The 124,560-nt window shown below is 31.6% G+C and overlaps 4 protein-coding genes and 1 long non-coding RNA gene across 7 annotated transcripts; 4 read left to right on the top strand and 1 right to left on the bottom strand.

The window, feature by feature from the left end:
- The first annotated feature begins 19,790 nt into the window (after positions 1–19,790).
- Positions 19,791–22,129, top strand: LOC111718321 (uncharacterized). The gene is made up of 2 exons (XM_023493884.1): positions 19,791–19,879; positions 20,870–22,129. Exon 2 carries the CDS (start codon positions 21,224–21,226, stop codon positions 21,683–21,685), a length of 462 nt encoding a protein of 153 aa, XP_023349652.1. The 5' UTR covers positions 19,791–19,879; positions 20,870–21,223; the 3' UTR covers positions 21,686–22,129.
- An 18,950-nt stretch (positions 22,130–41,079) lies between these two features.
- On the top strand, positions 41,080–42,724 carry LOC111718314 (uncharacterized). Its single transcript, XR_002769025.1, has 3 exons — positions 41,080–41,155; positions 41,866–41,934; positions 42,616–42,724. It is a non-coding gene; the product is annotated as an uncharacterized LOC111718314 (long non-coding RNA).
- An 11,568-nt stretch (positions 42,725–54,292) lies between these two features.
- Positions 54,293–113,045, bottom strand: LOC111718315 (ras-related protein Rab-23). Of its 3 annotated transcripts, none has more exons than XM_023493876.1 (9): positions 112,961–113,045; positions 69,226–69,347; positions 67,576–67,659; positions 65,715–65,772; positions 64,927–65,027; positions 63,180–63,261; positions 57,369–57,490; positions 56,318–56,401; positions 54,293–56,155 (listed from the first exon to the last, which is right to left on the bottom strand). In XM_023493876.1, exons 2-9 carry the CDS (start codon positions 69,306–69,308, stop codon positions 56,074–56,076), a joined length of 696 nt encoding a protein of 231 aa, XP_023349644.1. In that variant the 5' UTR covers positions 69,309–69,347; positions 112,961–113,045; the 3' UTR covers positions 54,293–56,073. The 3 variants fall into 3 exon arrangements, with proteins under 3 accessions (XP_023349644.1, XP_023349645.1, XP_023349643.1); XM_023493877.1 differs by lacking the exon at positions 112,961–113,045 and adding an exon at positions 80,816–80,876; XM_023493875.1 differs by lacking the exon at positions 112,961–113,045 and adding an exon at positions 74,854–75,094.
- LOC111718316 (uncharacterized) lies at positions 82,965–93,811 on the top strand. The gene is made up of 8 exons (XM_023493878.1): positions 82,965–83,078; positions 84,813–84,947; positions 86,504–86,611; positions 88,537–88,609; positions 89,201–89,282; positions 90,499–90,549; positions 91,946–92,092; positions 92,491–93,811. Exons 1-8 carry the CDS (start codon positions 82,982–82,984, stop codon positions 92,548–92,550), a joined length of 753 nt encoding a protein of 250 aa, XP_023349646.1. The 5' UTR covers positions 82,965–82,981; the 3' UTR covers positions 92,551–93,811.
- LOC111718318 (neuromedin-U receptor 2) lies at positions 112,941–120,497 on the top strand. The gene is made up of 4 exons (XM_023493879.1): positions 112,941–113,012; positions 113,564–113,652; positions 119,982–120,115; positions 120,285–120,497. The coding sequence occupies exons 1-4, from the start codon at positions 112,944–112,946 to the stop codon at positions 120,425–120,427; spliced, it is 435 nt and encodes a 144-aa protein (XP_023349647.1). The 5' UTR covers positions 112,941–112,943; the 3' UTR covers positions 120,428–120,497.
- The last annotated feature ends 4,063 nt before the right edge of the window (positions 120,498–124,560 follow it).

Raw genomic sequence — 124,560 nt, 5'->3', positions numbered from 1 at the left:
CCCCCCCCCCCCCTCCAATAGAAAAGCGTTGGTTTTCTTTTTAATATTTATATGATACAAAATTAGTAAAATTGAGACAAATAAAGGTTTTGCACTTTCACAATTTATTTAATGCTCAACTAAAAAATTATATGGTATTTGAGGTGAACACACTTACTGATATTAAAGGGAGAGTATGCAAGATAATATTAAAGGGAGAATATACAAGATAATATTAAAGGGAGAGTATGCAGGATAATATCAAAGGGAGAGTATACAAGATAATATTAAAGGGAGAGTATACAAGATAATATTAAAGGGAGAGTATACAAGATAATATTAAAGGGAGAGTACGCAAGATGATATTAAAGGGAGAATATACAAGATAATATTAAAGGGAGAGTATGCAGGATAATATCAAAGGGACAGTATACAAGATAATATTAAAGGGAGAGTATACAAGATGATATTGAAGGGAGAGTATACAAGATAATATTAAAGGGAGAGTATGCAGGATAATATTAAAGGGAGGGTATACAAGATAATACTAAAAGGAGAGTATGCAAGATAATATTAAAGGAAGAGTATACAAGATGATATTAAAGGGAGAGTATACAAGACAATATTAAAGGGAGAGTACGCAAGATGATATTAAAGGGGGAGTGTAGAAAACACTCACTGATACAAAGGGAGATTATGCAGAATAATAATAAAGGGAGAGTATGCAGGATAATATTAAAGGGAGAGCATACAAGATAATATTAAAGGGAGAGTATACAAGATAATATTAAAGAAAGAGTATACAAGATAATATTAAAGGGATAGTATACAATATAATATTTAAGGGAGCGTATGCAGGATAATATTAAAAGGAGAGTATGCAGGATAATATTAAAGGGAGAGTATGAAAGATAATATTAAAGAAAGAATATACAAGATGATATAAAAGGGAGAGTATACAAGATAATATTTAAGGGAGAGTATGCAGGATAATATCAAAGGGAGAGTATGCAAGATAATATTAAAGGGTGAGTATAGAAGATAATATTAAAGGGAGAGTATACAAGATAATATTAAAGGGAGAGTATACATGATAATATCAAAGGGAGAGTGTACAAGATAATATCAAAGGGAGCGTATACAAGATGATATTAAAGGGAGAGTATACAAGATAATATTGAAGGGAGAGCATGCAAGATAATATGAAAGGGAGAGCATGCAAGATAATATTAAAGGGAGAGTATGCAAGATAATATTAAAGGGAGAGTATGCAAGATAATATTAAAGGGAGAGTATGCAAGATAATATTAAAGGAAGAGTATGCAAGATAATATTAAAGGGAGAGTATGCAAGATAATATTAAAGGAAGAGTATGCAAGATAATATTAAAGGAAGAGTATCCAGAATAATATTAAAGGGAGAGTATGCAGAATAATAATAAAGGGAGAGTATGCAAGATAATAATAAAGGAAGAGTATGCAGAATAATATTAAAGTGAGAGTATGCAAGATAATATTAAAGGGAGAGTATGCAGGATAATATTAAAGGGAGAGTATGCAAGATAATATTAAAAGGGAGAGTATACAAGATAATATTAAAGGGAGAATATGCAGGATAATATTAAAGGGAGAGTACGCAAGATAATTATCATAATTAAGACTTTTTATTTTGCATATTTGAAAAGATTTTGTTCAAAACCAAAAGAATTGGTGGTACACAGTCCATACATATATAACTAGAATTTACCCTGGACAATGTCGAATTTTGGAAACTTTATCAGATTCAGCTTCATTCATCACATTCTTGGGAACATATTTCTAGACGGCCAACAGAGACAAGATGAAAAGGCTTTTTAGAATTTAGAAATTGTTTTCAAAATATTTAATTTAAAAATAGAAATTTGTGCTTACTCTTCAATATTTTTGTAATTTTAAACTTACGGAAGGGAATGCGATTCGAAATTACGGTTATTTGGTTCAAAATAATGAATCTTTGGTTCAAAATTACTAATATTTTGTTCAAAATCATGAATATTTGTTCAAAATTACAAATAATTTGTTTAAAATTACGAGTATTTGGTTCAAAATTATGAATATTTTGTTAGAAATTGCGAATATTTTGTTATAAATTGCGAATATTTTGTTTTAAATTACGAATATTTTGTTCAAAATTACGAATATTTTGTTTTAAATTACGAATATTTTGTTCTAAATTACGAACATGTTGTTCGAAATTACGAATATTTTGTTAGAAATTACGAACAGAACGGTGAGGATAGAAAAATGTTACCCTTAACATAAAATCTGCATTTAACAATTTAGAACTAATTATTCGTAATTACAAAATGCTTTCGGTAAATTGATATTTATAGAATCAAAATATTTCGGTTTATCATTTTATGTATAGTATATAAACGGAGCTTTTCATTTTCCATTTTTCAATTTCCATTTACCATTGTCCGTTGTCCATTTACCATTTACCATTGTCCATTTTTCATTTTCCATTTTAACTTCGATGTTCGATGGTTTTTGAAATGGGAAGATAGATCATAAATTTATTGATCCCGCCGCCGCAGATCGGACACATTTAAATATAGATAAATTTGCTGTTAGGTACTTTCCCAAAGGGTATTTTCCAAAATGGCAACTTCCCGAATTTGCAATTTCCCAAGCGGTAACTTCCCAAGTCTGTCTTAGCCGCAGCGCTCGATCCCAAGCCTGGTATAGCCGCGGCGTTCGGCTTTTAGCCCATCCTAGCCGCAGTGCTCAGCCCCCCATTGTAGCCAGTGGCGCCACAGAGGGCTTATCATAACCTTTGGGAAATTGCAGCTTGATAAATTTCCCATTTGGGAAGTTGTCAGATGGTAAAATGCCTTTGGGAAAATACCTAAAACCATAAATTCATTATATTTAACATGTATGTACTGAGGTAGGCGATTATATCAATATGATGAAAACGACTTTCGATTTCAATTTTTATTTTTATCAAGCTGTTTAACAATATGGATACACAAACAGATGAAAACAATGAGAAGCTAATAATTAAAAAACTTATCTTTAATCACTTGTCAACTTGTAATTCGAAAACGCTTGTTAACAGGTAAAACCTAAATAAAATGTCGTCTTTATTATATTGGTATAATCGCGTACAACCGAATCTTTTTAGATATTGATTTGATTATTTTAATCTAAACCTTTATCTATTGTCATTTCACTCATTTTGCAGGTTTATGGATGATATTTCATATGAAATACGATAAAGGCAAAATAGAAAATGAATAACTTTAAAGATGATAATTTATCATTTATTCATGCTTATACCATGGATATAAAAATAATTACAGGTAAAAACCTATTATGAATCAACTATTTTAAAACCAATTTATGAACAATGTATAGTTTAAGATTCTACCTGAAATGCTAGAATTAAATCTATCTGACAACATTCGATTTTTATTTATTTTGAAATCTTTTTCTTATTCATAACATAACATTAATGCCAAAAGCAGGGTAGACCATTATATGCAGAATCGCAGGGTAAATCATCATATGCAGAATAGCAATTCATGTAACAATAGTCGAAAAAATCATATTCTTCATAACAGTCTATCAAACTACAAGCATCTACAGAACCTAAATAATGAGCAGATTTCCCCATTTCTGTTTGTGAGTTAGATTCCTGGTTAATTATTCTTCGCTCTTTCAACAGTTTTCCTTCCAATCTAGCCAAAGCTGCACTAGGAGGAGGAACTCGTCTTCGTCCTACCAAAGTTCTAATAGGCTTGGAATCCCGATCATGTGAGTCTTCAGTATCAACATGAGCCTGTCCAGTTTCAGTTTTAACATCCACGTTAGTATCAGTTTTGTCCTCATCTCTCTTGATATTAACTCTCCTTCGGAGAACTGATCCAAGTCTCCGGGTTCCTTCAACAGGTTCAGATCCTCTCACAGGTCGGAGTGAATCCAGGAGAGACCATGCTCCAGGGAAAACCCTTCCCTCTCTTTGTTCTTTTTCTTCTTCTTCTGCAGCAAAGGCTACCAGAGCCTGGAGGAATAATATTGCAAAAACAATCTTCATTCTTCTTCAATCTGTAGTGTATCCTGGGGTATACTGATAGGGTTAACAGTTAAACGGGTATTTATATAACTCTTCAGAGACGGGAGGGGGGGATGGCACAGTTAGGAAAAGAAGGGGGATTAGGGTTATGGTTTGTTACTCAGTTTTATTTTTAGCATCGTTAAATTAAATCTTACTTAGATTACATTAAATCTTTTTGAAATTTCTATTATCAACTGTATTTATTTAATGAAATTGATAAATTATTTTTGAACCCCCCAACTGATAACCCCCCCCNCTGAGGGAAGGGGGGGGGGTGAAGGATTGATTAAACAAATATTTTACATTATCTTTAATCTAGTTTTATCTCGATATCTCTTCTAGCAATGTATAAAAAGATAATGGGAAAATGAAATAGTTTTTTAAACCCCTGGCAAATTGTGTAACGGTTATTGTTATTTAGATGTCAGGAAGGGAGGGGATAGGGAGGGGGGTAAGGGATAGGTAAAGAGTTGAACTTTTATTATTCCCAGATCTTTTTAGCCGTTTTCCCCTCCACTGACCCACAAATATGGTAAATACCGAAATAAAAGCTCTTATAATTTTTCTCTAATTTTTATTTTCAAGTTCCGAGTGTATTCTCCCTTAAAGTGATTATCAACGCAATTTCAAGTGATCCTCTATTTAATCATATACGATATTCTATAATCTATCTGCCCGATGTACAAGTTCTTCAAAAATTATGGAATTAATGATGTGTTTATGTCCGACTGCTGCAATAAGAATGACTAAAAAGTCGCGGATCTTTGCAACAGAAAGCAAATAATGAAAGGTAAAAAGGTGTTGTCAGTAAAACGACGTAATGTATGCAACACTTGAAATTTCGTCAACAGTTCCTTTAAACCCCTTGATATTCATCCATTTCAGGGAAATCTGCAAGATAAAATTTTAGTTTTCTCATGACGTGTGAGAATTCAACGCAACGTTAAACTTGAATATAGTTCAAGGCTCCCCTCCAGTAAACACTGTAATGCAAAAAAAAATCCAGAAAAGAAAAATTGACATTTAAATTCTGGAACCTAGAACGAAACGTTGTTGAATTCAATGGAAGTTTATATATACAGGGTGTCCCAATAAAAATTGGAATTAAGTGACGACTGATATATCCTTTTCGATTTTCAAAATGAGGTCTACCATTTTTTGTATCTGCCAAAATTGACAGAGATATTGCAAAATTTGTAAAATTTTAATTTATTTAACGGAATTGTTCGCAAAAAAATAAAGGAGGCTTACGTCGAAAATATTCGATGGTGATTGCTTCTAATCTTACTTCTATCTGTTGTGTCTATTAGGAGAAAATTGTGAAAAACGGCTCATACCGAAGAACGCAGCGTCCACACAAATTCATTAAGTTGCAGTATCGTGAAATCAATTTAATTCCAACCAAATCATTCAGGTATTACAACCTATTTTCATCGATATGTTGATATTTCATAATATTTTATGAATAGCTTGTAAGACCTAAATCTGCATTTTTATGCGTTCTTTGTCATGCATTAAATATCAGAAATTAAACACGACTTTTAAGTGTCCAAATAAATATATATATACAGGGTGTCCCACGAAACATGACAATAGCAAGACGACTTGAAAGTCGTCTTTGGTATTTGAATTTATTTGTGACATTTAGTCTTCTATCTACTTTAACATGTATGATTCTTGAAACAATTATCACATAATTCTCCTAGCCCTGGCATTTCCAAAAAGTGGTCTGCGTTTTTTGTGCTTTCAATATTACCGGAGATATAAAGAGTTTGGTTCAGATTTCAATTTTGTTAAATAAAAGTAAAATTGTCGAAATCTGAACGAAATTCTTCATATCAGCAAATTATATAACAAATCAAGACGACATTCAAGTCGTCCTGCATACTGTCATGTTTCGTGGGACACCCTGTATATAATATAATATATATATATAAAATATATATAAATTCGACGATTTAACAATTCTGGTATTCAATTGTAAATAATACAAACACTATCAGGACAATAAAATTCTTTTCCGATTTGAAATTTTTTTTGTTACGGAAAAAGTGAAATAAAAAATTTACAGTACAATTTTTATGTTCATTGGTTAAGAATTAAGTTTTGCTTTAAGATTTTAAAAATATGTTTAACTGTTAGATATTTTATTATTGTGTCAAGAATGTTGATTGTAAAAATTCTTAAAACCAAAAAGTTTTTAAAAAAGTGATTTAGAGGATGTACTTTGCTGTAACACATTAACAAACACAGTATAATAAGAAGAAATTTCTGTCAATTAAATATTTTAATTGTCATTCATTATTGTTTTTTAAAATCTTTCTGAAAATATTCTAAAATTATGCTGCTGTTTTGACACTTTTACATAGTCATTTCTGCATTGCATTTTATTTTATTTTGGACCGGGTTTTCCGTCCAAATCTAATTTGTAAATAGTTTCAGTTTCTAAATAATAAATTGTATCCAAACTGGGCCTTACATACGACTTTTTCAATTGTTTTAATATTAAATGTGTGGTGCCCAGCTGCTGCCTCCTGCCCTGCAGCTGTAAACGAAGTAAAGTTTTTTTAAAAGTCATTAGATACGCCAAAAAAAACTTTCCTGAGCCCAAGACCATTTTCAACCTTTACTAAGAATTATATTTATAGTTTTAGGTCGTCATTTATACATCATACATTGTGGGTAACCCTGACATATGTTAATCTGCTTTATCATAGATAATTTAAAACACTTTCCCTTTGTTTACGTTCAATGTATAGCACACGAACACATGGATTTAATTAATTATTGTACACAATGTTATATATTTCAATATATATTGAGACACTGTGTGTACTGTTTCATTATCCTTATCAATTAATCAATAAAACAAAATGGAGAAACTATCTTGGATTAGACACAGGTCTAGTACTAATCAATTGTTCTATTGTGGTGTAGTGGCATACTGGATATCATATAGCTAGAGAGAAAGTAACCCCCCTCCTCCCCCAGCAGAAAAAAGGTGCAAAAAATTTAGTTCTAATTTAGAAAATTTGTCATTTAAAGCGAGTTAGTATTAGGGGCTTAGTTATTCACACAGATATTTATCTAACTATATGAATCAAATTAGGACCATTCATGATAAACACCTGAACCCCCCCACCCCCCACCCCCTTTCTGGAACCTAAATATTTAAATTTGATGCCGGGACAAAATAAAATGATTTCCGTGGGCAACAACCTTCAGGGAGAATGAACATATTTCCTACTCGATCTAAGCCTCAAAAAATATTCGCGAGAAATTATGAAACCATTCGATCATATAAAGGACAATTTTAGAAATCGTCCCTTACAGGCTTCATAGGGCAAATGTATTATGAATTTAATAATTTCTTGTGTTGAATTAGAGCTTTTAAAGAATCACTTCCAAAGTTTTACAATACTCTATAAATAGATTGGGAATGAAGAAAACTACGTCATAGAAAACACTCCTGCATTATCAAGATGAATTTTGAGAGAAAACTTCCTATGTTTTCCCATATACTCTCTTGGAACACAGATCACTCGACCCGAGCTGAAATATTATCATGAATAGAGTTGAAAACATTACGTCCATTTAAAGCTCTGAAGAATGAAACCTGAATCCAGAGATGGAATTTAAAGAATTTGAACCGCGGTTTAAATCCGCCAAAATCCGCCAACACCCGGTTTAAATTTAGCGCCGGTTTAAATCTTGAAACATTTGATATGGAACCAGCCATATTTAAGCCGCGGATTAAATTTAAACCGCCGCTCAAATTCTTTAAATTCGGCCACTGATTTTCTTTTAAGACAAAAACTTTCCTTTTAAACCATTTAGTCCCCTTTAGAAAACTGGAAATCTTTTATTAAACCTGTTAATACAGGACATATTTTCTATTATGTGTTTTATCAAACTTTCATGTCTGGGTTCAAAGGGGTTTAATTATTCCCCCCGGCCGAAGTTTTGAGGGAATCATGTGTATGACAAATGGTCCCGTGGACCTGTAAGACCTACAGGTCCTAACAACTGTTCAAAGTGCAGAGTCATCCCTATAGACTCTCTCTCTTCTTGTACAGGGTTACCCAGAAATTATGAGACGATAAAGAAGACCGGAAAATATTAAAATATAATGATTCCTAGGTCAAAAAAGTATTTTGTCATGAATAAAGTCTTAAAATGGCTTATTAGGTGATTTTTTAAAAGTATGCAGTTGCAGGGAGTCATGTATATGAGGAAACAGACAGTATAAACTCCGTACAGTCGTCTCTGATGTCTTATGCTTTGTGGGTTAACCCTGTACATTCACAAATTCACCAAGATTTTTTATTTTGTAGAAACAAAAGTTAGGACCAAACATTTTGACACTTTATGCACATGTTTTTAGCCGAAGTCTTTCAGAACTAATTGGCAAAATTCTCATTGATTTTTGCATTTGAGCATGTAACCTTTAAATCGCAGTAATGTGTATAAAGATAATAAGGTAAAATCAAATTAGAAAACTGCATGTGGAGAGGACCAATTTAAATATGAGATAATAGTCTTACAGCTTTTAAGCCTAAGTTTAAATAACTTGAAGGCAGTGTCGTAATATCAGCTGACTTCTATTTTATGAGCTTCATGCCATATTCACAACAGTACCATTTTCACCTTCATCTGAAGTGTTGAATTTTGTCGACACAGTCCCTTTAATCTTTTCAAGATGTCGTCTTTTTCCCCTTTCTAAGAATTAATATCGATTTAACCATTTCGAAACCTAAAAATTTAAACTGACATTGTTAAATAGATTTTAAATTTTTGTGATCTGTTTTCATTTTTCTTCTTCTTCTGAATAATCAATGATATATTTTTTTTATGGAAGATTTATTAAATGGGATGATTTTCTTTTAATTAGAAATAGTTTCATTTTAGTTTTTAATCATGAATATGTTAAACACAACTCACTTTTAATAAAAAACCATAAAGCTAAATTTTCCTTAACTGAAAAATAAAACCTTAAGTCGAGTGACGAGTTTTAATTTTTAATGTTCATAATGAAATAAAAATATTGAAATATTTTTTATCTGTCGTATCAAATGGGGTTAATTGATTGCATTGTTTCCCTTTTCATACAATGGTATAATAAGCATCAATGTGATGTTTATAAGTACACATTGTTCCAGAAAATAAATATATATATTATATGTATAAGTTTTAGCAACACTTAAAACAGTATAATGTATTTAACGTGTATAAATAAACAAATTGTGCAATGGATTTAGATGACCAATCTTCAGAATGTTTCCCTGATTTGTTAAAAGAGGTTCCCGGATTAGAAATTTAATTTATTTCTGAATTGTTTAGTGGTAGTATGGTGTATAGTATAGTAAAGTATAGACTATAGTATAGAGCACTAAGGATGCCGGTAATTTATTATAAAAATTTATTCTAAGGGGGAGGGGGGATAATTATACTACTCCCCCCTCCTGACTCTCCTGTTCTGCCCCAACCAACTTTTAGACAAGATAGTTTGAAAAATGATGAATTCTAGGTGACAGAGTGCACACACTACAGGATGGATGAAGTGTTGATTTCATATTTCCGGTCTGGTGTATCTGGTGTATCAGTTTACAATGGATGATACTGGTTAAAACCTATTGTTGAGAACCTAACAATGATTGATCGTATTCTAGCTGACATCAACCCCTAGTCACAATTCACAGTTAGTTCAAGTAAACACGAAACATCATCATTAAAACTTAAATATTAAACTGTAAACGCTTAATCTATATACTTATATTTATATTTATACATTTGGTTTGGGTCTGTTTATGTTGTATCTAATAAACGATTGAGTCCAAAATTTTTGTGACAACTCACTCATCACCAGTTTTTCGAATTTTGATTTCAATAAAAGCTATTTTACTAGCACTAAAATAACGTGTAAAGAAATTGAGTCTTTGCCACAAACTCTGATTTTTAAATTATTATATCTTTACAACCCAATGTCGTAAGACCTTAGATATTTCTAACTATAATTTTTGTTATATCAAATAATCTGAATTTAAAATATCAAAGGTTTACATCATTAGGTTGTAGAGATATAGAAAATTGGGATTTGGGGCAAAAGACTCAATTCCTTTCAAGTGATCTTCTATTTTGAACATCTATGTGCATGACACTGAAACTAACCTGGAAACAAAGTTCAAAATCAATTGAAAATACTGTGACTCCGTTGCTCACCTATTTCTGATTGTAAGTGTAAGAAAAGCAAATTCTGTTGGTTACTGATATTGAATTCAAAATAAAAGGAAGGAATCAATTTTGTCTTTTTCCTCTTTTTTCTTTTTATGTAAATGCGTACGTAGGTTTTTTTTTAAAAGAAATAACAATTGGAAATGATTTATATTTCGATTGAAAACAAATAACTTAACAGTACATCGACATTCCTTTTGACGGTTAACCTCATTAAATTAATTAAAAGCATTTTATATGGTTTCATGGTACTGGGTGTCCCACGAAACATGACAGTTGATGAAAAGGTTAAAATGTCCTTTTCCATAATGTGTTAAGTTGTTTAAGATACCAAAGAGCTAATAAAGAAAATTATAAGGTAAACATATTATAGTAAAATTGTAAGGTAAACATATTATAGTAAAATTGATTTGAAAGTAAAGTTTTTTTGAGAGAAATATTTCTTTAAAGAAATTAACTTCAAAAAGTCTTTAATATCTTGGAAGAAAAAGAAGTATTTGGAAGAAGACATTCAAAACTGTTCACCAACTGTCATGTTTCGTGGGACACCCTGTAAGTGATTTATATAAGATTCATTATATAAGAATAGTTTTAAGTAACGTATCACGCATTTGTAAGAAATGCTTTAAAGTAATTTAGTATTCTTAAAGTAAACAATTGTTTTAAAGAAGTTTTTCAAAAAAAGGGACTGCCTTTTAATTTCAAGTGATGCTCCATTTAAAGAGAGAGATTAAATCTATTTCTGATCAATATTGTGGAAAATATCGTCGGTTTTTCCGTCTAAAAACTGTTTAGTTCTAAATAAATATTATGATAATTCTAAAACAGAAATTCGTAAGCCAGTTTTTCAAGTAAAAATTGTGCAAAGCTAAAGACATGAATTTTTATTTATTATTGATCATGAAATGCTCTCAAGGACACTATTGTGAATTGAACATGTCAGGGATCAAATTTACTGAACTTGAACTGCCTGCCGCTGGTTCAAATTTAAATCAACGATTCAAATTCTTCATTAAACTTTAACTTTGAAAAAACAACAAATTCAAATTGAATCGGTGGTTCAAATTGAACCGGCAGTTATAGATAGTTCAGGGACGTAGCTCAAATTCATTAAATTCGGTCCCAGACTAAACAGTTATAATCTTGTTTGTGGTTAAGTTAATAAGAAAAGAAAAGGTTTTGGAGGATGTGAACATGTAGTAGAAGAAGCAATAACTTATTGGAAAACCATACATGTGTAAATAGAAACACTTTATTTAACTTAATACCTGTATAGCTGATTTATAATACTATAAACTTAAGAGCTTGCAGAACTTAAACCATTCAACATAGTTTTTGCTTTTTTTACTTTTAAATAAAGATAAAATTTAAGTTTCAGTTAAAGAAATTGTGTTTTTGCCACAAACTCTGATTTTCAAATTTCATTAATATCATTGGAAACCAATGTTAGACCTTTGATATTTCAAACTATGAATGCTGTAACATCAAATAATGTAAGTTTGAAATATTAAAGATTTACATCATCAGGTTGCAAAGATAGGGATTAAAAAAATTTCATTTGTGGCAAAGACTCAATTCTTTTTCCCCTAAAATTCTATGAAAAACTTTCTTTTTAAACCACATCTTCCACATCACACATATGTCAATATTTATAGCCAATCTACCTAATTTCGACCCGGCCCCAACCCATACAGTTTTAATATTAATTCCTCATAATCCTCAGCCCCCCCCCCCCCATCTTATGCATTAAACCCAAATAAGCTCCCTACCCGGAATCTCGTCCTTAATTAACTTGACAGTAAACAAGATTAAAACTTTCAATTCTTATATTTACCGTTCTTCTTCAAATATTCAAATTAGTTTAACAATCTTTCCCGCTTCAAACCTTTATACTCAAAGTTTTCCTATCCTGCAAATGGAAAAGCTCAAAATGAAAATGAATTTTTGCGTTTTCTTATATGTTTGCCACTGCATCAATGCAGCTGCAGTGCATTAGTGAATATGATGCATATATATTCAGTCGTGTTGATGTTTCATCACGCGAGTCAGATTTTGAAAAATCCCCGGATTAAGGTTGTGGATAAAGGATTAAGGTTGAAGAAAAATGGTAAAAAGTTTAGATTGAGTCCTGACGCACATTATATTGGTTATACAACGTGCAGAAGTTTAATAGGGATGTGTATTGCGCATCGTGTAGGAATTCTGTAATACAAAACCTACATAGGATATGGGGATTGAGTATTCTTTTGTGGATTGAAAATTTTTAGAAAACTAGAATACGTACACCAAGATATAATTTTAGCTAGCTACAGTGTTTACGAAAATTGAGATTATGCAAAGACGAATAAATAATGCACATAAAGTACTGATATTAACCTGTGTGTAAATAACCCCCCGGACTAACCAGAGAAGCATTCGGTTTCTTTTATTTATAATCAAACGTGTTTTGGTCTATAATTCAACAATCTTTAAACTTACGGATTTGTTTATTCTATACTTTTGCATTTAAAAAGTATATTCTGACAAAAAATGTATTTTAAAAAGGCTAAAAAATTAGTTTTAACGGGTCAAATTGTGATCAAAAGTCAAAGCTTTCAAAAATATTTACAGAACAGTTAAATCCACGTGAAAGGTCCTTTAATTGTTTTTTAGAATTTGTTTTACCTCTTATAACATTGTGAGCTAGGAAGTAAACTGTTACCTCATTTGCAACCCGTTATCAAGAATAAGCTGTACAACTCACAGATAATTGAGACGGTGCAAGGTAAGCGTTGTTCAGTAATTTGTAATTGTTTTTAATAATGCTAAGCCACAGTGGTGTCTTGGTTTTATAATCATACACTCTAAAAAATGCAATTTTGGTCTTTAGCATCAGGCATCAAAGTTCTTCTTTCATATTTCAAAAGTGAACTTCTATAGAAGTTCACTTTTGAACACATATGGTTTTACATATTAAATGTAAAAATTTTGGTATTTAATGCTTTGAAATTTGTTTTAAACTCATTTAATCTATCAAGTGTTATGCTTTGTTTGATGGATTTTTTATAATAGATATCAAGAGTTTACTCCTAAACAGTCTTGTTTGGCGTGTAGCTAGGGATGGGAAATAAAGCCAGAGCTGAAAACTTAAGAATGGTGGATATCGGGATTAATGCTTAATCCACTCTTTTTCTTAATCTCGAGATTAAATATTGCTTGTTCTCCTCTCATTTTTAATCTCAAGATTAATTATCCGATCAGGATTAAGGATATCCCATTCAAAAGTTTTCAGCTCTGGTTCGTTTTGGAAGTTTTTGAACCTTTAAAAGGTACATACATACTGTGAACTTCCAATATTTTCTAAACTGTATTCTATAAAAGTTTGCTTTTGATAAACTTTGCTAAATTTGCATCCAAAGAGAAAATATACAGGAAAAACAATTGTTTTAGAATGCTGTCACCAATCATTCAATTACGAAATATACGCCCCGGCCCGTAGGAAATCTAGAAAACCAGCACCTAAAACTTTAGACTAAGTCGTCATGAAACCCAGTATCGGACACCGGTTTTAACGAATGGGGTAAGAAAATCGTGTAACTATTAATATATTGTTAAGAAATATTATTTTATAGTGTTTAAGTTTATATTCTCATTTTATTGTCTATTTCTGGATGTGAGTATACACAAACACGTATATATATCCCGAAAAGGAAGTTTTGTTCAACCTTAATTTTTTAAAATTTTCGGCTCTGTGAAAGATTAAATAGTACAAATATTTGCGTTTCAATGTTAGAATATCTTACAGAGATAACTTGTCCTATCTGTGTAATATGTGATGTAACTAAACTAGTTCACATTGAGTTCAAATCTCAACAATGCCTAATTATAAATTTGGATTAAACATCATATTTAGGATTTAATGACACATTGAAGCACTCAACTTCCACCATTATAGTTTACAGTTTAAAAGTTAAAACCTTTAATGTGTACTAAGGTAGTATAATAAGGTTGGCTACTCTCGATGAGCTCCAATGTACATACTTTGTCGTCTTCTAAGATAAATATGACGTCACTCTCTCCCCTATAATCAGTGACGTCATATGAGGTTTTTATCTATCTATGACGACATGTTCCGTACATTGGAGCGCATCGGATTCGAGAGTAACTAACCGTAATTATACAACCTTATAGGTACGTGTACACTTTAAAATAAAAATCATCCTTGTTTGGAATAAAGAACTAAACAAATGAATAGAGTTTATTTTGATAAAAACCCAAGGTTGTTAATTCATGTAAATTCATATTCAATGAATAAGATATATTTTAGTTTTTAAACTTCACATTTTATTAACCCTATTCCCGCTGGGGGGGGGGTCAATTTGACCCCCCCTGTAGTTTTTTTTACATAACTCAAAAAGTATTGGTCTGAGGCTGTTGAAATTTTCTGACTTTTCTTACATACCCAAAGCCCTCCCTTTAGGCCTAAAACCGGGCTTTAATACTAACTGCCTGAGTCCTCAGGCACACTGCCTGAATGACTGCTTTTGCCTGTAACAAACTAAATCTTTGTTTTGACCCACTTTCACTTATCAGATTTTGATAAAATTTAGCTTTTTGGAAAGCCTATGACATAAGGAAACGGATTGCATAAGTTTTGCGAAAAAAAAATTGCAAATTTTTTGCAAACAACCTGTCAAAGGAAATTTGCACATTTTTAGTTTTTCTTGATTAAAAATCAGGTTATTTAAAATTTTGCAAAAATTTTTGCATATTTGAAATGGCATGGTCAAGGGCTTTTCAAAAATGTATAATTTGTCATTTTTTGGACAAATTTTTTCTTGCAAACATTTTTACTATAAAACTGGATTTTGCGATAAAAAATTCAATTTTCGCAAATTTGCAAATTTTTTTGCAGATTCTAAAAGTAGAGCACAAGAGCTTTCTAATGATGTATCATTTGTCATATTTGGACATAAAACATGGGATTTAGAGGGGGGGGTCAAATTGACCCCCCCCCCCCCAGCGTATCCTGGTTTTCAAGTACCCCAGCAGGGATAGGGTTAAAAAAGAATTACACTAAACAAATATGTGAAACGATCCATCAGCAATCAAAATTCTGTGAACAAGAATTAGAATAAGAAGATTTTAAATTTGTCATAATAGTAAAGCCACATTTTTAAGTTATTATTCAGTAGTTTTTAGATATATTTTGTAGACTTACATGATCCTCTTAACCTTTCCGTTTTGGCTTAAACAACTTGGTTCTTAATTCTCTAAAGCTGGGATTATGAGGGGGAATATTTCTTGGAAACAGGGATCTGTGGTTTGTGTTTAGCAGACATATTTTTTCCAAAAGATAGACAAACTTCTAGTTCATGTACCTGGACATTTCAAGTGCATATCCTCTGTACTCTCGACCAAGTATGATACAACTTCAGGAAACATTTTTTAATTACTAACATTTTGTTAGAAACTTCAGATCATAGATTAATCAAAATAACATATAAGACACTAGATGTCATCTTTTCAAGATTTGGATGAAACTCGTTCACAAGACAGCGTTGAATTACAAGACAGAGAGAGCATGTTCTATGCAGACTGCGCGAAACTCCTCTGGGCTTCTGCCTTAGGGTTAGTGTGAACGAGTTTCATCCAAATCTTGAAAAGACGATATCTAGTGTCCTATCTGTTATTTTAATTTTAATTAATTAATGCTGCAAATAGTTAGAATTCAAAACAAAATTTTAGAACTTTTTCTTTAAGCTAATTCCCGCTCCACGTTCAACCCCAGTTCTTTACATTAATATCACTAGAAGGGTATAATGTACACTTTACACTGTACACTGTACTGTGCAAAATTCTGTTTTGCAGTCTGAAGGCTGCGTCTATATTGAACAAATTGCTTAAGATTGGCTCATAAGTCGGCTCGGTACTTTTTGTGATCCGGTGTTTACAGTTAGAGATGGGCATCGTTTTATGAATGGTTGAGCTTTTTGAGAAAGAACGAATGTTTTCGTAAACAATGGTGTCGTTCATAAAAAAGATGGACCAATGTTTGGATCGTTTAGAGTCATGAAAAACAGAAACAAGCAAATTAAAATCGCTCAAACGAACTTGAAAAAACCATAGTTTTTTCACTAAATAAACAATTTTTAATTTTATTAAATGAAAACTTTTACTAAAAAAACGAATTTACTAAATTAACGATTTTTCTGAACGATCGTTTAATGAGAAAACGAACTAGATAGATGGAAAATGAATGATAACGAACAAAATATTTTTTTAATACTTGGAAAAAACCTGAACGAAATGGGTCGTTCACGATACACAAATGATAAACAAACAACAAAATGAAAAAAATTCTAACGTGCCCATCTCTTTTTATAACAGTCCCCCCCCTCCCCCCCCTCTCTCTTCTCATTTTGATATCCTGTAAGCCTGAGATACTCTATGAATATTTGATACATATCTCTAATTCTTTATTCAATATGTACTAATCAAACCATGTTCTATACTGAATTCAAAATTAGGATGAATTCAGTGTAAATAGCACCAGTAGGATTGCCAACATAAGTATTGATTTTTTGTCAAAACCCTGGCTAGTTCAGGTTTAGGTTATCCATGTACTCCAGTTTACAGCGTCTAGTTCAGGTTTAGGTTATCCATGTGCTCCAGTTTACAGCGTCTAGTTCAGGTTTAGGTTATCCATGTGCTCCAGTTTACAGCGTCTAGTTCAGGTTTAGGTTATCCATGTACTCCAGTTTACAGCGTCTAGTTCAGGTTTAGGTTATCCCTAAGTTCAGTTTCTTACTCCGAGGAGGTCAACACTGCAGTCAGGTTCAATGTTTCAGTCAGGGCTAAACTCATCCATTTATCCTAGTATATTAATCATAACTGGAGATGTATTCTAGGGGAGTTTATTTCTACAGGGGGAGGACAATTTTCATGATCTAGTTAGAGATGTATTCTATAGGGGAGTATTTTTCTACAGGGGGGACACAATTTTCATGATCTAGTTAGAGATGTATTCTTTAGGGGAGTATTTTTCTACAGGGGGTACACAATTTTCATAATCTAGTTAGAGATGTATTCTATAGGGGAGAATTTTTATACCTTCTTTAGAGAGGGGGTAAAATTTTCATGATCTCGTTGCAGGTGTATTTTAGGTGAGTATTTTTCTACAGGGGGAACACAATTTTCATGATCTCGTTGCAGGTGTATTTTAGGTGAGTATTTTTCTACAGGGGGAACACAATTTTCATGATCTCGTTGCAGGTGTATTTTAGGTGAGTATTTTTCTACAGGGGGAACACAATTTTCATGATCTCGTTGCAGGTGTATTTTAGGGGGCATTTTTCTACAGGTGCATACAATTTTCAGGATGTATTCCAAGGGATTATGTTTCTACAAGGAAAATACAATTTTCATGTTCTCGTAAACTAATTCATTTGCCGGCTTTAAGATTCCTCATTTTCTTTTACGACATTATGAATCATTTGAGTGTCCTTCTTTTAACATTGGCAACATTCAAAGAACATAAAGGTCTCTTTACAAATTTGGAGTTTTGACCAAAAACTAAAGGATTTACGACGAAGTGATATTTTAAAACAATTTAATAAATATTTTCTGCAAATCCAGCCGTCATTGCCCCACCTTTTCGATCCTAAATAATAGCCTGTTCCTCACTTTTTGTCAGTTTGTTCAGAATTATTTTTTTTGAATAATTCTTCAATCAGTTTTTTCGCTTTTTTGTCATCTAAATATTTTTCTGTATCTTTTATAAATTTTTTAAATATTACTTTCTCCCTTTTTCTTTATTTTTCGTTTTGTAAAATTGTATTTTATTTTAATTTAAATATATCTAATTCGTCTTTTGTTCAAAACTAGTCCTATTTTATTTCAATCTATATTTCAACCATAAAATCTGCAATTCGTCTTTTGTTTAAAAACTCGTCCTTTTTTATTTCACTCTATATTTCAACCATAAAATCTGCAATTCGTCTTTTGTTCAAAAACTCGTCCTATTCTATTTCACTCTGTATTTCAACCTCTATATCTTCAATTCGTCTTTTGTTCAAAAACTCGTCCTATTTTATTTCACTCTGTATTTCAACCTCAATATCTTCAATTCGTCTTTTGTTCTAAAACTCGTCCTATTTTATTTCACTCTGTATTTCAACCTTAAAACTTCAATTCGTCCTTCTTCCGAGTCTTTTCTTTAATCTTCCTGCACATTCTAGTTTTTAATTCTTTCTATTTTCTCAACCTGAAAGTTTGTCCCACAGTATCTTCTTTTAATGGTCTCTTCAAATAGTTATACTGCACATTCTACATTTCTATAGTTTACTAGCTGAAGGACCCGGCGTTACCCGTAGAAAAAAAAAAACAATTTTTAAAAAATTGAAAAAAAGAAAATTTATTTCAGCCTATGTCACCCCTCGCTACCCAGGAGCTGGAGTGTCCACAAAAAAATCAGCCCATTCGGTCCAGCCGTTTGGCCGGCCAAGGGGAACATATATATATGAATGTCTTGTTTTTAAAGAATTGTCTTGTTTTTGTATATCTATGGAAGCATGGCTTGGTTATTTACTGTTAGAATTCTGATTTTCATCTTGCGAAACCATTTGTAGATTGGAATCTTGAAGTTTCGTATTTTTAAATGCAAAATAAAGTATTTTCACCATTGGTTTTTCTCCCACAGATTTCTCGTTTGTACAATATGAGAGATCTAGGGTATATCCCCCCCCCCTTGTAGTGCCTATGTTATGAAAAATCATAGAGTAATAAAACGAAGAGGTAAAGCTTAGCTCAGATGTACACAACCGACCTGTCTATTAATTAATTAATAGACAGGTCGGTTGTGTACATCACGATATGTTTACGTAGCTAACGCTGTACACTTGTATATAGTGTGTTTGTATTTCTAAAGGAGGATTTTATGGAATTGACCAATTTTTAGATTTACTTTCTTTATTTAAAGATAATTCGAAGATGTTGACCTCAAACATTTGACAATTTTCAAATTTGTAGGTTTTCAATTTATTAGCTAAAAGTTCTGTCAAAAATATTAAGCTTCTAGGGCATGAATTTAACTGAAAACATTCATATTTCAAACATTTTTTATTGTTTCTTCTCTTCACCTCTTTATCATTAACATCACAGTGTATGCAGGGTTACCCGCAAAGATGAAACAGCGATGACGGGGGGGGGGGCATTTGGCTCCCCACTCTAATTTTTTAACTTTTCATAAATAGAAATTTAAAGGATTTTTTGGTATTTTTTTATGCCTAAGGTAGGGTGCAGGGCGATGAAAACCAGAGTATGTAAAACAATCTTAAATAGCCCATAACATTTTTATGACCAAAGCTACAGATCTGAAAACTATAGTTTTGAAAAGCCCTTGAAAAATGGACGTAGAAACGTGTGTCACACTTTGATATTTGTTTTAAACAAAATTTTTTTTACATTTTTTCGACCTAATCTATCTAAGTATCTAGGGTTAACAGCCTTGCTATTTAAACCTACTATTGGAGTTCAATGGCTGCCAGATGATGTAAAGTTCAGTAGAACTTTTTCTCCGCTACTAATTGAGGTAAATATTCATAGTTTTGGGTGAAATATTGATTTTATATTCTATTTTTATGACATTATTTTAAGTTCAATATCATTAAACACTGATATTTTAGAATAATTCAACTTCTTCTATTGGAAGACAACTGATCCTTCAATCTAGTGGTTGTAGATCAGTTGAGCAATCCGAGATGGAGAGGTATTTTGTGTTCTATATTTGTTTTTCATTTTAAAACATATTTTAGAGCACAAATTTAATCTTTAATATCTGAAATATGCCTGAATGTTTTTCTAAATATGATTATTTTCAGCTTGTCTGCATTATTTTGCTCTTCACTTCTTCAAAGTCTAGCAGCTTGTCCCCCATATCGTCGATGTCGTAGCTTTCTTTTTCAACTTGATGGACTAAACCAGCATCTGGGTTTATTCCCAGCACTGTTCTCTAGCTCCCGGTCAACCTAGTCAAGATTTACTGTTTGTATTTTTTATAATTTTTAATTAAGTATTATATAGATATGTATAAAATGTGACGAGGTACATTATATATACATATGTATATTTCTAAAACTTAATTATTCTTCAAATTCAACTCAGTTTTTCCCTCAATGTTTATTTTTTAAATTCAGAATAATATACATGAGTATAAAATGTGACGGGGTACATTATATACAGATTGTATATTAACATTATTTAAATTTTAATTATTACTCGCTTAGTTCTTAGCTGATAACAATTTGCCAGCAACACTGAATACAAATGAGCGAGTATGATACCCAGCTTATTTATCATTTATTGTTAATGCATATATGATAAATAAGTTTTGATACAAGTTTAGCATAATTTAAAATAAAAATAAAAATTAATGAAGCAATATGCCTCCTTGTGTCAATGTTAAATATAATTTTAAAAGCATGAAAACAGTGCTTATAAAATTATATTTGATAGGGGACTGGTAGCTCCAGTTATCAGCTTAAAATCAGTAATAACGGATATAACAAATATTTTTATTTAGGACATCCCTTCTACTACATCCTCAACAGCCAACATAAAGAACTCCAGATCTTCAGAGTTCTACTCCAACCTCGACATTAAGAACTCCAGATGTTCAGAGTTCTACTACAACCTCAACAGTCAACATAGAGTACTCTAGATCTCTAGAGTTTTACTCCAACCTCAACATAAGGAACTCCAGTCCTCCAAAGTTCTACTCCAATTCAACATAAAGAACTCCAGACCTCCAGAGTTCTGCTCCAACCTTAACAAAAAGAACTCTAGATCTCCAGAGTTTCACTCCAACCACAACATAAAGAACTTCAGATCTCTAGAGTTTCAATCCAACCACAACATAAAGAACTCCAGATCTCCCATGTTCTACTCCAACCTCAACATACAGAACTCCAGATCTCTTGAGTTCTACTCCAACCTCAACATACGGAACTTCAGACCTCCAGAGTTCTACTCCAACCTCAACATACAGAACTCCAGATCTCTTGAGTTCTACTCCAACCTCAACATACAGAACTCCAGACCTCCTGAGTTCTACTTCAACCTCAACATACAGAACTCCAGATCTCCACAGTTCTACTCCAACGTCAACATACAGAACCCCAGACCTCCTGAGTTCTACTCCAACCTCAACACACAGAATTCCAGATCTCCAGAGTTCTACTCCAACGTCAAAATACAGAACTTCAGATCTCTTGAGTTCTACTCCAACCTCAACATACAGAACTCCAGACCTCCAGAGTTCTACTCCAATGTCAAAATACAGAACTCCAGAGCTCCAGAGTTCTGCTCCAACCTCTACATAAAGAACTCCAGACCTTAAGAGTTTGACTCCAACCTCTACATAAAGAACTCCAGATCTTCAGAGTTCTGCTACAACCTCAACATTTAGAAATCCAGATCTTCAGAGTTCAACTCCAACGTCAAACTCCTTATCTCTTGAGTTCTACTCCATCCTCAACATACAGAACTCCATACCTCCAGAGTTCTACTCCAACCTCAACACACAGAACTCCAGATCTTCATGAGTTCTTCTCCAACCTCTACAAAAAGAACTCTAGACCTTTAGAGTTCTACTCCAACATAAAGAAGACATTTTAGACTAGACTGGGATTAGCTCTTCAGATAAAGGAGTAGTGTTTGAAACCATGCAAGAGTTCAAATTAAAAGAATATTAGCTTGACTTTGCTGTGGTTCAGAATTTGATTTTATTTTGATAGATTCGCTTTACTTTACATTCCATACAATTTAATGTTTTATTTTATTGTTTTTTTCTATTTGAAAATATATCAATATCATAATTCATTCTATGTACANGAATGAAGCATTGTTAACAGCCTTGCTATTTAAACCTACTCTTGGAGTTCAATGGCTGCCAGATGATGTAAAGTTCAGTAGAACTTCCTCTCCGCTACTAATTGAGGTAAATATTCATACTTTTGGGTGAAATATTGATTTTATATTCTATTTTTATGACATTATTTTAAGTTCAATATCATTAAACAATGATATTTTAGAATAATGCAACTTCTTCTATTGGAAGACAACTGATCCTTCAATCTAGTGGTTGTAGATCAGTTGAACAATCCAAGAGTTTTTGCAGAGAGCTAAAATTTTCTAATCTCTATTTTTTTTAAACATAATGGTGTAAACCTTTGATATTTCAAACCATAGAGTAATAAACCGAAGAGGTGAAGCTCAGATCTACACAACCGACCTGTCTATTAATTAATTAATAATTGTGTACATCACGATATGTTTACGTATCTAACGCTGTATAGAGCGATCGTATTTCTAAGGAGTGGTTTAATGTAGATATTTGAATATTAGTATTGATACTTAGATAGATTAGGTCGAAAAAATGTAAAACAATTTTTTGTTTAAAACAAATATCAAAGATTGACACACGTTTCTACGCCCATTTTTCAACTATAGTTTTCAGATCCGTAGCTTTGGTCATAAAAATGTTATGGGCTATTTAAGATTTTTTTACATACTCTGGTTTTTTATCGCCCTGCACCCTACCTTAGGCATAAAAAATTTACCAAAAAATCCTTTAAATTTCTATTTATGAAAAGTCAAAGAACTAGAGGGGGGGAGCCAAATGCCCCCCCGCCCCCCCCCCCCCCCCCCCCCCCGCCTGTTTAGGGTTAGGAGGTCCAGGTCGTCATCGTTGTTTCATCTTTGTGGGTAACCCTGCATACACTGTCATGTTTATGATAAAGAGAAGAGAAGAAACAATAAAAAATGTTTGAAATAAGAAAGTTTTCAGTTAAATTCATGCCCTAGAATCTTAATATTTTTGACAGAACTTTTAGCTAATAAATTGAAAACCTACAAATTTGAAAATTGTCAAATGTTTGCGGTCAACATCGTCGAATTCTCTTTAAATAAAGAAAGAAAATCTAAAAATTGGTTAATTCCATAAAATCCCTTTTTAGAAATACGATCACACAATATACAAGTGTACAGCGTTACATGTACATATCGTGATGTACACAAACGACCTGTCTATTAATTAATTAATAGACGGTTGTGTACATCTAAGCTAAGCTTCACCTCTTCGTTTTATTACTCTACGTGAAAATAGAAAGAGAAAATTGTTTGTACTTTATTACTGTAGACGAACACAAAAACAGGTTTACGGAATTAAGTCGTAACAATGAAATAACCCTTCTCTAACTGGTCGGGTTGAACAGTGCAAAATTTTTGTAAGAATTCGAAATGAAGAAAAATGTTGACAGTTCGTGCAAAAGTTAAGCTTACTATATTCAACCAAATACGCCCATTGCATTTCCCTCCTGAGGGGTGGTTAGGGTAGTTTGGCAGCTTTCATCATGTGTCTAGATATTTCAAAACTTGCGGATCGCCAAGAGCTTGTTAAGGAATAATATGCTGTAATAATATAATATATCATAATGATAATAATATTATATATAATATATAATAATAAATAGGTTTCCTACCCAAATATCTGAAAAATTGAAAAAGTCATTTTATTTTTTATTTTTCGCTTTCCTCCTCTTGAAACTTTCTCATTTTTAATCACATTTTACTTCAAACCCCTTGAAGCTGGAACCCTTTCAAAATACCAAGTGCCGCCATCTCTTCCTCGTTGAATAGAATTCTTGAAAGATATAAAATGGAATAAGTAGGAATGAACCTGTCAAATTTTCAGAAAAGATTTGCATCAAGATGTTTTAGAGTGAAAACACAACTGGTTTACAGATCGGTGACCGACGGATATCGACAAATATCGACAAATATCGACAAATATCGACAAATATCGACAAATATCGACAAGAATCGACAAATATCGACACATATCAACAAATATCGACACATATCGACAAGAATCGACAAATATCGACACATATCGACAAATATCGACAAATATCGACAAATATCGACAAATATCGACAAAGATCGACAAATATCAGCGGATAGACTCAAATATCATGAATTATTTGCAAGGTCTTAAACAAAAAGGTTAAAATTTCGCATTTTAAAGAAAAAATGCACAAGACTTACGTAAAACCTTCAAATAATTAACTTTATTTCAATCTTTGGCAAAAAATAGAGTAAAAGAGAATGATAGAAAATAAAACCCAAAATTGATTTATGACACAACATCTCCACGGCCCCCCCCCCCCTCACCATCGCTTCAACATTGTTTTCGGTATTTTTTATGAAATGTGGTTTTTCTTTATACAAATATGTTTCACTTAAGTGGGATTACTTTATGAAAAAACAAAAATAAAAGTACAATCTAGAGTCTGGAGATGGTTTTTTTCATGCACCAGATCTTGTAACATTAAAAAATTATAAATTTCGGCAAATTTTACTTTTATACTTCACACGTATCTTCTTCTTACTTGATCTGATTAAATGCAGCCAGTCAGTTAAGAAAGAATACATCAGTTTTTAACTTTTTATGCTTAAACAATTTACACCTTTTACAATTCTTTGATGTGTGCACATATTAAAAACAAATTGTACATTTCAGACAACACAAATCTGCCAAACATTTTTATGAAAATACACAAAATCCCAAATTCATGAAATCCAGAAATATTCTTCAGTTCGAAACTAACTTACCGTAGATTGGAGCTACTAACTCATGATGTAAAAAATAATATTTAGTCTCTGAAAAAAGCACTAAATTCCTGTTTTATTGAGAATAACATCAATTATTAATCTATATTTTAAATTTATTATTTTTTAGCTTAACAAAATCTTCAGAATGTCTGAATACGGCTTTCCCTATAGCATTTGCTGAGTATTTTCATTACGTATATTCATTGAAAAACAAAATAAGCACTTTGGTTGTTTTTTCTCTATTTTCTTAAAATAGTTGCTCTTTTACAGTACAAACTTTATAAACAGATCAACGACCCTATTTGCATAAATCCTAAAAATATAAGTGAATAGGGCATTTTAAAGTTCCGGGGTGAGGTTGTGGAAGAATACATAGTTTGAACTGTTTTTAATTAATTGGGAAAATTTATTCAGATAGTTAAATTTAAAGATATTATATAATAATAGATATTTTTACAGAGGTCGGATTCTTGTTTTGATTATTGTTCATCTTGAAAGCTTGATCTTGATAAATAATGCTTGTAAGTTTAAATTCGGAGACACTCAACTCATATACATTTGAATCTGAGCTGAACCGATCCTAGTTTGAACTGCCCAGCCCTGTACACCAACTGCAATATATGCAGGACTATCTGGTGGAACTAGGTTGACGCGGTCTGACTTAGGGCTAGGGCTGGGCACGTTCCAACTTGTTCTAGCAGTTTCGTTAATATTTAGTTCCAAGCTTTAAAAAATACGAATTTCAGTTAGCCGTAAATTTTAAAGGTAAGCACGGAACGCTCCTTCTGTTAACGGTATATTCAGGTTTTTTAAATTACTGTTAGTTAGCATATCTCCATTTTATTAACGGCGTTAACGGAAAATGTTCAACTATCGTTAATTGCTCTAGCCATTAGTGGTACCGTTTACGGTTTATAAACACAGAAAACGACATTTAATAACATCAAAACGCGTAAAATAAAAAAAAATAATATCATGCAATATTAATCAGAAGAAAACGAAATTTACCGTTTTTAGAGATTTAGTTAACATTTTTAACCGTAATTTGTTTTCAAAAACGACTCATCCGTTTCGTTAACAATTTAAAAATTAACGTTTTTTGCCATTCGTTAATGGGCTCTTCGGTTAATTTTCGAAATCTTCGTTTGGTTAACGGAACTTTGCCAAGCCCTACTTAATTCTGTATCTAGTTAAATTTTACAAACACTAAAGCGGCAATTTTGTGTGGAGGATATGGCTATATCAATCAATTAAAGATATCCCTGCAAGATATCACCAACACGAGTTATGATTATCAAAGAGGAATTAAACTAATTTAAAGGTTTGCTTTGAATATCAATGATTTACAATAAAAAAGTTTTGAGTTCAGTTCCACCTGTTGATTATAAATTCGGCCAGAGCTCCCAAGTTTTCCAAACGATGAGATGGTACAGTGGTGAGAACCAATAAACTCTGGAATAGGAAGACGATTTTTAGACAAAGTTATGACTTTAAATAATCCTGTAAACATTAGATACAGCAGTTGTGCAGTGTAAACAGACCACTTTCTTTCAATAAGTGCAAAGTTACTTATAAAACTATAATTTGCTTTCTAACATCACTTCATAAAGCATTGTATTAATGTCGTCTTCCTTTTCCACAGTTTTCTTGTTATCACTGTATTAAAAGGCGCCTTTATCTTAATTTAAAGCATTTTGAGCTGCAGTTATATACGGCCTTTCCAACATGTCTCTTTCTTATTTTTAGCTTGTTACATATTGATCAAGATTTGTGTTATTGTATTTCTTAACATTATCCTCATTATACAGTTATCAGATAATGCAAGAAAACACATTCTGATAAATACAGAGGAATTGGTTTCGTTAATATTCAGAGAACATCTTTATCATCAGGAGTAATTTTAGATAAGACACTGCACAGCTGGGTAATCACACTCCTTGGGTATACGAATACAGGAAATACTGGGTGAGTGAACATCTAAATGTCTCCCCCCCCCCCACCGCCAAAAAAATTATTTAAGCGCAAACTATTGAAATACCTATTTATAACACTTTTATTTTGGTTCGCAGTGTTATACAGTTTTTGGACAAAATTGTCTTTTTAACGAGAAGGTTCAAGCCTTTTTAGACTCAATTTTGTCCCGAGCTCTATAGCGAGGGACAAAATCAAATCTTAAAAAGGCGAGAACCTTAGAGATATAGAGAAAATTTAAGTCCAAAAAATGTATAGCACTGCGAACCAAAACAATAGTGTTATAGATAATTTTATGAAACGTTTGTGTATTGTCTTATTGCAATGGGTGTTTCTATATCAAATAAGATTTGAAACAAAGCAGAAGTCAAAATATAAAGTTGATTTCATTTTTATTTTCATTTCAAATGAAATTTTTTTTGGAAATACCCTATTTTTTTGGAGAAAATCCTCGAACCAATCAAAACTTTATAGCACACATGCTATAAAGTACAGATAATTTAACATTATAGCAAGATGATTACTTTATAGCACGTTCATTATAAAATTCATGATGAAGTGAGTAATAATGATAAAGTACACAATAGTTTCATAAAATGAAAGATAAACAGTCAAACTCTGTCCTTTTCATGGCATGACAAGAGAAGTTATTTTTTTGTAAAAGTGGAGTATTAACTATATTACATGACGTCAAAATTGTTATAAAAGTGGAGTATACACTATATCTACATGATGTCAAAATTGTTGTAAAGTGGGATGTAAAGTGGGGACATGATGTCATACGATAGACATATTAAAACAAGGAATTATAATTAAACAAAAATTTAAAATAAACTTATCTTGAAAGCCTACCGTCATGGCTTTAATCACTATCAGTCCCTGTTTGCTCGGTCAAGGCCGATCTTTCATGTTCTCTTGCTTATTTGTATTTCGAGAAATAATTCATTTTTTCTTTTTATAAATTTAATCATCTTCTACTGCTCTAGCTTAGTGACCATAATTAGTCTCGTTTAGTCCTTATATTGCCCATATTAAACGGTCTCTTCTTGTGTATTTGTATTGCATGAGCTAATTTAGGTTTTACTTCTTTTAAACTCCTCTCCACGTTTAAAGGGAATATACACAAAATTTTCAGTAAACCCTTAATTTGTAAAATGGCATGATTGATTAACAATGACGATACCTTTAAATCTTTTAGTGATGAAGGATATATTTTCATTTTTTAATTGGATTTTAAATGCCTTTGGAAAACTGTTTTTAATATGAGGGTCAACTACGTTACGTCTATAGTCCCCTTTAAAGGAGAGCATGAAATATGTGCAGTTTGTTGAATGATGCCAACTGCCTTGAGCTAAGTATTGAATTTGTATTCAAATAATTCAGATCTTTTGCTGACAAGTGATGTATGTTAAACTTGTATGTTGGTGAATACAAGATTTAACAGGATAGCTGCAAGTTGGCAGACTGCACCGATAAAGGATTATATTTTAATATACTTCAAGGGATTCAACAGGATAAAGGATTATATTTTAATATACTTCAAGAGATTCAACAGGTTTCAATCATCTGCAAATCTGTAAAAAATCAAGTGCCGAGCGGGGATTATTTTTTGTTGAAAACTTGGCACAACTTGACGTAAAACACTGGTAACTTGAATTTTTGTTATGTTTGTTGAATTTAGCAATTTATCAGTAAATGGTGAAAATAATGATTTGTTTATAAATCGATTTGCAATTCCAAGATTACATTTCTTATAAAGGAATTGAGTCTTTGCAACAAACTCAAATTTTCCAATCCCTATATCTATCGAATCTGATGGTGTAAATCTTAAATATTTCAAACTTAGATTATAAGCTCTAGCAGCATTAATAGTTGAAATATCAAAGGTCTACGACATTGAATGGAGAAAATATAGAAGTTAGAAAATTAGACTTTGTGACAAAGACTCCATTCCTTTATTGTATAATTTTATCCCCTCCTCCCCCTCTTAAAGGGAGTGACCGGCAAGCCATGGCAGTTAGTGCAGTGTTTTTCAGGATTCGTTTTTACGGTGTATTCTGAAGAATTAATTTTGAAAAAAGAAATTTAAATTATTAAAAAATGTCGACAAAAAATGCGACAAAAATTCAATGGGGGAGGGTGGAATCCTTGTGTTCTCACAATTATTAAGGAAATATTGTTCACGTATGGTTTCTCCGAACTATCTGAGAAAATCAACCTTTCATAAATTGAACTCGTGTTCTTAAAACCTAGAGTAACAGTCTTATTCTTTTCGTTGAACATACATCCTGAACTTCTTAGAATAGAGCTTAGACATTAGGCTTATATTCAAAGAAAAGAAATGCAAGCACCCCCATATCTTTGTTTACAAGAAAACGTACTGCAATATCTAGAAGAAATGTAAACAAAGTTTGTATTATATTACTTTCAGAAACTACAGTACAACGTCTTCAAGGTTTATGTTCAGCTTTTTGTGGACTGTCTTTTGTCTCTAATTTGTATTAGTTATAGTATATTAAAGTGGACAACTGACATACATAGTACGTACAGAGTACGTACAACTACACAGTCTCGTTATGACCTATATTCAAGATGTTTATTGTACGATGCATATGCTTTTATCTCTAATTTGTATTAGTTATAGTATATTAAAGTGGACAACTGACATACATAGTACGTACAGAGTACGTACAACTACACAGTCTCGTTATGACCTATATTCAAGATGTTTATTGTACAATGCATATGCTTTTATCTCTAATTTGTATTAGTTATAGTATATTAAAGTGGACAACTCACAACCTATACATACATAGTACGTACAACTACACAGTCTCGTGATGGCCTATATTCAAGATGTTCATTGTACGATGCATATGCTTTTTTTACATCAACAATGTTCATTTATCCAACTATTTTTAAATTTGGCTTGTCTGTCAAATAAACCATAAACCTGGTGAACTACTTGGCCCAAATGTTCCAAAAGAAGGGGCGCGGAGCACCTTGTGAACCTAGTGTACATTCTGTTTTGTTTTAACTGCTACAGGGTTATTCACAACGGATTAGGCTTTGGGGACGACTGTATACAAAATGTATACTGCCTGATTTCAAACATTAAAGATTCTGTAAACTTGGTTTTTTCTTTGCCTAATCATCAAATATGCCATAAAAGACTAAATTTCAGACAGAAGAATTAAGTTAACATTGTAATCGCCATATTTGAAGAGTTTTAGATCATCTTTACAGTCTCAACCTTTGTGGGTAACCCTGTAGGGGTGTATTTAACCCTGGGATTTAACCCTATATTCAGACAGAGTCATTTGTATCTAATTATCTAGCTACAAATAAATATCAGGAAGTATTTTTCTTTGTTGACTGATTATTGTAATCGTATACACTCTCATTATATACTAGGCAGAACACGAAACATTAAACCTTTGTTATTTGTACTTTCATAAAGTCGAAACAAATGTAAAGCTAAAAGTAAAATTAAAAAGAATTGCAATAATTTTTTCAAAATATATCGTGACAAGCCTACTTTACATATAAAGGGGACCTAACACGCATGTCTTAGAAAAGTGACTTATAATAGGTCCAATAACTTCTGGATTGAAGCTAATATTTGTAATATATGTAAGCCATTTTTAAGGAATGTAATTAGTATAAGTATCCATAAAAAATTACTATTAAGTTTGCAAGAGTTATTATATTTTATATATTTATATACATTTTAAATCTATATATTTTATATATTTATATTTAAATATCTCTTGATATAATTATTAGGAAAATTGTAAAGGAATTGAGTCTTTGCCACACACTCGGATTTTTAAAACACAATTTCTTTAAAACCAAATGTGTCGTAGACCGTAGATATTTCAAACTATGAACTCTGGTGGATCAAACAATGTAAGTTTGAAATATGAAAGGTATGCATGATCTGGTTGTTGAGATATAGGTATTATAAAATTGGGATTTGTGGCAAAAACTCAATTCCTTTTAAGCTGTATTTTCTCATTATCCTTGAAATTCTCCACCCCTCTCTTATTCTTCCTTTTCAAAGGTTTTTCTTGAATGCATCAAAATGATTTTTGGCCTAAAAAAACTATTTCTTTCATATTTTTTTAAAATTCTGATTAGGAAATATTTGAGTTTGTTAAACATTCCTGAAAGTACAGAGGATAGCAATGCTTTATAATTCTTATTTGACTGGCGTTAGTCATATCTTAAGAAAGTGTGAGTATACTGTATAAGACATCAAATATAATTGCTTGTTGCTTTTGATGCTTTCAAATGTTATTTAGATGCTTGCAATTATATGTTCTTAATTTTTATTTTTCATTTGTGATATTAGTAAATTTTTAGAATTACATTGTACCATTTTGATTTATGATTTAAAATTTCAATTTTATCCATTGAAAAGATTGAATGATAAATAATTTGTTTTGATTAATTAATTAATTCAAATTAATAGATTAGATTTTCACACAAAATATAGGATTTCAGAAAACACGTTGCTAGAAATAAAAAATACACGTAATAGTTTCTTTTTTACACAAATATATATATAACTTTATAACTATATAACATATGTATGTATATATATATATATATATATATGCATTTAAAAACTGATTAAATCTTTTTTATTCATTTAATTTTTCGTCTATAACTAGTCTTAAAATTGCCACGATATATAACTCCAATAGTCCCTTTAATGGGTTAAATGTTTAATAAATGGAACCGCCCCGCAGTACACTATTTATTTCAATTTTAATAATTTGTGGGTCAAATAATTCAAAAGAATTTTGTAAATTAATTAATTTTTAATTAAGATTAATGAAGATAATGGGTTCAATAGGGGAATGTTAATTACGAGGATTTGGTTCGCGTATGTTTAAGGAGGGAGGAACGGCAAGCCATATCGTTTCTGCATCTGAACCACATTAGCCTCATTTCTCATCCGAGCCCCGTCCTTATTTTTCTATGCCGAAACTGTGGAATTCTTTGCTCTTGTTAGGATAGAAATAAAGAAGTACAAAAAAAAATCAGATAAAAGTTGTATTCAAATAAATGATTTACAACATTGACATTGACGTAGACAGAGTTGACACTAATAAAATTTAAAGTTGAAGGGTAAAAACTTGATGTAACTTACATAACTACATAATTACATAATTACATAATTACATAATTACATAATTACATAATTACATAATTACATAATTACATAATTACATTATTACATAATTAACAATGAATCTAAGATAGTAAAGAAAACTGTTGTAGAGTAAGTATATTTCAAAGGAACTCGGACGAAGTAAGAATAAGAATAATTTCGCTGGAAACCACAACAATTCCTAGTCCGAGCCACATTCTCCTTATTTTCTCGTCCAAGCCACATCAAAATCCTCATCCTTTCAGAAATACTTTTTTTAAATGTCCAATCCATGAAGATAAGAATATTTTTTGAAAATCTGTCCATGTTAGGGATACGCACCTCTGCGCCTTTAGTAAAAGTAAATTCAACCCATATAAAGCATAAAGTCTGACCGCGTCAAACTTGTTGCACCAGCTAGTCCTGTCCATAGCGGAACAGTACAAACTGGGACTGGAAAGGTTGACCCGGCTTGGAAATTCAAATGTACCACAGCTGCCCGTGGGGAATAAATGCAATATTGAATTTTATCTTGCAAATTTTGAATTAGTGAAAAAATGTTTATGCTCCCAAAACAATGTTCTACAAATAAGCATCTGTCTGCAGTAGCCCTTTTTCGCATAGAATGCCGCAAATTATTATAAAAATTCAATCAAAACAACTGTTTCTATTCTTACAGTTTATTTTCGCCCACATTTCCTTAATGATTTAGATACTGATTGAATTCATAGGGTTGTGACTGATAAATTTTAGCAAATGATTTAAATAATTTAAATTAAACATCATTTTCTCCATGGATATAATTGTGTGAAAAAATTTGCCTTACTTGTAAATATATCAGAAATCAATGATTTTTTTTATATGGTTTCAAACGGAAAGATTATAGACCGTGTTCAAGTTAATACTTTGATATCATTTTTGAATTATGAAAGTTAGCCATTTTGGAGGGAGAAGAGATTCAAGTTTTAACCTAAATAAAGTTTGACATTATTCTCATGGTTATTAAGATTCCAACATTATAAAATCATTGCAAAACTTTAGTCTAACCATGTTTTATGCGGCCTAATGTGGCCAGATTTTCAAAAAATATTCTCATCTTGGATTGAACACATAAAAAAATATTTCTGAAAGGACGAGGATTTTGAGGTGGCTCGAACGAGAAAATTAGGAGAATGTAACTCGGATTAGGAACTGTTGTGGTTGGCTTTCCTACCCTCTCTTCACTCTTTTAAGATATGTGAGGTTGCGGTTTTGTTGGGAATTATAATTGGGTTTGGTGGGCGGTAAAGATGGAGTGGGGGGGGGGCGTCGGGAGGGTTTTAGTAATTTTTCATTTTTGTTTTATTTTCATTTTTTAATTAACATCTCCTTTTAGTTTAATGACTAAAGTCAATTTTTTAAACTTTGTTTATTTTAATTGCTATATTGTCTGAAGTTTCTTTGACCTCCAAATTATATTTCCATTAAACAGCAATCAGCTGTGGGACGGTAGACGGGGGGGGGGGGGGTGTTTACGTCCCCCTTCTACTCTTATCCTACTGCTTTCATATTTCAGATCTTACCTTGAAACAGCTTGGCTTAAAAGGAACCGTAGATTAGAGTGTTTTTTTTTAAGTTGAAGTAGTTTAGAATGAATTTTATAAGTAAAAGTAATTCAAAGTGTTTTTTAGGTAAAAGTAGTTTAGATTCAATAAAATATATTTTACATAGATTTCCCCTAACCCCCCCCCCCCTTTAAAGTAAAAGTAGTTACGGTGTTTTTTAATTAAATTTAGTTTAGAATGTATAAAATTTATCCCCCCCCCCCCCGCCACCCCTGTAAATGCAAGTTTTTTTTTCAGGCTAATAAACTTTATCCACAATGAAATATATAGTTTAGTTTCATGGTGTATATTCATTTTATTCAAGTGTGTCTTATTATTTATTATTTTTTGTAATGAGACATAAAAGAAAAACAGTTTTTTTGTGAAAGAAATGTTTTTAGATATTTTAGCAAAACATTTAGCTGTTTTTGTTCTTTCAATTATCTATAATCAGATTATTTTCCAAATGTGTGCAAACAAGCGAAAAAATACTTTTGCACACAGAACTGAAGCTGATTTAGTTTTTAATAAAAGGTTTATACGGCTAGCGTGATATTTACGTTGTATTTCTATCGTCATATTTATCTATTATTAGCCACAGTTGAAATAACAAAATTAGGTTAGATATAAAAATGTGACCCTAATTCTAATTATTATTTACATTCGCGTAAGTTTACCTTTTAGCAATTGTTAAGTTTGATGATTTTAGGTAGGCAATTGCTCATATTAACAATTGCATACTTAAGCAATTTCTCTATTTATCAATTTTAAACGTTGGCAATTGTTCAATTAAACACCGAATGAAACAAGGAAAAATCTGTTTTAATACTTTCACTTTCAAATAAACTAAATAAAACTTATAGTTTATATTGTTTTTGTTTTTTTAAATAGACGAACACACACCAATTGATAAATTGAACTTTTAATGATCTGAGCCACCGCATACAAGCGTAAACCTGTATCCTAGATGTAAATAGGTTCTAATCATCTACAAGGCCTTTACGTATAATGATTTTATCTTATCTGTTTAATCAATTAATCAATCAATTCTTGCCTCGAGGGGAATGGAACAGGACGCCAAATGTCCGAATAAAAACTTTAAATTAATATATTTTCAGTTTATTTGTAAACAACGTTTCTAGATATAATACTGACACAATTAACATACAGAAGTACCCATAAAACTGTGGAATATATTTAAAGACAAAATCTTATATGGACAATGTTTTTTAGGTTTTCCATCGAAATTCGTTCATTTTCGTTTAAAATTTTCGTGAATTTTGATGCTTTTTCGACAAAACTTTCGACCTCATTTCAGCGAAAATTTTTCATTGTCGCGAAATTCGCGAAAGAGAATTTGGAAACCCTAGTGGTTGTACACTGCACGATTATTGTGGTTTGATGTGCATACTGCATAGAGATATTTAATTAGTAAATTGATTTTACCAGTCGTATTTATATTCCACAGTTTTATGGGTCGAACATAACAAAATGCCACGTGTAAATAGAGGAAAAAGCAATAAAGTTAAATAAAAGAACGAATACTTAAAAAACAGAAATTTCTATATCCAATTATTTTAAAGAAAATAATGAAATTAGGAATCCTTTGAGTTTTCTTTCGTTGGATTGGATATGGTTATAATCCACGCTAGATCGGATCTAATAGCAAAGATACTCGGAACCAACCCGTCCTAACATCCTACTCCGATCTAAAGATTAAATTGAATCAGTTTCCAAGGTTTAACCTCGTTAAAACTTCTCCAAGTTACAGATAAAGCAGAGACTGTCAGAAACATTTAGATTTTCAAGGAGCAGTTAAAATTTTATAAGAATATCAAAGCTTTTTTATCAAAAAATATTTTTTTATTGTGGCAACAAGAACCAAAATTCCATTTAAAATTTGTATTCAGACATCAAAGAAATTATTACTCACTTCATACATCCTGATAATGTGTATAAACCTTATTCAAAAATTAAATTTTCTAATCATAAAACCAAATTTTCTAATCCCTTCTCCTTTTTAACATGTTGGTATAAACCTTTGATACTTTAAACTTAGACTATCTAATCTAAAAAGAGAGTTCATGGCAAAAACTCGGTTCCATTCAATCTTTGACTGTAAAGGAATTGAGTCTTTGTAACAAACTCTGATTTTCTAATACCTTTATTTTTTCCACCTAATGGTGTAAACTTTTGATATTTTAAACTTAGATTTTTTCATCTAACAGAATTCATAGTTTGAAATATCAAATGTCTACGGCATTGGGTTACAAAGATATAAAGATTAGAAAATCATAGTTTGTGACAAAGACTCAATTCCTTTGATCTACCAGAATTACCAGTCTAAATATGAACGCTAGGTAAAACTAAGTACATTGAAGTACATCTGCATCGACATATTTTCAGTTATATTTCAAAACCATTCGAAAATAGCGTAAAAGACTTTATATACATAATTTAATATTCGAAATGTTAAGTTCAACATAAATAAATATAGGCGAGTAATTAGTTTTGCGAATAAGACAATTTGGGTTTAAAATATAAAGATTAATATCATTACCACTCATGTTTTTAAAAAAGTTCTTGATATAAATCATGATTTTTTGTTTATTTGAAAAATAATATTGTTTATTGATTCTGTGGATTAAATACAAAATTATACACAAAACAAAAAATGTAAAAGTAAAAAAGGAGTTGAGTTTTTGCCACAAGCTCTGATTTTCTAATCTCTATATCTTTGTAACCCAATGTCGTAGACCTTAGATATTTCAAACTATTAATACTTATAGATAAAGTAGTCTAAGTTTGCACCTTAAGATCGATTGCGAAGATATTGGAATCAGAAGATTTTAGTTTGTGGCAAAAACTCAATTCTTTTGAAAATGTTTTATATTTCTTGAAAGCTGCATCTCATGGAAAACTGTTCATAAAACAATAATTTGTCGGAGAATTAGGTTTTAATCAATGGGCTCAAATAGGTTGCCAAGTACTTTGGTACACTTCTGCAAACCCAAATATTTTCAAACTTATATTTAGCTATTTGAAAACACAAGTTTGGACTCTTTCTATCAAAAAGAATATATTTTTCATAAGAATTGTATTCATTGTAATTGTAAGTATGATTAATACAAATAAAGTTTAACTATAGGGTAATGTCCACATAGCCATACAAAGGGGAGGAGGCTTTCTCACTCACGGGAAGCCGTAGTACATTTGAATTTCCAAGCCGGGTCAACCATTCCGGTCCCAGTTTGTACCGTACCTAGCTCTATGGACAGGACTAGCCGGTGCAACAAGGTTGACGCAGTTAGACTTAATGCTTCATATTGGTTGAATTTCCTTTTACTAAAGGGGCAGAGGTGCGTGGACATTGTTTTAAAAGATTTCTCTCTGATTTTTTTTCTCGCAGGCCTGATTTTTCAAAATCTTTGTATTAGGTCCATGTGGGGTATCTAAAGTCACTAACTTTGGGTTTGGAAACTCAATTCTGGACGTTAGAATGCATTTTTCCCTAATACCTCAACCCTCTCTAAAAGGCTGATGAACCCCTCTGACTTAGCTGCTCTCTGACTTTTTGCATGCATGCAACAAATAGAGAGANTGGACATTCCCCCTTGAATTTAATAAGCAATGCTTGATTTACAACGGTAACCCTGAGCAACAGAAAAAATCGTCGCCTTAAAAAGTGTCGAATTCTGGTGATTTCCGTCCTTATCCCTATAGCATAAACTCACAGATTTTTCCTTTCAGCTTAAACATTAACCTTGTAGTCTGTCTTCCTTGTTTTAACCACAACAGCTGCTGAGAGCTCTTGTGCTGGGTGTCTTTGCCACAAACTCAGGTTTTTTAATTCCTGTATTTCAGCTACCCAAAATTGCAAAGATAAAGGGATTAAAAAAATTGAGTTTGTGATATTCTAAAAGTAAGTAAAAATATTTCTTTATTTCTCGACTGCTATCATGGTTAATGGTATATGCGCCCCGGAAGAAGATGATACAACTTCCAGCAAACAAATATCTAAAGAAAATTGACAAGATCTGGCAAATGTCTTCTACGAAATCTTTTCGGACCCAGAAATGCTTGCGAGCAAACCCAAGCTTGTAATATGTAATTAGATCAACAAAATAGTTTTATCGATTTTTATGGTCCATGCATGAAGTAAATAAAATCATATTAAATTGTAGTGTTAAGTTTTTAACTTGAACCTTAATATATGTGGCACTAAAAGATAAAAATAATTTGTTCATCGACCAATTCTAAACATCCAACTTAAAGGGGGGGGGGGCAGTTTATTTGCTCTAGAACATTAGTTTACCACCTTGAAATATCTTGACTTTCAAGAGATTGTATTATTTTTTAAAATTTTAAAAAATTAATGCTGTATGGTTGCATGACGGTCAAAAGGACAGTTTGAAATAGCCCGTCACATTGTTTTGTGATTTAAGCTGATATCTAAAACATTTTTGAAAAAAAAAACATGTTGCTATATATAGTCAAAAACAAAATATTTTTCATTTTAGCGACCTTTTTCGTCATTTTTTAAAACCTTCCTAGCACCCTAACCATTACAATTGATAGTCTGATACGATCATAAACTTGAGATTCCAATACAGTCTTTGTACATTATTATATTCTGATATCAGATAGAAAATGTTTGATATTCTAATAAACCTTATCTTTAATTCCAGTATTTAGGAGTGGACCCGTAGATAAGTGTATAGAAAGCGTGCAAAATCTGGGAGCAACTGATAAGAATGGGACAGGGAGTAAGGAATAGAAGGGAGATATAACTGACGAGGTTCGCCCTACCATATGAGTACATGCTTTGCAGACGGGTACTTCATTTGAATAAGAAATATTTGTCCTATGTACATTTACTGCAATAACCTATTCTGAATATTTCTTATACAAATGGAGTACCCGTCTTCAAAGCATGTATAATCATATGGTTGGGCGAACCGCGTCAGTTATATCTTCCTTCTATTCCTTACTCCCTGGAATGGGATTACATATTACGAGGCTCTTACTTCCCTCCAGGGTAAATACAAGAATCACCAAAATATAGAAGGAAAATACAAGTTTGAAGGGACTGTATTGTGTAATGTCAAAATACTCTACTTTTTTTAAGTGACACGTAAATTCACAACGATATTCTTAATTGCATTATCTGATGAATGAGTTATTTTTTTTTATCAAATGTAATTTCTTACAGAGACTGTAAAGGAAAAATGAAAGGGGGTATAGCATGAAACCTGAGAATCTCAGGCGTTGAATGATACATTTAAGACATCTATCTGATGTTCCTGTCTCGAGAAATTGATATAAAACGGCGTAAAAGGAATTGAGTCTTTGCAACAAATTCCAATTTTCTAATACCTATATATCTACAACCAAATTATTTAAACCTTAGATATTTCAAACTTTGATTGTTTGATATAAAAGAAGTCATAGTTTAAAATATCTGAGGTCTACAACATTGGGTTGTTAAGACATTGGGATTTAAAAACCAGAGTTTGTGGCAAAGACTCAATACCTTAATAAGAAAATTCATATACTATTTAATAGAAAGTTACTTTAGAGCTTACAGGAAACTTTTCATATTGTCAAATTAAACCAAGCCTAACTATGATTTTTCAGATGTCTATCGTTACTCTGAGAGTAGTAAACCCAATGATAATTGTAAAGAAGTTGTTACAAGGTTGACTCTAGTGGGTTTGAGTTTAATCAATCAAATCTTGAATTCCTTTCCTGCTGGCTCCATTCATCCACTCAGAGAACATCCTTACGGGCATTTTCGTAGACAAGATTATAGGAGATCCTTGCTAAGATGTTTGCTGAAATACTATTTGGATATAATTTGATGAATTTTCTATTTGCTTTGTTTTAAAATTATTGGTAATATGAAAGTCCTAACCCAGTTCTAATTAAATCTATTTTATGTTTTTAATTGTTTAATTATTATACAGAGATAACCAGAGAACTCAGGAAAATTATGATAAATTCAGTTTTCGTATCATTTTGGCCTTCAAGAACAATGTAGGTCATGCATTCTACAAGAAGGATCACTGTGGACCAGCCTGCCTAAGTTTGTGGCAAAAAAACACGATGAGTAAACTACAAGAAGATTAAACACTAGAGCTGTATCCTCGTACCGGTTTGAGTCAAGCAACGATAGGTCTTATCTGGGATTCATTAGGCTGTTTTTCTAATTGCAAAATGTGTGTAGAGCGGTGAACATTGAACAACCTTATCAAAAATGTGAATGCTATAATGGGCACAAGGTTTCCTGGGATAAACATTGATTGGATTGTTTAAAAATAACACCCGTAAAGTGTCATACGCTTTAATTTTGCTTTACGATTTTCTTTATAAATTCTCATGATCATGTTCGTATTTAAATTATGCTTTTTTCGTAATTATAGTTCTCTATATGACGATATGTTGTTTTCATTTTTTGGTTTCCAAGCCGTAAACCGTAAAAAATTCCAAAACGTTAATCGGAAAAATTCCGGTATCCATTTTATCCGGAATTCCACTTTACGGAATAATCTTCCGGACCATTGCATTTCCAAAGTGGATTTTTCCAGGAGTAATGGAAACCTTTACTTGCATCCGTTCATTGTTCGTATTAATTTCTTTCACGTTTGATAATCTTTAAACTGGACTGCAAAACAATTTGTTGCCTTTATGAACTAAAAACTTACACGGTCTGCATCTAATCTGCTCGTGCTAAGAGTTTATATCTCACTGATAAAACCAGAGCCATAAAAGAGATAGATTAGATATAGACAGATTTGGTGGATTGAACACATAGCTATTATAAGAGGCTGTAGAAAAAATGCACAATACATAATATTTGACTTTTGACTTTTATTTTCACTAAACATCTTCTACGGGGTGTCCCAAAAAACATGGGAATTCAGTGACGAATTCGATATCGTCTTTTCAAATAATTCTTTGATTTAGTATAGTGATACCTACTGAGAAAGCTGTAATCTGTAAGAGTTTCGTCTGCTATGTTTACATTTTGTTTGTTTATGTTTTGACTGCATACGGTTGTACTTAGTAAAACAAGAAAATTACAGTATACAAACAGAGTAAACTTGTCCGTATTCACTGTTCATTTTGCGGAGACAATTTAGACACATCTTTACAGTCTTTTACCCTTTTCATTAAATAAACTCTAGCAGACATAATAATATTATGGCTTTTGAAATTAGGTATTACAATACTAATTCATAACAAAGACGATATCGAATTCGTCACTGAATTCCCATGTTTTTTGGGACACCCTGTATCTTCTACGGCTTATACTTCCTTAGACGTCGTTCCTCTACTTTAAAAGACCCTATAGATGTTTCCAGAATTGGTATTTAGTGTATGCGAATACTTATAGAATAACACATTTGCAAACAAATCATTATAAACCCCAGCTTATAAAAATGTACCATTCATTGCAACATATAGACAGACAGAAAGAGAGGTAACATTTATGCTACATCATTGGTACGTCTTTGTGACCTCACAGTAGCTCCTTTAGTGTTCATCAAAACAATTTTGTTCTTTTTAATCGCTATTCAATCAGAGCCCGCGGTTTAAAAATTCGGGTAAATACGGCTCGGGTCTAAGCTGTCGTTGGGCCTTGAGCTTGGGCTTAAGCTTTCTGATGATATTTTCCACAGAGTTGAGTTCAAAAAACCGGTTTAGTATTCTATTTGGCAGATTTTCATGGTAGGAATTGGCGCATTCCGGGGTTTTATGAGAACAGAGATGGAATTTAAAGAATTTGAGCCGCGGTTTAAATCCGCCAAAACCCGGTTTAAATTCAGCGCCGGCTTAAATCTTGAAATATTTGATACAATTTTAAGTGGAACCAACCATATTTAAACCACGGCTTAAATTTAAACCGCCGCTCAAATTCTTTAAATTCGGCCACAAGACTCATCATTGAAAGCCTTAATCTCCACTAAAACCAACCTAGGTCGATTTTATTTTCATTGAGCAAAACTCTTTAAGTTGAACGTAAGATCTTGCAGCTATCAACCATGTGACACAAACTGTCATCAGAGTTGGGTCGAAGATTGGGTCTTAAAGTGGGGTTTATGACTCGAGCCGAAGTTTTTAAATCGCGGCCTCAGAGGAGTTATGTTTGAAAACATCTCACATTTCAATCTTACTTACAATTTACTTTAGTTTGACCTGCTTACAATTTGTACTGGCCCTGCCTGATGGACGACAAGTTGTACATCGTGTCAAATACAAGTACGTACCATGTGTACATTGTAAATTGTACAATTCATTAATAGATTAAAAAAGACATTGCTCGAGTCTCATTCATCTCATATTACTGAAAACTCCGATTCATTGAACGGACCGATCCAAGGTAATAATGCAAGGAAAGTTAATTGCAGTAGCGTATTCTCTGTGTACATATTGAAACCAGTTCTCTCTGGGCGGAATTTGTAAACAAGAATAGATGCATCAGTGTTCGTTAGTATTCGAGGAGGTTAAAAGCATTTAATTTTGATAATTTTGAAAATTCACATAATGGTTTCCTATGACCAGAATATTTCATAGATTATTTATGTGAAAATGGATTCCATGTTAGGCTGCGACATCCGTCTTGTGTTTACTTCTCCGCCCAAAGACAGTACACTGCAGTACAAAAAATGCGTACACCTCTGAAATAACTTTCCTTGCATTAGTGCCTATGGACCGATGTAACTTTTAGGCAAATAGATCAAATTGTACTGTACAGATACAGACTATAGACGGCAAAACAGTACAGTACACCAAATTATTTATCTCCTTCTGGTAAAAGTAATGTAAAATATGTATACATTTAAATAAGAGTGAGCTTAGAAAGAACACACAAATACGCAACAAATAGTAATGAAATGAATTATCATTTATTTAACATAGAGAATAAAGATTTAAACGTAGATTTAAATGGCTGCAACAAGAATTATCCGAAACTAGAAGCAGAAAAAATCTAAAAGAAAGAAGTGGGAAGAGTAATTGAAAATCAGATGAAAACTGAGGGTTGCGTGGGAGACAGGTAAAGTTAATCAAAAGCCAGGTTTTATTAAAAGATGAAGAGACAAAATTGGAATATAGCGCACTAGAACAGTCACGTCACGTGTACATGTAGTTTGAAGGATTAAGATTTGTTTAAAAATCTATCAAAAATGTAGAGTCCAAGGTACGTTTACTTTCATTTAATGTAATAACTCTTTTATTTTCAATCAAGGAAATACAAATAGTTCTACAGTTCTCTCACGTAATATTTTTCACGAGAAAATAATTGGTTTTCAATATAGGAATCAAGGACAGAAATGTATTGATATCGATAAAATGCTCAGTATTTTGCTATAAAAAGTATAAATATATTCACTATGCAGTATACACTGGTACCATTTACGAAGTTTTTTTTAATGTTTATGAATTGTATTGTTTATAAATGCTCTGTTTATGAAATGCTCTATTTATGAAATGTCCTGTCTATAAAATTTCCAGTTTATGAAATGCCCTGTTTATGAAATTCTCTGTTTATGAAATGCCCTGTTTATGAAATGCTCTGTTTATGAAATGCTCTGTTTATGAAATGCCCTGTTTATGAAATCTGTTTATGAAATGCTCTGTTTATGAAATGCTCTGTTTATGAAATGCTCTGTTTATGAAATGCTCTGTTTATAAAATGCCCTGTTTATGAAATGCCCTGTTTATGAAATGCTCTGTTTATGAAATGCTCTGTTTATGAAATGCCCTGTTTATGGAATGCCCTGTTTATGAAATGCCCTGTTTATGAAATGTCCTGTTTATACAATTTCCTGTTTATGAAATGCCCTGTTTATGAAATATCCTGCTTAAAAAATGCCCTGTTTATGAAATGCCCTGTTTATGAAATGTCCTGTTTATGAAATGTCCTGTTTATGAAATTTCCTGTTTATGAAATGTCCTGTTTATAAAATTTCCTGTTTATGAAATGCCCTGTTTATGAAATATCCTGCTTATAAAATGCCCTGTTTATGAAATGCCCTGTTTATGAAATGCCCTGTTTATGAAATGTCCTGTTTATAAAATGTCCTGTTTATGGAATGTCCTGTTTATAAAATGCCCTGTTTATGAAATGCCCTGTTTATGAAATGCCCTGTTTATGAAATGCCCTGTTTATGAAATGCTCTGTCTGTTTATGAAATGCCCTGTTTATGAAATGCCCTGTTTATGAAATGCCCTGTTTATGAAATGTCTTGTTTATGAAATGTCCTGTTTATAAAATTTCCTGTTTATGAAATGCCCTGTTTATGAAATGCCCTGTTTATGAAATGTCTTGTTTATGAAATGTCCTGTTTATAAAATTTCCTGTTTATGAAATGTCCTGCTTATAAAATGCCCTGTTCATGAAATGCCCTGTTTATGAAATGTCCTGTTTATGAAATGTCCTGCTTATAAAATGCCCTGTTCATGAAATGCCCTGTTTATGAAATGTCCTTCCTGTTTATAAAATGCCCTGTTTATAAAATGCCCTGTTCATGAAATGCCCTGTTTATGAAATGTCCTGTTTATGAAATGTCCTGCTTATAAAATGCCCTGTTCATGAAATGCCCTGTTCATGAAATGTCCTGTTTATGAAATGTCCTGTTTATGGAATTCAAAAGTGTTGAGCTCCAATCTATTAAATCAAATAGTATATCACCCTCTTTCTCCCCTTAGACCTGAGATATATCAGTGCAATCCTGGCATATATCTAGAATACATGAATATTCAATATATAATTTAGAAATTAAATATATATCTATATATCACACTTCTACTGACTGTACTAGTGTATAGATCCAAGCATATTTATAGGAAAATATTACATGGGGAAAAAATATTATTAGCCCATCATATGGTATAAATATATATATAGCCATAATATCACCTATGATAAATTACTTGGAGGTAAATTAAATATATATTAGTGCAATATATATTACTGAAAATTTCGGTTTATTTCAAGTACCAAGCCGACTTTTAAGTAGCTAGAAAAATTTGTTTATAATATAGACGGCAACACCAAATAAATCTTCGTCTTCTTGTCAGGTTATTCTTATAATTTACCAGGTAAACTGTTAAACGGATAAAAGTCACGAAGGTAAAGGAAATCATTTGTTTAGTTTGATTACAAAATTAGTTTAGTTTGATTACAAAATTAGTTTAGCTTGATTACAAAATTAGTTTAGCTTGATTGCAAAATTAGTTTAGCTTGATTACAAAATTAGTTTAGTTTGATTACAAAATTTGTTTAGCTTGATTACAAAATGAATTTAGCTTGATTACGAAGTTTGTTTAGCTTGATTACAAAATTAGTTAATTTTTATTACAAAATTAATTTAGCTCGATTACAAAATTAGTTTAGCTTTATTACAAAATCAGTTTTAGCTGACTACAAAATTTGTTTAATTCGATTTCTAAATTTGTTCAGATTGGGTAAAAAATAAAATGCACCTTTTGCCATCTTAAATACCACTCTTAGTCTCTGTGCAACAACTTAAGTAGTATATTTTTATTTAAATTGAGCGTGTCATGTAAATCTGCTGAAAATTGCAATTTTGATAAATTGCAATTATAATAAATTACACGCATTTCTACCTTTGCATAATTTACTTCAAGAAGCCGAATAACTGACAAATATCCAGATCTAGAATTGCAATGCAAGTAGTTGCAGGGTGTCTTGATATCATTGAAATGGGACAAAAAACAATTCGAAAAGATTGAATTTGCCATTTTTCATCGACAAACTGAAACCAAAGCTACGTTTAGATTTGTCACGTCAATGTCAATTTATGTCGTAGTTTAATTACGTCAATTATCATAATTAAAAACTGCAAAAATTATAATTTTTAAGAGGAATATTATTTTTGGACACTCTGTATATTAAACGCCCAAGTATGGTAGTGAGACCCAGCAATAAACTTGGCATAATAACATTGAATGCGTACACAGGGTGTCAAAAATAATGTTCAGCTCTCTCCACAACATTTACAAAAGAACCATAAAAACTAGCACGTATTTCAACAAAATAAAATGTCTGTAAAATTTTTTTTAATATTTTTTTTGTGACACCTCGTATTTTTAAGGTAGAGCTACGTACCTAAACTATGTAGATATGTATTTCAATATTTAATCTCTACTCCATACTTATATATAATGTTCTATAGACAACGCCCTAACTAATCATTTAACAAGCCTAAGTAGAATCTGACTAAATTACTTAACCCTCTTTTAACTTCAAAGCTAATCCTCCCTTTTTTCAATGTTGGGAACATGCGAATTTCTTATGATATACAGGTATATTTCTATCTTTATCAAATCATAACATGATATATCAACAAAAAATTATTTGGCAGTAAGTGATAAAAATTAACACATATGGAAGGCTTAGATTCGATATTTAAGTTATATCAAGTCAGAGAGAAAATATCATTAATATAAAATAAGATTAATTCCAGATACTAGGATACACCTAGGATACACTAGGATTTAATTACACAAAAATATAAACGTGTACTAGATCTATAAACTATAAAATATCCATGTACTAGGATACACTAGTATCCGGTTACTAGGATATCATACAATAGAATCCGTGTACCATCATACACTATAGTATCTTGGTACTAGAGCTGGAAACTTTAGAATGAGATATCTTTAATCCCGATTACTTAATCTGAGTATCCAATGGACAAACTTTTGATTTTCTTCCTAAACCATTCTTTCTTGGATATAGAAGAGAAAAATCAAAACCCTATTTTTCTAAATTAGAGAGTTCCTCCCATTTCTGTATAAATCTTAAATGGCGCGTAAAATTTCAAATTCAGCGGCTGTATATACATGACTCTGATTGGTTGAATTGTATACACTTTTCAGGATACAAGTACAAGATTAGGTTAGTCTCGATATTAAGAAAAAGAGAGGATCACGCATTAATCTCGATATCCACCATTCTAAAGTTTTTAGCTTTTTAGCTAGGATTCACTAGTATCCGGGTACTAGGATACACTAGTATCCGGGTACTAGGATACGCTAGTATCCGGGTACTAGGATACACTAGTATCCGGGCACTAGGATACGCAAGTATCCGGGTACTAGGATACACTAGTTTCCGGGTACTAGGATACACTAGTATCCGGGTACTAGGATACGCTAGTATCCGGGTACTAGGATACACTAATATCAGGATACTAGGATACACTAGTATCCGGGTACTAGGCTACACTAGTATCCGGGTACTAGGATACACTAGTATCCGGGTACTAAGATACACTAGTATCCGGGTACTAGGATACACTAGCATCCGGGTTCTAGGATACATTAGTATCCGGGTACTAGATACACTAGTATCCGGGTACTAGGATACATTAGTATCCGGGTACTAGGATACACTAGTATCCGGGTACTAGGATACATTAGTATCCGGGTACTAGGATACACTAGCACCCGGATACTAGGATACACTTGTATCTGGGTACAAGGATACACTAGTACCCGACTACTAGAATACATTAGTATCCCGGTACTAGGATACATTAGTATCCGGGTACTAGGATACACTGGTATCCGGGTACTAGGATACATTAGTATCCGGGTACTAGGATACTTTAGTATCCGGGTACTAGGATACATTAGTATCCGGGTACTAGGATACACTAGTATCCGGGTACTAGGATACATTAGTATCCGGGTACTAGGATACATTAGTATCCGGGTACTAGGAACCACTAGTATCCGGGTACTAGGATACATTAGTATCCGGGTACTAGGATACACCAGTATCCGGGTACTAGGATACACTAGTATCCGGGTACTAAGATACACTAGTATCCGAGTACTAGTATCTCAGAACTACAGTACTGCTATGTACCAGCAGGTGGCAAAAGGAACAGCAACAGAATGATTAAGTGCAGGTTGTCCTAGAAGAGCAATGAAAAAAACTGATTTTAAAAAAAAGTAAATCAAGGAATTTGAAGTTTATTTTCTTCTGAAAGATATCACAAGGTAAGAATTGAATTGAAATGTGTATAATATATTTTGGAATATACTATGGTTCGAACCAATCTGAAATTAATCAACAAATCTTAATCTACAATCAAACACAGTAGAGCTCAATAGGCTGAAGGCAAACTACCTGTATGTATATATATATTTATATATATATATATATATATATATATTACACTAATGATTGCCTTATAAGCATTAAACACTGTATTTATGAATGAAATGAAATAAGAAGATTGTTGCGTTTTCACTGATATAAATATTATAGATATATGCAAGGTGTCTCATAAAAAACGTGGTATATGGGTCTGCAGACTCGGTTGTAATCGGATTATAAAGACTGAGACCATTTTAAAACCTACGTACGATTCAATGAGCGCATCTAAAAATTGTAGATCTAAAAATGACCATTTTAAAGGCTCCTAAAGTTTCCAACTGGGTTTGCATACAAGGGTCTTTGCGGACTTGTTTGTAATCGGATTTTCAAGATTGAGACCATTTTAAAATCTACGTATAATTTACGATTCAATGAAATCACAGATTGCGAATTTAAAAAAAAAACTACTTACACATTTAAATATACTAAACTTCGAGGGCGCTCCTTCCTCCCTTCCTGTAAGAGTTTTTCTTTTAAAAGTTGATGTTTCTGCGAGTATTTTTTAACATTTTAAAACTAACATTTTAGAGTTTTTGTTATTAATGTTAACTTTTAAACCCAAACAGCCATCCTATGGTTCCGACTGGTTATTATCTTATCCTGGGTCATTTATTGTTATCATGAACTTTTTGGACCCTTTCGATATCAAACATATGGGCCGGAGAAAGGTTATAAGGACCCGTCGATGCCCGTGCCAATCAGGCTTCTTATTGTGCGGTTTCCCGGGTTAAACGTTTTCAATTTGTGTGGTTCCTGCTTTTCCAATTTCTTTAGTCGATCTCCATATTGTTTTCAGTAGAAAACTACCTTCTGGTCTATTTATGGCAAATAACCCTTTTCAATCAAGGTTTTAATTCTGTAAGTGATACTGATTGGTATCATACATTAACACACCTAAATATAACTCTCTACACTTCTATACTTTTCTAGGTGTCTGTTTGTTTGTCCGTCCGTCCGTGTATCCAATAAACGTCCAAACGGCTAACCCAAACGTGTCCAGATGTTGTATGGGACCTTACACATGACTCCAGAAAGATTTATAAATGGTCAGAGTTTTAAAAATTTGCCTTTTAAAATTGTCGATTTTTTAAAATCCACAAAAAATTGATAAACTCGCGAAAGTGCCGAAAATAAAGCTATAATTAAAAATTTAAATCAAAGCCAAGAATTATTATACTTATTTATGTATTGACAGAACTTGACTGTATAGATTGTCCAAAGTAATATAGTATATGTTTAGCAAAACCATATTCTTATAAAGCATTTGTTTTATCTTCTTATCTTACTTCTTTAACCAATGTCAATAAATTTGATCAACAATTTTCTTGGGATTTATGGTTTTTTTCTTTGGCGTACTAAGATCCAGGACATGATGCAATATAGAAAAAATGAGCCTTTTCCTCAATTAAGGGAGAGAATGAATAAAGTTCAATTACTTTTCTTTCAGAGATTAGAAGAATTAAATGAATTTCCTCCTAAAAGGTTTCATCTCTGACAAGCTTAGATAAATCTGCATAAATTGATTTTCATTTGTCACTAATCCCTTCCTAATTATGCAGGCCTTATCTTGTCTAATGGAGTTCTCTAGAGTTTACCTCAAATCACATTATAATCACAATTAAAGGAGAAAATAGTTTTATAATTTTTAGTTAATATACAGTTAGACCCAAAAAATTAGCCCCCCCCCCCTCAGGCGCGCAACTACGGAGGGGGCAAGGCCCCCCTAGAGCCTGATAAAGGGAGGGCATACCCAGTTCCCTTAACAAGGCTTGCCCCTCCCCACTGTAGGGGGGGGGGGGTAATTTCCAATTTTTCAATTTAACGATTCATGAATTCCTGGGAAAGGGGGTTTATTAAGTATTTTTTAGAAAAATCATGATTTTTTAATGAGTACGATGTACATATTTAATTCATGAATGAATAATCTATATATTAATTTGGCTTGTCTGTTTGGGTGTCTGTTTGTTTGTTTGTATCCAATAAACGTCAAAACGGCTGAACTGATCGGGTCCAAATTTTTTGTGGGACATCTAGGGACCCCAGGGAAGGTTTATGAATGATTGAAATTTTAAATATTTGTTCTTTAATGCTTTACCATTGAATAAGTCTAGATTACTAAAAGTAATTATGACGGATTACTGAAGGAAAATATTTAGGGTTTGGAGCTTTTATATTGGATAGCGATAATCCACAACACTCGATATCCAGAACCAAAACTTTTAACGTGAATAACAGCTGATTCTCAACTGGGCAACATCCTGGTAACAAATGCTACGGAAAAGTTTGTAAATTAAAGACAGTTTTGTTCTAAACAATAAGAAAAGTTCAATTTCAATCTATTAGCTAAACTAAACTTTTTATTTGAAAACGAGCAGTTACATAATCGTTACATGAAACTAAAATTTACAATCCTAATCCTACAGTATTAATCAACTCGTAGAAAACAGAGTTGTCTACATAATTGACTTTTAACTTTCTAGCTTTCTAACTTTCTAGTTTACACTTATACACTTAAACCTCAGGATTAATTTCAGAAACAGGCATATATATAACAAGAAATTTAGAGGGAGTAGATAAAACATGAGAAAAGGAATTGAGTCTTTGCCACAAACTCTGATTTTTAAATCCTTATATCTTAACAACCCAATGCTGCAGACCTTAGATATTTTAACTATGACTTCTGTAATATCAAACAATCAAAGTTTGAAATATCAAAGAATTACATAATTTGGTTGCAGATATTTAGGTATTTGAAAATTGGGATTTGTTGCAAAGATTCAATTACTTTAACCATGTTTAACCCTAAACTTATATGTGAATTTGGAGTTAAGTACAACCTGGGGGCTATTCCCCCCCTTCCCCCCCCCCCACGGAGAGAGTTAAAGCATTAAGGTACAATAAGAGCGTGTTTATGTCAAATTTTGAGTTGATTAACGAAAGAGGTGTTGGAGGTTAAAATGTAAAACATTGTTTGCTTTTATCTTAGACAAATATTAAAATCTAGGTAGCAAATAGGGTTTCCATTCGCAAAACTTTTGCGCAATTTTTGCGGAACGAAACGCAATATTTTTCTTTCTTTGCGCATCAATTTTGCGCGAAAAAACAACAATTTGCGCAATCATTCGCAAAAGTCATTTTGCGCAAAATTGCCCTATTCCGCTTTTGCGAAACTCAAGTTTTGCGCAATTCCGCAACAAGAGTTTTGCGAAATCCGCAATTCCGCAATTTCGTAAAAATTAAACGGTTGGTGACGGTGTGTGTTTCTTAGAATTCAATTCTGGAAAAATCTTGTTTTGGAATGTCTTCCTATTGGTCACTTTTACATAATTGACCAATGACAATTAAGAAGAGTTCAAATCTCACAATTTTCTCGACAATTTTAGTTTTGGACATGCATATTTACTAAAAGTGGATTCTTCAGGTATTGGTTACTTTCTTGCATTATTTTATATGAGATTAAAAAGATTTCAGAAATTTGATTAAAAAATTTAAGAATACAATTTATACTCATGATTAAGCAAAGCTTTTAAGGCCGGGTAACTTGAAATTATTTAATAGGATTAAAATATTGCCAAGTTTCACACTCTCTAATTTCTATTTTATTAATTTTGGTCCCTTAATTTAAACTTTTTGTAACTGGAAGTAACCAATTGAGTGTAGTATAATCTTTATCATACTCGTATGTTAATATTTTTTTTTGCATATGGAATAAATCTTCAGTTGTTTAATTCTAAGCTTAGAATATCAATTTTTGACAATGTGCCTAAAAAGTTACATTTTGCGTAAAACTTGCGGTTTTGCGCAAATTGCGCAAAATAAATAGCGCAAAACCGCGCAAAAATCATTGCGTTTCATGCAAAAAATAGCGCAAAAGTTCGCAAAAATTTTGCCATTTCGTGGAAACCCTAGACTAGCAAATCTAGTCAATTTAAACGTGTATCTATACCCTAAAAACTATAAACAATCTTATAATTCCTCAACTTTCTCAAAAATTAAAGCGCTATTTAACAGTTAGGTTCTTATCTGCAGAAAACTGTGACTTTTGATCACAAAGGAATTGACTTTTTGTCACAAACTCAAATTTTCTGATGCTTATATCTTGCCAACCTAATAATGGTGTAAACCTTTTATATTTCAAACTTAGATCACTTGAACTAACACAATTCATAGTTTGAAATATCTAAGGATGGTCTATGACATTGGGTTCTAAAGATATAGGGATTAAAAAATCAGAGTTTGTCGCAAAAACTCAATTCCTTTACCAATTAAACATTTTTGCGCTATTTCTCTTTTGTACTTTTAAGTTGGTGAATGCGTTTTAAACAAAAAAGTATTCAAATCCAACAATGTAAAATTAAAGATGGTTGAGTTATTAACCAAAACGTGAATGAATTCAAATAGAAAAAATTAAAAGTATTTAGCCCAAATGTTGTGTGAGATAAATCCTCTGCAAGAACAACAATGGCGATATAACAACAAAACATTTATCTGGAATAAACAGGAACAATTACAAAATATTTCCCAGATGATTTAATGTATTTGTTTTGCTAATTTAAACTGTATTTTGTTTAACTACATGCCCCGCAATTAAACTATTGTTTACGATATTTTGCTTTTGGTTGAACATGATTTAACTGGAAGTGAATATTGCACTTTGCTATTCACTTAAACTGCACATCTCTCTACGTTTTTATGAATGATAGGAACACTTATTATTAATATTAAACATTTCAAGAGAATAAAGCTCTTCGCTCATGTAAATACACATGTATATATATGTATGTGAAAACTAAAAAAAGCTGCTCTGATTGCTTCATAGTTATATATATATATATATATATCTTACTTTAGTCTATCTCCGTATCCATATGAAGGTTTCATATATAAGCAAAAAACATTGTGTTTATGGTTAAAACGTATAAAACGGATTTATTTTCATTAATATATATATGTTCGCTATTGCTGATCAAACGGCTAAACAAAATTGGCTGACATATTTAGTGAAAAAGCAACAACAAAATTTTAATTCCACGGGCAACACCGGACACTTAATACCGGTGGGAGTAACTTTGCCTTTTAATAATAATATAAACCTGGGCAACGCCGGGCACTCCAGAAAGTATATAATATGGTGAGATCGATGGTATTAAATCTATTATTAACAAATTTCCTTTTTCTTTATTGTAAATAAATAACATTTAAAAACCAGTTTTCTATGTTTTGTAAATAAATCAAATTTAAAAACCAGTTTTTATTTCATGTTCGTGACATAAACAATCTCTCAAGAACTAAAGAGAGTCAACCCAGACCGAAATATATTTTCAATAAATATGGAACTAACATCTACTTTATTTACTCTCCAGAGGTTTGGTCCATCACCATCACCGATTTTTAAATACAATTTTTAACGCTTTAATGCGTTTCATAAGTAAAGTTTTGTAAAGTTAGAATACTTGTAACTTTGTTAAAAAAGATTATTTTTACTTTTTGCAATTCTCAATTTTCTACCAGGGGGGCCCCTGCAGATTTTACTTTTCCAGTTTCGTTTATAGGATAGATAGATAGTGGAGACTGATTTTTTAGAAGGAATTATGGAGGGGGGGGGGGGTGCAATAAGAAATAACTTCAAGTTTTTTAAATTGGCAAGTGTTGCTGAAAGTTAAAAGTTTAAAACATAATGAATAGAAAATCTCCTGGTGATCTATTCTGTCTAAAGCTTTAAAGTTATTTAATTAAACTGTTAGAAATTGTATTCATAAGTTTGCATGAATATGCATCTTATCTTAGAGTTTCCTTTCACTCACAGCATGAAACTGTTAAATTTCTAGGGTTCGCAAATTTTCCATTTAAACCTAGCTATGTATTTTTAAGATATGTTTATATTCTCATTGCTAAATATCCTAAATATGTATGTCTTTGTTGAGTATTTGAAAATCGGCCTTAATTCAACTGCATGTCCATAAAATGCTTTATTTTGAACAAGCTTTAAAATTTGACCAAAGTGTTTTGTTAACCCCCCCCCCCCCCAACCCCACCCCTTTTTCATAAATTGGTTTCCACTGACTTTGTATTAAAGTAATTAAAAAGTATAACTTAGATGAATTCTGGAACACCTATAGCTGATAAAAATCTATTTTCTGCTTGTAACTTTGCTCAATTATGTGCTCGCAAAGAATAAGACTTTGTCGAGTACCTGAAACTCTTTAAATGTGACCGTGTTCGTAGGAAGGTGGAATAATGAATTTTGTACCTCATCAAGTTAAGGTACAGTGGATGATATTTCAAAGATACAATAACTGCCATACTGCAGCCTGCAGGGTACTATATAATTGTAAGCAAAAGGTTGTTTCTGAAGTCTCATTCTCTGTGGGTAACCAGCTGTATGTATCCTCTACCCCCTGTAGTAAGTTATTGTTTTTTATTTATCATTTATTTTTTTCCGATAGAAGTTACAATATTATTAAACAATTAAAAAACAATATTTTCAGCACTGATAAACACCGTGTAGAAAATAACTATTCATAAGTTTAGAACTATAAAGGGGAAATAGAAAAGAACTGATTATTTGCCACAAAATCATATTTTCAAATCCCTTTTTCTCTAGCTCTGCAACTTTTTAATAAATTGGAGAGAGGTCGCTTAACTACCTACCACTGACTTAACTCTTGAATCCTCGGTTCAAATTTAAATAAAAATATCTGCAGTTGAACCGTCTCGAATTAGTTCTACGACTCACAATTCATTAAATCTGGTCCAAGACGTTTAAATCGTCCACTATTTGATCGAATAAAAATCATTTTTTTTAGAATATCAGAGGTCTCGACATAGGTTACAACTGGATCAGAAAATTAGAGTTTGTGGCGAGTAATCATTTCCTTGCTGGATATTTTCTAAAATAATATATTTTTATTAGCATGTTTTTTTTAATTTTAAGTGCAGTTTACTTCATGTAAAGTGTGTATCAAAGTCATGACTCTATTCTTTAAAAGACCTAGTTATATATAGTAAAAGTAGTCTGATTTTTCAAGTACGGCAAAAATATTCTTTAAAAAGTAGTAAACGTTTGAAATCTTCAGATTATAAGTATTTTTAATTGAATAACACATTTTGCACTTATTACAGGGGGGGGGGGGCTTACAATCTAAATTATGAAAAAGGTCAAAATTAATGAAAAATATACCACAAAGTTATAGGCCTCATTTGTTTTGTCTTTCTATAGTCTCATTTTTCTTTGGAACATACTTCATACTGTTGTGCAAACAGGGGCGTATACGAGGGGCTTTTGGGGATAAGCCCCCCCCCCCCTTGATAACTGAAAACCATCGTTACCAGCCCCAAGGATGTTTAACCCCCCCCCCCCCTCCTTTGACAAATTATGCGCCCTGCAGTTAGCAAAAGCAGCCTGCTGAAACTATATTAATTGGCCGGGTTGATTTACAAACATTAGGATTGTTAAAGTTAAGATCGAGTGATAAGTGATAATAATACTAATTGAAGAGATTGTAGTGCTGACAACGGTGAGATAGATTTTAGAAAACTGGACTGATGGTTACTTTAGAAGTAAAGATTAAAGAGAATAAGTATTTAGAAAACTGGACTGATGATGGTTGCTCTATAAGTAAAGTTTAAAGAGAATATGTATTTAGAAAACTGGACTGATGTTACTCTGGAAGTAAAGATTAAAGAGAATAAGTATTTAGAAAACTGGACTGATGGTTACTCTGGAAGTAAAGATTAAAGTGAATAAGTATTTAGAAAACTGGACTGATGGTTACTTTAGAAGTAAAGATTAAAGAGAATAAGTATTTAGAAAACTGGACTGATGGTTACTCTGGAAGTAAAGATTAAAGTGAATAAGTATTTAGAAAACTGGACTGATGGTTACTCTAGAAGTAAAGATTAAAGAGAATAAGTATTTAGAAAAATGGACTAATGGTTACTCTAAAAGTAAAGATTAAATAGAATAAGTATTTAGAAAACGAATTTTAATCTTTGCAAATCAACCCGACAATATTTTACTTTTTGAAATATTTATTATTAGATTCAAGTTATGTTTGTGTAAATAATTCTCATTTTATCCATGCAATGACAAACACTACGTTTAGAGAACCAATTTGTGACGCAGCTAATTGATCGATTGATTGACTAATCTTGATGATATCTGTATGCAAGAGGTGTACTTTACGTGAGCGCAGCAATTATTACAGTAGTTTACACAGATTTGTGATATTTGGTTTGGTTTGATGCTGGTTTTTTGACTTGTGAGGAGACAAGAAGAATGCCCTAAAATTGATTCAAATTCTAAGCTGTGTTTAACTTTAAAAGTTTAAAGTTTCAAATTTTTCTTAGGATCATCTTGGAACTTTAATTAGAATTAGAACATTAATATATGAATTCAACGAAATTAAACAACAAACTAATGAATTCTTAGAATTTGAGTCTATCCTTGTATCACAAAGATGAAGAAGTTCATCTCTCTTATCCTTCTTCCATCTTTTTCTTCTTTCCTGCTCCCAGTTTCTTTCATACCTTGTACAGTTCAGAGTACAATATACCCAGTACAGTTTATAGTACAATATACCTAGTACAGTTTATAGAACAATATACCTAGTACAGTTTATAGTACAATATACCTAGTACAGTTTATAGTAAAATATACCTAGTACAGTTTATAGTATAATATACCTAGTACAGTTCATAGTACAATATACCTAGTACAGTTTATAGTACAATATACCTAGTACAGTTCATAGTACAATATACCTAGTACAGTCTATAGTACAATATACCTGGTACAGTTCATAGTACAATATACCTAGTACAGTTTATAGTACAATATACCTAGTACAGTTCATAGTACAATATACCTAGTACAGTTTATAGTACAATATACCTAGTACAGTTCAGAGTAAAATATACCTAGTACAGTTTATATATATTTCCTTTATTGTTTAGCGTAGTTCATAGTACATTAGTATCGTAAGCATAAGGGAATTCAGCCTTTGTCACAAACTCAAATTTTGTACTTCCGATCTGTATCTAAGGTGTACCGTGTACAATAGTGGGTTGCAAAGATTAAGGGATTAGAAGATCTGAGTTTGTGGCAAAGGTTATATTTATCAAATAGATTGTCAAGTACAATAGATGGCAACGTAGAATTTGTACGCTCTCAGTACAGTTGTATTCTGTCGTCACAAGTGTCAATTCAGTTTTTGTGTCCGACAAAATCATCAATAATAGTGATAATTTTAGAATAAAGTGCTTTTCTTACAGTGAAATAAGTGCAATTTTATGTGTTCTTTAGTTTCCGTTTTTACACTTTTTTATTTAATCTTGGAAAACATGTCAACTAATTTGAGAAAATTTCATTGTCCTTGTTATACTTGACACTTGTGACGTCATGTATAATTGGTTAATTTCTCTGTTGCCACCTATTGTAATTGATAATCTATTTGATATTTATAGTTTTGATTTAGTGGTATAAAAAAAATAATACTTGTTTAGAAAATCTGTTTGTGATATACTGGTGAGACCTCCAACACCAATCTGTATCAAGGAGTACTCCTCGTTGTTCCTCCTCAGCAGGTTGAGGTGACAGTCCGCCAGATACTGGAACACCTAGATACAAAATTTTTGCTCCAACCATATATATATATATAACCATTTTATCATATTATCCTCATATTTGTACGTAGTAATCTGAAGCAGTAAAATCGGTGGTTAAAATATTATTTTCAATTAACTTCTCTTATTGATGAGCTATGTAACAAATGCCTTAACTCCAATAGCCTGTAACAGCCTGTATCAATCCAGATACAACTCTCTCTATATTCTTAAGTTTGTATGAATCCAGATACAACTCTCTCTATGTATTCTTAAGTATGTATCAATCCAGATACAACTCTCTCTATATTCTTAAGTATGTATCAATCCGGGCTCAGTTTCATTTGCCACATTATCTTTGCCATAATTACACTTGCCATAATATCTTTGCCATAAGTAACACTTGCCATAAGTTACGCTTGCCATAAGTCACACTTGCCATAAGTTACACTTGCCATAATGGTTACACTTGCCATAATTACACTTGCCATAATTACTTTTGTCATAATTTTCTAATTTTTAAAAAGATATAAATCTGTCTTTTTTATTGCAAATGCGGGAAATTTTACCATGAAAATTCCCAACTTTAGTTTTCTCATTGTTTTTAGCAGACTAGTTGACTCAAGTTCAGCTCCATATTTCCTCACAATGGAGAACCGTTGAGACCACAAGTAAGGGTAAACCAATAGTTCGAGACAACAACAACTACACCTATGTAGACAATGCCTTGATTACAGAAGTAAATTATTGGAAATGTTTGGCTAAAATGTGCTAAGTTGCAATTCGAACCCGAATTCGAACTGTCTCTGAATTAGATTGTAATTTGTATTTAATTTGTAATTAAAAAATATATATCTATATGTTTGTTAATTCTAACCAAATTTTAATTATGGCAAGTGTAATTATAGCAAGTGTAATTATGGCAAGTGTAACCATTATGGCAAGTGTAACTTATGGCAAGTGTTATTTATGGCAAGTGTTACTTATGGCAAATGTATTATGGCAAATGTAATTATGGCAAAAGTATTATGGCAAATGAAACTGAGCCTCAATCCAGATACAACTCTCTCCCTGTATTCTTAAGTATGTATCAATCCAGATACAACTCTCTCCCTGTATTCTTAAGTATGTATCAATCCAGATACAACTTTCTCCCTGTATTCTTAAGTATGTATCAATCCAGATACAACTCTCTCCCTGTATTCTTAAGTATGTATCAATCCAGATTCAACTCTCTCTCTGTATTCTTAAGTATGTATCAATCCGGATACAACTCTCTCTCTCTCTCTGTATTCTTAAGTATGTATCAATCCAGATTCAACTCTCTCTCTGTATTCTTAAGTATGTATCAATCCAGATACAACTCTCTCTCTCGCTGTATTCTTAAGTATGTATGAATCCAGATACTCTCTCTGTATTCTTAAGTATGTATGAATCCAGATACTCTCTCTGTATTCTTAAGTATGTATCAATCCAGATACAACTCTCTCTCACTGTATTCTTAAGTATGTATCAATTCAGATACAACTCTCGCTGTATTCTTAAGTTTGTATCAATCCTGATACAAAAGTCTCAAACTCTATACTCTCTACTGAGAGCTAATACGTCTGACCGTAATCTATATATAAATTTGGCTTGTCTGTTTGTTTGTTTGTCTGTCTGTCTGTCTGTTTGTATCCAATAAACGTCAAAACGGCTGAACCGATCGGTTAAATCTGGAACCCCTAGACTGACTAGGGAAAGTTCTTAACTTTGCTGAAGATTTTAAGTTGAGTGAATTGACTTTTCTTGGTAAAAAGTGATGACACAGATTAAAGAGATTTTCAGGTGTTAACAATATAAATATACATTAAAGGTAAGAGAGAAGGGGTTGTGTGCACTTTTTACTGTCACATATTATGACTACTAGACTAGGAACAAAGATTATAAAGAAATGTTCCTGGGCGGGGAAAGAAAGTAAAAAAACTTATTTAAATTTTGTTCCAATGTTCTTTTAATTGTATAGATCTCAGAAACTAGGTACAATCAGATATTTCATACCACTTACAAGTGCCAAAAAGTGTTTTACAGATTTTCCGATAAAACGAAAGAATGAAAATGACAATCAATCCTTTGTTTGATTTCTCACTGTATCTATGTTATCTCTAAAATGTTTCACTCATTGTGTAAAACAAACATACACATTTTCTAATTCGTGTTTACACAGACATTATGTCTGTTCACTCCCCTTACATCGTGATATTTAAAATCCCGATTTCGAAGAGAAACCATCATGAACAATTTTGCAATACTTCAATTAAACGAGTTTAAATCACGAGAATGCCTTTCTGGGTGAATAGGAAAAAAATTTAAAATTATTTCTAGATTTTACAGATATTGTTAGTTTAAAATGTACTGTAGTCGTAATTTCAATTGATTCTTCATTTGTAATATGGGGACTGGGGTGTCTGATTCACAACCGTATCGTTAAAACCTTTGACGGTAAGGGATGATCACGCACCTCTGCCCTATTAGTAAAAGTAAATTGAACTTACATGAAGCAATACGTCTGACCGTGTCAACCTATGGACTGGCTACCGTTCAAACTAGTACCGGAAAGGTTGACCCGGCTCGGAAATTCAAACGTACTACGGCTGCCCGTGTGATAGAATTATCCTTATTTACCCACAGAAACTCTTATAAATGTTGTTTGCAAGATGTTTTTATTCGAGAAATTTGATGTTTATTTTCTAGAAATCGCAGAAAATAAATATTTTAAATCAATTTTTAAAAATCGCGCTGGAAATGGCTATTCTGGATTTTCGAGAATTATATATAATGTCGGCTTAAACTATTTTTAACACATTTTAAAGTTAAATGCCTTCTCGATCATCGGTCAAGTGTTCATTTGAAATTGTCCTCGTTGCATTAATATTAATCATCACAACGCTTGCAGACCCTTGAATTAAGAAAAAAAAAATGTTGTCTTTATAAGTTCGTATTTTTACAATGAAAAGAATGTTTACAACAAAGAACTTGCATAATCTTGAAGTTCCGTAGAAATTGGAAATTATATTCACAATTAAAAGAAAAATTGAGCATTTTTAAAAAGATTATTTTTATGAAACACTTCCCTCAATTTCTATTTTTCATATCCCTCTAACTTTACAATCTGATTGTGTACAATTTTGATAATTAACTTCAACTTTTTTATCTCATTAGGTTGCAAAGATATAAGAATTAGAAAATAAAAGTGTTTGTTCCTACGTATACGGTTTTTACATTACGTATTTATCATAATCCATCAAATATTCTCCCTTCTAAATATATTATAAATATGAATATACATATATATATATATGACGAAATTTGCTTGATGTTTAAAGGGACTTTAAAGGAAAAATTAAATGGGGTATAGACTGAAAGCTAATCACTTTAGCTCTGATGTTCTTGTCTCAAGAAATTGAAATAAAACTGAGTCAAATATTTACAAAAATTAATTAATATATAATTTTGTATAGAAATTGTAGGTTTTAATAGATCATATTTAGCAAAATTGCAACCAATCTTAGGTTTTATCCCATTATTATTTTATAATTTTTATTTTTATTTTTAGTAGATATTGTTGATAATATCATTTATAAGTCACCAGAACTCCCAGCAATGGTAGTGACTAGTGCAGTATAGTGATCATTTGTCTCTGTTGTATCATGTGACCTGTATTCTGCACTCTTATTGGTGGGAATTCTTGTGACGTGATATGGATTTATAAATAATATTAAAAATAAAAAATATAAATTATAAAATAATAATTGGAGAAACTCTAGGTTTCTCAGGGAAATCCTCGTGTTTAGATTGGTTGCGTATTTGCTGAATATGATCTGTTTAAACCTACTATTTCAAACAATTTTCAATTCTAACAATTTTTCAAAGACGACGTCCCAAGTGGCAACTTCTCAAATGGTGCAATTTCCCAAGTGGCAACTTTCCCAAGTCCCCCAAGGTTAGGTAGAGCATTCTGAGGCGCCGCAGGCTGCTATGGTGACGAGCTAGCGCCTCGGCTAGGATTGGCTAGATGCCGGGCTATGTGGCTAGAGCAGGCTAGAGTCCGAACGCTGCGGATAAGACAGACTTGGTAAATTGCCCCTTCGGAAAATACTTTTGGGAAAAATCCGTTCGAGGAAACCCCTTTTGGGAAAGAACCTAACATCATTCATCAATTTAACAAAAGTTTTTCCACGCAGAAAGTGAAAGAAATAACTGCTCCCCCGAGATAAGCAATAAAAAAGTTCTGAGTAGAGAAGGTCATGTGTCATTCAAATACAAACTAGAGTTTCCAGATATGCCACGTCAAATTAAATAAATTTCAAATACAGACTAGAGTTATTAGATATGCCACGTCAAATTAAAGTAAATTTCAAATACAGACTAGAGTTACTAGATATGCCACGTCAAATAAAAGTAAATTTTAAATACAGACTAGAGTTACTAGATATGCCACGTAAAATTAAAGTAAATTTCAAATACAGACTAGAGTTACTAGATATGCCACGTCAAATTACAGTAAATTTCAAATACAGACGAGAGTTACTAGATATGCCACGTCAAATTAAAGTAAATTTCAAATATAGACTAGAGTTACTAGATATGCCACGTCAAATTAAAGTAAATTTCAAATACAGACTAGAGTTACAAGATATGCCACGTCAAATTAAAGTAAATTTCAAATACAGACTAGAGTTACAAGATATGCCACGTCAAATTTATGTAAATTTCAAATACAGACTAAAGTTACTAGATATGCCACGTCAAATTTATGTAAATTTCAAATACAGACTAGAGTTACTAGATATGCCACGCCAAATTAAAGTAAATGTTTAAATGTTTAAATCTTAAGGAATGGAGTCTTTGCCACAAAATCAGAATGTTTAACCTTTGAAATTTCAACCTGAGAAATTTTTTATCTAAAAGAATTTATAATTTGAAATAACTAATGTCTACGACATTGGGTTGCAAAATCACAGTTTGTCAGAAAGACTCAATCCCTTTGTTTCTGGCATACTTATGCGTAAATTTTAATGCTAGGAGACACTAGTTCACCATTAATGTCACCTAAACTTGCTCTTCTCCATCTATCTCACTGCAAGCTAGACAGGAGGGGAAGGTAACATTTTTGCGACATCACTGGTACGACTTTGTGACCTCTTAGTTCCGCTTGTTTATTTATGTTAATTGTTAATTATGAGGGGGAAAAATTGTCCGGCTTCACACTCAAATGTATTTATTTGTTCTTTTCCAGTCTTTTTAACTTAAACTATGAAGTTAAAAGGTTGAAATTTTTTTAGTTACTTGTCTATATATTTATTTAAATAATGGTGTAGGCATTTGATTGTAAACGATATCAATGTAAAAATGCTTGACAACAGAAACGAAGCTTTAAGATATATTTTGTCATTAATAAAATTAATTCCGTCTTTGCCACAAACTCTGGTTTTCTAATCCCAATATCTTTGCAACCCAGTGTTTGGCAGACCTTGGATATTTCAAAGTATAAATTCTGATAGATCAAATAATTTAAAAATTTAAGTTTGTATTAATAATTAAGGTTGGAACCATCACTTTGCAAAGTTTGTGGCAGAGACCCTTCTAAATTTTCTCTGTTTCCAATTTCATATACCATACCATATTTATATTATATATTTACATATTTCTCATAATTTTTTACCTTATTCACATTCAGGTTCTCTTTAACGGATGTTTTGATGAGACGCATTCCAAGATTTTTTGCCAGACGGTCTACTTCAAAACTAAAATAGAACAGACGGTCTACTTCAAAACTAAAATAGAACAGACGGTCTACTTCAAAACTAAAATAGAACAGACGGTCTACTTCAAAACTAAAATAGAACAGACGATCTACTTCAAAACTAAAATAGACCAGACTGTCTACATCAAAACTAAAATAGACCAGACTGTCTACATCAAAACTAAAATAGAACAGACGGTCTACTTCAAACTAAAATAGAACAGACGGTCTACTTCAAAACTAAAATAGAACAGACGGTCTTCTTTAAAACTAAAATAGAACAGATGGTCTACATCAAAACTAAAATAGAACAGACGGTCTACTTCAAAACTAAAATAGAACAGACGGTCTACTTAAAAACTAAAATAGAACAGACGGTCTACATCAAAACTAAAATAGATCAACGGTCTACTTCAAAACTAAAATAGAACAGACGGTCTACATCAAAACTAAAATAGAGTAGGTCAAAATGGAGAAGCCGCCATGTGTTAGGACTGACTTAAAGCAGTAATAAAAAACAAGGACAATAAAATAGATAGGAAAATGTATTATAGAAGTGGATATTAATTTAAAATAGAAGTGGATATGAATTTAGAATTGAAGTGAATAAGAATTCAGAATTGAAGTGAACAAGAATTTAAAATAGAAATGGATAAGAATTTATGATAGTAGTGGATAAGAATTCAGAAATAGTTAAGATTAAATTTTATTATTTTTATAAAACTTCGTAAAGAAATGGTAAAATAAAAATAAAATGGGTGCAAAGTCTTGCTTGCATAATGCTGCAAAAAATCTTTCTTTTTCTTTATTTTGAGATTAGGAAAAGGTTCTTAAAGGAAAAGGATTGATTGACAGATGAATATAAATTGCTGGTTTGAGTATTCCCTTGAGAAAGAATTCTGTTCTACACTTCTTATTTGTTTCATGGAACGAGGGAGGGGTGGCTGAACATATTTTGACAAAGACAGTAAAAACAGGATAGCAAACAGTAAAGTCTGGTTTAGTAAAAACAGGATAGCAAACAGTAAAGTCTGGTTTAGTAAAAACGGGATAGCAAACAGTAAAGTCTGGTTTAGTAAAAACGGGATAGCAAACAGTAAAGTCTGGTTTAGTAAAAACGGGATAGCAAACAGTAAAGTCTGGTTTAGTAAAAACAGGATAGCAAACAGTAAAGTCTGGTTTAGTAAAAACAGGATAGCAAACAGTAAAGTCTGGTTTAGTAAAAACGGGATAGCAAACAGTAAAGTCTGGTTTAGTAGAAACGGGATAGCAAACAGTAAAGTCTGGTTTAGTAAAAACGGGATAGCAAACAGTAAAGTCTGGTTTAGTAAAAACGGGATAGCAAACAGTAAAGTTTGGTTCATTTCAAGTGCCGGTCCGACTGTTGTTAAGAGAGCAGGGTATTGGTAGATTTATGATTCAATAATCATTAAATCATTAATTAAATCAATAATCATTGATTCTTTACCACAAACTCTAATTTTCTAATCCGTAAATCTGTTAATTCCCATGTCGGAGATCCAATTCCCATGTCGGAGATCTAATTCCCATGTCGGAGATCTTATATTTTTCAAAATCTTAGTTGGTCAAAATGTCATCTAAAGTCAAATCTTGCTGAACTTATTGCCAAACTGTTAAATCTGTTTAATATATATATAAAATATACCTGTCTACAGCTGAATTATAAAGAAGATCCATTTTGTTTTGAACCAAAACCATTGGTATACTTCCACACTCCTCCTCAACCTTCTTCTTCCATCTTCGGACCTGGAAATAAAATGAAAAAACAATATTAAATATAATATATTTTATATTATATGTTATATATTATATATTATATATTATATATTATATAAATATAATCAAAATTTCCAGAACAATTTTAGAATATCTATAGCATTTTGATAATAAGTAGAAGAAGGAAAAAATCCTTCATTTGTCGAGTCTTTTTGTTAAAGTAAAGTGCAGGAATTCAATTTAATCTCAGTTATATTTGAAATCTCATGTTATATTGTCGAATTTACAGTTTTAAAAGAAAAAGGAGAAAAGTTGAATTGAATTGTATCCATTTTATATGCTATTTCTAAAGTAAAATCTAAATTTTAAATTAAAGGAGTTGATTCTTTACCACAAACTCTGATAATCCCTATATCTTTGAAACCCACTGTCGTAAACCTATGATATTTCAAACTTTTATTTTTGATCTAACAGAACTCATAGTTTGAAATATCAAAGGTATACGACATTGGAATCTAAATATATAAGGATTAGAAAATCAGAGTTTGTTACAAAGACTCAATTCCTTTGTCAAAACCAAATTCAAATTTCCTGTTCACTTTCTCCTTGAAAATTAATTATTTTCAATAGTGATTTCTCTATAAAGGTTTAAAGGGTAAGAGTGTAAACCAAACAGTCCCTTTAAATGATGAAGGAAAAATATTGAATTGTCCCCACCTGGTAAAAACTGTCTCTGTCTGTGGTTGAAAATGTGATTACACACGCCTGCGCTCCTCTGAAAATATAAAATTAAAAATAGCAATAGATAAGGAGCATCATTTTTATTTTGATGATAATGATAAAATAATAACAATGGAAGATAAAGTTCTTATCAAACTTCTGTAGAATAATCTAAAACTTTCTTCACAGACGAACTGCATAAGCAGATCATTTGTGTGACACTATTAATGCCGAATCTTGATTTTTCGGTAATATTGAAACAAAAAAAATGGTTGATTCATAAATAAATTATGAGTCCCTATATGATGGTGTAAATTGTCTTTACCACAAACTAAGATAGTGGAATTCCTTATTCTTTGCAACCTGATGATGTAAACCTTTGATATTTCAAACTTAAATTATTTTATCGATAGATTAGTAACAATACAGATAGGACACTAGATGTCGTCTTTTCAATATTTAGGGAAAAACAATAACCCTGAGGCAAAAGCCCACAGGAATTACGCGCAAGCTTTCTCTCTGTGTTTTGTCATTTAACGCAGAACGCTGCATGCACCTAACTGCTTTGTGCTTCTGCATCAGGTTTATTGTGAAGAAAAACCCCTGAATCTTGAAAAGACGTTTTCTAGTGTTCTATCTGTATTGTTATTAATCTATGATTTGATCTGACAGAATTCAAAGTTTGAAATAGCTAAGGTCCACGACATCGGGTTCAAAAGAAATAGGAATTATAAAATCTGAGTTTGTGGCAAAAACTCAATTCAAGGTGGAAATGAAGAAGGATTAGAAAAATTATAATTCATCAGTTTATATTCAGTTCCTTTAGAGGTGTAAAAAATGGATTAAATATAAGAAAGCATAGCTCACATTGTACCAGACGGCTAGGCAAATTATCAATTTTTAAGACTTGGTTGACTTTGAAGTATTGCAATGCCTTGGTCTTTGTTTTCGCCTCACTAATTCACTTACACTTTTTGGAGCCCTCGAAATGTAAATTTTAGATCTATAAAGCGTTGTTATAGGCTTGAGTTGAGATAATTGGCAAAATCAGAATCACTGTATGCTCCTTCTTGCCATGATCTCATCCTTTATTAAATTTCATTGATCCAAAGAATACGAATTTGTACTTTTCTATGCAAAAATTACGTTCGCTATGTTTGAAATAATTACGCTAAACAAAAACTTCTCATTCTCTAAATAAACACGAACTGGAAAATATCCCGGGAAGAAAAGTTATATGGAACTAATGATGAGAAATAAAACTTATAATGGAAACAAATATATAAATAACTCTCTGGAAAGTATTGTAGTTTTTTTATGACAAATTCTTATAAATTCTCAGTGTGTAATTTTTTGTTTTTGTTACTTAATTTACAATTCTTTAAGAGAAAGTGCAATTAAAATAAGCAGTTTTCATAAACAAGAACGTGAATAACGTTTTCATACTTGATCAGACAAAGGTTTAAAGGGTACAGTTGTGAATCAGGCATGTCTGCAGCAGCACTCTATTAATGTTCGATTTGAATTTTCTAATTTGACCAAAAATGTTTTCTACAATCTTTATATTTCTCTTCTTGTTCTGACAGTGACAAACTATTACTCAAATCTTTCCATTACTTCTGATAAAACGAAGGATGATATTTCCTCTAAAATAAATTCAATAAAAAAGATTAAGGTCCCTGTTCAAGCCTCTAAAGAAATTTCATAAGTGATATAAAAGTTCAAAGAATTACAAAAAGTTTATTTAAAAATATTTATGACAAACTAAAATTGTAACATTTTATTAATAACGTTTATTAAGAATAATGATACGCAAGTATGTTGTTAAAAAAGATCTTGATAAAAAAAGATAAGATACCTGTAGTATGCTCTGGTAATACAATCAAACTCTTCTTGTCCCGCAGTATCCCATAGCATCAATCTTACATCCTCTCCTTGTATACTAAACAATCTAGGATATATCATGTCCAACCCATCCTCTCCTTGTATACTAAACAATCTAGGATATATCAGGCCCAACCCATTCTCTCCTTGTATACTAAACAATCTAGAATATATCAGGCCCAACCCATTCTCTCCTTGTATACTAAACAATCTAGGATATATCAGGTCCAACCCATCCTCACCTTGTATTCTAAACAATCTAGGATTTATCAGGACCAACCCATCGTCGCCTTGTATACTAAACAATCTAGGATATATCAGGTCCAACCCATCCTCGCCTTGTACACTAAACAATCTAGGATATATCAGGACCAACCCATCCTCGCCTTGTATACTAAAAAATCTAGGATATATCAGGTCCAACCCATTCTCTCTTTGTATACTAAACAATCTAGGATATTTCAGGACCAACCCATCCTCTCCTTGTATACTAAACAATCTAGGATATATCAGGACCAACCCATCCTCTCGTTGTATAGTAAACAATCTAGGATATATCAGGAAACTATCCTCTCCTTGTATACTAAACAATCTAGAATATATCAGGTCCAACCCATTCTCTCCTTGTAAACTAAACAATCTAGGATATATCAGGTCCAACCCATTCTCTCCTTGTATACTAAAAAATTTAGGATATATCAGGCCCAGCCCATTCTCTCCTTGTATACTAAACAATCTAGGATATATCAGGCCCAACCCATTCTCTCCTTGTATACTAAACAATCTAGGATATATCAGGTCCAACCCATCCTCGCCTTGTATACTAAACAATCTAGGATATATCAGGTCCAACCCATTCTCTCCTTGTATACTAAACAAACTAGGATATATCAGGCCCAACCCATCCTGTCCTTGTATACTAAACAATCTAGGATATATCAGGACCAACCCATCCTATCCTTGTATACTAAACAATCTAGGATATATCAGGTCCAACCCATCCTATCCTTGTATACTAAACAATCTAGGATATATCAGGTCCAACCCATCCTATCCTTGTATACTAAACAATCTAGGATATATCAGGACCAACCCATCCTATCTGTACACCAGACAATTCAAGAAACTGAATCGAGATTTGATAGAACCTATAAGATGTTTGTACTTTCATGTTTCAGACGTACTTTGTTCAACTAAATCATTTATAAATTTTCTCTAATGATGAATTAAGTTTTTAGGAAAAGTTAATCTGATTATATTGTAAAAAGAAAATACTACCGAAAGAAGATAAATTTTATGAAAAAGTTTTGAAAATGGTTTTATACATTTTAAGATTTTTAAAATGGCAATCAAGAAATTAACTAAAGAATTTGAGTTTTTTCAACAAACTCAAATTTTCAAATGCCAATAGCTTTGCAACCTGATGGTGTAAACCTAAGATACTTCAAACTGACACTACTTGATCTAACAGAATTCACAGTTTGTGGGAAATACTCAATTATATTTTCCCAAAAAAACTTACATATATTTTCAGATTTACAATGGCTGGTAAAAATATGCCTTTTATAAAGAATTCTAAAGGAAAACAAATCTTTTAAAAATGAAGATATTTAGAATATTTTACCTGAGACGTTTCTCCAGGAAGTCTACCCCTATAGTTTTCTTATATTCGCTTGTAAATATTCCACGACAATATTTCTGGATCATGGAGGATTTTCCAACTGCGCCATTACCCACGATCACAATCTGAAGAAATATAGAGATCTAGTATAAAAAAAAAATAAAAAAAAGGAATTGAGTTTTTGCCACAAACTCAAACCTTTTAAAATTCTATATCTTTGCAACCTCATTGTTTATACCTTCGATGTTTCAAATTTCGAATATTTCATCTAGCAGAATTCATAGTTTGAAATATTAAAGGTGTGTGACATCGACATGCAGAGATAGATGTATTAAAACTCAGATTTTGTGGTAAAAACTTCGTTCCATTGTCCATACAGAGTTGAGAGCTAAACTACTTTTTTCATTTCATGGCCGAAAGACGTAAAACTAATATCACATGTTATGATTGATAGAAATATTTTTAATCCAATCATTTGCGCCCAACGAAATTAGAAATGTGCTAGTTATTTTTTTATTTGATCGTTCATCGTTCGTTAAAGAGCCATTTTGTTCGGTTTTTTTTAGTCATTCAGAAAAAAAAAATCTTTAGTTCTTTCCAAAACTCGTTCGATAATTGTCTCGCTGGTCAAAAAATGTAAACGATTGTTAATTTCGTTTTTCTTCGTTTTTAAAAATCTACATTATTCTTTAAACGATCAAAATTGTTCGTTCATCCTTCGTTAATTTTTCTGTCCATCTGATTACAATGCCCAACTCTATCCCAAACCACCCCCTTCTAAATAAGAAACCATGATATGTTAACAATTATTTTTTCTTTCTGTAATGTTTTGAGCAATATTGTCTGCAGAAAACTATCTAGTATTCTGTGTACTGCTTCATATATTCTGTGTACTGCTTAATATATTATGTGTATTGCTTCATACATTCTGTGTACTGCTTCATATATTCTGTGTACTGCTTTATATATTCTGTGTACTGCTTCATATATATATAATCTGTTTATGTTCCCTCAATTAGCCTACAGTGCATGACCTAACTGCAAATTGTCAACCCTAAAGCGGAAATGATACTTATTATGAACCCTTTAACCTAAATGTTGGCGGAACTAGAATTAGAAGTTTTTACACACACTTCAGATATATTTTGTTATGTAGTTTAGGTCTCAATGTCACTGCAAAACAAAATATTTATTACGGAAAACATGAATTTTTAATATATGAAAGAAACTGAACAGTTAACACTACTAATCCTTCAAACTTTTCAATATATTTTCGTAGATTTTTGATATTTTAAGCTATGAATAAAAATTTTGATAAAGCAGAATCAATAGTTTAACCCAATAACGAGTGGGGTAAGGGGTGGGGGCTGTGGTTTTTCTAATTAACTTTAAAACGGCCTACTTAAAAACACTTACTTAAAATAATTGTTATGCATTGGGAATGCTGGAAAACAGTCGAACGGCTGGTCGGTGCTTCAAAAAAAATGCAATAACTTTTTTATTAATTAATCTACCGGGCTAAAATCTAAAAATTTAAAAAGCCATTAAAAATAGATGTAATAAAATGTGTCACATGCTAATATTTGTTAAAAATAAAAATAATTATTTCTGAACATTTTTCCGTACGTTTTGGATTTTTTAAAATTCTCCCTTGCACGCTAACCATTAAAGTTATAGTTATATTTTTTTTAATGAGCAGGCCTTGACAAGTTGGACTATAGGGACATGTTTCACTGCACTTCCCTTTCTCAATTCAAAATCATGGAAAACTGAATATGAAGAAAAGCAGGAAGCTCATCAAGGAGTATTGATGATGTTAATCAAATCCTTACTTTATCTTCTCATACAAAATTAAAGGTAAATGACTGTCTGCAAAGTATAGTATATGTGCAAGATACCAATGTCCGAATTTAATGAATTTGAGCAGCGTCTCAAATCCACTAAAATTGAGCGTCGGCTTAAATCTTCAAACATTGAATACATTTCTAAGTGGAAACAAACCAGGAAACACAACTGGATGATACAACTAGATGATAACTTTTTGTCACAAGCTGGGTGAAATCCGGGTGCATAAACTCGACTTAAATTCGAGTTTTTGAATCCCATTTTTTACCAAGTCAGGATGAAAACTTGGATTTCAAAACTCCACTTAAACTCGACTTTTTTAATCCCAGTTTCTGTGTCAATATATTCACAAAACCTCAACTGCACAAAATTGTATTTTTTAAGTGAGAATTTAATATATTTGATGATTTTTCAGGAGAATTGATATGTAAGAAATTTTATGCAACTATTTTGAAAAATACAATGTTTCAAAATTTCTATCATTTTGGAATAAAACCGATGTTTTCATTAGAATCAATGTCAGTAAATTATTGATTTTTTTATAAATTTAAGTTCCACTTAGGCATGGTCTTGTAATAGGAATAACGGTAAGTGAATACAGTATAACATTTATTAAATATGTGATTGTTAAAGATGTGTGCTGTATGTATGTAGGGGTGTTAATTTAGATTATTAAATATGGAGGAATGATACTGGGGTGAATTTGTAAAAAAGAATACTGGATTGGATTGCTGATATCTGGATGATATGTGGGTTATATCATCCAGATATCACCCACATATCATCCAGATATCATCAATAAATCACCCACGCATATCATCCAAATATCACCCACATATCATCCAAATATCACCCACATATCATCCAAATATCATCAATAAATCACCCACACATATCATCCAAATATCACCCACATATCATCCAGATATCATCAATAAATCACCCACACATATCATCCAAATATCACCCACATATCATCCAACACCCACATATCGTCCAAATGGAAAGAAAAGGAAAAATCGAATTGGGAAATGAAAATATTTTATATTAATGGGGTTGTACTGGTTTAGATACTTAGCTACTACAGGATAGTTCTTATACATTGTCCTGGTTTAGCCACTTAGCTACTACAGGATGGTTCTTATACATTGTCCTGGTTTAGCTACTTAGCTACTACAGGATAGTTCTTATACATTGTCCTGGTTTAGCTACTTAGCTACTTCAGGATAGTTCTCCTAGATTTTCCTGGTTTAGCTATTAAGCTGCTACATGATAGTTCTCCTACATTTTCCTGGTTTAGCCCTTAAGCTACTACAGGATAGTTCTCCTACATTTTCCTGGTTTAGCTATTCAGCTACTACAGGATAGTTCTCCTACATTTTCCTGGTTTAGCTATTAAGCTACTTCAGGATAGTTCTCCTACAACATTTTCCTGGTTTAGCTATTAAGCTACTAAAAGATAGTTCTCCTATAACATTTTCCTGGTTTAGCTATTAAGCTACTAAAAGATAGTTCTCCTACATTTTCCCGGTTTAGCTACCTAGCTACATCAGGATAGTTCTCCTAGATTTTCCTGGTTTAGCTATTAAGCTGCACTTCAGGCAATTTCTCCCGAATTTTCATGGTTTAGCTATTAAGCTATTTTTGGTTAACTATTAAGCTACGAAATGCCAAGTCTCCTTAGTTTAACTATCTAGCTAAATATTCGACTCCTTTCTAGCTAGTTAGCTATTTTACTCTGAAAGCAGTAGAGTTCAGGTTTAGAAAACTAGATCTTACGAGACTTCAGGACAAAAGCGAATAAGAAAAAGAAAGTTTTGAACCTATGATATGAAAAATATTTAGTATTTATTTATTCTGATATCTATCAGACTGTCAGAATTCGTTCCAAACACATAAATTATGAATATTATGTTCTACCGTTGGTTCTACTGAAAATATTTTAGTTTGAAACCCTGGTCTTATAAATATGATTCTTATTCAACTTTTTACCCTTTTTATTTTTATTTCTTTTCTATTTGTCAGAATCTTTTTTCTTGAATCCCATTTCACACTTTTCATCGACTCATTCACGTGTGTTGTATAAACAGGAAAATCATCTTCAATTCACACTGTCAGTAATTTAACAAGAAACTTGTTCTATTCACCCACAGTTAACAACCTTCTTACAAAGAAAAATGTCCGGGAGAAAAACAAATCAATTTACCAAAAAATAGCAACAAAAAAAGATGTTTTTTTAACATTTCAATCCTTCGGGGCCAAGTATTATTCAAAGAATCTGAGTTTTTGTAACAAACTTAAATTTTCTAATCAAATTGATTGTATAAACCTTTGATATGTCAAACTTAAATTACTAGATCTAAAAGAATTTATAGTTTGAAATATTAGAGGTCTACAACATCGGGTTCCAAAGATATAGGGATTAAAAACATCTTCGTGGCAAGAATTCAGTTCCCTTCCCTCATTATTGATTTGGAAAGACATTTATAAAAAGACAGCTGTGCAATAAAATGAGTTATGCTTTTTTATTATCTTAACAAAATAAAAAAGTACTTTACGGGCTAGTGCATTCTATATTGGTTTAGAAACTTTTTCATTTATAAAAAGACGGCAATCTCATTATTTTAACTTTTGGCACTTTAGCCTTATCTTATTCTAACAAAACCGATTGAGTTTAAAATACAAAATGTGTTATTTTAAAGTATTGTTTCCATATCTATGTAGGTTGCTTGCCAGACAGTGGGGTTGCATGATAATGAATTCTTGACCCCTCTCCAGATCTATTTATAAACATATTTACAAATTCATCTGCCTGGAGCACGGAAATGAAAAATTAAGAAAAAAAAGCAAATGTAACAAAAAAGCATTTTTAAAAATTCCCTCTCTATTGATCGCCCAACATAAAATGCATCATCTATTAGAAATCAAAATCTGGGTTGGAAATACTGCACCATAGAAGAAGAAAGGAACAGATGTTGGATTATATCAAAGATAAGAACTGTTAAAGATTTAATGATTAACACAAAAAGGAGATTGTAAAAAGCTTTTTGATTTTGTAGGAACTAAAAATCACTTTAAAAATCTAATAAATCTAATCTAATTGAATGATAGATTTTGCACTAGTGTTGCAAAATGCCTGTTGTCTGGGTTTCAGCAAATGAGATGGTTGAGGGTTCTAGAAAAATCTTTTATTTGACAAAATTAAACGAAATTGGATCTTATTGTAGAAATATATTTGCTCCCTGCTGGGATTAATAAAAACATAATTTTCAAGTGAGGGGGGGGGGGTAAACCCAAATTGTCCTGCGCATTTTCTTAAACATCACATAGTCCAGACACAAAAACTTAATAAAAAAATCTTCTTTTTGTTGTCTTCGGATGACGGTTTATTTGAATGCTCCCTTAATAGAAAAAATTAATTTTATTTTATTTTCACGACGTCAATTATTAGTTTATTCTGTTCAAAATAAATACAATTTTCAAGAAATATGTTCAAAGGTAAGCGCCCATGGTGAATATTTACATTTAAACTATAAAAGTGTTTACTTGCAACAAATTATACTTTTTTAATGTCATTCGAAAAAGGGGGTAATTCAAAATTTAATGTGTCAATCATGTAAAGGATTTTAGTTTTTGCGCCAAACATTTTATAATCCCTACTTCTTTGCAACCTGTTGGTGCAAACATACAAAATTTCAAATTTAGGCTATTTGATCCAACCGAATACTAAAGGTATACAACATTGGGTTGCAAAGATATACAGATCAAAAACCAATTGTAACAAACCTTAATCGCAATCTCAAAATCGTCATCGTGAATATCGGTAATGTACATCCTTGTACCTCACTATATTCGTTCACTAATTGTACAACGTGTACATTCAAAGTGTACACCCTCTGTAAAATAGGGAATTCCTTGTAGAGTCACGAAACCATTTAGGCTGCGTAGAACTTCAATATCACGTCTGCTCTGTTCTAGTGTTTACAGCGAACTGAAGAATGAACGGATGTGTTTCAGAAGATTCGCACTCGTTCACTCAAGATCTGTAACCCGCGGCCTACGCAACAACAAACGCATGCCGACGCTAAATATACGCAAACACGCTTCAAACGTACGCAATTAAAAGGTCCCTGTAGTTCCTTCTCCAATTTGCCTATTTGAGCGTATTAGAAGAGGTTTGTACTCAGTTTTACTGTTTATAGAAATCAAGTTTTTTATACAAAATCTGTTCTCGCCTTCGGTTAATAATCCGTATCATTCTCAGGAGTCAGGTTTGCATTATAGAAACCCAACTTTCTAGTTTTATCAATTAATAAGCAGCAGGGGGGGGGGGGGCTGTTTGCCACTGTTTCTGTATTCTGCCTTTCATTTAAGAATTTTATCTATTTTTTATGGGTTTAAAAAACTGGGTGAGAATTTGAAATAATTATTTTAAGGTTTGCCCTGGACTAACCGGGGCGAGATGGGTTTGGTTTCTTCAATGTGAATTCAATCCCGGTTTTATCTATATATTCAACAATCTTTTAACTTCACGAGTTGTCTTTTTTCATTTAAAACGCATACGCCAACAAAAATAAAATTTTTAAAAAATGCGATTCTGTGATAAGGACCGAACTTTTAAATGCAATTACAAATGTTTAAAATTCAACAAACATAACAATTGGAAAATGATAATAAACAAAAAGGAATTTAATTTCTAACTGTTTTTAGAATAATTAACATGGGGGGGTAAAATGACTATAGGTATAAAATGATGATTATATGACGAGAGGTTGCGTGAAGATGAGTAACATGTCAGGCCTGTTCCTGATTTAAAAAAAAAACAATACTTTGTTATTCATATCAAAATAAATCTTAAATATTCCATTTAGTTTTGAAATTTGAAATTTAATGTTTTGAAACTCTTTTTGATTGGTGTTTATAGTATTTTGATTTACTTTGACCACCCCCCCTCTCCCCTCTCCCAAACCCCTACGTCTTTTGGACCTTTTGGTTGCAGCAACTCAGATTTTGTTGATCTTCTGTAAAAAAAAATTAGCAGAATGCACAAGTTTTCCAACTTTATACGCACACTGAAAGCGAAATCTTAAAAGTAAGAAATTCTGTTAAATTTTTTTCTTTCTCGTCGCTGCCAACATTGAGAAACCGCAACAGAAAATGATAAACTTTCAGATATAAAAGAAAGAGTATCTACAATATTTTTTAGTAACTGTTGTGACTTAGGCTGTTATGCTTGTAGTTTTTTAAAAAGGGAATAATTTTATATTGCATATTTTACAAGTTTGAAAATGCTATATTGCATATTTAACAAGTTTGAAAATGCTATATTGCATATTTCACAAGTTTGCTAATACTATATTGCATATTTCACAAGTTTACAAATGCTACTTTGCATATTTACAAGTTTGCAAATGCTATAATATTGCATATTTTACAAGTTTGCAAATGCTATATTGCATATTTCACAAGTTTTCAAATGCTATATTGCATATTTCACAGGTTTGCAAATGCTATTTTGCATATTTACAAGTTTGCAAATGCTATACTGCATATTTTACAAGTTTTCAAATGCTATAATATTGCATAATTCACAAGTTTTCAAATGCTATATTGCATATTTCACAAGTTTGCAAATGCTATTTAGCATATTTACAAGTTTGTAAATGCTATAATATTACATAATTCACGAGTTTGCAAATGCTATAATATTGCATATTTTACAAGTTTGCAAATGCTATAGTATTGCATATTTCAAAAGTTTGTAAATACTATGTTGCATATTTCACATGGCATTTTTGAATTTATAATGATCTTCATATCTAGCTCATCTGAGTAATTCTTTGGTGTAAAAAACATTGTTATATAACTGTAAAAAGCTGGATTTATTTCCAAAAGATTTATTTTTATTCATTTCTTTTTCTACAGTACATTGCGATACCTTTCAACCTGCTAATGCAATCAACTCTGCCTTTAGAAATAATTGCTACAGATACAGAGAAAAACTGGGTTCTATGGCGTGAAAACATCAAACAAATAGAAAATAAGAAACCTAAACACGATGTCCCAAATTCCAATATAAAAATAGAGAAACTTTTTTGAAAATGTCGGCTTCTTCGATGGTTAGTAAATAACACAGTGAATTTAATTTAAAAATATTTGTGCAGTGGGCCCTATAAAGTTGTGGACAAGGAAGACGACTATTACAGTCAAATTATGATATTAAATAGTCCTATAAAGGTAAAACACATTAATTATCAGCCTGCATCCATTTCACAATATTAATAAGTCTATTTTAAGCTACCGGTTACCCTATCACCGTTTTGTCTATTTTTATCTAATTTAGATTGGGGGGTGTTTCAATTCCCCCCCTCCCTCCTATGATTTTGTCCTCAATGTTGAGTGGGAGTGCTCATGAATTTAATTAAACCTCTAGCTTTATTGGTTAGGGTGCTAGGTAGGTTTTTAAAAAATTTTAAAAGTACGTCGGAAAAGTGTTAATTTTTTTACTTGTGATAAATATTAACATATGACGCACGTTCTAACAGTAATTTTTTAAAGGTTTTTTTAAATATTTAAATTTAAGCTCTGTAGCTTAATTAATAAAAAAAGTTAATAATCAATTTTTGAACACCGATAAGCCGTTTGACCGTCCTCCACCCCACCCTATGCATAACAAAAGTTTTGTCAAAATTATTTTACAACTATGAGGTTAATAAAGTAAGAAGTTTGAGCGTTCAAATGTATGCCGCTTAAAAGTAATAAAGAAAAAACCATAGAGCGGGGGGAGGAGGGTGGAAAACCCCCCCCCCCCCCCACAGTGATAGAGTAAAAACTTTGGTTGCTAAGAACATTAAATTCACATAGGCTTACTTAATCATCGTCTTTCATTTTCTAAGTTTAATGTGTCCTACTGTAACAAAACAAAACAAATTAAGTAAGTGGTATTTTGTATATACTCAGTATTTTGTACCAATCTTGAAATTGTTTTTAGACTTCAAAAACTATATTCTAAAACAAATCATCAACATAAATAATCAGAAAACTGTCAAATAGAAATCCAATATCAAAGCAACTCTGAATTGCATTTGATATTGTTACAAACCAAAAGCTTTACTAATAACTTGTCAAATTACTTATACAGTGAAATGGGTCTGTTTACAATGCACAATTGCTGTCTCTCATGTTCATTGGACTCTGTAAAGTCATAACTTTAGTTTAAAAGTCGACTTCCTTTTTTTCTGATTATCACTTATAAGTATAGGTAATCTTGAATTTCAATGATTTTTCAAAAAATGTCACAAAAAAAATGTTTTTTTAAAGTGAGATTTTATTTTGTGATATGAAGTCTTCTTTAATTTCAAATCAGCATTTTAAACCAGATTAATTTTAAAGTACAGTTAAACCCTAAATGAGCCTATACATCTAAACAATTTACTGTCTTGACAATTTCTAAATGGGTTTTATACTATTTTACGTAAATCTCAGTATTTGCGAAAATAGATAAATAGCCATGAATATGCGGGAACAGTTTTAATAAGCTTCATATAATCATTTAATTAAAAAACTAAATATTTGCAAAATTCCATTGTCAGAAAGTAAAGAATACGACATTTGATGAAGTCTTTCGATGTATGGCTTATTAAGGGTTTAGCTGTAAAAAATAATATATATTTTCTGAATCCTTATGAATTATTTCTTTCATAAAAAAAGATGATTATAAAATCTGAATTCTATATTTAGCTTCAAAGTTATGTTTATCATAAAAATAATTAAAATCACTGCAATTTTTAAAAATGTCGTCCTATGTAACTTTTTTGAACTCACCTACAAACAGATGTTAAATATGTTTATTATTGAGAGCTCAAGCAATAAAAAGTGTTCAGCACAACATTTCTAGCTTCAATGAAAACGATTTCTATTTGTTAATAAACTTAATTTCTTTATATGCATTAGAGAGAAAAAAGCACAACTAACATTGGATTAATTCAACACTCTTTCAGAAAAATGTTTCGAAAATTAAAAATTCGTATAAAAAATAAATCGAAATTTTAGTCTCCCAGGGTTCCCTCAAAAAACGTTAGCCCATTTGGTTCAGCTGTTTGGTCAGCCAATATTGCTAACATATATTTACAAATATATATATATATGACAGAAGAGCTTTATAAAATAGATTGCCATGGCCCTATAAAATAGGACACTTTAAAATAGTTTAATAATAAATTAGTTTGTGTCCTAGCAAAGTTGGTTATTTTTTATTCTACAGGGTGTCCCAATAAACATGGGAAATCAGTGACGAATTTGATATCGTCTCTTCAAATAATTTTTTGAGTTTCGTCTGCTATGTTCACACATTTTGTTTGTTTATGTCTTGACTGCATAAGGGTGTACTTAGTAAAACAAGAAAATTGCAGTATACAAACAGAGTAAACTTGTTCGTCTTCACTGTTTATCTTCCGGAGACATTGTAGACATATCTTTACAGTCTTTTACCCTTTTCATAAAATAAACTATAGCAGACATAATAATATTATGGCTTTTGAAATTAGGTTTTACAATGCTAATTCATAACAAAGACGATATCCAATTCGTCAGTGAATTTCCATGTTTTTTGGGACACCCTGTATAAAAGTCTGAACGTACAGAGTTACCCACAAAGGATGAGAATGCAAATAAGATTTGAAACTCTTTAAATATGAAAATCCCAAGTTTAAAAATTAAATAATCTGTCTTGAATAAAGTCTTTAAATAGGCTTATTTGATTATTTAGAAAAGAAAGAAGACAGTTTATAGTTGCTGGAAGTCATGAACATGGAAATAGACAGCATAGATTCTGTACAGTCGTCTCTTAAATATCATCCTTTGTGGATAACCCTGTAGTCTTTTTAAAAATGTATTTGAACAAACAAGAGATGGATATTTACAGAAAGTGTACTCTGAATATTTGCCAATACTCGGTATGGAAGATACATCAGGAATGCAGTGGAACCTATGAACTATAGGATAGGAAGACAATTTTTTTTGAATATTCCACACGGGCAGCCGTGGTACATTTGAATTTCCGAGCCGGGTCAACCTTTCAGGTCCCAGTTTGTACTGTATCGCCCGGACATTGGGTAAATAAAGCAGACTCAATAGGACTAGTCGGTGCAACAAGGTTGACGCGGTCAGACTTTAGGTTTAATTTACTTTTACTAAAGGTTCAGAGGTGCGTGTCCGAAGAACATGAAACATCACAATTTTGTAGTGTTTTATACAAAGACCAACTTCACATAAAAAGAGATGTTAAAGCATACAATTGCTTTATAAAAACAACAAACACATTAAATATTGTTTTTTCTTCCTATTCCGCAGTTTTATGGGTCGCACGTCATTCGGAGAAATATAAACTCAGTAATTATTTAACTCCTATAGTCCAGAGATGAGATTCTAAAAGCTTAAACCCGACTAAAACCCGGTCTTTGCGTCTGCTTAGACCCAAGTAAAGCTCAAGTCAAGACCCGGGTTTTGGATGGCCTTGAGTTTAGTAAGAACCAACCCTCTTGGGTTTTACTCTCTTTAAGGTTCGAGTCTTCTGCAGGTGATGATCGTAAATTTCGTAAAATCTTTTATATTTGTACATTTAAAATCTCGGGAATTATTTGTAGTCCTATACAAATAGATTTACAATAAAACATGTTTTTCCCTAGATTACATCTGCTTGAAAAAGTATTCTGATTTATTGAAATAAAGTCATGTTTGGTGAAACTACCTGTAGAACCTATTGTCGATATATCTCTGTTTTAAATTGTCGTTGACATAAATGATAAAACCAGCTGTTTATAAACTGTTCTAAAATCAGCTGTTTATCAGCTGTTATAAAATCTACGTGTTGAGTATTATACGTGTTCTGAAAACATATTTGCAGTTGAACTTATCTGTGGACTGGTGACACATGTTTAATGCATAATAGAGCTACAAAATCAGTGGAGCTTCTTATTTTTTAACAGTGTTTTGAATATAAATATTTTCCACTATTTCTCCCTGAAATCTCACATTAAGTTAAAAATTTTAAATTTAAGCAGAATTACTGTAAAAAATTCTTGTAAATAACTTTAAAAAAGGATTTTCTTCTTAAATATGAAAAATTCGAATCTAAAAAGAATCGAATTGAGTTTTTGCCACAAATTCAAATTTTCGAATATCTTTGCAATCTGACGATGTAAGGATGAAATTTCAAACTCAGATTATTGGGTCCAGCATAATTTGAAATATCTCAGTAAATAACATTGGGTTGCAAAGATATAGGTATTGGAAAATCAGAGTTTGTGGCAAATACTCAATTCCTTTTCACGATTTCAATGTGTTCATATAAAAGTAAATTTATTTTTATTAATGTTTTCCAACCTATTATTCAACTTAAGCAAGTAATGAATACAGTTTGTATAAAAACAATTAATAGTAAAAACATAAAAGTTTTAGTAAGTTTGTTAATAGAAATAAAATTTATTTTTAAGAAACAAAACAATCTACAATGAATTTTGAATATTTTTTATTTGTTGTCATTGAAGTGACTAGAAATTGTGTCAGACTTTATTAAATAAAACCAAAATTACTCAATTTTTAATAATATAATAATATAATAATATAATAATAATAATGATAGTTTACAATATATATTATAACAAAATATGTACAAATTATGGTCATGGGATATAAGCAGTGATATACCCAGGCATTTGGGAAATTCCTATTTTTTTATTTATTTATTTATAGGTTTTAACTGTACTCCCATTTCAGAATATCATCCAAAATTAAAAGTTTTAAAAACAAAGGATTCATCAACTGGGTTCTTTAAAAAGTTGGTTAAGGATTTATTACTTTTCGGAATTGTCCTATATTATAAAAAAAAAACTTGCTAAACTCTGAAGCAATATTAATATCCCCCTGAATAATATTCCTATTTTCAATGAAATACTCAGAAGTTTTTGAATTTTCTTCAACAGTAGCTAGAACTTCTCATGTTTTCTGCCATGTTTTTTGTTCTTTTCTATTTTACCTGAATCGTAATTTATTTTTGCTGCCCTACTAAAAATTTTATAAAGGATTGAAAAATCTTTAAACTGTTGAATATTGTGTAAGTAAGCTAAGGTGTCTCTGCTATTGATGTTAAGGTTTCATGTGAAATAGACACCAACCATAGCGTCCAAAAATCGTCAATAAAGTACATTGTATATAAATCAAATAAAAAATATTATGAAATATCAACTATATATGAATGTATCGAATTAAATTCGATAATAATAAGTTACAATTACTATAAAAACAAGTTTTAAGTAAATTGTTGATTAAAAAACTAAATTAAACAATTTTATGAAATATTAATTGACAATTGAATTCAACAATTGTAGAAATTGAGTTGAATTTTTTACGATTTGAGTGAAATAATACAATTCTGTGAATTTGCATAGGTCCTAGGCTGTTTGTAATGGGTCGTTCTTATAACCATTTTCTCAATACAGAAATTAAATTCGACGTCAACTATACTCCCTTATATTTTTCGCGAACACTCCCTTTAAACAAATATTTTCATTTGAATTGTAAGCGCAGGTCAATATTAATGTGATAAATAAGTTATTTAGGTACGGATATAGTGATGGTTGCACTTACACTATAAATTCAAAACTGTACAGTACAGTAAGAACCGGAAAACTCTGGACTAGAAAGTCGACTTTTAGACTCAAGTTATGACTTTAATTAGTCCTGCAATAAACTTGAGTCACAGTCGTTTAATAACTTACTAGTAAGGCTATTCGTTTTGTAACAAGATCAAATGCACTTCAGTATTGCTTTGATGTCGTCTTCTTATTCTAGAGTTTTCTGGTTATCACTATGGTAATATGAATATTATTTTGTATAATTGTAAATTATGATTTAGATGTTTGGACAGAGTACAGTATGTTTGCTTCTAACAATGTTAAATATATCTCTGGCTCAGAACTACCCGCCTGGAGTACCTGTTCCTAGAACTCAAGGTAAACAAAGTCACTGCAAACCAAGATGTATGTGCTCTCACGCAAAAATAGAGCAGTATTTTTCCAACTACTCCTATTAAACTTATGCTAGAAATACTCGCATTGCAATTTTTAAATGTACACGCCTAAGGCTACAGGGTGTCCCAATAAAAATGGGAATTCAGTGACGATTTTTAAATAGTCTTTGTAATTTTTTTATTAGTCTTCTCCTTGTCTCTTAATTCCCATTTTTATTGGGACACCCTTGTACAAAAAAGTAAAAGTGAATAGATGAGGTAAAGCCAAAGACCAAGGAATTGCGACACTTTACAGTCCAGGCAGCAGCCTAAACATTTGATGAATAACTTTCCTGAGCTGGGAACTTTAGAATGGAATACTTTTTATCCCGACTGCTTAATCCGAATATCCAATGTGGACACTTTTAATTTCTTGCTGAATCCACTCTTTTTTAATATAGCACAGAAAAACCAAAAACCGGGTTTTCAAAATTATAATGTCCCTCCCATTTCTGTATATTAATCTCAAATGGCGCCCAATATTTCAAATTTCCCGGCTTCTGATACGCAACTCTGATTGGTTGAAATTTATACACTTTTCAGGGTACAATTACAAGACTAGGTTAGTCTCTAGATTAAGAAAAAGAGAGGATCAAGCATTGATCTCGATCTCCACCATTCTAAAGTTCCCAGCTCTGGTTGTCTAGATCTCAGTGCAGTAGAGCATCGGAATCAAAATCTTCTTTGTGTCATCTTTTAACAAGAAATATAGCTAAACATGTGATTGATCTTTAAAAATGTTCAAAGAGTAAGTGTGGAGTATTGTTAATCTTGAACGCTTATTATCGATATCCAATGTGGGCACTTTTAAATTTATAAGATTTGTATAAGTTTATGCAAGTAGATTTGCCTTAGCTTACTTTATTTGCATAATTCTTGCTTCTTCTTGAAAATAAGCAATGCAAGGAGATTTTTAAATGTCGTCTTCCTTTTAGTGAAAATATTGTAATATTTGACTTTAAAACAATAACAATATCTTCTAAGCAAAAGTCTTTATGGACCATATTCTGATTAGCATAATCGATCATCAAGATCGTTTTGAAAAAACTCAGATCTTTATCAATATTATCAAATTCAACATAATCTTTATCAAAAACATCTTTATCAGAATCTTTAAATACCCTGCCTTCATTATAACCTTAGACTAAAGTCTGTGATCAAAACAAAAATCTTTATGAATAAAAAATCTGTATCTATTTGATATTACCATAATTAACATCTGTAACAGCGTCATCAATAATAACAATACCTTTTTATCAAAACAAAAATCTTTATCAATAATTTCAAATATTACATTATCTTTAACAATAATACCTTTCTTAGCGCCATCATCAAAACCAAGATCTACATCAAAATGATTAAATTGAAAAATAATTTTTATTAAAAAATTTAGATATTTCTTAACATTATCAATTTTTACATTAATTTTATTTTCGTCATTTTTATATTTATTCAAAAATACGTTTTTCTCAATTTCATTGAATCACAAATCATATTTATGAAGATCCAAGGCCGGTTTGAAGACGACCTGAATACAAACCAATCTGACGATTAGATAATTAAAGAAATAAAAAAAAGTGGAAAAAGCCAGATAACAGTAACTGCATGCATAGAATGGTGCCACACCTATAACGATGCTAAATTCATGAAAAAAGTTTAAATCACTTTTTACTTCTAGGCGAAGAAATCCGGTTTCACGAGCCAGCTGGTCAGCCTGCTGTTCAACCTCAACCCCCTGGAGGTCAACCAGCCTTTCAGGGTCAACCAGGAGCTCAAGGTCAACCTGCCTTTCAGGGTCAACAAGGACCTGCAGGTCGGGTTTCAATTTATGTACTTTAATTTTGACCAAAACATCTGGTAGTTTGCTTTTAAGTGAATTGAACACTTGCATCAAACTTTAACGTTTTAATATCCTTATATCTTTGAAACTAGATGATGTTGTCCTATTTCAATTCTGTTAGGTTTGAAATATCAAAGGCTCATCATGTTCTAAAGATAAAAGTATAAAAAATTTAAGTTTTGGGCAAGTTATTTCTCTTTCCTTCATGGGGGTTATCTGCAAATGGTAAGGGATAACTGTATAGGTATATTTTTCCTCTATTTTCTATTGTTCTATTAAGTCCTTTTTATTTCGTTGTATTTGTCTGATTGGTTGACAATAGGATCAGTCTACAGGATCTATACAAACATATGTCACAATATGTGAGTTCTAAATAGACTTGATTAATACACAAACTAGAAAAAGATAAAATATTGTGACAGATTTTTATTTTTCGACGGTGCATTATGTATACTGGGTTACCCACAACCGATGAGATTTTAGTGACAACTGTACGGAATGTATTCAAGCACATTTCCCACGTCAAACTAAAGTAAAATATTTTATGTTTTTATATATATAGCGCATCTTGTTGAAAAACTCTTGAAAAGAAGAAATTGTATGAAACGAGATAAATTTGCTCTCCGCATAAAATCAAATTATAGGAGCTACAATGTCACAAAGTTGTACCAGTAATGTCATATAATTTTTACTTTCTCCTCCAGACTTCTTTTTAATGTTGCAAGAGCGAGGGAGGGGTGGCTACTCTCTGGGTTTTGGAATTGCTCCCAGGGATTTGGAGTGCTCCCAGGATTACTGAGTTGCTCCCACACATTTTAATTTCCGAGTCGGGTCAACCGTTCCTGTCCCAGTTTGTACTGTACCTAGCTCTATGGACAGCTAGGACTAGCCTGTGCAACAAGGTTGACGCGGGCAGACTTTATGCTTTATATAGGTTGAATTTTACTTTTTCTAAAGAGGCAAGAGGTACGTGCCCAGGGTGTTAGAGTAAAATGTGAAAAGTCCTTTAAAAAGGGAAAAATCAAATATTGAAAAAAGGTCTCTGCTACCCTTTTCCCAAAACCCTGATAGCAGCAACCCCTCCCTCCATGACCTCTATGTTTGTTTCTTTTTTGACAAATCATTTAGTAAACCTGTCAAAGACTATCAAGGCAGAGAACATAATTCATCCTTTGTACAGCAATGTTTAAACCGATTCGGGTCGTCATGACAGTCTTATTTTTTGTAAGAAACACTGTGTAAACAATACATTGAATAAATAATGTAAAATATTGGTTAAATGAACGTTATTTCTATTATAGATCATATTTTTCCTCCCTCGTTTAGCTCTAGCATAAATCCGCAAGTGACTTTCAAAGAGAAAATTTACAATTGTTTGGAGAGAAAATACGTGGATAACTCATTCATTATTGATCAGACAGAAGTTTAAAGGGTTCTGTTCTGAAGCAGGCAAGCCCCGTTTTTAAATGGAGAGTCAATTGGAATAACAACAACAGTCCCTTTAAGTTTAATTTGTATTGTCCCTGTAGGTCAACCTGTCCGTCAATATGAACATGCTCCCCCAGCTCCTCAAGCACAACCTCAGTACAATCCGGGACAGGGTCAACCAAACTATCAGCCTCCAGACAATAAACCAGGTAAAGGTTCAACCGAACTACCATCCTCTAGACAGTTTATCAGGTAAGGTTCAACCGAACTATCAGCCTCCAGACAGTAAACCAGGTAAAGGTTCAACCGAACTATCAGCCTCCAGACAGTAAACCAGGTAAAGGTTAACCTAACTACTAGCCTCCAAACAGTAAACCAGGTAAATTAAAGGTTAAACCAAACTACCAGCCTCCAGACAGTAAACCAGGTAAAGTTCAACCGAATTACCAGCCTCCAGACAGTAAAGTAAAAGTAAGTAAAAAATTATTTATTTATGAAATATAACAAAAACATACAAAATAAAGTGTTTCAGGAGAAAATATTTAAAAACCTCTAAAAGTAGAGGTTGTGGGAATATTTCCCCCCAATTCTAAAAAAAATATTAAACTAGAAATAAAAGGAAAAGGAAAGTATAAGGAAAGTTACATATTTATTGTTTATACTATGTTTAAATTAGTGGTGGATTGTTAGTATTTTTCGACGATAAACTTACAACTTTAAGAAATAAAAATTAAATATTTATTTGTAATGTTAAAAAAAAGTAAAAAAAAGCTTTATGGAGTGTGAAAAAGATATAGGTTCTATGAAAAACGGGCATTTTTAAGCATCTTTTTAATTCGCGCTGATTTTTGACATCCTTTATGTTTGATTATATTTTTTACTCTTATTAATCTTTTTGTTCTTTTTTTTGTAAAATCGTCTTTGGTTTCTTCGATTCTTTTGCAAACATAGCATGTGTTAGAATTAAAACATTTGTTCTGCTGATAAAAATCTTCTATTAAATTCTGTTTAAAATTCGAAATAAGATTAATATTTGAAAGCTTAGAAAAGTGTCGTTTATTTTCATACCATATTTTAGGGAAATTGTGAGGGGGGAGCAGTCCAATTTTAATAGATTTTATTCTAGGAATATAAAAATCGTTTCTGTTTCTAAGATTTGCGTTTTTGATATTTTTTGATAATATGAAATCTTTTTTAAATGTTGGGGGTAATTGATCTCCTTTTAATTGAAATAAAAATTTTATTACATTAAAAATACCTAATTTTCTGAAGGGGAGTATGTTTAAAGCCCAAAAAGCTTCCGCTGTGTGACTTATTCTAGGTAACCCCATCAAAAGACGGATAGCTTTCTTTTGCAATGATTCTATCTTATCAATATTTTTGTTTGAAGTTAGCATTAGGAATGTTTAACTAAATTCTAAATGGGAGTGGAAAAAGGAGTAATAGAGCAATTTCTTGGTTTCAAAGCTTAAAAAGTTTTTCATTTTTTTCATAGCATAAAGTGAAAAAGTTAACCGCTTGTATATCTTTTTAAAATAGTCATTAAAGTTCAATTTTGTGTCCAGTCATATTCCCAAGAATCTCACTGATCAACCGAACTACAAGCCTCCAGACCGTAAACCAGGTAAATGATCAACCGAACTACCAGCCTCCGGACAGTAAACCAGGTGAAGGACCAACCACACTAATAGACCCCAGACAGTACACTTGATGGAGAATCAACCGAACTACCAGACCCCGAAAAGTGGGTAAAGGTTCAACTGAGCCTCCTTATAGCTAACATCCTTTAATTTCGAATTTTAAAAAAAAGGATTTTTTAGCCTATATTATCCCAAGGGTATCCATGTGTTTCCGAAAAAAAATATCACTCAATTTTATACAGCCATTTGGCCAGCTATAGCTAACATATAATTATATATATATATATATATATGAGCGATTAGCTTTATTATATAGAAAGAAGTAAAATAATACGGAAACCACACTGCACAAGTATACTATGAAATGAAGTCTTAGTAAATATCTTGATAAATTTGTTTGTCCGATCTTAACTCATGAACCCCCTGACCGATCTGCCTTAAATTTTGATTATGGAAAACAGAGTAGGATAACGTGAATGTTTTAACATATCTAGAGTACAGGAGTAGAACAGGGCCCCCTGCTATGAGACACACCAATATACACTTCAATATGGAGGAGGAGAGAGAGTAAGTGCTCTTCTTTAAATTATTTTAAACACTTGAATATATTCGGCTGAATAAACCTTTAAAAGAGAAAATGATAAAATTATAAAATTTTCTGAAAAATCCTGAATTTTGAGAAAAAAAATATGGCAGAATTCTGAATTTTAGTTTCTCATAAGATGTCTGCAAATATAATTTCAGCCTATCAAACATAAGTTTAATTTCTTATATAAGTGATATCGCCCAAAGCTTCCATTTTCTTTTTGTGAGAAAAAAGCTAAAAACTAATAATTTCTTATTAATAAACATATAATCAGCAGGAGGGGTAAATTAAACTTGAGGCTAATGTTTACTGTGTGGAAAATAAAAATCCCCCCCCCCCTCCAACCTAGCCTAAACTCAAAACAAAAAACTCAAATAAAGAAAAAATGTTTAGTGTTCGTTAAGAGCTTTGGCGTTAATACTTATTTACAGCTCCACCCCCCCCCCATCCTCCTCCTTCAGCCTTCTTGGGTTGAAAGAGGAAAATATTACTGGAAACGTAATTAATGATTGAACGAGAATTATAAAAACTGTTATTCATTTTGTTTATTTTCCTTTTTTACCATTTATTAGGCATCTGAAGAGCCATATCAAGGAGGAATATATTGATAAAGAGAAATTGGATGATTCGGCTCTTCTTATGCAGTATTTTAAGGTAAATAAGAAAAAATTCTCCTTATAGACGCAACAGATGGAAGTAAGATTAGTAGCGATCAAAAGCGCTTATTTTTCGCCGTAAGCCTATCCTCTTTCAATTTTCGAGAACACTCCCTTTAAGAACGCTTTAACATAATCTGAGTGACCCTCCAATGGAAGAGTATGGCAATATGGCATCTATGATGCATTACCCTTTCTTTTTTTCTAAGATGCAGTTATAGAAATAACTATAGAGACTTTTTTGTCTGAAATTTTCATAGATAAAGATAGATTGCGCATAAGACGACATTTTTCTTCTTGAAAGATATAAATGTACAGAGATGTTTTAAAGATATTCCTATTATTTCGATTAACTAGGTCGGGTCGGTTGTGAACATTAGCTGTTCTTGTGTCATTGAGTACTTGTGGTGTACATGAGTTCTAAAGAGAGAAATTTAAGTTAGTTTAGTCCTTCTCATGTCCTTCTTCAGTTCTCGTCAATATGTTCAAATAGTTCCATTCCCGGAGTTATTTTACATTCTATTATGAAATCCATTGAAACACCAAACCACCCCGCTTATCATTGAAGTACACTTTGACCCCTAGAAGTATGAGTTCGCGTACATAAACTATCTGTGTTTATTTATTTATCTATGGAAATTTTACAAGTTGCTGATTTTTGGAAAGCTAAAACTTGTGGTTTACTAAAAGTGGTATCACATTGATTCATCCACATTGCATTACACGTTTGTGTTATAAAAGTGTTTTATAAAATAAAAATACAAAATAATATGATTTTTAAAACTGTTTAAATAATGGGAAATTGTCATTTAAAACATTTAAAAAGCATTTATATATATAAAGTTGTAATTTCTGTTTTTCTCTCTGTTTGTTTGTTTATTTTTCCGATCATAACTAAGGAACCTCTGGACCAATTTGCCTCAAATTTTAATTGGGGAACTCAGGAGACCCACGGGAATGTTCGTAACTTGGTTTTGAGATTCTAAGGGAATAACTAATAGTAACCTGGGCGGCGCTGGGTTCCCAAGCTAGTAATTAATAAAACTGTAAATTCTTGCAGATTTTTTGCCTTAAAGGCCAATGGAATGGATAGTGGAAATTTCAAACTACGAATTCTGTTAGATCAAAGGGATTTGTAGCAAAAGATTCTCTTATCTAAAAAATTTTAACAAGAAGATAAAATAGATTTTTAAAAATATTTGTCTATTGTTAAGAAGCATGACACCGATGGTAATCTTCGCCTGGACGGATTAGAGCTTCTCAAGGTACTAGATTATTCTGAAAAATATATCATTAAATCAAATTAAAATATATTTCACGTAGGATTGAAACTTTCCATGTTTTTAATTATAACTCCTGCTATTAAAGAACTAATGAGAAGAACTAAAATGCTGTGTATAACTAGTATGTAACAAAATAAATTTGTTTTCTCTCAAGCTTGTGGTTAAAATAAAAACTGAAGGAGCTACGAGGTCAAAAAATCATAGCATTAGGTTCACTTCACCTGATACTAACCTTCTCTTTCTGCCTGTTGGAGCGTAATAGTACTTTATAAGATATATCATGCATCTATTTTTCTGAATCCAATCCTGATATGACATTTTAGATAATAATGCACAATAATCTTCTTTTATTTACTTTATTTTATTATTATTAACAAAACAAAATCATTCATCTATTTTTCTGAATCCAATCATATGACATTTTAGATAATATTGCACGATAATCTTCTTTTATTTATTTTATTTTATAATTATTAACAAAACTAAATCATTCATCTATTTTTCTGAATCCAATCCTGATATGACATTTTAGATAATATTGCACAATAATCTTCTTTTATTTATTTTATTTTATTTTTATTGACAAAACTAAATCATTCATCTATTTTTCTGAATCCAATCATGATATGACATTTTAGAATTTTTCTCAAGGCAATCCTGATATGACATTTTAGATAATATTGCACAATAATCTTCTTTTATTTATTTTATTTTATTATTATTAACAAAACTAAATCATTTATCTATTTTTCTCAAGGCAATCCTGATATGACATTTTAGACAATATTGCACAATAATCTTCTTTTATTTATTTTATTTTATAATTATTAACAAAACTAAATCATTCATCTATTTTTCTTAAGGCAATCCTGATATGACATTTTAGATAATATTGCACAATAATCTTCTTTTATTTATTTTCTTGGTGCAACTCTGATAGGGGTTTTCAGAAAATTGACTTTAAATAGACATTTTCAGTCGACTTAGATTCGTAATTAGTCCTCCAACAACTCTACATTTCCCACTTTTCAATTAGAATTTTTAACACGAGATTTTTACCTCTTTTATTTACAAATTGTTAATCCAAATTTGTTATCAGTAAAGAACTGGTATTTTAAAGTCGAGATATTCTCGACAAATTAAACCAATTATGTTTCAAGTTAAAACTTGGGAAAAACTGAATGAAAACTCCTATTTTTTACGAGTTTGATGCCAAGTTCATCTCCAGAATCTTAAAGTCGACATATATCTGACATTAAGTCGTCTTTTCAAGGTTTAAACTAGTATTCTAAACCAGTTCTGTTTGCTGTGTTATGTAAATCTAAGCTTAAATAATCAAATATTAACTTTACATATTTACTAGTATTCACTTTTGTAGTCTATTGCCCGATTGTCCCATGAGGATCATGATCATGAGGATGAAGAGGATGTAGAAGAGGGTGCTAGGGCACTTCCTCCCCGGGAACCTCTTGATCTAGAGAAACTTACCGATGTGGTGGATCAAATACTGGAACAGGATGATAAGGTGAATTACAGGGGGGAATATAGTTCTGTACTATGTGTACTCAGTTAGCTGTACTGTACACTTACAACTGTTTACTAATATTGATATACTATAGGTTATGCCAGAATTAACTTATAATAAACAAATATGCAGTACACTCTTACATCATCACTCTAAACACTATATGAATAATAATAAAAATAATAATGATAAAAATATTAATAATAAGAATAATAATGATAATAATAATAATAGTAATAATAATAATAATAATAATAATAATAATAATAATAATAATAATAATGATAGAAATAGTAATATCAATTTTCATAACTGGTAATCTAATGACCGGTATTTTTAATGGATTTATGATTTATAATATCTATTATTCTCAACGACACTTATAATTATCTATTTAGAATCACGATGGGTATATTACATGGGCAGAGTTCTTACTTAGACAGAGAGGCAATCATTAGAATCAGAACCAGGACCAGTACAAGGACCAGAACAAGAACAAGGACCAGAACCTGGACCTTAACAGAACAAGGACTATGGGATCAAGTTTAGACGAGGACCTAAACCAAAACCAACCAATTTTAGGAAACCATGCAGAACGTACCAAGTAAGGACTCATAGTTAGCAGTGCCAAAAGTAGTTTAAACCAAATAAGAAAAGTTTAAACTACTCTGTAAAGAGCAGATTATACGAATTATATTAATGCCACCTCAACACTATATTCAGTTAAAACTGTAATTCCTTTTTTAATTTAAATCCCAAGCATATCAGAACTAAAGGGTTTCAGGGCCAATTAAAATTCTATAAAATCTATAAAAAAAATAAGTGTTTCAGAGCCAATTACAATATCTTTAATGAGACAAAAGTAACCTTAAAATAAAAACATAATTATATGATATTGTTATTTAGTTATCATGCTTTTTGTATAGCCTTGTATTGTTGTATATATAAAGGAATATACAGAAAAGTGGTGTACACTACCCTGTTACATACTGTACGTAGCCGTACATTTATTACAGAAGTAATTTATATTAAATTATAAATCCTTCAAATTTTAAATTTTTTTTTTCTTTATCAAGGTTTAACATTCTTTATGCTTTCAAACATACAGGGTGGCGTGATTTTCACAATTTAAGGTTTTTGTTTATTTTTTTAAACTATAATTCGATTGGTATTATGTATATTCATCTTTTGTGATTCTTGTGATTTCTACTATTTTTAATTTGGAAATTCAAATCAAATGTGATTATATAGAACTACTGCATTCCACTATCTTATTGTTCATATCACAATTTTAGTTTTTTTTCTAATTATTTATAGGGAATATTGTTTTTTCCTCTCTCAATAATACAGGTTGAACCAAAATTAAAAATTGCTTTTTTAAAACGTTTTTTAGCATCGTGACTGTATCCCCTTATTGTATAAGTATTAAGCCAACCCTTTTGATTTCACGATAAAATGTAAAATGTAAAATTATATTTTAATCCTAATTAAAAAAAACGTGAGCAGGAAAAATATGAATAAAACCACACATCACGAATTGCCTTTTTTTTACTTTATTCCCCCGGCTGGTAACACCACTGCTAGTTTTACCAGTTATATAAATAATTCCAGTTGAAGTGTTAATAGATCATACTTGACAATGCAATTATTATTTTTGTCAAAGACAAAAGTACATTGAAAGTTTCAATTTTTCCGTCTCAAATAAAGCCCCCATGTTTACGTTACGTTAAAAATTGTGTTAAACAAAAGTTGAAAAACCATTCTGATAATTTTATGGAATAAGTCTCGCTATTGGTAAAAAAGTTTATGGAGCCAGGCCTCATGGTTTTCATTCTGAATTGAAAATACACTGAGATTGCAAAGGAAAATGAAAAACATACTGCCTCATGCAAGGTACAGGGACTCCCTCATAATATTGGAAGTTTATAGCTTGCTCTAAATTGCGATTTTCAGGACAAAAAAAAAAAAAAGAATTAATAATCTCAACAATTTATAATGTACTAGCCTTATAGGGCGCTTCGCGCCCATCTTCTAAATTAATTGTGAACATGTTCTCTTTGTGTACATCGTAAAACAAAACAAAAATAATTCGCGGATTTTCACAAAAAATTTCGTGGATTTTCAAAATTTTCAAAAATTTAATGAAGATCGAATTTTGATGGAGACAAATATTTGAAATTTTGATCATTCATAAACCTTCCCTGTGGTCACGTGATGTCCCACAAAAAACAAACAGACAAACAGACAGACAAGCCAAATTTATATATAGATAGAGGCTTATATAAAAATCTGCATGCAAAAAATACTAGAGTTTTCGAGTGTATTTTGCCGTTAAAACTAGGATACTATCCAATATGATATGGGACGCTCTGTATGTATGCTAAAGGTACAGGAAATTTTATTTCGACGTATTTTGACTGCTCAGTAGTTCTGGGTGAATAAATAACAGTTTATACAATTTCACAAAGGAGTGCTGAATGTAGAACAAATGGACGTAGTAGAATGTTTGGCCGTAGCGTCAGACCGCTTAGCTTTTTCAAGCATCAGTCCTCGGCCTCCCGTCCGCAACAGAAAAGAGTTGTTTATGTCCAATTCTTTAAAAGGTTTAAATACCCCTCCTTAAACAAGCAGTTCCCCCTCCCCCTCCCACCTATTTACACAAAAGTTCGTTAATTAGTTCGACCCCCACCATTTTAAACAGAAATTGTCCTAACCTAAACTGGGTCTAATTCTAAAGTAGTAAGAACGTATATTAAGATTTTTTTATTAAAAATTTTGAATTCTTGTACATAATTGATAGAAGGGGGAGGGGGGGGCGAGTGTGTTCAATAAGCTTATACATAACACAAATTGACTTTTTTATAATGTCAACCCAGTCAGCAAGAACATTTTAGTGATGCAATCAGAGGTTGCTTACGATATCCCCCCCCCCCCCCTCCGGGATTTTTGAAGGTATTTTGGTAATTTTAATGTCAAAACCCTGACATGGTCATGTGTTCTATGTGCGAAATGTGGTATCAACTTTTCAAATTTTCCCTGGAAGAAAACGTCTTTTAAATGAAATAAAATTTGGACTGATTAAATGGTTTTCTTTGAAATGTCCAAAAATCGATATATACAGAGATCAAGAGAACTATGAACGCCAATCATCAATTATTTAAACAGCCTTGACTTAAAAGTGTCGCAACGCCTTGTCTTTTATTTTTACCGTATACCACCTTATTTTACATTTGTGTAGACCTAGACATATAAATGTTTTTAATGCGACTCGCAATTGTTTCTGATTTAAGTTTAAAAGGAGTAATTGGAAAAATACTTCTCGGTTTTTTTGCGTGGGAGCGTTAGCATCTCCGTTAGCAGTGACACTTTATAAACAAGTTTGCTAGTTAAATATTCTGTATGAAACCAAGGGGAAACCTTGAATTTGCAAATATGTCATAAATCTACTAGATGGTTTTATCCTTTGATGGATGGGTAGATGGGTAGATGGAAGAATGAATAGAGGAGAGAATTCTTTAGTCTTTTCTTTCAGAATTAGTTTATTTTTAAAATTTTAAAAATCCCTTGCAATGGATAAAAACGTTATTGCACGGATAGAAAATTAAAAACAACGCTGGGATAACTCTTTTGTTAATGGATGAAAAATGAATTTTTTATTTAAACAAAATTTACAAATTGAAGGACTCCATTGCAATTGCGAAATTAACTCCAATTCAACAATAAATGCATTTCATGTAAAAAAAACTTCACTACATGATAAAAAAATCCATTGCAAAAGTTTTTACAATTATTTACATTCGTCTTATCGTTCAATGCATTTTTTAAAGGGCTTTCAAAAATGTCCATTTTAGTTTTTAAAAAGCCGTGACCCATTAGTTTACTTATTAAGTTTGATCCTAAATATAAGCCATCATCTAGGTTGGGGAAAGGGCGCGATAATGGAATTTATGGTTAAGCATGTTTCATATTACAATTTGACATGGAATACCTCGAACTAAAGTAAATGGCGAGTAAGATTAAAATCTTTTATGTCCTAAATTATATCTTTCATAAATGTTTCACATTTCAAATATGTAGCCCGGAAATATTTGATGTTTTCATGCTTGTAAAAACAAAGCTGCGAGGTCACATAGTTGTACCCAAGAATGTAATGCAAGGAAAGTTAATTGCAGATGCGTATACTCTGCGTACATATTGAAGTTCTCTCTGGGCGGAATTTGTAAACAAGAATAGATGCCTCAGTGTTCGTCTAGTATCCGAGGAGGTTAAAAGCATTGAACTTTGATAATTTTGATAATTCACATAATAGTTTCCTATGACCAGAATATTTCATTGACTATTTATGTGAAAGATGGATCCCATCTCAGGCTTCGACATCCGTCTTGTGTTTGCATTACACTGCAGTACAAAAGATGCGTACACCTTTGAAATAACTTTCCTTGCATTAAATCCTTGGTTGTACCAATACTGTTCCATAAATTTTACTTTCTTGTTCTATCTAGTTTTCTTGTTCTATCTAGTTTTCTTGTTCTATCTAGTTTTCTTGTTCTATCTAGTTTTCTTGTTCTATCTAGTTTTCAGTGGAACGTCTTGTATGACGTAGGTAAAAAAGGAAACGGATTAAATCATCATGGATGTGACACAGAACATAGAAGATCAAAAAACCTCGGAAAGTCGGGTTGGGTTGAGTCTGGACCTGGAGACTGGAGAGGATACCTGAACCTCTAACCTGGAACCATACAACTATTCAGTCCGGAAAACTCCTTCCCGGAGTTCCAATCAAAACCGGGATAGAAAGGATATATTTTTTCAATTATTAATATAAGCCTTTAAAGGCTGGGGGGTCTAAATCTAAGTATAGCCAGGGGGGCATTTAGTGCCCCCCCCCCCCAAGAATAAGATTTTAGAGAAGAGGTATAAGGTTGAAATGCATGTTCATAGTCCAATTTTTCATGGCAGCTCAAAGAAAAACTTAGACGGATAACTTTAATAGTTTGGGTGCTAGGGAAGGTGGAAAAAAGTGTGAGTGTGACACATGTTTCTACTTGCATTTTTCAAGGGTTTTTCAAAAATATAAAAAAAACTACAGGGGGGCGCCAAACACCCCCCCCCCAGCCTGTTTAGGCCTTAGGGTTAAGCAAATTTAATTTGTAATGTGTCTAACCGAATAAGAACCTCCCCCCCCCCACATCTCTAGACCTCGCGGTAAAAAGGGTTTACGAGCTAAGGATTCATTATTAACAACAATTGTCACACAGATTTACTGAGTTACTTCCAAAATTTAGTGTAAAGCACGTTAAATTAACTAGAAAGGGATGATTAATTAGCTGTACCATCCCGTTTTCCAATCTCTAGTTTGTACATATACTGTACAATTTGCTTTAAGTGCCCAGAAGAGAGTATCGTTTTTGGGGTCTATACATTTGCATAGATTTAAGGTTTCAGAAATCAGAAAACAATAAGAGAATATAAAGAAACCACATAAAATTATATATATTGCTTTATATAAAACTGCTTGACCCTCCAATGTATTTAGGGTATATTGTACAGTTTTTAATTAAGGCCTGGGTTCATAGTTTTATGAAGATTTTGAAGCGCAAACTTCAGAAATCAGAAAACATATCTCAACTCAAGATTCCCAACGAACCATATGAAAAAACATACCTCCTACAAACCATACTGTCACAAAACATATCAAACGATAGAACATATCAAGATATTTTGTATTTTGATATGTTTCGTACTTTGACATATTCGGCTTTGGTATGTTTTGATTTGATACATATTATTTTTATGTTTTTCGTCTGAATATGATTTGTGGATATATTTTGTGTGTGCTCCAAGATTTTGCATATATTCATATTTTAAAGAAATAAAAATTACAAGCATTTCTTTCAAATCTAAAAACACTCATTTCCTAATTAAAAAAAATAACATCAAACATAATACCTCTTATTGAACTTTCAATTTTTAAAAAGAAATAACATTTCATTTTTATCCTATGATACAGCAACTGCGGCACAATATTGCTTAATGTCAAAATTCTAAAAATGCCAAGGTTTACGATCATAAACCTTTTTTAAATGCTCTGCAGGCTGCATTGCGCCATCTTTTGATTCGTATAACATTTTCAGACACTCATAAAAATGCAAAAGTCTATATTCCGATTCGCGAATTAAAAAGATGCTTAAAATTGCCAATTTTGCGTAAAACCTATACATTTTTCACAACCCCGAAAGCCTTTTTTATTTTTTTAAACATTACAATTAAATCTATCATTCTTATTTCTAAAAATACTTCAACCACTAGTTTATATTAAATATAATGTAAACAATTGATATGTAACTTTCCTTTTCCTTTTATTTCTTTTGTTTATATTTTTTAGAATTGGGTGGAAATATTCCCACAACCTCTATTTTTGGAGGTTTTCAAATATTTTCTCCTTAAACACTTAATTTTGTATGATTTTGTTATTTTTCATCAATAAATTATTACTAACTAACTACTTGCTTACTAGATACAAGAAACAGCTAAATTATTAATTTTCCGGGGAGAAAAAATAATGTATTACAAAGAAAATTTTAACATTTTTGAGAATATTTTGAATTTTTTTATCTTTTCTCATGGCCCCAAACTGTCGAGACAATTTGACGTTAATTTCCTCTGTAGTTTTCTTCAACGTGACGGTATCTTCCTCATCTTCCTTTTAATTTCTTAGTGTACCGTTGTGCATCGGTCATGCAAATATGTAAACTTGAAATTACTTCTGCAGTCTGCAGTACGTTACAAAAAAATAATGCATGTTTAATTTCTGACAACGTATACAGGGTGTCCCAACAAAACGCTATATCATGGTTCGATTTTGATAAAGGAATTGAGTCTTTGCCATAAACAACTCTGATTTTCAAATCCCAACATCATTGCAACCCAATGTCGAAATCCTTACATATTTCAAACTCTAAATTTTGTTAGATCAAATAGTATGAAATATCAAAGGTTTACACAATCAGGTTGCAAAGATATAAGGATTATAAAATTTAGGTTTGCCCCAAGGCTCTCATTTCTTTTGACGTTTTCAAAAAAAAGGTGATATTTCTGACTTATGGACACCAAGTAGAGGTATCTAACTCAAAGGTTAAAGAAATTATGATCGTCATTTTGACTTGGTCGACTTTTTTATCTTTGTTTGCTGCATTCCCTGTTATTTAATTTAATTTAATCTCAAAATAGAAAAATTATTTGAAAAAAGCTAAATTCCCAGGGTTGTGCATCAAAACCTAAGGAAATAAAAATTTCAAATTTGCAGTAGGAGAGGGAAATTGCACTAGTTGATATGGATATGGAGAAAAGATACAAGATGAGCTAGTAGAGAGCTTAGAAAAGAAATGCATCGTAACGAATAAAATATGATCAAAGTAACAAGAACCAGCGAAATTCATTTAAAACAATGGTTTTTATCCGTTTTGCATATTTAATTGATTTTTTTCCATTTATAAAATACTAGCTCATGGGGACCCAGCGTGGCTCAGGGGAGTCATAGTTAGTCCCAGCGTGGCTCAGGGGAGTCATAGTTTATCCCAATGTTTACACGTTCTTGTTGTAAATTACGATTTTCCCTGTAACCCACTCAACTTAGGATTTCAAAACCAAGATAAAACATTTCCGTGGGTCTCCCAAGTTCCCTAATCAAAATTTGAGGCAAATCGGAGATTAAAGCTTCAATCTATATATATAAAGTTGTAATCTCTGTTTGTCTAGGTGTTCGTTAGTTTGTATGTTTGTTTTTCCGATCATAACTCAGAAACCCCTGGACCGATTAGCCTCAAATTTTGATTGGGAATCTCGGGAGACCCACGGGAATGTTCGTAGCTTAGTTTTAAAATTCTAAGTTGAGTTGGTCCACTTTAATCAATTCCGAAAATTTAGTTTCCCGGTAAAATCCGGTCAACGGCGGGAGTAACATATGATAAACTTGGACAGCGCTGGGTTCCCAAGCTAGTTATGAATAATGTGGCTTGGGACCCCATAGTTGCCCAGGTTAGTCATAGTTAAACTCTCACCGTTTACTCGCACGTACTTGAACGAAATTACTTAATGTTCGCTGTAAAAGTCGACCCTATCAACCTAGAATCTTTAAACCAAGCTAACAACATTCCCGTGGGTCTCCCAAGCTTCCCAATCAAAAATTGAGGCAAATCAGTCCAAGCGTTCCTAACTTATGATCGGACAAACAAACAGACACCCGAACAGAGATTACAACTTTATATATATATATAGATATACATAATTGCAAAGATAAGTTTTTTTTACTTTTTATATTATTTCGATATTAATTGTCAAAAGAACATAGCCAGGTTTAAACTGTCATAACCTCCTTTTTTCTTACTTAAGACCTCTCATTGATGTTCAGTGATCGGTAGACATAAAATATATAAAAATGGAACCATGAGTAAAGCCAGAGTACAGTAAAGAGCGTTTTTTTTAACACCCTGTATGCAAATTTGATAAAAGTTTTACAAGTTTAAAAAGTAGATTTTTATCAAATCGAATCTTTAGTTCTTGTCCTTGTAAATCATTCCATACAGTGAATACAGTCTCGTCTTGCCTAGTGGAAATATACTTAGAGATATTTTAAGATTAGTTAAACAACTATCTAATAGACAAAACTAGTGGAAATATACTTAGAGATATTTTAAGATTAGTTAAACAACTATCTAATAGACAAAACTAGTGGAAATATACTTAGAGATATTTTAAGATTAGTTAAACAACTATCTAATAGACAAAACTAGTGAAAATATACTTAGAGATATTTTAAGATTAGTTAAACAACTATCTGATAGACAAAACTAGTGGAAATAAACTTTGAGATATTTTAAGATAAGTTAAACAACTATCAAATAGACAAAACTAGTGGAAATAAACTTTGAGATATTTTAAGATAAGTTAAACAACTATCAAATAGACAAAACTAGTGGAAATAAACTTTGAGATATTTTAAGATAAGTTAAACAACTATCTAATAGACAAAACTAGTGGAAATAAACTTTGAGATATTTTAAGATAGTTAAACAACTATCTAATAGACAAAACTAGTGGAAATATACTTAGAGATATTTTAAGATAAGTTAAATAAATATCTAATATAGACAAAACTAATGGAAATATACTTAGAGATATTTTAAGATAAGTGAAACAACTATCTAATATAGACAAAACTAGTGGAAATAAACTTTGAGATATTTTAAGATAAGTTAAATAAATATCTAATATAGACAAAACTAGTGGAAATATACTTAGAGATATTTTAAGATAAGTTAAATAAATATCTAATATAGACAAAACGCTTTTATTATAAATTGACAGTCGTTATAATTTAACGAAGACCTCCATAGTGAGGGTAGTTAAACCCAACTACCCCAACTACCGTCATATTAAGCTTCAAGGGTGGGGGTGGGGTCTCTCTAAAAACAGACTGTAGTTGGGGTGTAGTTTGGGTAGTTAACATTGCATCATTATTGAGAACCTACATGCGGAGATAAGTGGGAAAGCACTTTAAATTTTTTTAACACGAACCAGGCTTTTTACAGCCCTGTACCATACCCTATGCATTGAAAAAGCAATCTAAAAATCCTTTAAATTAAACTAAGTATGCAGTGCTGTGAAAAAAATAAAAAATAAAACTAATTCTAAAAACGTATCCACCCCTAAAGTAAGAGTTTTGAACGTCGAATTTGCGTTCAAACTCAGGATTTAAAGATCTTTAAAAAGTGTAATATGTCTCAAAATAATCCGAAAGAAGTTTTCCACAACGCTACATACTCAGTTCAACTACCTTACATTGCCGGTCACTCCCTTTAAAGGTAAAAATCGTGTCAAAAAGGATAGAACTAGGGCAAAACAAACAACCCCCCCCCCTAGCAGAATTAGTGTATAAAAAAGAAATGGACAAAGTATTGCTTGATTTTGGCGTGAGCGCATGCACATCTTCGTTTGCAGTGAGCTTCAGTGTTGTAGTGCTATTTGTATCATTTTATCTCGGATTTTATGATTTAATGCTACCGGGGGGGGGGGTTAAAATATCTATTATTTTTAGCTAATTTGAAAATGATAATTGTAGCATAACAAAATAATTTTTTTAGAAATGAGCAATTTGCAACGTCAAGTTCACCTAGGGAGTTATCTTAAAAATTCGGAGTTAACGGTTCGCGGTCCTTATTCCCATGTGAACTGTGACTTTCGATCTCAATTTACTGTATATAGTATTTCACTTTTTTTCTTTTATACTCTTTTTTCGGATGCGTTTTTAGTTAAAAAGGATGAAAAGCCAACACCGTGAATTTAAATATGGTTGAATTATAGACTAGCACGTGATTAAATTCAAATAGAAGCAACCGAATGCATCTCGCCCTGGTTAGTCCGGTGTGCACCCATATTGCAGCTTTTTATACAATATGATGTTGTCATTATTTGAGAATAGTTTGAGGAGTATATGCACTAACTTATCTATTGTCAATACTCAGATAACAAGGTAGCAGCCCCGTATAGATAATTAATATATTCATAGTAACCTCATGTTTTTGGTTTAAAAGGGACTAAATTATTTTTCAAGAGATTTTTTTTAAAGAAAAACGACACATTGTTATTTAGATGAAGGTTAGAAGGGTACATAACAAATTGGGTGTAGTCCTTTTTAATTGGAGGGGGTCACTTATAAATGGCCGTTTTACACTTTTTTCTAGTAAATTCCCCTCTAATATATATTCTATTCTTTATGAATAAGGTGTTAAATGTGTTTAGCTTTACAACGTAAAAATTAGACGGGAGTACAATGGCAATTTAGTTTCTTTGTATTTAACATTCATCTCATATTCATCAAAAGAAGAACATATGCTCACATATTAGAAAAGTGTCTAATCCCGATAAATATATATTCTAGTGTGTTAGCCCGGGAGCAGATAGGAGATTGGCATGTATATTGTATAGGACTGGAAACATGTATATTGTATAGGACTGGAAACAATTCTGGTTTTTTTCTGACTTTTTTCTTCAAAATTTCTGATAAATTCGTCAAAAACTATTCCTATTGAATTAACAATTTACATTAAAGTGTCCCAAAATTCAGGAAAATCATTTTGGGAACTCCATTTTAGATATAGATTCTTCTTATACGTATAAAATGAATATTTTTAAAATCTAACCATTGAATTATGAGAGAAAAAAAAATACGAAGACTAAGCAATTCCTATAATTTTACGCACTAAAATCTTGCACACCTGATTAAATTCCTTTAAATACCTGTAAAATCATTGTTGGCTTTAGTAATTTCAGTTATGCAATGATCATATTTTTTTCATATTTGTTAAACTTTTATAATGTGAGGAAAAAAATGTGTTCTAAAATTTGTCCTTGAATTAACCGTTTTTTAACCCAAGATTAAAATTTTTCTGATCCAAACAAAGTTCCGTTAACAAACGTAAACCGAAAGGAAAATCAAATCCTTATATCTATTAAATGATTAAATATACATTTGATATTTCAAACTTAAATATTTGATCTTAACAGAAACATTGTTTGAAATATCTAAGATCTACGATATTGGGTTGCAAAGATGTAGGGATTAGAAAATAAGAGTTTGCGACGAATAATCGATGAGATTTTAATTAAAAGTTGACGATTTCTCCAGCCCTAAATCTGATATTGACAGGAGGGTTTAAGGTTGATGATAAAGCTATTTCATATAATGCTTCCCCGGAAACTTTCTTGCCATTCTGAGCTCTACGGATCAATAAAGAAAGACTGTCAGAAATACTTATTTCAAAGAAGCATTTCGTCAGATTAGATTAAGTTCTTAGCGGTAAATAAAACATTTGTATTGCAAAGAACAATATACAATTTTACCCTTTAATTCTACATTTTTATTGTGATACATTAATAAAATGTATTAAAAAAGCGGTAAACAGAGTTAATTCAGATTTTTTATTTATTACCAGATGCGATTTACATCAAGCAACCTTTAAACCTTTATCTAATCAGTTTAACAAATCTTGATCAAAAAGATTTATCAACTTCTGCAGCAATGACAAAAATTGATTTTACATTTGAGAAAAATGTTATCCTTAATTGTTGCTCTATAATTCTTTGTAATTGTCTAAAAACCTAAAAATAAATAAAATTAGTTGCAAAGTTATTGAAACTGCACCGTATTTCCATACCCCGTCCCATTTTTAGTAGACATTTACTTTAAAAGATGGTATATTTAATCTGTATGCATAAGCCTGAATCTAGAATATATGTGCCGCATTAGTTCTTCTTCAAGAAAACTGAAAGTGAGAGAGTTTTTCTCGCAACTTTTAGATGAGTTTAAACATGCAAAGCATGAGACAATACATGTACAATGTACATCGTTCACGTTGTAACATTTTTAAGTCTTGACCCGCCAAACCAATGTAGGATATTAGCTTTGCTTGTCCTATTATCAAAAACTTAACTAGATTAAAAATATTTAGTTTAAAAAATATACACAGGGTGAGTGTGATTAGCGACGTCTACTGCAAAATTATAATTTTTTTTGTACAACTCTCTTATAGGTATTTCTTCCATATTTGTTGGTACTCCAATGGTCCCAAAAAAATACGCGATTTTTTTTCTTAAAATCAAAAAAAAAATTAAGTAAAAATGTGTTTAAATATCATTTCTATCAAATTTTATAAATATTGAAACACAGGAAATTCGCAAAATTATAATAAGAAAATTCGCAATTTTTTGTCCAATTTTTAAGAAAAAAGATGTTTTTCAATGGCTCCCCAGTTTTTAAAGGATTTAAATATTACATTTTTCAAGATTTTTAAGTAAAATTTCCTGGAATCGGTTCTACTTCGACCAATTATTAACTTTACATATTTTCCAAGTTTTAAACCAATTAAAAAAAAAAAGTTTTAATTATGAAATAATACATACACACATTTTTGCTTTTCCATACTCTAGATTTTTTAAGAGAAAATAATTTGCTGATTTTTTTGGGGCCATTGGAGTAAAAAGGAAGTAGAGTATTAAGTATTGAAATAATGTTGAATATGTATTTGATCGCTTTCCACGCGCTGGTACGTTTAAACCCAAAAGCTGTGTCAATGCACACTAAATAATAACGACTTTATGATTGACCATTCCAAACCTCTTCCCAAAAATATTAAATCATAATATATAAGATATACAATTTATTATCTACAGTTCAAATCTAATATCATGCTATTATGACAGATAAGCGTTTTTTCTTTACTAGCGTGTTTTCTGATAGCGTTTTATGAGTGTTAAAGCGTTTTTCTAGTTAGATCAAGATAGAAATTAATAAAAATTGTAAGTTTATTCATTGAATATGTATTTTGTATTTTGTTGAATATCTCTTAAAGGGACTGTAAGCGTATTTTCAAGTGATTCTTCATGCAAAGATTTCCAGAGGTTCCCCTAAAAGCTCTGTCTGATCAAGTGTAAATTAGATATCCATTTTTTTAAAGTGTGTATTTTCATTTGTGATTTTGTGCAAAAGTGACTTGCGCAATTCTTGTTCACTGCTAACCAAGATGTGCACGCGCTCTCCTACAAAAGTTTATAAGTATTTTGCCAATTACTTGTTCTTATCTTAACCGTATCACGACTGTGGGTTTTACTAAATAACTTAAAAGCGAGTAGGACATTCGAATTCTCAATCTTCTTCAATTTTTCAACATCATAGTTGTGAACAAATTCAGCCAAAAGAATTTGTATGTAGGGTGGAAGACAGTCAATCGGCAAGTCGGTGTTTCAAAAAAAATCAGAAATTCTTTTTTTAAAATTAAGCTTTAATATGATTTATTTGAAAAGCCTTTAAAAAAAGGATGTAATAACATGTGTAAAATTTGTATGTGTCATATTTGTCAAAATTAAAAATAATTATTTTTAAATATTTGTCCGACGTACTTTTTTAACATATGCTAAATCCTTCCTTGCACCCTTACTTTTAAAATTAGTGGTCTATTTTTTTAATTAGCAGGTTTTGAAATGTTAAACTAGGGACATGTATAACATTATCTATCTGAATCTACGTTTAACTACTTTTTTCAATTTAATTAATCTGTTTCCCGGATTTTATTACCTTAAATGAGCATGCCAAATATAAAGACATATAGCAGAGAATACACTAATTGGACTCATTTATAATATTTTGTCAGATCTAGTCTGCAGAATAAAGCATTAGTTTTAATCAATGTTCATGCCTGCTGCAGTGAATAAGATTCATCATGTTATCGACATCTTACATCTATATATAAATATATAAAAGGTATCTCTGAAAAAAGTGTGTTTAGGCTTTTTAGCTTTACTGAACATCGTTTTTATTTTGTTATAAATTGCGTGTAAAAGGTACAATCCCCGTAAATGGGGGGGGGGTCGTCGATGAAACATTTTCTCTAAAATGCCGTTTTATCCTTCAAAGTTATGGACAAATATTCCGAAGATATTAATTGCTCTTGCACCCACTTAATGCCGTTGTATTGTACTAAAAAGTCTAACGAGAAGGTAAGATGCCCATATTTTGGNAGCAGGTACAATACAGCTAATATATCATTATAGCAGGTACAATACAGCTAATATATTATTATAGCAGGTACAATACAGCTAATATATCATTATAGCAGGTACAATACAGCTAATATATCATTACAGCAGGTACAATACAGCTAATATATCATTATTGCAGGTACAATACAGCTAATACCATTAAAGCAGGTACAATACAGCTAATATATCATTATAGCTGGTACAATACAGCTAATATATCATTATAGCTGGTACAATACAGCTAATATATCATCATAGCAGGTACAATACAGCTAATATATCATTATAGCAGGAACAATACATCCTATATATCATTATAGCAAGTACAATACAGCTAATATATCATTATAGCAGGTACAATGCAGCTATTATATCATCATAGCAGGTACAATACAGCTAATATATCATTATAGCAGGTGCAATACAGAAAATATATCATTATAGCAGGTTCAATACAGCTAATATATCATTATAGCAGGTACAATACATTTAATATATCATTATATCAGGTACAATACAGCAAATATATCATCATAGCAGGTACAATACATCTAATATATCATCATTTTTTTGGAAAACTCGGCTGAGCCACAGAAATGATTTATGTGAGTTTTTATTGGCTTTTCCGATTTATAGGGAAATGTTAGTTTAAATACAAAGCTGGACTCCTAAGGTAGCTTGATATACCTTAATTTAAAAAGGTGTTCTTGCATTTCAAAACATATATGTTAAAATTTATAATACCGGGATGAATTTCTGACCTTGGAGCTCCTCTAGTTTTAATTTTACTCGAAAGTATGAAGTTTATTGGTAACACATATAAGAGAGGAAATGAGTCTTTCCCAAAAAACACTGATTTTCTAATCCCCATATATTTGCATCCCAATGTCGTAGATCTTATAAATTTCAAATTATGAATTTCTGCAATAAGAAAACATTTTATATTTCGATCTTACTTTCATTTTACTTTAGTTTGGCGTGCTTGCTAGTATTGACTTTATAAACAAAAACATGTTTGTTACCGGAACATTACAATAATCAACTTTTACAACAAAACCTTTATATCAATTAAGGAGAATTAAGGGCATTAAGTAGTTTTTAAACCGGGGAAAAAGAAACTAAAATATTTTAAATTTATAAATACTTTTCTGAAACTATTGTGTACTTTATCATTCTTCCTCACTAATTCGTAAATTTCATAATGAACGTGCTATAAAGTAATCATCGTGCTATAAAGTTAAATTAGCTGTACATTACAGCACGTGTTTTGATTGGTTCCCGGATTTTCTCAAAAAAATTAGGATATTTGCAACATATTTTTTTTAATTGAGATGAAAATTAAATTGAAATCAACTTTATATTTTGACTTCTGCTTTGTTTCAAAGCTTATTTGATCTAGAAAAATAGTCATTGAAATAAACGTTCCATAAAATTACCTGTAACAGTATTATTTTGGCACGACGTGCTATACAGTTTTTGGACTTAATTTTTCTCTATATCTCTAAGGCTCTCGCCTTTTTAAATTATATTTTTTCCTCGCTAAACCTCGAAACAAAATTAAATCTAAAAAGACTCGAACCCTCTCGATAGAGAGAAAATTTCTGTCCAAAAACCGTACCGTTTCATATCAATCGATTTATAATTTATTCTTTTAGTTAGTTTCCAAGATTTGTTCAGTAATTTCCTTAATTATTTATGGTAGTTTCCTGGCCGACCCATGAAAGCCGTGTATTTGCCACATAAATAAAATCAACCAAGTGATAATAAAGCCATCTACACCCCCCACCCCCCTACCCCTTTCCTACCTTTCTAATTTGGGCAATCAAAAAATGAATACAAAAAGAACATTAATCAATTTAACGTCTAAAGATACAGAGTTATCCGCAAACCTTGAAACTTCAAAGACGACGTTACGCAATTTGTTTAATTCTTTTTCTGACATTCGAAGTTCTCTGTAGGACTGAACTGTCTTCTTTCTTTTCTAAATCCAATCGTGAATAATTTATTTACTAAATTAAAGGCAGGAAACCAATATCAAGCTTTTAATCTCAGAATCACAGAATCTTGAGGTCGTCCTTGCAATCTCATTCTGTTTGAGTAACCCTTTTACTTTAAATATTTGTCAAAGGAAACAGATTACTCCCCTCTGCAACTTACTGTCGTAACCCTTAGGTATTTCAAATCATGAATTCGTCAGGGTCAAGGACTTAAAGTTTGAAAGATTGAAGATTTAGTCCTCAGGTTGCAAAGATATATAGAGATTAGAAAATCTGGGTTTGTGGCAAGTGGTTGGTTCCTTTATTTAGTTTAAAGGTTAAAGATTTGTTTCTGCTAAATAGCTATGTATTACAGTATCTGTAGGAAAATCATTAAAGGGACTGTTAGCGTTGTTTCAAGTCACCCTTCATGCAAAGATGGCAATGTACAATTTGCAACGGTACCCTTAGAAGCTTTGTCTGATCAATTTTTTTGGTTTTATGTTTTAAACTGTTTATTTTTATTTCCGGTTTCTTGCTTATAAGAAACAATTTCAAGTCTGAAAGCTGACGTCATCTTCTCATTTGGAAAGAGGTTATGTCAGAATTTTAAAATTGAATAGAAACGTTGAAACTTTTGAATTTTATGACACTGCAATTAATAATGAATGTGTTAAATATAAACTTGGATATTGGAATAGAATGCGTTTAATGGATGGCAGCCGATTCAACATATATTTGTTTTTTGAAATTTCCATTCCCATCTTGAAAAACTATTGTTAAAGTGTAATATAGTAAATAAAAAATCATGCATTACTCTGCTATGCTTTCCAAGCCTTTTTTTAAGAACATTGCCCTAATTGGCTCAAATTTTGGCTATTTTTAAAAAGCGTTCAATATGTTGTCAAAATATAACTGGACGTAAATAAAATAATTCTCAATTGAAACATTACGTAAAGTTAATACAAGCATGTCTGATAGATTTCTAGATTGTTAGGCGTACTTATTAGACTAATTTTAGTGGAGGGTCTATAATTTTAGAATTTACATAAAAACACTTGTTATCATTGGTTTTTAGACTTTAGTATATAAAAATATATATTCAAGGCAGTTTGGAATAAATATTCTATTTCAAATTTTGTGAACTAAAGGGTGAGCAAAAAAAATTCAGGACTTTTAAATATATCTGAACCATGATGTTTGCATGACTAAAACAGTTGATTGGTATAAGGTTATATACATGTACTTCTTTGGTTCAAGTTTCATCAAAATCGAACTTCTGATACTATTATTTGTAATCTTGTTCTCGTTGTGATTATCCATGATTATCCATGATTACCCATGATTACCCATGATTACCCATGATTATCCATGATTACCCATGATTATCCATGATTACCCATGATTACCCATGATTACCCATGATTACCCATGATTATCCATGATTATCCATGATTATCCATGATTACCCATGATTACCCAAGATTATCCATGATTACCCATGATTACCCATGATTATCCATGATTATCCATGATTACCCATGATTACCCATGATTACCCATGATTACCCATGATTATCCATGATTACCCATGATTACCCATGGATTTTTTCAATGGCCACATTGGGACAGTGACGAGGTTTTATGTTGAAAAATTATTAAGTCTATCCCCAGTCGCCTGGCAGCTGGTATCGCCAAGGTAAAGGAACAAGATTACAAAGAATAGTATCAGAACAAAGCTTGATTTTGATGAAACTTGAACCAAAGTAGTACATATCATCATGTTTTATTGTCATACATATGTGATATCTATGCATCCTTCTGTCGACATTTTTGAGGATTTTAATGAGAACACCTGTCTGAAGTATAATTATAAAATTGAAGATAGCAAATTAGAAATGGTTTTTATTTATTACTGAATAGTTAGGAATATTCCCTCTTATATTGTAAACAAAATAAATCAACATTAATGCGAGAACCATTAGAACCAGACCATAGCAACGTGACTTGTGAGTCCTTGAGTCCGTGAGGTTTTATGTACGTGAGCTCTTATGTCCATTAGTTCTAATATCCGAAAGTTTTAAGCCCAGGAGAACTTATGTTCGTGAGATATTAGTGTCGCTAAGTTTTTTGGCAATAAGCTCTTTTGTTTTTAAGATTTAAGCTCAACAGGAATTATGTCCGTGAGTAGTTGCACTGTTCATGAGTTATCTGTGTACGTGAAGTTGTCTGCCATAAGTTCTTGCGTTTATGAGTTCTTATTTCCATGAGTTCTCAAGCCACTGAGATCTTTTTTTCGTGAGTTATTTGTGTTCTTATGTCCCTGAGTCTTATTCCTTTAGTCCTTCTGTCAGTGAGATTTGTTTTAGGAATTTCGTTTTAGTGCTCGTGTGAGTCCAATTATGTCTTTGGAGTTTAGAGTCTGTTATTCTTTCCTGCGGTAAGTCTTCGCGTCCTCTTAGTTTCCATGTCTGTGATTCCTTTGGTTCTTCGAGTTTAATCTGTGCATGCAACAGGGGCGGCAGAATCTTCGCACCCTGTCACCCCCCCCCCCTGAGATTTGTGTGTAGTTCCGAAATAAATCTAGCACCCCCCTCACTTAAATCCTGTATCTGCCCCTGCATGCAGATTCATGAATCTTTGTTCGAATAGATCAAATCTTCTTATCAAAGGTGTGAAGGATTTCGACTATAAATCTATCCGTTTTGCAAATCTTGTTTCGAGATAAAAGAATACAGATAAAGCCTAGACAAGACTTCATCGAATTTTCCCAACACTACAAAAACGAGATTTTCATTTTACCGATGAATGAAAAAGCGAATACTATAAATATAGAATTATTCAACAGTAAATTATCGATCATTCGTGCGTTGTCACCATAGATAAAGATAGATTGCACATAAGACGAAATTTTTCTTCTTAAAAGATAAAAATGTACAGAGATGTTTTAAAGATATTCCTATTATATCGATTGACTAGGTCGGTTGTGAACATTGGCTGTTCTTATGTCATTGAGTACTTGTGGTGTACATAGTTTAGTCCTTCTCATGTCCTTTTTCAGTTTTCGTCAATATCATATATTGCTCAGTGAAATAATTTGCTATTCTCAAAATAAAATTCACTCCTGAGTGGTTTAATAATTATGAAATCCATTAAAACATCAAACCACCCACCCCGCTTATCATTGAAGTACACTTTGACCCCTAGAAGTATGAGTTCGCGGACTGTACAATTCTTGGTGATTTTGCGTGCATAAGCTGTCTATGTTTATTTATTTATCTATGGTTGTCACGACTACAATGTAGAAGGTTGTTGTTGCAGTTTTAATGCGTTTGATGTATAAGAATCCGAGAGAAACAGGAAACAGGATTTAGGAATTTTCAAAACAGGATGGATTCAAGAATTTAAAAGATTCATCCAGCAAATTATCAATTACATATCATTAAAATGTATATTTGTGTTTAGCCTTCGCAGATTTCATTAAAGAAATTTGTGTATTTTAAAAATGTTTAAAAATTTAATGATATTCGAATTTTGTCGGAAGTAAAATTTTGAAATTTTATCATTCATAAACCTTCCCTGAGGCAACGAGAGGTCTCACAAAAAAAAATTTGGCGCGATCGGTTCAGCCGTTTTGACTTTTTTTTGGATACAAACAAACATACACCCGCCAACCCAGACAAGCAAAGTATATATATTGAAGACGCATATTGACAATTACCCTGGCACTGATTTAACCGTTAGGTCCTTATCCCAGCAAGCTCCGACTTTCGATCACAATTTGACCAAATAAACATGAGTTTTTCGCTTTCTCTATTTTATACTTTTTTCTCGGCGAATCCGTTTTAAATGAAAAATATAATTGATAAGTTTAAAGATTGTGGAATTATAGACCAAAACTACTGTCAAATCAAAATCTAGCCATAATGCTTTCCTCTATTCTTTTTTAGAAATGTTTTTATTGCTACTTGTGTTCTCTTAATTAGATAAAGAAATGTTTCTTAAAAAAAAGAGTATTAACAACCCAAAGTGAAAGGTTAAGAGAACAAATTAGTTGGGCTTTATCTTGCATTAGGGCTTCCATAGAAAAGTTTTAAATTAAAAAAGTATTACTTTCTTATCAAGAATTACTGAATATTTTAAACAAAGAAAAGTTGCTGAATCAATTAAATTGTTTAAAATGAATTAGTTACCTTGTGTGTTTCAGTCATTAAAAAAAAGGCAAATATTGTAGTTGATTAAAAACTGATTTTTAAAATAATTTTCATTTCAGAGAAAAGATGGAAGAAAATGTTACCTTGTACTGGGATCCAGGAAACTTTACAAACCAAACTGATCATGTTCTCCAGGTAGGGATTTGCAATAAGTTGGTTCGTTTTTAGTTCGTTTTAGTTCGTTGTTAGTTCGTTTTTTTTTTTTTTTGGTTCGTTTTTTCTTTATGGGTCAACATTTGGCAAAGTGTGAAAAAGCAAATTTTTGAAAAATCATTTATTTTTAACATTCATACACTATATGCCATATTTTGACCCTGACAGAAATAAATGCAAAAAAGGTTCTAAAAACGAGCAGGTTCTAACGATAGTTTTTGGACCATTTTTTTAGTTTAAAAAGTTGAATAAGAGTAAGCTTTAACATAATACAGTTTTAAAACCTTGGAAGTTTTATTTATTAAAATTCAAAAAACGAACCAAGCCTCCGGGTATATAAATATGCACTGACTTCTCCAGGTGTAAGCATACACAAGGAGTTCTTCTCCAGGTTTAAACATACACAAGGAGTTCTTCTCGAGGTTTAAACATACTCCAGGAGTTTTTTCCGGGTATAAACCTACACAAGGAGTTCTGTTAAAAACGTACTTAAATAAAAAGTACTTTTTTCAAGGATTTTTTCTATTTTGCAGGGTGAAGATCTGAAAAATTTTATTGCGGAAATTCTTGGAGATTCTCGGCTTCAATTGAAAACCCTGATCCCTCTTACCACTATATATCTGTAAGTATAACCTTAAAATATCATATGTTTGTAAGTAACCTTAAAATATCATATGTTTTTAAGTATAACCTTAAAATATCATATGTTTGTAAGTAACCTTAAAATATCATATGTTTGTAAGTAACCTTAAAATATCATATGTTTGTAAGTATAACCTTAAAATATCATATATATGTAAGTATATAACCTTAAAATATCATATATATGTAAGTATATAACCTTAAAATATCATATATATATGTAAGTATATAACCTTAAAATATCATATATCTGTAAGTATAACCTTAAAATATCATATGTTTGTAAATATATAACCTTAAAATATCATATGTTTGTAAGTATCTGATCCCACTACTGCCATCTATCTGTAAGTTTATGACCCTACTACTATATATCCAGGGGTCAATGTAATTCCAAAATTGATTATTTTTCCCATCCTAAGTTATTTTTTGTCCCAGAAAAAATAATTGTCAGTCCTGACACTTTCATTTTCCGTCCCAACAGTTTAATTTTTTGTCCCAAAATCAAAACAATTACTTTCTATTCCACTAATAGTCATTCCTTTCATGACCTGGATTTTAATTTTAAGGTTAGCCCAATAAATTTAATTTTTCGTCCCAAAATTATATTTTCTATCCCAAACCCCAGAAAATTATTTCAAATTCCACTTGTTATATATAATATCATATAAAATGTCTATTTGTAAGTATACGATTTCTACCCCGGGGTCTTGTATCAGAAATACAAAAATAGAAAATGGAATTCGAGGTTAAAAGATCTAAATCAAGGTTATAAAGATTATTCCACTTATATGATCCAATATTTAAAGCAAGGTTTGTTAGACATGTTTACAAATCTAACATTCATCCTTTTTAACTACCAGTGTCACGGTGTGACGTTAAAAAGCGTAAGGCGTAAGATAATGCCAAGGTACTGAGGCACTTCTAATTTAGACACTCTCCCCACCATAATAGACTATAGATGCATTAGTAAACACTAACTGAACAAACAAACAAAGTTTAACATGTTTTTTAATGTTTCAATACTAGAGAAGATGTTTAAAAAAAAAAACAATATTCCGTCTCGAATTTTCGACTTCCTTTCAAAGAGTTAAAAGAAAAGGCGAAGTTGATTTCTATCCCTTGCACACGTGAAAATTATGTAAATGTTAGTAAAAAAAATCCATCTGAATTTTTTGAAATTGGATGTGTTTAGACAGAAATATAGTTTCCCGGCAATTATCTCACTCCAAGATACTTTTTAGCGTGACACCGGGGACCAACACATTTCGGAATACTTTAAAGAAATTATTCTCTTAATTCCTGGACATAACAAAAGACTCTAAAGTTTAACTTTTTTAGCAAATTGTAAATAAAAAGTTTTTTTGTAAAAATATCCTTTATTTCATTCAAATATATGACGTTTATGTTCAGACCAACTAGGGGCGTATAAAGGATTTATTTTTGAAATGATCTTACCCCCGATCTTCTAGCAGTTTGTAAAGGGGTTGGGATTCAAGAGGAAACACATTTGTGTGTTCGTCGGTTTCAAAAGAGGGAATTGAGTTTTCTAAGAGGGAGGAATGTGATAAATAAAGCAATCCCCATATTTGTTAACCTGAAGATACCAAGATATATTACGTTGTACATTGTCTGTAAATCCAAATGCGCTTTGCATTAAACGGACTGTAAAATAAAAATGAAAGGGGGTATAGGATGAAATCTGAGAATCTCAGGCGGTGAACGATACAAATAAGACATCTATCTGATGTTCCTGTCCCGGGGAAATGAATATAAAAATTTACGTTTATACGTAAATTCATATATATGCAATTTTATATAAAAGTTGTAGGTTTAAACAGATCATATTCAGCAAATACGAAACCAATCTGAAAAAAAGACTATATCCTACAGAAACCTGAGAATCTCAGGTTCGCTCCTGTTATAATAATTTTATTTTTATTTAGCATTTTTAATAGATTTAATTGATAATATTAATACATTTAATCCGTATTATGTCACCAGTACTTCAGCCAATGGCAGTGCAGTAAACTGGTCACATGATTTCTGTCTGTACAACGTGACAACGATACTGCACTGTCATCGGCTGAAGTTATTGTGACGTAATACGGACTATACGGATTATTTGTAATAATATTATCTATTATATCTATTCAAAATGCAAAGTAAAAATTTTAAAATTATAAAAGGAGAAAACCTGAGACAGGAACATCAGATGGAAGTCTTATATGTTTCATTTAACGCCTGAGATTCTCAGGTTTCATCCTATACCCCCTTTAATTCTTCCTTTACAGTCCCTTTAACTACGCAAACTTGTAATGTGATTAATCTAGCCTAGCTATGTCTGTAAATACGTCAAAACCTGTATTGTGATAAACTTATATCTATGTCAGTGACTGGCTTAACTACGCTTAAATAGATCCGCGCTAATTTTGTAAATATGTATATATGTTAAACTTAATCTGTAACATAGATATCTAAATACACATTAGTTGATATAGACTTTGCTTTGAGTACGCTGACATCGATAGCTGACAAGATTGTGCCCATTTGTTTGACACTGATAATTTATAAGCTAGTGTTAGTGTTGACATTGTTAGCTGACGAGATCGTGCCCATTGGTTTAGCATTGATAGTTCACGGGATCGTGTCCGGGTTTTGACATTGATAGTAAAGTGAAACTGAGTTGTACCTGGATAGATACGGGTTTGAGAAACCCTTATAGAGTATGGCATTTACTACAAGAAGGGGGGGGCGGGGGGCCTACACCCCTGACGGAGTCAAGGTTTGGACGCTTCCCCCCTTCCCTATTGCCCTTGTTCTTAAATAAGCACAAACTTTGTTCGTGTCCGACTTCTGGATGGAAGGATGACTGGTAGTGATTCTAAAATTGCCCTTATTTGTAAAATACCAATTTGTTCCTCAATTTATCCTCAACCAAAAAATATAGTCTCCACGTAGTACATAAATTGTGGAATTTATCCCTAACATCCAATCCTTCTTTCTATTTCCACATTGGTATGTTGTAATTTGTAATATTTCAATCACAAAGATGAGTTTCCAAACCAAGGTTGTTAAGTAACGTTGCTTACTCTAGATGCGCTCCAATATACGAAAAAAATGTCGTCACGTTAACCCTATAAAGGCTGGGGGTGCCTGAATCTATGTATAGGAAGAAGGCCTTAGAGAATAGGTATAGGGTTGAAATGCATGTGCATAGACCAATTTGCCAAGGCCAGCTCATTGAACAAAATTTTGACCGATAACTTAAATAGTTTGCAAAACAGGGTGAACTATAATTTCGGAATACTACAAAACGTGGTGAACTATAATTTCGGAATACTACAAAACAGGGTGAACTATAATTCTGGAATACTACAAAACAGGGTGAACTACAATTTCGGAATATTGCAAAACAGGGTGAACTATAACTTCGGAATACAGCAAAACAGGGTGAACTATAATTTCGGAATACTGCAAAACAGGGTGAACTATAATTCTGGAATACTACAAAACAGGGTGATCCAAATTTTGGATTTCTGCAAAAAGGGTTAACCATTATTTAGAGAGACAATTAATTATAAAGGCTGTATTTTATTCTGTTGTGTGCAATAAATATAAATGACAATACAACTTATATGCTAAATCGTGGTTTGGACCAAATATAAATATTCTTTTAGCCAGTCTAGTTTTTCAACCTTCCGACTCAGACCATGATTATCAAGTGGAAAACCTCTGATTAATCTACATGAGATACTATACTGCACTTCATGTTCAAGCTGTAATAGCTTACAGCCTGCAGTAAATGCACTGTAGTGATTTAGAATTTAATATCAAATCCTGAAAGTTATAACAGTCTTAGGCTATAAAACCAGGTATCGGAATAGAAACTGGTTTCAGAAATAAGTAAAATAAAATGTTTTATATCTTATAAAAAGTATCTTAATATAAAAGTTGTTAAAAATTGAAACAAAATTAGAAAACCTAAAAATTTTATAATTTACCTTTTTTATCATTAAAAATGTAGTCTTAATATAATATAAAATACATCTTTAATTTTTTAAGAAACTAGTGACTCGCATCAAACACTAATAGGTTCTTCTTGATATTACAAGCTATGAAATCTGCTAGATGAAAAAGCCAAAGTTTGAAATATCAAAGGTCTACGACATCAGATCTCAGAGATGGTAATTAGAAAATAAGAGTTAAGAAAGTTTTAAGATGTTTTAAACGGAGTGTTCGCGAAAAATGAAAGGGGGTATAGGCTTACGGCGATAAATAATCGTTTTTGATCGCTACTAATCTTTCTTCTATCTGTTGCGTCTATAATGAGAAAATTGTTAAAAACGTCTCATACCGAAGAACGTAAATTCCTTACAAATTCAGAAAGTTGCAACATACGACTCGGATCCTAACAACATCAATTTAATACCAAACAAAGCATTCAGATATTACAATTTATAGCCATCGATTATTTTTCGACGCATTCCTATATAGTTAATAATTCATAATATTTTTTTTACTTTCTATGATCCGAGAGTGACTTTTGAAAACATTCATCCCTGATTCGAGGATTTTGATAATGAAGACGACATTTTCCATTTTTCCGCGAATGCGCCAGTCGTGAAAACAAGTTGTAAACGAAATATTAATTTTAAAAAACACAAAATAAAAAATATTATGAAAAATCAACTATATACAAATGCGTCGAAAAATAATCGATGACTATAGGATTTAATATCTAAATTATGTGTTTGATATTAATTTGATTTTTTTACGATCCAAGTCGTATGTTTCAACTTCCTCAATTTGTATGAACGCTTCGTTCTTCGGTATGAGGCGTTTTTAACAATTTTCTCCATATAGACGCAACAGATAGAAGTAAGATAAGTAGCAATCAGAAGCGATTATTTATCGGCATAAGCCTATACCCCCTTTCATTTTTCGCGAACACTCCCTTTAAGATAGAATTAATTGTAAAAGATGATATGTTTTTTCTGAATATTAAGGAAATCGTATATATTCTAAAATAAATGTAGATTTATTTAAAACATAAACAATATACATTACATATATAGATAGAATTAGCAGTATTCTCAACACTATATCAGTCTTATAGTCTGGAATATTTAAAGAATATCCTTGTAATATTTTATGTTTTCTATTGGGTTTCTATTTGTTACAAATGTACAATATAAAGTATAGCATGTGTTAAGTAAATTTGAATTACTTTGATTCATTTTTTGAGAAAAGTAATGTAACACAACTTTTTTCTAGAAAAAAAACCCAATAAATTACGGGCGAAAAGTATAGTATTACCTGTTAACAATATGCATCGCTATTTTTCTGCGGATATCTTTGCAACCTAGAAAGAAAAAAGCAATTTTTAAGTCTTCAGAGCCCGTGATTTGAAAAAATTCGGAAAAATACGGCTCGGGTTTCCGCTGTCGTTGGGCCTTATTCACGGCTTGAGCTTTCGGATTCAAGCTGCATCTTATTGTCCACAGAGTTTAGTTCAAAGAACCGGTTTTTAATATTCTATTTGGCGGATTTTCATGGTAGGAATTTGCGCATTTTGGGTTTTTGTGAGAACAAGATTCAACATTGAGCCTTGTTCTGCACTAAAACCAGCCAAGGTCGGTTTTATTTTAATTGGACCTAACTCCTTAAGTCGAGCCGAAAATCTTGCAAGATGCAGCTGTCAATCACGTGGCACAAGCTGTCGTCAGAGTTGGGCCGAAGATTGGGTCTTAACGTCTGGTTTATTTAAAGAACTATACGACTCGAGTTGAAGTTTTTAAATCGTGGGCTCAGAAAGATTAAACATATTAAAAAATATCCTCTTGATGCATTTTTTCAGTTATAATCTAATATCAAAACAATATTTCTAATAATTATACAAAATAAAAGATATATAATTTTATATATTTTATTTTTCTCATATCTAGGGACCCAAGTAAGGGTCTCTAAAAGGAATGCAAACTCAAATTTTCTTATTTCTACATCTTTGCAGCCCGATGGCGCATAAACTTTTGATATTTCATGAACTTAAATTTTTGTTCTTTCAGAATTCTAAAGCTTGAAATATCAAAGGTTAACAAATTAAAGGGATTAGACAATTGTTAATTTTTGTCAAAAACTCAACTTCTTAGACTTCATTATTCTCCGGAGAAAAAAGTTTATGAATCGTCGTCCATTTTCCTAGATAGAAATATAAATAGGGAGGGGGGGCTTTGTGGTCAAGCGCCCCCCCCCCAATTAGAAAATTATAACCTATGATTTCTTTTTTATTTGAAATTCTTTTTTTAGGTTGTTTATGGTGGTAGGGGTGTTTGGAAACCTGGCAACCTGTTTGGTAATATTAAATAATGAATATATGAGAACTGCTACTAATGTGTATCTTCTCAATCTAGCGATTGCAGATATTGCTACTTTAGTTATCAGTAAGTTACTTTAGTTATTAATATTATTATCATCATTTTTATTATTATTATTATTATTATTATTATTGTTATTATTATTATTATTATTATTATTATTATCATTATTTTTATTATTACTACAAGTATTGCTATTATTATGATTATTATTATTATTATTATTATTACCCAGTGATGCCTGGTGAACTGTATCTAATGTGGCAGCAGTATCCCTGGCCGTTCGGTGAACTTGCTTGTGATATAAAAATCACCGTCACCGAGGGAGTTATATACGCTTCTATACTCACCATTGTAGCTTTCACCATAGAGAGGTAAAAGCTTAGAAATAATTTTCATAAAACATCAGTTCTATAATAAGATTGTACAGGGCCCAAAAGTTTACATAGCACAAAGGAATTGAGTTTTTGCCACAACCTCAAATTTTCTAATTTCTATATCTCTGCAACCAGTGGGTAAAAACCTTTGATATTTCAAACTTAGATTATTTGACCTAACAGAATTAACAGTTTGAAATATCTAAGGTCTTCGACATTGGGTTGCCAAGATATAGGGACAAGAATATTTGAGTTTGTGGCAAAAACTCAGTTCCTTTGTGTGAAGTACACCTGAGCCCGAAATTTAAAAGAGTATCGTTAAACGAAACTCCCGAGTTCCCGTTTTGGGGTCTTTCCATTTGTGTAGATTTTGATTTAAGAGATTCGAAAAAAATATAAACAAACTGAAAAAATAATATTTCATTACAAAAATATTGATATTCAAAAAAATGCCTAACCCCATTCTTGAAACTCGGGTTCACTATAGTTTCAATAGAAGTAAATATTTCCATTTACTGTTAAAGCGTCGACATAAGGATTTATCTTTAATTGGATAATGAGCTAGATAGGGAGATAGATATTACCGCCGTTTAATTTATATTGGTTCAGAATAGACACCAAACACATGTCTGAACCCTGATTGGACCAGGCGCTAATGGACTCGGCATACTAGAGTGGGTTTTAAAACTGGTTTTCTGTCTAGTACAACAAAATGGCGGTTTTACACTTCTTTTGGCATAATTTTCCTCTATATTAATCTATTCTTTTTAGGTAAAAGGTGTGTAACAGTCATTCCAAAATTTTTATTTTGGAAAAGAAAATTCATTTAAAAAATTGGAAAGAATTTTTTAGACAGTGCTTTTCAACATTTCTGAGTCCTGTTCCCCTCTGAATTAAATTTTTTTGAATCAAATTTTATTTATTTTTCCATTTTTCTGTTTGTTTTGATGAAATGCTAAACATCTTTGCAATATAAAAGTAACATATGAAATTTTAAAAACGAGATGACGTAGCTTTTCTTACTCGAAATGTGTTTATGGTTTCATTAGCAAGAAATGGAAATGAAAAATTTTTTAAACAAAAACATGGACATTTAATTAATTAATGGAGGATATCTAATCGAAAAGTGGAAGAAATTGTCATTTTTCGGGGTTAAAAGTGCTTAATTAAGATAATTCCTCTTTGTTTTCTTGCGCAAGTCACTTTAGTAGAAAAACCACAATTAAATATAATCAGTTTTACAAATTATAAACATCGAAATGTAATTCATACTTGATCAAATAAAGCTTTTAAGGGTACTGTAGTGAATCTGGCATTGTCATTTTTGCATAGAGGATCACCTGCAATAACATTTAATGTACATATACTCCCACTCCACTCAATCTTCTGTTGTCCCAATGTTCTGTCTCGTAATAAAGTGGAGACAAGGAAAGATTTATTATGCCCTGTGTAAGCGAGTCTTTTCATTCTATTTACACCGCAGTAGGGTATTATACTCTTATCCGAGCTAATGAATCCTCTGAGCAAGTTTCACTTGAGAGGGAGAGGAGGTGGAGGGGGGGGGGGGGTGCATCATTTTTATTAAGCTACAAACTAACGCTTTTTAAAAGTAATCAATTTATTTCTTGTAAACTACAAGAAAAAAAAGAAAATGAGTTTTTGCAACAAATCTTTACTTCCGGAAAATGCACACCTTTGATATTTCAAACTTAGAATTTTTGATCTAACAGAATTCACAGTTTGACATTGGGTTGCAGAGCTTAAGGGATTTAAAATCGGAGTTACTCCGTAGTATTTCCAATAAGTGTTGAAAGATTATAAGCCGGATTTTATTTGTAACTGTTGAAAACTGTAAATTACAATGAAACTTTTTCTGTATACTATTACTGCATGGAATATTGAGAAATTAAAGATGGTTAAGTTTTATTTATTTTTTTACCCTTTGGATCTAGGATTAATGAATTGAAGAGATATAATCCCTACAGAGTGGATATCAACTGCAAAGTCTACGACCCTAAGGAAAAGAAAATAATTCAATTTACCAAAAACATTTACTGTCCTCAATGACAGACACTAAACAAAATGAAAAAGTTGACTGCAATCAGAACTTTAAATTAAAACCTTTATTTAAAGAAAATATATTAGGTAAAGGGACTGATCACTGAATTTCAAGCAACTCCCTTATTATTAAAAAAGAGGGATATGTTTTACTCACAATGATAGCTTATTGAAACCTTAATGAACATATCGTGCATAAATCTGCAAATCCAATTAAAAATAATCTGTTTTCGCAAAATATAAGAATATTTCATTTATTCTTGACGCATCAAAGGGTTAAAGAGTACTCTTGTAAAATTAAAATTAGTTTTGATTGCAACTGATTTTGATTGCAAATGAGATTTGAGTTCAATTGAGGTTTGATTTTTATTAAGTTTTTATTGCAATAATACTGATTATAATTGTTTTGATTGCAATTAATTTGATTGTAACTACTATTTGATTACAAACATTTAATTGCAAAATTATTGATTGCAATCTTTTGGTTGCAATTAATTTGATTGAAATTGTTTTGATTGGAATTGATTTGATTGGAACACAAATGTAATTAGAAACATTTTGATTCCAGTTGAACAGAAAGAGCTGATTTCATTTGAAAATCCATGGTTGCCCACGGGGAGTAACATAGGCTTAACAAGATTAGACGTTTTTTTCAAAAATCAAAGTCTTTTCTTCAAAATTTAAAAAATTCCACGGACAACGACGGGCACTTTAGCTAGTTGTATTTAATACCCTTGTACTTAATTAACGTTGGCTTCAGTTAATTTAATTTAGAGAATTAACTGTAGTAACTCTATTTAAAGCTTGAATAAGATTGTACCTAATAACCAACATTAAATGTAAGTGTAATTTGAAATGATCATCCCTGCAAAGATGGGATAAATATAAATTAGAAATCCATGTTTTTGCATTTTAAACCTGTTTTTTATGGTTTGTGGTTTATCTACCAAAGCGAATTTCTGGAGGAATTATCAGGATTAGACATATAAGAGTTAGAAAAACGAAGTTTTCTTTTACATTTTTGATCAAATTCAGGTTTTATGGTACCGTTGTAAATCGAAATCAGCTTACAGTCCCTTTAATTCTGTTTCCTTTGCTAATTCATCAGGAGTAATCATTACGGATTAAAATGTTAAAGATATTTTCAACTACCAGTTTTAAATTTGAAATTGAACTAAATCAGAAAACTAGCCTTTAGTCATGCACTCGGGGTGCTTAGAGTAGAAAGATACTTTTGTTATAAAAGTCACAAAACTGGCTATTTTCTCTAAATCTAAACAATTAGAACTCTACGGAGTTAAACACTTAATCAGTATCTATTCATATTTTTATTCAACAACAAAGCATAAGATATTACAAATAAGCAATCACAATTTACTATGCCGTTTGGACCCGCCTAACCAGAGAAGGTTGTTTTGAGTAATTGGCCCTAACTAAGTTAATGTTAATGATATAATTAGTTAAAGACATCAAGTTATATTTTTGGATAGGTAAGGAGTTGATTGGAAGGAAGGAGATTGTCGGGTGATCTGTGGCAGGGTGAGATCAGAAGGATTAATGTAGAGATAGATTAAAATGCAGAGTGTTAATGATGGTGGATACACAAACACAAATAAGCTAATAAAGTTTTAGTTTTTTTACATAAAACTTATTCACATGATATACAACTAGGTTTTTCGCATTTAAACTTCTCATGATTCTCAAGATAAATATGAATTACTCTTTGTTTAAATATTGTTGCATTTAAATATTTTGATCTAGTTTCTTAAATGTCAATTTCAATTGCATTTCACAATTTAGGAAACATTGCGGACGGAAAGCTTTTTAGATTTTTGTTTAAAACCCGTTCTAATTTATATGATTTCGTCTTTTCGGTTCAGCTAGAGACTTAAAATTTTTAAAGTATCCATGCATAAATGTCAGAACACTAAGTTTGTATGTATCATCATGTTACGCGAGCCATGCTGCGTGAAGAAAGTCTGTTTGTCGCCCCTGCGTATTTCTGAGTTTCTCCTGAAGATCTGTACGGAATGTATTGTGAAAAAACTAGTTTAGGAACTGTTTACAGTCCGACTG

Source organism: Eurytemora carolleeae, unplaced genomic scaffold (assembly GCF_000591075.1).
Source record: "Eurytemora carolleeae unplaced genomic scaffold, Eaff_2.0 scaffold60, whole genome shotgun sequence".
NCBI classification, from domain to species: Eukaryota; Metazoa; Arthropoda; class Copepoda; order Calanoida; family Temoridae; genus Eurytemora; species Eurytemora carolleeae.
The sequence above is the reverse complement of the archived record's forward strand: the minus strand, read 5'-3'. Positions and strand labels throughout refer to the sequence as shown.

Coding starts and splice junctions, on each gene's coding strand:
- LOC111718321 (XM_023493884.1), top strand. CDS start 21,224: ATGTTCTACTCCAACCTCAACATACAGAACTCCAGATCTCTTGAGTTC.
- LOC111718315 (XM_023493875.1), bottom strand. CDS start 74,901: ATGTACATTACCGATATTCACGATGACGATTTTGAGATTGCGATTAAG. Junction 65,028..65,714: donor ACAGAGACAGTTTTTACCAG/GTGGGGACAATT, acceptor TTTTATTTCCAG/GTCCGAAGATGGAAGAAGAA. Junction 56,402..57,368: donor CAAACAGATTTTCTAAACAA/GTATTATTTTTT, acceptor GAACTGTACAAG/GTATGAAAGAAACTGGGAGC.
- LOC111718316 (XM_023493878.1), top strand. CDS start 82,982: ATGTTTGGACAGAGTACAGTATGTTTGCTTCTAACAATGTTAAATATA. Junction 86,612..88,536: donor GCCTCCAGACAATAAACCAG/GTAAAGGTTCAA, acceptor TAACATATCTAG/AGTACAGGAGTAGAACAGGG. Junction 88,610..89,200: donor AATATGGAGGAGGAGAGAGA/GTAAGTGCTCTT, acceptor ACCATTTATTAG/GCATCTGAAGAGCCATATCA.
- LOC111718318 (XM_023493879.1), top strand. CDS start 112,944: ATGGAAGAAAATGTTACCTTGTACTGGGATCCAGGAAACTTTACAAAC. Junction 113,013..113,563: donor AAACTGATCATGTTCTCCAG/GTAGGGATTTGC, acceptor TCTATTTTGCAG/GGTGAAGATCTGAAAAATTT. Junction 113,653..119,981: donor CCTCTTACCACTATATATCT/GTAAGTATAACC, acceptor TTCTTTTTTTAG/GTTGTTTATGGTGGTAGGGG.